Below are 144,179 nucleotides of genomic sequence, written 5' to 3' on the forward strand. Positions count from 1 at the left end.
ATTTTACTATTTTTTTACCACAAAATAGAGTCTCTAATTAAAATTCAATCCAATAAAGCTCTTGTCTTTACAATCTTAACGGGTGTAGTTTTAACCTTTATCAAGTACTTCAACCATTATAGTATATTTATAAAGTATTTTAATTTAGAGAAACAAATACTTGAAAAAATTACCTTGTATTATTTAGTATCGAAAGTATTTTTAGTTTTGGTCCGTTCTCAAAGTGTGGTTATATTTTTTTGCACATAGTGTTCACACATGTATGTCGGTGTCAAAATTTATGCGGTGAGATTTTAATTTTTCATATTTCTTATATAAAATGGAAATGTTTGTTTCAACTTGAGCAATTTAGTTTGTTACGAATTGGATGGTCAAGTTCTTATCATATGTTATGTTATTTGGTTTATGTTCTTTCGCTTTCTCAAAATAGTTTATTTTCAAATACAATCCATTAAAAGTTAAAAGAGAATCGATATTTAACAAAATAAGGTTCGAAGTATCAATTTGAGGAGTTGTCTCATCTCAAATGCTCCTACAAACTTGGAAAACAAATTATCTTAGTTTTTCGACTAAGCCTTGATCGGCTGCTCATCAACTGGTCGATTCCGTCGCGTATGGGGGCTAATATTCGACAAAATTTTCAAACACGAGTTTCGAGTTCAGAATTCAGTCTAGACTAGCACCTACCTCATAGCTGCAGCCGATAGTGCAGACTGGAATGGAAAGTACCAAAAATTTTCAAATTTGAATATTATCCCCTACGCGGCTACGCCTTTCAAAATCGGTCCATTTAAATTCTATAAAAAAAACGTGGACCGTAAATCATTTTGTAAAAGTTTTTGTTCGATTCTTTTCTTGAGCGTTCAATTGGTATTTTTTTGAACAAACGTTTAAAATATAAAATATTTTTATATTTAATTTAAAGACCAAAAAAACGTATCTTATTACGGGTAAATAAAATGTGCGTTTAATAATAATAGACAGACTGAAATTAATTAAAACGAATTTAGTTACATTATTGTGTAGATTTAGTCACATTTATATTTCAGTAAAATACATTGTCTTTAAAATTTGCCCACTTTGGAAATATTTGTTCCATTGCTCGCGTGTCGCTTTGAAGTGAACAAAACATGATTAGATGGATGTACCCAATTGCCAGAGATATTCAAGCCAACATTGAAATTAGTTCGCGTTTCGTACGTCTAAAGAGACGTATCTTATTAAGCTTTTTTTCCACTAGGGAGCATCATAATGCATCCTTACGCGCACGAAAACGATTGTACGTTCCAATGTTGAATGACGCGCGCTAGTGGAAACTAAGGCTTAGGCGTAAGAAACGCGTCAAGATACACCGAAGATATTAAGGACATAATTTACCAATAAGAAATGCAAAATCTCGTATGAAACAGCTTCGTTGATTATAGAAGAAATAGTTTAAGTATATAGTAGTATAGGTAAAATAGAAAACTATCCAGTATAGTATTTGTTTAAACTTGACTGGCCACAAAAGGATGATCTATAACAATATTAAGTCCGCGTGAACAGATTTGTGTGGTTTTATTCTTGGGGGTGTTCGTTTAAGAAATTCTTAAAACCTTTCCAGCATTACTTTGATAGAGATATTTGTTTGTTTAAAAAAGAGCTAGTGTAATTGGGTCATCAGTCACTGGCTGTCTTCGTCCGGATGAAGTTCGACAAGAAGTCGATGGGCAGAGGGAAAATGATGGTCGAGTTCTTCTCCGCCGAGATGGTGTTGAGGGTCTGCAAGTATCTCAGCTGGATGGCTGCCGGCGACTGAGAAATCACGTCAGCCGCTTCTTTCAGAGCTCTCGAAGCCTTCTGTTCGCCCTCGGCCGCGATCACCTACGCGAACAAAGTACACGCAAATATTTAGCCCAAAACCTCATCACGGAAATGCAGGGGTGCGTCGGTAACGGAAATCACTTGGAAATCCGGGAGCTAATCAGTAGCGTAGCCAGGATTTTGTTTCGGGGGGGGGGCACACCATTGAAAAAAAAAGTAAAAAAATAAAAATATTTGCCCCCCCTGGCTACGCCACTGGAGCTAATAATAATAATGATAATTCCAATTCCACCAAATCCCACAATTTTGTCGGATTTCAAATAAATTTACGGGGAACCTTTAATATGCAATAGCTAAATATAATTTTATTCAACCTAACCTAGCCAAGACCACTCGAATCTCTTTAACACAACGATCCGTGGAAGATTAAGCAAACCCATACCCTAACCCTAACTCATAGGGATATATTACTTTTAAAATATCGGATATTAGCGAAGGGTCGGACACTTGCCATTATTTTGTACGGGATTTCGGGATTTCGTAGAGATTTTGGCGATTTTATCATTACTTTTTGAAGTGTTTTTGGGATTTCAATGTTAATTTACCATAGCGAGAGTTAAAAGATTTTGCGATTTTAGACAAAGTGTACGGGATTTTGGAAAATGTCCGACCCCTCGGATATTAGACCCCGCCAACTTTGTGCTATTTTCACATTCACATTTTCTATATTAACTATATATTGATTTGGTCTAATGGGAATTCGGTTACATGGGAGAACACCATGATAATCAGCTAGGCTAATACCCAAGGCGCCACCCTAGGCCTAAGTCATCTACCGACTTTCACCACATTCAAAATCTCAACAAAATTCTATTGATCAATTGCTTCAAATAGGTTTTAATTTTAGTAGAAATGATGTACAAGTCTAAAATGTTGTATGACTCTTTGATGTCAATAAATATTAAAAATTTAAAAGCTATCGATTGACATTTAGAATCTGAATGTACATTACCTTGGCTCTGGCTTCCCGGGCGGCTTCGGCTTCGGCGGCCATGGCTCTTTGCAACTGCACAGGCAATCGGACGTCCTTACTACATGAGACGGCAAACACATCAACGATTATTTCAACGCGACCCGTTTTTACTAAAATTAGATAATCGATTTTCTAAAACAGAACTGTACATCTTAATGCGTTACTTTTCAACGTGACGAGATAAAAAGTAACATTAGGTAAACACGGAACAGCTGGTCACCACTCGGGTCTAGTTCTATTTTCCCTTAATAGGCGCTTCAATAAAACATATTCAAGGAAATCACCAAGAAGTAATATATCCGAGAGTCAGGACCTGCAAGTTACTGTTTATACAGTGCTTGTTGAAATAATGGAAACATTTCAGCTGCAAACCGTACGTCGTGTTTTTGCTAAGTCTTAATATGTCAAAAAAGGCTACCTGGTTAAAAGGGGACAATTGTTGCATACCGTACAGGTGAAAAGTTTTCATTATTTCCACAAGCACTATATAAATAGTAACTTGCAGGTCCTGTCTCTCGGACACATTACTTTATGGCGATTTCCTTGAAGATGTTTTATTGAAAGGCCTATTTCTCAAGATGTCTGGCAATCGTATTTTTTTTTAAACCGGAAGTAAAAGCGACTGCCTTTAAAGTTTTTGCCAGATTTGTAACGTTCATTGAGTTGGGAATAAATAGAGGTACAACTAAATCTGGCTGGCGCGGGACCAATTTCGTTCAATAAGGAGACTTTATCAACTTTATCGTTCTACCGTGGCGGCATCTGTCTCTAGTGGTGGTAACTATATTGCAATTGAATTTTTTCGCGAATCTGATACGAAATTGAAATATAGGATTACTCGTAACAAACAAACCTTTGAAGTTGTTTAAAAATAATTTTATTCTGTCAACACGATCCTTTTTAACTCAAGTTACGATAAGTTAGCTAATAATTATTTATTTTTAGTCATATAACTTTACAAAATATAGATGGCGCTACCGCCTAATTATAAAGATGAATTTCGTACAGTCTTATCAGAACAGGTCCCACGTAACCATGGCAACCGAAATCGTAATTGTAATTCTAGCAGTATTTTTCCCAATTCAATGGTAACGTTGATCTCGAGATAGTTTAAAACAAGAATTCAAGATGGACGCGCCCTTGAAACATTCACCTTAGAAATTACCGTAATAAAAATTTCTCCTCATAAACGTTTCTGAGTAAAATTAACACAATTTATATTAAATGGAGGATGTTTCATACGTGTGTACTTGATTCTTTATTGAAATTAACTGTACTTTTATGAAATGAAGTCGTTTCAAAATATCCAAGGCTTAGCCTTACAGATTATCAACGGGTATGTTTGAATTGCCAAATTGATACGATTTCGAAGTGTTCTTACTTAAAGAATTTTCTTGCAAAACCGCGTTCTTAAATTAAGGAAATTTTCTTGTTAACTTGATGGCACCCCAGGATGAAATATTTTGTAATACGATAATTAAGTAATGTTTTTCAAACGTACACGAAATAGGGTACGTTCAGTTCTGTTTCGAAAACTAATACAAATCTAAAAGGCGTTTCTCGAAGATGTTGCAAAATTTTAAAACAAAGTAAAAGAAGTTAAAGTGCTTAAGTGCGTGCAACTATTCTTTAAAAATAACAATAAATAAAAAATGTTGGTCGCCACCGTGAATAAAAATTGGGCTGATTTCGTACACGATTAAAATGTTAAAAGATGGCGATCATGGCTCAAAGGCAGGGCGGGATGGGATGGGAGGGGAAGCAAAGGGAATGACACTAGCCTTCCACTAAAGAGACGATGACATCATCATGACGAGAGAAGGGGAAAGGAGGATTATCGATGAAGGCGGTACTAAAAATAACCAATCATCACGTAACCAGTCATGAACTAAATATTATTATTTTGGTTACGGAATAGTGCTTTTAACCGAAATATTTTGCGTCTTCGCATTTTTGAAAAATGAAAAACAGCGTTTATAAAGTGAATGTCAGGACTAGCGGACTCGCTATGACTCAAGTAGCTTCCTGTCTAGCCAGACGAATCTGGTAACCAACCAGGAGGAAATATTTATTTCAGGGTCTTTTATTGAAGCACCTATTTGGAATTTACTCCCTTTAAGAAGGACGGAATACGGCGATTGACTCTGATTTTCGAATAGCGACATTTTTCAATAAATAGTTTAATAGTTTGAAAGTAGTTATCGACGAGATCATCGACAGGCATAGAAGATATTTATCTAAGACTCACATTTCAGTTCGTTCCACTTTTATCCCCCATCCTGAGGTTGGTTCGGCGAGAGATTTCTGATTGGTTCATACAGACAAAGAGTGAAAGACATAGCCCAAGAGAAATAGAGAAATAACGTGTTTTAGAGAGACAGGTAACAAAAAAGGAGAGAAACAGAAATAGAAGAAAATAGGCGGAAAACGAATCTCGCTTCGCAAATAGAAACGCGAACAGAAAAACAGAGAATAGATAGCTCTTTGATCGATACGAAGTCGTAAAAAAACCGTCGTTCCGAATTTCATATCCGCCTCTTTTTAACGTTTTCGCCGCTACTTTTGCGTGTTTTAGAGTCAAAATATTATCCATCCTTCCACCTTCTCATCGACTTTCTTTTGGCGACAGCATGCCTTATTTTGGCGACTAAAATAGTTCGGGACCAACCCAAATGGCATTCGTGTTTTGGTTACGAGTCTCAAAAATAAAATACTCACTTTTACTCAAATAGAGATCGCTTTGCCAATTGAACGATTTCGAAATAACGTTTTTGCGCGTGACAGTACCTTTACGCTGTGACGTATAGCAGGTTTATTTACCTGCTTTTATACCCTAACATGGCGGCGTATTTTCAAGCGCAAAATGAATTTTTCCCCACTAGGCGGCGCTAATTCAAAATATGCAATTTTTAAAACCATAAATCAAGGCAATTCAATAAAACTAATACAGGAATTAGCTGGGAATTAATAATAAACGGAGATTGAATGTGCAAGCTACATTTTATATGATCTTTGCCGCTTAGGTTTGAAACAAAGTCACAATGGCGAGCATTTACGCAAAAAAAATTGAGTAATGCTTGTTTTCCACTGGCGCGCGCAACGACGCGTTTCTCAGCTTTGAAACGTTCAAACGTTTTTACGCGCGTAACGGCGCGTCATACAACATTGGGATGTACATACCTTTTGACGCTCGCTAATGGAAACCAAGCAATAGCGTTGTACGTACATGGTGTCAGAATTTATAGCCCGGTGTACCGGTAAGAAAAGAACCACACCACCGGAGGCCTATCATCAGAATGCCCTACGCCAGCGTCCACAAGCCCGGACAGGTGACAAAACCAGCACGGGTAGCAGAACCCCACTACTGAAGGTCGCACCCTCGACGCAAGCCGCTCAACCCAGCAGAAGGTGCAACAATGGGACGACCAGCCCGCCACTTCGCACACAGCAGTGGGATAGAGAACGGATGCTCTAGCAACTCCGGCCGACACCCCACCTACAAAGGCAGGGAGCCAAGCCCTTTGGAGAGAGCTCCTAAAGGGGAACGGCGGGCACACAGCAGCCCGCATAACCCGGCACAGCTGGCACCGGAGATCCCGGTGGGAGCCCAAAAGGCCGGGAGATGGGTCCGCCGTGCCCTCATACGGAGGCCCGCAGCCCCACAGCAGGCTACTCAATCCGCCGAGGCGGCCAGTTCGCCCGGCCCCTCTCCATTAGCCTGGGCCGAAGCCCAGTATCCAGCCCACACCTGACCGAAGTCGGAGGTTGGAGATAGGACCCTTTGGACGGAGCTAACATCTCCCAGTGCGCCACCGCCCTGACGGGTTACAAGAGCCGGACCCCGACTCCCCGGTAAAGCCACCAGTTATTGCACACTCCGACCCCTTGAGGGCCGCGTTGTACGTACAAAAAGAAAAATACATTATAACTGGAAACTAGGAGCTTAGTTTCCTTAGTTTCCACGAGCGCGCGTAATAATGCGATTTTTTTTACGCCTGAAAAATATTTGTTTGTACCAAAGCTAAGAAACATGCAGTTACACGCGCTGTTGGAAACTCCACTAGTGCTCGTAATTATGCGATTTCTTTTAACGCACGTAAAATAATTGTTAGTACCAAAGCTAAGAAACGTGAAGTTACACGCGCTTGTGGAAAATTAACTTAAACAAAGCTTAGTTTCCGCTAGCGCGCGTAATTATGCTATTTTTTCAAGCGCGTAAAATATGTTTGTACTAAACCTGAAAAACACTAGCCTAACCAACCAACCGAAAATATTTTGTTCAGTGATATCGCTTTGGCTAAGTGGGGGTAAGCTAAAAGAGAAAAGTTTTTGTTGCAGAGCCTATTGACTCGTTTAGGAAAAATCGCACTTTCATAGTTAGCGAAGCCTAGCGCGTTCAATTGGCAAAGCGATGGAATGCTTCGTAGTTCGGTGAAAAGTGCTCACAACATAAACTGAAATCGATAAAGGAAGTCGGGTGTTGTAGAAGTATGAGCGGCGTAAAAGGCCATTAGTGTCGTTTGATGCATTTATGGGGAATGTGATTAGAGTAGAAATAAGAAACATTGAACGAGTGGCTGCACGGCGAGGTCCATTTCGGAGACAGACTCACATTTCGACGCGCTCCACTTTAATCCCCCAGGCGTCGGTACATTCGTCGAGCACGTTCTGAACTCGGCACAAGAGGCAGAAAAAGAGAAATTGTACCAAACTGCGCTCAAAATGTTTACAGGCGACACATTCCAACAAATTGGACAAGCTAAACCACCCCTCGATAACGTGTACGGATAACTTGTACGAGTGTAGATTGTACGAAAATAAAGCTACGGCTAAACTCAGCTACAAGTTCACGTTTTCAAGCCCTCGCTTAACCTGTCTATTACCAATTCCTTAATCTCCTTCCATCCAAACATTTCATCAAATTATCAATTTTTTTATATCTTTAACTAAACACGAACACTTTGGAAATGTGTAATATTACGCCCACGGATATTAAGTCGGATTCCATTATGAGTACGTAATCTCGGCGTAATCCGCGTACTTCACGAAATATTACGTACTACGCGTGATCTCCGCGTATAGGCATAATTCATTAATTTTATGAACGTAAACGCAAAATATCGGCACCCCGTAGAATTTAAATTCCTACGATTTCAGAGGTGTGTTAAGTCGGTAAGATTTCTGGCAGAAAATGGATTTTTAAAGCATAGCAAGAGGTAGAAATTCTTAGAATGTTTGTAAGATTAGGGGTACGTTCAGTAACAGTCAACGAAAAAAAACCCGATGGATTTATATTTTCCACCGATGAGCTTTTTCGTCATAATGACGTCGTAAGTTGCTGAACGCTTTTATTCAGTCATCGGTGTTTTTTAAAATGGCGTAGCATTTATAGTAGCTTTACGTCAGTACTGACATCAGTCATCGGAAAAACCGACTCTTCCAGCCGATGACTATCGTGACGTCAAAACCGGAAACGCGACAAAGCGTACAAGAGAAAACCGGTGTCAGCGATTGCTAACCGGTGTCATCGGTGAGAGTTGTTGAATGTACCCTTAGTTCCTTACTAAGAATTTTGATATAATATTTTTTAATAATAATCACCACCTTAGGCCCAAGTCATCTAGCAACTTTTAATACCATTAATTCAGGAGGCCGCGTTACAACGCGTAGAAGGGTGGGCGCAAGCCCTTCATGCCACGCGAGCCAACAACTCCCTACACTAACTAAATTACCGTTAACCTCCAGAAGTTTTTATATAAGGGGAAACCAGGGAGTAGATCCGAGTTTTCACCCGGTATCACAAGCTGGGATCGAACGCGGCTCCTCTTGCTAGCGAGGCGAATGTGCCAACCTTTTAGCCACCCCACCTCGTGTGTATAATCGATCCTTGTTGCTATAGAACATTAATTTAAAAAGTATTATCGACAGAAATTCTTACCATGATTGCCAGTAAAATCAAATATTCTTATCAACTTAAAACCCTTAATTAAATTGATTTCAATTTGAAACTTAATAAAATTGACAACACTTAAAACACCCCAGAAAGATGGTCTAAACCCCGGAACTCAAGACTTATAATTACTTAGATGATACCAATTACGAATGTAAAAGGAGGCGGATATGAAATTTCCTTCCGAATATCATTCTGCCAGTTCAATTGACTTTCTCAATTTAAATAATCTGATTTCAACTCCCGTTAAAAGTTAGGGGCGTACGAAATTTTCGCGAATCACCGTGGAAATTTGTAATCTTAAATAAAAGTAGTATTGATATCCTGTAACCCTGACAAAATTTGGGGTCTTAATTATTAATACTTTGAACATGATGAAGTTTTAGGTAGAGAAAAGAATCTAATGATTTACCTGCATGGATGCCGAAATCGATTCTCGGTCAGAGAGGATCTCGTGGAGGTTGTGTGTACCTAGCATGTTTCGCAGGGTGGTCTGCGCCAAGAGACGGGTGCTGTGGTGAGCGTTCTCCACGTTGGCCACCGACACGGTGGCGTTGTGGACGCGGTAGTACACCACGGCGTCCACGGACACTGTCACCGAGTCCTTCGTCAAAACCTATTCGAAGACAGCGGGACATTCTACATTAAGACGACCTCTGCACTCTGAGCGCCGTCACTCAGGGTTACAATAGATTCTCATTCAAATTCGGACTTTTCATTGACCATTTTCAGAGATTTTTCCTGACAATTTTAACTTTATATTTTACTTTTATCAGAAGTTAATGAATTTAATTCACTTTATATTTTAGTATAGGATTCGTGCGTAGTTTACATTTTGTTCATAAGTATCGCCGCCCACCGACCGAGTTTTAAATTAAAAATATGAAAGCTGTCCGCTCGTTCAAAATTCTATCTGCATAATAGCTGAAAGTTCAACAGGAAATCTAGAAAATCAAAAGGTGTCTGCTATTTCTTCACATATTTAGTTTACGGGTATTAAGGCAGATGGCGCTATATTTCAACGTTGGAATTGAAACGTTTAAAAATAACTTTAAATAACAACTGAAGGAGCTATCAGAACTATTCGGGACTAGAGCTCTGCGTAACAGATAAATTAACTGACAAAATTTCGATTAATCGTAAATATTTTGGTTAACTGTTTATTTATGGATATTATCCATGGATAAACAACGATTTAACATGCAAAAAATAATTTATATTTTCGGATAATTGTAGGTTATGGATACAAATAAAATAAGTGGTTAATTTTTATCCAAACGCCGAGCTCTATTCGCGACCGAAACGAATCTAGGTGGCGTAACGAAGCTAGCTTAACCGAGGTAGGGCCTATGAGCTAGCGTCTGCTATAGACAAACTAAAAAGTCCTAAGCAAGTTTCGGTTAAATAAACCTATCAACATATTAGCACACGATGCAAAAACTATATTAAAATGCAAGTATTATTATTGATAAAGTCAAATTTACGAATAACGATGAGGAAAAACTAATAGCGTCTGCTTTAGGCGCTACCTATTTAGCTTTCAATGGCGAAACAAAGGGGGCGTAGCGATAGTTTTCGGTCGACAATAGTAAAATTACCTTCATTTAAGTTTCAAAATAAATTTAAATTCCCAAACTTTCAACCAATAATTAAAATTTCCTAACCTTTTCAACAATAATAAACTTTTCAACAATAATTAAAATTTCCTAAACATTTCAAAACTTTTAAGGCACATTTTCAAATTTCTCGACTTTTCCCGACGTGTGGCAACCCTGTAACCATTCTTACCTCTTGCGGAGGGACATCGAACGTCAGAGTTCTCAAATCTACTTTTGTGTAGTGTTCAATGCATGGCAGGATGAAAAAAATACCTGTAACAAATGTTCAACTTAGTATCTGTTTCCGTGAATTAATGGAACAATGAAGCGGGATTGGGGGTGCGTACCTGGCCCTTTGGCTCCACCGTGAAGCAATCGTCCGAGCCTGAAAATAACAGCCCTTTCGTATTCTTGCACCACCTTGATGCAGAACATCAGCGAGAAAGGGAAAGTGATGCCCACCAGAAACAACGAACATATTGTCAGAATCCATCCACACACGCCTAGTCCAGAATCGGTCGTGTCCGCTACGAGAAAACAAATCGAATACATTAACAACACTCTGATGCTCTCGGATGCTCTACTTAAGGACAAAGACGGGCATCATGTGGTGATTCATTTTCGCTTGTTCCGGGATTTCGCAGTAGGGTAAGAAGAGTAACGTTATGGCGTCATTTTACTCCGATTCTGTGGTGGCGAATACTTTGAGTCGGAGTAAATACGTTTTTCCAAAATGGCTGCCTGTGGCCTTTATAGCGGATATATTCTGGCTAGCAGACGACAAAATCCGATTTATTCTCTTTACTCCTCCTTTTCAGAAGGAGTAAAAAGAGTAGCCCTAATACTCCAGAACAAGTGAATAGTTTATGGGACGGAGTAATTCTCATCCCCGGAACAGGCGAATAAAACGTTTTAGGTTAAAAAGAGTACACTTTTAGTCCGAGAACAATTGAAAAGAAACCACCTATGGTCTCATCAACGATACTATAGAACTCCGTACCCAAGATTGTAGCGAAGCGTTTACCCACTTCCGGCACCTGACCTCCGAAAAATCGACCTCCATTGGTCGCTATCATAGTCCTAACACGGCGAACTTTGATGACACGCTGTTGCGCGAACAGAGCGTCATCAAAGGAAGTGGGTAAACCAGCTATTTCGAATATAGGCTACGAGGCAGGGCTGCGCGAGTACTCGAACTAGACTTCGAATAAGTAATTCGAGAATACTCATCGATTACATAGTACCTAAAAATTGCATATTCGAGTACCCGATTACTCGAATAAGCTGCTCTCTAAACTCGCCGAGTATTTTGTTTTTTCTATTCTCGTTGCTTCAAAGTTCATAGGGCGGTTTTTACAACTTTTTGGGTGGCAATAAACGCTACCTACAAAGTTGCGGAAACTGTGGTTCATTTAAATTAAAGGTATATTTTTCAACATTGAAAGTTACTTTATACTGCTTTAAAATTTAATTTCATAATTTCTTGAATAAGACCAGCTCCTAATGAAGTACTCGATAACCCGACTCGTTAAAAATATTATTCGAGGTTTTTTTTACTTACTCGACTCGAATAAGATAAAGTTTCCCCTTAATCAAGTACTCGATTACTCTTCTCAACTTCAATATTACTCGACTCGAATACTCCATGAAAAAAATTTCGTACCCGATACCCGGCTCGATTGCATAAAACCACTACTCGCACAGCCCCACAGTACGAGGTTTATGTTATCTTTGGTCTAAATTTCGTGCGCTTCAATGGCGTTGGAAGAAGTCAGGCTTAAGGCCCATTTTCATGCTCGCTGGCAGCGGATAAAAATCATCAAAATTCGCTTCCGCCACTCGCAAGCGTGAAAATTAAGCTAAAATATCTGTTTGAAATAGATCGACGCGGAAAGTGAACAAGTGTGTAGCGGAAGCGGATTTTGTCGATTTTTAACCGCTACCAGCGAGCATGAAAATGGGGCTTTAGGGAAAAAATGATATACCAGGCTTATTTATTTTGAAGTTTCTGGTATATTATCAAGAAAGTTTTCCGCAATTCGGAATATTTTGAAATATATTTCTTTTTAAGGGTACAACGGACGGGTTCCTAAATTTTCGGCCGTTGTAAGTCCCTTATAATAATATAGATGGCGCTTCAAAACGGAAGCCCAAAAAGATAAGAAAAAAATACAAATGTAAAAAACGTTTTTTGGTAGCTAGTTGGATATTCATTAGTGAAGCCAAAGCAGACAATTGTAAGATCAATAAGATTTAATAATTGTTTTAAAAAGAAATTGTTCTAGACAAGTCTTGAGGTTTAGTTTTACTTTTGGATTCGTCAAAAAAACCGTCAGCCACATCGAGACGAAAATAAGCGGCGATAAGCATTCCAAGTAGAGGTATGGATTCCTGCTGTTGTTAAGCCGATGATAAACTAGAAAGTGTCTGCTACGTGGTTCTATGTGAACTGAAAAGTCTAATTATTTAGCTCCCGTACATTTAATCTTTGTAAATCTAAATCAATCGGGCCTAATCTCTATTGTACCATAAAAATAATAATTAAATAATTTAAAAATAACCAGTTGAACAGCTAGGGCTCCAATGGATTTTGTGCTTGTCACTGCTTGCTTAGTTTAACCTCCAGGAGGTATATATAGAGCATAGCCTATAGTGCGGCGAGCATTTTTACGAACCTTGGAGCAGGGCGGCCGAGAGCGGGCCCGGGCCCTGGCAAAACAATACTTTCGGGCCCCAAGAGCTACCTTATTTTTCTAATTAACAATGTTTCGCGGGAGAAGTATAGTAGAAGTTCTCAAACGCGGGGCCCCAAAGCTTGTACGGGCCCCGGTAATTTGTACCGGCTTCCCCCTCTCTTGTCAGGCCTGCCTTGAAGCATAGCGCCGATTTGGGTCGGCGGCGTTTCCCGAAAATCACCCGGATCGCTGATTTTCCAAAATTCCTCGGCGGCGAAAGTAAATGACTCGGCGGCGGCGGTTTGGCGCCAGAGAAAATATCGACGACGGCGGCGTTGATCGGCGGCGATAGGCTCTAAAGACGTTAAAGCAATTGGCGGCCCCTGTCTAGTTGCACTAGATATCGTTAGCTTTTAAATCAAAACAAGTTGAGTAACCATAAAGTATCAGTCGAGTTTTATTTACTTTTATATATTTAATTACCACGGTTAACAACTAGGTGTGGCAAATTGGGAACTTCTCGCGTTGATTGGCTTTTCGGAATCAGGTGATTATTAACTTATTAAACACGTGGTTTCGGGAAACCAATAGATCGATGACAACTCACCTTTGCTATAAGTCCCCGAAAGGTGCTGCCACCTAGAAACGCTTTTAGAAGCATTTTTAAACTTTTTTTGTTAGAGCCGCCACTTGCTTTAAGCTTGGATTAATTAACACTAAGGATATACGGCAGAGAACAATAAAATTAAAAATGGCTGTTCCGAACGCGATCTATGGGCAGAAAAAGTCAAAACGGAAATGGATGCTTTTGCCGCGGCACACGTGACCTTTTCTAGACCGTCTGCAAACTAGGATAAGTGATGGAGCTTGGAGGTTGATTCCATAATTTTGGCTATTAATTTCAACAATGTATTCAGGGGCGTAGGAACCGGGAGGGGCAGGGGGGCAATGCCCCTCCCTAGAATTTGGCTGGGAGGGGCAACTAATGTTATTGCCCCCTCCAACCTTTGGTCAGTTGAAATCTTCAAAAGACTCAAATTTTCATTTTAAAAGCACATACAGTTTAAAGAACCTCAACTGTGTTTAAATTTCAGTCTTTTCCCGCCAATTTACATAGTAGTAACAAGTACACATGCATTCGGAGAAGCTACACTCCATTAAAAATTAAAAACCATTCTCCAGACCCCTTTTCGTTTATCTTTGCCCCCTCCAACTTCTAGAACGTTCCTACGCCTCTGAATGTATTCGAATTTTACTTATGAAGTGTTAGGCATTAATCCCCCAAACGAGGTTAAAGAAATATATAAACTAGCAAAAATTTTAAGCCTTGGCTTATTTTTAGTTGAACCTTAGATGTTTGAACTCACCTTAAAACAATCAAAAATTGTTCACATGAATATATATCAATTGCGTTATCTTCCTTTATTCATATTTAAATATTTTAATTCGAAATAACAAATTATTCACGTAAAATTGGGTTATTTTATCAAACTTATTCGAGAAATAACGATTCGTCAGTAACTAAACGAAAATTTTCAAACCGTTTATATTATAGTGCCTTGATTATTCGAAAGATGGCGCTGTGTCTCAAATTCAATTTCCGCTTGCCGCTTTAAAAGGGGGTGAAATGGGGGATGACGTTTCCAAGTTCGGAACAGCTAGAAATATTTTTCTTACTGAAGAGAACTACGTCTGCTGTATATCCTTAGTGTTAATTAATCCAAGCTTTAAGTCAGTCCCGCTTTTAAATGGATTGCAACTTATACAATATGAAATTTTGTTTCTGCACGAAACCCACTTTCAAATCTCAGTTTTTACATGAAAAATCGACTTGTGCAATGACCACTTTAATATATAACTTAGACTGAATTTTACTGTGATACAAACTTTACAAAGTTAACTGCATGGCTTGAAACTTATAATTTAGACCTTTGGTTCAGCTTTGCAGTATCTGTATACTTTAACATATCGTCTAATACAAATATGGAAATTGTATACAAAAATAAAACCCACCCAAATGAAACATTAAAAACCCTCTAAAAAACCCGGGTTTTTTTCGAACCCTGGCACCAAATATTTTGCTTAATAGAAACATTTTAGCACGTTAAACTTTGTGTCGGGTCGCTATCTCAAATGCCTCTTAACTTTCCAGTCCTAAGTAGCACGCAGGAGCTTGACAAACGCGACCCACATACTGTACGAGTAACAAACACGGTTATAAACAGATTTATAGAACGATTACTTCATAAAATGTCCACTACAAATTTGCCATAAAAGGGGTCCAACACGCGATAAAATCAATCACGCGCAAATGGAACGACAATTGACTCTCAAAGGGATTGCGGACAACCTAAAAATACAAAACCACCTTTTAACTAATGAGAACCGATGCCGTTTAGCACGAAATGTTGAAAAAATAGACAGGTTAAGCCAACCTGCCAAAACGTCTAGCGGAAACTTAAAGGAGTGTAAACGTTGCTATCCGTTTTCAAGACGGTGGCTTCACCTGTTTATTAACACTGCTTAAATTTAATTTCGAATTAATTTCCAGTTGAAAAAGAATATTCGTTTACACGTGCTAACCCAAATAAAAGGGTTTGGCACTTTTTTAAATTCTAGCGACTTTTAATGCCTTAAATCAGGGACAGATTTCGGTATTTTTAGAACACTGATCGTCTGACTTGACAAACGAGTATCAGTCTATTATGGTTTGTTTAGAAAATATTTAAATTACCTTTGTTTATTTTAGAGCCCGAAATACATACTTTGAATCTTTAACGAGTTTAATATTTCACGATCACGATTCGTCAGACAGAATATCTTTTTATTATTATCGTTTCGATACAGACACCACGGCGATATCGCTCGCGTTGGTTTTGATTGACGGCAGATGATAGAGTGAAGTTAAATTGAAAGGTAAATTGCCATTCACGAAATATCGTCCGGACTGTATCGATTATCGATATCCGATGGGAAAATTCGCTTCCGGTCAACAAAACGAAAGGCGTATTCGCGGCTTAACGGGAAATAGAAAAGCAACGATATTGAAACCTCGCATTTAGCCGTATACAGTTCAAGGATTCACCGGACGCCGAAATCGATAACGACTCAAACCTTATCGCTGACGCAAATTAAATATTTAGGAGTCTTTATTGATTGTTTTGGCAATATCTAACTACTTTTACCGGTGATACGACATATATGGATTAATAAATGAACTTGCAAAAACACTAGCTCGTGTTTTATCATCTAACTCACGAAACAAAAACATTTGGCACTGCTGGGGGTCGTTCGCAAATCATGTACCGCGGAAAGAGGTACGTGTGTTTGGATAGAAGTCTTCAAGTCTACATCTCCCAATCAGTGGCGTAGCTGATGGTCCGCAGTGCCCGCGGTGCGGGGGGCCTCGAGCTTCGAAGGGGGCCCCGCTAACCATAAAAAAATTAAAAAGGGGGGCCTCATAGAGATTTTTGCGGGGGGCCTCTGAGTTCTCACCTACGCCACTGCTCCCAATCTCGCTACTTTCCATAAAAACTCGTTGAGGTTAACGATAATAGTACGTGTAGGGCCAGGGGTAGTCACTTTAGTAATTAGGTGTATAAATCGTAGGTAATCACGAAAAATCGCTTAAAGTCAATATAACCTGCAAAGCAATCTTTATGGAAGACCCCTTCAATTTTTAAAATTAACCTGTACAGTGGCGCCAAACATTTTTAAAGCCAAAGGTAAGAGCGGCCAGAGCTGCAAACGTTGGTGTTCCACACCAAATACCCGATGTTATATTCCCTTTAAGAAAATCACTTTTTTTTTTAAACAGTAATAGGGTGTACATATATTTCAGGAGTGACTACCCCCTCAGTGTAGGAAGCTGTTGACTCGCTTGCCATTACCCTCCTAGCTACGCATCCGAGGGGTCCGACATTTGCAAATTTTCGAGTACGGGATTTTGAATCTCATAGTGATTTCAGATATCAGAAACGATTTTGAGATTTCTGGCTATTTAGGCTGATTTCGAAATTTCAAGTTAATTTCTAGATTTCTGAAGTAAGTTTTCTCTAGCAGGGTTGCCACAAAACTTTGAGAATCAAATTCCCTGACTATTCCCTGTTTTCCCTGACCATTTAAAGAGGATTTTCCCTGACTTTTTAAGGCCAAATTTTTATTTTATAGTTGATTTTATCAGAAGTTAATAAATTTTAATGAACTTATATTTCAGTAAAAAGGTTATTGCAATGTTGAAAAAATTAGCCAAACTTTCAAGGAAATAAATGAATTATCAGGTGGAGTAATACCGGCGCAGGGCCGGATTAACCCATTTTGCGGCCCCAAGCCCAAGCAAATTGTGTCCCAAAATATCACTTTTCCAAACATTGAACATACCACAGGTAAATGATGTTAAACAATGGTATTTTGATAAATAACGGTAGATAACAATATAGATTATAGAATATACATCCTTAAAAAGTGAATTTTGTACCCTAGGAGGGGTTATACAACCACCGTGTCTGTCTGTCTGTCTGTAGGTGGGTCTGTCTGTCAGGCCTGCGAACGCGTTCGCATTTTCGGGGAAAAGGGTAATCACTGCGTACCCAGTTTCTTAGAATCAGGGAAAAGGTTTTTCCAAAAGCGCCCTCTTTTTGTCATTGGGTGTAGTATAATTTTTTAATCGGCCGGGATTCGAACCCGAGCCCTCTTGCGCGACAGGTGAGCGTTCTACCGCAGAACCACGGCTGGCCAACTTGTTGAACTTAATACGATAATGTTATTTACCACTTATTAGATTGGGAGCCTGTTCGCATCTAGAGGTCGGCGTTTGGTTAAGAATTAATCACTTCATCTTTTTTTATCCACAACCGACGATTTTTCGAAAAATAAAATTATTTTTGGCATATTAAATCCCTTTCTATCCGTGGATAATATCTATAACTAAACAGTTAACCGCAATTTTTATGGTTAGTCGATATTTTGGCAGTTAATTTATCTATTTTGCCCACCTCTATTCGCATCCGCGGTTTGCCGGGAAATTAGCGTCCATTGGAATCTGCCTCGAGCCTGAGAGAGTACACGATTCGGTTGATATATAATTCTAACGTAAGATATATTATTAACTTTTGTTATAACGTTTTTATTTAGTCTTTAATTTATTTTGGCTCAACCTCTTCGTAGTCGAATTACCTTTATCGGTAATCTAAGTGAAGTTTCAAGGCAATCCCTTTAAATTTGAATAATAGCGAACCGAAAATCGATTTAATCAAAGTTTTATAAATAACTAAAATGTTTTAATGGTTTTGAATCTCATTTAAGAGACTTATAATGTGGAAAACTACTCTTTCATTTTGATGCGTAACTTAATATCAAAGTTTAACGTATATTTATAGAAGATATAAAAGAAGTATAATATATGCAGTTGCTTTTAAAATAAATTGGTTGATTCAAACAACAATTTGAAAGCAGTCGCGTAACTAGGTCAATGCATTATTTATAGGGACCCACATGCTCAGCCATCCGGCACAACCATTGAGCCCATTTTCCCTTTTTGCATTCGGCCCGATTTTTCTAGCTAGATCAATCGAAGGTTACGATTTTAGAAATCATGAAATCAACTTGAAAATCAGTAACGAAATCTCGAAATCAACCTAAAAAATTAGAAATCAACACGAAAATTGTGCTTGGAAATCTCAAAATCAGTCTGATTTCTGAAAACCCTTTGAAATTTAAAATCCCGTACGCAAAATATGCAAATGTCGTACCCCTCGAGGTCAAAGGTAGGAAGTATACGCTTTATATTTGTGTGCAGTTTTGCACCGTGCAATCTGATGTTCGTAGTTAAATAACTAAATTTTTCTAAATTTATATAGTCTTAAACGATAATACAAACTACCGGTAGATAAAGCTGGCAGGGTTTAGTGAAACATTCCGCCATTTTAGGTGTAGAGAAACAGTGCTGCCAGGAAAAACCATTATCAGCCGGCGGTTAAAAAAGATAGCAGAGTGACTATCCGAAACAGAAAAGAGTCTAGGTGGCGTAACGGCGCTAGCTTCTCCGAGGTAGCGCCTAAGATCTAGCGTCTGCTATAGACAAACTAAAAAGTCATAAGAACGGTTTTTCTGAAATGAACTTATCAAAATATAAGCAAACAATGCAAAAAGTAACATTATTTATAAAATCAAATTTACGAATTACGATGAGGAAAAACCAATAGCGTCTGCTTTAGCCGCTACCTATTTAGCTTTCAATGGCGAAACAAAGGGGGCGTAGCGATAGTTTTCGGTCGCGAATTGTGGGGATAGGGAAGTTTTTCGATAGCAGATAGCCTTTAACGGAGTGGCTATTCCGGCTGAAAATTCCGACTGCATTAGCAACAGACTATTCCGGCCGTAACTTTCGGCCGGAATAGCTTTCAACTAAAATGTGGCTAAAACGGCCGAAACTTTCGGCCGGAATAGCTGACGAACTGTTGGAGGCTATTCCGGCCGAAATTTTCCAAACCGAAAGTTTCGGCCGGAATAGTCGTCCATCAGCAACCAGCTAATTCGGCCGACATTTTCCCGTAGTAAAAGTTTCGGCCGATTTATCCAGCCCAGTGAGGGCCGTCTAATCCGGCCGAAACTTTCATTTTATAAAAAAAATTACTAAACCTTAATTTTAATGGTAAATCGTGTATTATTCAGAATCATTACTATTGAGAAAAAGAAGCAAACTTATCGAACCATTAATACTAACCATTTAACTGACTTTTTGCCAATTATTATTTTTCGTTTTCACCTTGGAGAGTAGAGCCACGAGGCGATAAATTCCCAACGAACTTTATCTCGAATAATATTACTCTTCCGGTAATCCGGGACAGACAAAGCAAAACTAAAGCCCCACGGAGAGCGAATGTCTGCTATATGTTTTAAGTTAATAAGTTTCGCCTCTATACGAAAGTTTCAATTGTAGATGAAGTTTTTCAATCAGTTTTTCTGACGTCCTATCTATGGAACCTTACCCGGTGGGTTGTATTTTCATAGGGCATTTTTCATAACTACTTTCCATAGAATTACCCCGTGGAAATTAATTTACAAGCGTGACGTGTCACCATGTATATCATTGGAAAAAAAGCCCTTAAGATTTCAGTACATATTTAATACTTCGTCGTCGTGTATATATTGAGTGAAAATAAAATAAAAAATTAAGGTTTATTTATATTTATATTTCAATATTTATATTAATATTATAAATATATTGCTTGATTGTTTATTCTTGATAACAATTACATTTTGTTTTCTGCATATAACCAAAGATAATTTAAACTCGTACCCTAGATTCGAAATCACTCTCTCGCGCGTTGCCGATAGCGTTTACCCACTTCCCGCGGGAACTCAGAAAAATTCGCTCCATTGTTTGCGCCTTACCGCCAACTTCGATCAAGCGCTGCCGGCATGGCAGCACGTGATCGAAGTTGGCCGTGCCGCAACCGATGGAGCCCGATTTTTCTGAGGTCACGTGCCGGAAAAGGGTAAACGCTTCGTAACAAAACCGTCAATGGGAAAGCTCTCAGTATTCGAATCTAGGGTACGAGTTTAAATTATCTTTGATATAACTAAATGCTGCCCTTCGTCAATTCTACTGCATCTAAAATCACACTTTCCATAGATTTTCGAAAATACCTATAGTGAGTAGTGATTAGTGAATAGATTCCGTCGAAGGCACAATTTTGTTGTTTTGGCCCCAGGAGCAACATTTCTCGCTTGCGGCTTTGTACAGATTCTTTTGTAGACTACTTTGTAGTAATAAGAATAAAATATACACAGGTGATAAGCATTTTCCCCAAGTGTTGGAGCAACAGTCGCTGGTTCTTTTCAATTACACGACTCCCTCGAAACTCTAAATCATTGTTATAGATTTTCCTATTTACCGCCCCCTCCCCCTTCGTTCCCTAGAAGCGGATTAGAAATGTTGTCGATTCCCTCCCCTTTTCGAACCCTTGGAGCAGATTAGATCATTAGAAATGTGGTTGATTTGCACCCCTACTTCCAGCCTTTTAAGTGTTTTTTTATAATAAATATTAAATTTCAACCTCCACCCTCCCCTTGCGACTCGTCTGCATGGCCCAGACTATTCGTATTGCTTTTATGGAACAAGCACATTGAAGAATTGTATGGGAGCTCCTTAAATTTTGAGCGGTGTTTAGCATTTTAAATATCACAAATCGAAAATGAGAAGAGCGCCAACTTAAGCGATCCAAAAAGAGTGAAATGTTAGGATCAACGATTTAGGCGCTAAAAAATCTGCGAGCATCAGCAGATCTCAAGCTAGTGAGTGCGAGCGAGATATAGCATAAGTAACATAGTAAAATAAGTATGACACTTCCGATTCATTCAGTGCTAAATTATTAAATGATAGTCGGTTTCGCCAATGCAACGTAAATCATTATGTGACAAACATTGTAAGGACTAACAAGCTTCTGCGAATTGCTCCTTGTGTTTGGAAACTGCCAAGTAACGAAATCACGGCTTGATTCAGCCAAGGCTCAATGAAAATTTAAAAGCTTTAAAAACTGTAATGATGCATTATTCGCTGAATTTTCACGCCACTTCTTGAGTGTGTAGCGTCTGCTAGAATCAAAAATGTGCAAAGCTGGCACTCAATGCTGTTCTGTTTTGAATTGTAATAATAAAGCAATTACCTCTTACTGTTTTCTTCTTCCCGTAGTTTTCGGTCGCGAATTGAATCGTAATATAACAAATAACTAAACATTCGTTTAATTTCAGAAGGTAGTTATTTTCGAATTTGAAACATATAGTACAGGAAAAATAGGTTTTGACCCGTAACAAATTAACACAAAGCTGAAAGTTTCCTACTCTATAGATTTTGGGGCGCTCTTTCACGTGGTGTGGTCTCCGGTGTTCTCCCATTGGTGTTATTTCCACCATCTTAGAAAATGGCGGCCAAAATTCAGTAAAAATTCAATATATATCGTATGGCTTATCCGATTTACATGAAAAAATACTTAAAATGTTCAAGGTATTTAGTCGTATTATGCACCGGAAGTGCGTAATTATGCTTGATATGTTAGGCCACTTGGAAAGAATTGTGATTTATTACTTTTGGAAGTTACGTAAACTATCAAATTGCACTTATTCTTTTTCGGCACAATTCCGGCAGTATGGAATTATTTACATATAATGCTAGGGTATAATTTTGTGCATTGGCCACACGTCACGTGTAGTCCGACCCGCCTTACTCGTGAATCGCGATTACGCATCGTACTTTCTAATCAGAGCCTATTTTCGATTAGGACCACTGTTAATTGCTTTAATTATTTGGATATTTGATTGAAAACTATCTTTTTAATAGTTTGGCATAATTTTATTTCCGGTTGTGTAATTACTTCGTGTGACCCTACGCAAGGGGAAAATACTTGAATTTCGCAGCTGTTAAAAAAAAACCCTTTTGACAAATATGGACACGACGACCTACCTCCGAGCTGTTACGAACGACCTACGGCTTTTTTTTAGATCTTCGTACGGGTGTTCGCCGAAACGACCTTGGAGGTGAGAGGGCATCGAAACACTGAAATTGGACCTCGTACCATAAAGAAAACAAAAATAATTGAGTTAATTTTTACCTAAGCATGGGGTCAGTCGCGATTGAGTTTTAGCAGAAAAAAGATGTTAAAACTCTAAAATATTTCGTATTTTTCTTCATTTAAAATGGATAATAAATGTATAATCTGTGACGAGTTATTAAATAGTAGAAAAACTACATTAGTTACGAGCGGATTACCAACCCTCGTTAGTGCAAGTTTGAGAAGGAAAGACGGGCTGCATGAAAAACTCCAAAAATCTCCGAGGTTCGGTTAAATGACAACTGCAGAAGGGAATATACTCGTGACGATAATACTAAAAAATTAGACGAGGCCAGTACGTCTACTGAAAATGAGGAAACACATTTAAGATCGAAGACGTCAACTTTTGACTTTAAACAATATTGCTTGTATTGTGGTGAAGATGTATCTAGATCAGTTCGAAAACCATTAGGAAATAAAGGAAAATAACATTTGGTTTAAACTTTTCAAATAAAAACAACTCTAGAAAATCGTACAGCAATTCGAAGTGATGAATGGTTAAGAGCAGTGAAATTACGATTGGATAGCAGCATAGATTGGAAAGCTTATACTCGATACTATTCCCACAATAGATGAAAGTCTAAAGGAAAATATCAAGCGTAAACACACGGAGTAAATGTTTAATGTAATAACTACTGAGGAGATGCAGGAGTGTTATGAAGTACGAAAAATATCTTCAATTTTTGAGACTCTGAAAGAAAACATAAGCGAGACAAGTTGAACAGCTAAATTATGGGTATTATATTTTGAGCTTGTTGAAGTCATGCGCTTGTTTGTTAGAGCCGAGTGGAGTGGACATTGGTCTTTACACTTATACTGTGTTAAAAAAATGTTGCCTTATTAACACGCTTCGGGACATTTAGCTTACGCCAAATCAGCTCACCTATACCTACAGCAAAATTTCTGAGCTCGAAAACTCAATGTCGTTGGAAGAGTTTAACAATTTGACTAAAAATGGGTATTTTACCGTTAGACGCTCAAATAAATATTGGTCCGGAATCTGGTCTGACATGACTATCGAACAAGTTCTGATGCGATCTATGAAAGTGGTGGGTGGGCTAACAAGCGGACGTGGTTTAACTGAAAGTGCAATTGCTAGATTGGTGCTAACAACTCCAGTATGTGCCCTTATAAGTAAAGCCCTAGAAGATTATTGTTACGTCAGTGCAGCTACATCTGAACAACACGTCGAAGTTAGAGACTCTAGACAAGCACGTGACGTCAAAGACTCGTCAAAACTTTGTGGATGGTTAAGAGACCACTCGCCATTTAAGATAGAGTCTTCCCTGGTATCTCTTACTTCAGGTTTAATCGCAGATACTACAATAAATAGTGATTCAGCTTTAGAAGTAGATAGTGAATCCATAAAGCGCATGGTAGGAAGGACGTTTTTTGAAGTGAAGCTATGAAGAAATGACAAAGTAAAACCATTAGCATCGATGAAAAATTCCGTTCGATTTGACGAAGACGAGGTAATTGTAAACCCAGAGCAACTTTTTGGTAGAATTGCCAGTGCCTTACAACGTGGAGCAAATTTAGAGACATATCTTCAATTTGAGCTGTCACCAATCGCCCCGTCACTCTTTGACGAAATTTCGTTTAGGAAAACCAACAAAGCTACTCTAGCCAACATACTAGAAGAAAATAGTTCATCAAACCAATCGAACTTGGATTTCAATCATTTAGTCGTAGATGGTGGGTTTCTACTTCACCGAGTAGTGTGGCCTCGTCCATGCACTTACGGTGAAGTTCTTTCCCTGTATTTAGAATTTGTTAAAACACATTATGGTGCTAATTCCAATATAGGTTTTGGTGGATAGAACGAAACACTAACGAGAAAAGGTGAGGAGCAACGTAGGAGATATTCTAAAATTATGGCTACTGACATGAAAATAGAGGAAAATATTAAAGTGTCGACATCTCAAGAAACATTCCTGAAAAATCCTCGAAACAAGCAGTCTTTTATTGAGAACTTGTTAATCAAGTTCCAGGAACACGGATTCACAGTAAAGCAAGCGAAAGAAGATGCCGATACCCTTATTGTTAACACTACAGTTGAATTAGCGCTTGAAAAAATTCACGAAAATATAGCGCTGGTCGGAGAAGACACTGACTTACTGGTTTTGCTAATTGCGCTTTCGCGTTCCACGTTCAAAAGTTATATTTATTTCGTAAAGCCAAAACACGAAAATAAATCCGATAAAATTATTAATATAAAAGACGTTCAAGAGACATTAGGTGATATGACTCAGATTTTACCGTTCATTCACGCTATGGCTGGCTGCGACACAACATCAGTACTTTATCGACAAGGAAAGAAAAACGCATTTAATATTTAAAGAAGAACGAAGAACTTCGGCAAGCCGTAAAAATATTTTGCTTGCCTAGCTCAACCCATGACGAAGTATCTAGAGTCGGTGAAAGGTTTTTGTTGAGACTTTATGGAGCAAATAAAACGGATACATTGGACGGACAACGGTTCCACGCATCACTACCACCAAATAGCGCAGCTGCGAAACAACACTCATACCGTGTGCGTCTTTCATCAAGTTCAAACTTGCCTAGGTAACAGGCTGTTACCTAGCCAACGCAACAGCCTCAACCCAACAGATTGGGGTTGGAAACAGGTGGGTAGTGAACTTTGTCCCATCATAACCACTCTTGAACCAGCACCGGCCGAGATTCTTCAGATGATCTCTTGTAAATGCAAAGACGTCTGCGATTTGAAATGTGAATGCCGAAAGATTGGTCTAATCTGTTCCTCAATTTGTAGGCGATGCGAGGGAATATCTTGTACCAATGAACGTAGAGATTTCGATACGGAACTCTTAGACGAGGATGCCGATGAATAGATATTTTTCATAATATCTATTAAAAAATAGTTTGTGCTTGATATGTAGGTTTTATTTTATAACATTTTCTAGAATCTTTGCTAGACAATATGAAAGTAAATTGTTCCAAAAATATTTCTTAAATTAATAAAACCAAAGTTGATGTAACATTTATTTTTCCCGCCATTTTATAAAATGGAGGAAACTATGTCAGTGTTTCAAGAATAAAAATTCTACCTAAGACATGCTTAATTTTATAACGTTATATTATGCTTATAACGTCGATAATTACCAAATTTGTGAAATTGGTCTTAGCTTCCGGCTCAAATACCTAAGAACATAAAAGATGCGACATATTCATGTAAATTGGATAAGCCATACGGAAGATATTGAATTTTCACTGCATTTTGGCCAGCATTTTCCAAGATGGCGGAAATTCCACCAATGGGAGAACACCGGAGACCACCGGAGACAACACCACGTGAAAGAGCGCCCCAAAATCTATAAAATAGGAATTTTTCAGCTTTGTTTTAATTTGTTGCGGGTTCACCTAAATTTTGAGCTAACTTTCCTGTTCTAATAAACGTGTTTTTGCTCGTATTGATAACGATCTGAAACCGGCAGCTATTTTGCTAACGGATAGTACGCAAGAACGTACCTGATCCAAAACTTCCGATTACGCAATCGCTCTACGACAAACTATCATTAAAGGGAGTACCTAGTAAATACAAAAATCGTCTGCTTACACTCGTTTTTGGGTAACTAGCGCCAAGCACTACTAGCTTTGTTATACCTGGTGGCAGACATGCAAAATTCGTTGATCCACCATAAACATGGAACTACGTACTCCCTTTAAAAACAATGTTCAGTGCGACTTATAGCTCTCACTATATTTGTTTATTCAACTAGAAAACAATTAATTTATTTCATATTCAGTAAGAATTTATCTCATTATTAGAAACATAACGATTCCAAAAAGAGGTGTAGTGTAATCCAAACGAAAACTTTTATTCGTCTGTCCCGGATTACCGGAAGAGTAATATTATTCGAGATAAAGTTCGTTGGGAATTTATCGCCTCATGTCTCTACTCCCCAAGGTGAAAACGAAAAATAATAATTGGCCAAAAGTCAGTTAAATGGTTAGTATTAATGGTTCGATAAGTTTGCTTCTTTTTCTCAATAATACACGATTTACCATTAAAATTAAGGTTTAGTAATTTTTTTTATAAAATGAAAGTTTCGGCCGGATTAGACGGCCCTCATTGGGCTGGATAAATCGGCCGAAACTTTTACTACGGGAAAATGTTGGCCGAATTAGCCAGTTGCTGATAGACGACTATTCCGGCCGAAACTTTCGGTTTGGAAAATTTCGGCCGGAATAGCCTCCAACAGTTCGTCAGCTATTCCGGCCGAAAGTTTCGGCCGTTTTAGCCACATTTTAGTTGAAAGCTATTCCGGCCGAAAGTTACGGCCGGAATAGTCTGGGGGCTAATGCGGCCGGAATTTTCGGCCGGAATAGCTTCGGCCATTATTTAAAGCTAGTTTGCATTAGGGTAAAAAAGGTGCAACGCTAATCACCTCTAGCTTCTGTTAATCCGGGTGGCACATAAGAGCAACAAACACAAGGAGAACGCAGCTAGCCTTTAAACACGCTAACGCAGTGTTGTGTACGAATTTCATCGGACGAGCCTTTACGCTGAGCGTTTTACGAAAAAGGGGAAGACAATTTCCGCTAAGGCGTCTAGCCAATGAAAACTGTACACAAGAAAATCCACGACTTTTGACGGGTTGCGTTCTCCTTGTGTGGGGTGTTGTGTTTGTTGCTCCTAGGTGGCACAAATATTAGATTCGTTGATTTTCCATAAGTAAAGGAAGTCAAACGGGAAAAAAGAAAAAAAGATTTAAATTTGGTGAAAGAATTCCCGGCTTCTGTCCAGATCGTAATACTGAAGTGGTGTATTTCATGTACTTATATACCGGTTCCAAATAGTTTGGCGTGAAATTCCAACTCTACTCTCGTAAATAACTTCCTTGATACTGCAAATATCACAACAGATTTGAAGTTGGCCGCTGTCCAACTTTATACAAGTGGGTGGCGTTCATTATAAAATTATCTTCGGCTCTGGTTTTCTTAGATCATACACGAGTGGGCTACTCTATGTTCTTGAGATAGTGCAGTTAGTTAGTTGGACAGCATTGTAGAAGTAGGGCCCAATATAAGAACGGTAACCGAATTATCACTGTTGTATTAATACTCTATTTGCAAAAAAAATTACTTAATTTACCGTGAATAGAGTTATTTTTTTTTCAAATGGAATAACATATATCTGGCTGGCCATTTAGAAAATAAGAAAATAAAACTACCTAAAAACAGAAATTATAATCTAGCCTTGTACAACGGTGGCATCCTCATTTGGCCGCGAAACCAAGTCTACAGTTAAATGTCAAAAGATGAAGCGCGTCGCGACACGTTCTGCAGCTACCCTGTCTCGTAATATAAAATCTTTAACTAAAAGGCGTGACGGCCAGTGTTTTTAAATCTAAATCCTTCGATTGCATCTACTCCCGAAACGATCGATACACCAAAATAGGTCGATTTTTAGCATTTTATTATACGCGTTGTAAAGCTATACGCAAACTAGGACCCTACAGACGATACATTTTGCCATTTACAGTGGAAAACGTGATAAGTTCGTAAACTGCTGGTACAATTCAATAATTGTAGCTAGGAATTTGGAATGTACCATAATTTTACCAGTGCGCCATAAGGTACGCCTTTTTGCAATAATTTTAACAGACTGTAACATATTTCCCATAATTCTGATAGGACATATCATATTGTCTTTATCATTTATGTTCAGTGTAAAAAGGCTATTAATCGCCTTTGTTTAAATTAAATCTAGACGTCAACAAAGGCAATTTTCGGTGGTTTGATCTTTAAAATTAACATTTAACTTTTAAAAACTTGCCAAATCCTCGAAACAAGCCTACATAATATTAGCTAGTGAAATAATTTGGCCAAGAATTCAATCATTTTTGAGTTCATATACCATAATTTCCTTTTTTACATCTAGCAACGCTGCTGCAAAGCAGGGTTGGCAAGACTCACCCAAACCGGTTTTAGCCGGTTTTACTAAGAAAAATCTATTGGTAAAACCGATTTTTTAAATTATAAATTAAAGCCAATTTTCGAATTAAATATGAAAAACATCACCCATATCTAGCTACGCCTTTTAGTTTAAGAATGTTAATTTTAACTAACTTGTCTGTCTATTTCTTAACCTGGTCTAAATTAAACCATATAGGATTTTTGAACTTGTTAAAGCCATACTAGAAAGCAAGAAATAATTCACAACGCGTCTTCTAAGCAGACGAAAATCCACTAGTTATAAACTTCTCTCTATGTAAACTGAAAAAGTTAATTATTCAACTTTCAAAGTCAAATTCTTATCTAATTTACAAAGCAGCTGGGTGACCATAACCCGAGTAAATCGAATCTATAAAATGTTACGAATCTACTCACCGTGCGAATACATACAGCAACTTCGACCCTTCTACGATAATCGCGAATGTGACCAATTAAAGATGGAAAAATTCAGAAAAGAAATGAAAAAGTAATTCGACACGAGTTGAAATTAATCAATCGACCAGCCAATGAGTGGTCTCGGTAACACTACGACTACACAGTTACAGATTTCATCACACTCCATCAAGTCGCGAACATCCGGATGACCTTTGGTAAGCGGAAATGTCCAGCAAATTAGTACTTAATCAACGGCAGGCCAGCGAGGCCAGCGAGCCATGTTGAAAGTGGACTTGGTGACTTTATCAGCGTAGGGACAATCGAGTGGACATGCCCGCGAATCATTGACTAAAACGGCAAACGTAAAGCCACGAAATTTCCTTATGGGAAGGGGGTCGAAATAAGTTAAACGATATGACGACAACGTCACAGCCGCCAAAATGCAACTCCCGCCGCCTTTTTCTTCATTCTCGTCCGGGCATGCCCAGTCGCGGTTTGGATTAAATGAGAAAACTAGGAGCAGCAAACGCAGCACCCCACGTAAGGAGAACGCAACCCGTCAAAAGTCGTGCATTCATTTGTGTACAGTTTTCATTGGTTAGACGCTTTAGCGCCTGCTGCCGTCGGAAGGGGAAAATTCGAAAACTGTCTTCCCCCCGCCCGTAAAACGTGCAGCGTAAAGGTTCGTCCAATTAAATCTGTACACAACCCTGGGTTAGCGTGTTTAAAGGCTAACTGCGTTCTCCTTGTGTTTGTTGCTCCTAGATGAGAAAAGAAAACTGCATTTTTGGCGTTTTTTCGACTTCTCTCGGGACAATCACGCGACAGGTGCTCTGCTTTCCAGCCTCAGGAATGCGTGGTTCCAGAGCGAAACCCGTTGCCAAGGGAACCGGAAAACAACAATAGTCCCCCCTGTTGATTCGTTTGAGAAGCTCGGATAATAACGAGGCTTTTTTGATTCGACTAAGAGCGTGTATTAGATTACAGTTTTTCACAATGCGCTTACGCGTTATTTTTTACCCCCGCTTTGATTAAACTTTGTTAAATTTACACCGGACGATTGTAGATGGCGCCATGATAAGAATCGGTTAATGGTAAGATTGTTAGGTAATATCATAAGTAACATAATACCTCTAAGTATGAAATTAGGAAATTTCTTACTACATCCTTTCTTCAGACTGACACCAATTTTTTTCTAACTTCCGTTAACGTAATATTCTGGGAATTGGGCGCGCGATTTTGAATACCGCCATTTTTAGGCTTAATACGTATTTAGACGCACTGAGGTTACGCAACAGACGAAATTTTTTGGAGTACCATATAATTGGCTGAATTTGAACTCTGACTCCTTTTGGATGACCAATAGAAAAATTCAAATCACAAAGAGGGTTAAGCTCCCGTGTTACAGAGTTGCTAGTCATTTTACTGAAGAAAGAATGTAGTAAGAAAAAGGCATAGCAAGGCTACAAGTGTCATACTTAGAGGTATTATTTTACTTATGGTAATGTATATTTGAGCAAAATAATGTCACAATGGGGATAATTTTATTATCTTTCAAATTTTCCAATAAAATTAAATCGATTGAATATTTAGAATAATTTAAACGATTAAAATTAAATTTTTTGTCTCAATTTAGATACATTCAAAACAAACATGTTCCAATAACTGATAATATTCTATTAAAGGGAATGTAGAGTCAAGGAAGCCCATAACCATTTGAGCAAAAAATCACTAACTATACTCAGTTTCCGGTTAAGAAAGGCTAAAGATCTAGTATACTTGGCGGAAAGATACTAGCACGAATATCCGGTAAATCGGCGGCGGAAATTTCGAATTTAGCCTGCTTACGGTTGAATTGAAGTATACCCGCGCGCGTTATGTAATTTTGGAAAATACAGTCTATTGCGTTATATTTAAAAGTGATAATTAATTAATTAACACAAATAAGATTTAAAAAAACAATTGTGATAATTTGTTTTTGGTACTACAAGTGAGGCATACCTAAAAAAATCCGTTTGGCGAGTCCAGGGTAAGTATAGAACGGGTAATGCCGAGATTACCACGTGCGATTTGATGATTGTTTATATTAGGAGCAAAATACTAAAAATACGCTATAATGAAGCTTAAAAATAATAATCTACATTAAATATTTATTGATCACTTTGAAATTTACGTAATAGGCATTTCTAAAATGGATGAATATAACACGCGCAGGAGGCTTAAGGAATTCAACAGAAAATAGGCGAAATTAAAAATTCCCGCCCCCGATTTACCGGAAGTTCATGCTAGTATCTTTCCGGCAAATGTACGCGATATTTTGCCTTCCTTAACCTGCCATTAAAGCTCCATATATACGCTGGACCAGCTAATTTCACTACTGCCACTAGGTTTAACAGAAGCGTGTATTAATTGGCGCTAATTACGTTAAAAATCAGTTACAGCATGCGTTAATTCAATAATTTTTTATTTGGAATATGCAGCTTTTAAGTAAGATAAATATTTTCGTCTGCTTTTTCCTCACACCACGTTTACAATATCGAAAAAAGCAGACGAACTTTCGCTTAAAGGTATGCGAAGATTAGTTTCAAATCCTACCATCCCAGATTCTTAGGTAAATACATTCTTTGTAATGGGTTCCCAGATGCCATTGATGATGAATTGGTCAAATTCATTAAGTTATTTCAGTAGTTTCTCAAAGCCACAGTTACCATCGAGGGGCTGACCACTCTACCTAATCGCTGTACCCTCTTCCTAATCTGCGTACTACGCGTAAACTGTGTACAAGAAAACTCTAAATGCTTAGCCACCTCGGTCACGCTAGACTTTAAAACCCAGTTTAAATCGTTTTGATTGTCACTTTTGGATCAATCAATATTGTATACAATCCCACTAGACTCTAAAAACCAGTTTAAATCGGTTTGATTGTCAGTTTTTGATCAACGAAAATTTATCCACGGTCGACGCTAGACTTTAAGGTTAGTTTAAATCGGTTTGATTGTCAGTTTTTGATCAACGGAAATTTAGCCACGGTCGACGCTAGACTTTAAACCCCAATTTAAATCCGTTTGATTGTCAGTTTTTGATCAACGGAAATTTAGCCACGGTCACGCTAGACTTTAAACCCCAATTTAAATCCGTTTGATTGTCAGTTTTTGATCAACGGAAATTTAGCCACGGTCACGCTAGACTTTAAACCCCAATTTAAATCCGTTTGATTGTCAGTTTTTGATCAACGGAAATTTAGCCACGGTCACGCTAGACTTTAAACCCCAATTTAAATCCGTTTGATTGTCAGTTTTTGATCAATGAAAATTTAGCCACGGTCGACGCTAGACTTTAAACCCCAATTTAAATCCGTTTGATTGTCAGTTTTTGATCAACGGAAATTTAGCCACGGTCACGCTAGACTTTAAACCCCAATTTAAATCCGTTTGATTGTCAGTTTTTGATCAATGAAAATTTAGCCACGGTCGACGCTAGACTTTAAACCCCAATTTGAATCCGTTTGATTGTCAGTTTTTGATCAACGGAAATTTAGCCACGGTCACGCTAGACTCTAAAAACCAGTTTAAATCGGTTTGATTGTCAGTTTTTGATCAACGGAAATTTAGCCACGGTCACGCTAGACTTTAAACCCCAATTTAAATCCGTTTGATTGTCAGTTTTTGATCAACGGAAATTTAGCCACGGTCACGCTAGACTTTTAAACCCCAATTTAAATCCGTTTGATTGTCAGTTTTTGATCAATGAAAATTTAGCCACGGTCGACGCTAGACTTTAAACCCCAATTTGAATCCGTTTGATTGTCAGTTTTTGATCAATGAAAATTTAGCCACGGTCGACGCTAGACTTTAAACCCCAATTTGAATCCGTTTGATTGTCAGTTTTTGATCAATGAAAATTTAGCCACGGTCGACGCTAGACTTTAAACCCCAATTTGAATCCGTTTGATTGTCAGTTTTTGATCAATGAAAATTTAGCCACGGTCACGCTAGACTTTAAACCCCAATTTGAATCCGTTTGATTGTCAGTTTTTGATCAACGGAAATTTAGCCGCAAATTAGAGAAACTCCGCATGAAAACTGGTTTCAAGCGATAAGGTGAGCGTGGCTTTAATTTCATTGGTCATGACAGTCAATCATAGAAACAAAAAATGACTTAAACTGGTTTTCAAGGTCCGTGGTGGAGGTGGCTTTGATAAGAAGGCAGGCCTTGAGGTGGACTCCGCCTAAAGGCGTATAATCTTTCCCACTATCTCTGGGCCGTATCTTATTGATCGATAGAGAATTTAACTTCTTAAAATTGTCACTGCTCTGCGCGTAGATTGATTATCCCATCACTGACAAAAACAAAACTCGATATGTTTTGGGGAGTGAAGAAATTGCAACGTGTCAAATTTCGCAATGTTGAAAAAGACGCAACACGTATAAGCAACATGATTTGACCCTCGATAACTGCTTACTTTTTATACTACCAATTTCATTTTTATGGCTCGTGCACATTACCGACGTAGAAAATAATTCGGTCTTTCCAGGCATTATAAAACTAAACTTGTAAGTGTATACAAGAATACATTCTACAATTATTTTTTCTAAAATATATTAGTTTTAATTAAAACCTTAATTACTTATTTGTCTTTATAAAAATATGCCTCAAATTCTAACCCAAAAAACTTTAGTTGAGATTTACTGCGTTTGAAAAACTTTAAACTAAAAAACTGTAGAATAGCAGAATTTTTGGCTCTTTCGAGTCACGTGTTCTCTAGCTCACGTAATAACACGTCAGCCAAGATGGTCAGTGGGGTCTGTCGTAGCTACCACTCCGTGACAGTGTGTCAGAATTTATAGCCCGGTGTACCTATTAACAGGGACCATACCACCGGAGGTCTATCTTCATAGTGCCGTACGCCAGCGTCCAAAAACCCGGACAGGTGACAAATCCAGCATGGGTAGTAGTACCCTACTACTGATGGTCGCGCCTTAGACGCGAGTCATTCACCCCAGCAGAAGGTGCAGCAACGGGTGGACCAATCCCCACTTCGCACGCAGCAGTGGGATTAAGAGTGGATGCTGTAGCAACTCCAGCTACCACTCCGTGACAAATGCCTTATAACTAAATAGTTAGGTGCTTACTTTCTCCCATCGGTCCGAGACTGTGCGTTTGGCGAGATATTTTACGGTCGCCATTTAGCATTATGCGTTGTTAAACGTTGGCTAGTTACGATTAAGTACTGGCGATTTAGGAAAGTAAAATTTTGTAGTACGAGTCCATAAAGGCTTCTTCCGTTCTGCCGAAAATTCCGCCAACGAGGTAAAGCAACAGGTAGAGACGCGGAGTCCCTCGGTTGTTATGGCAACGCCGACGACGTACTGAACTATAGCCTTCTCTATCCGAGTCCAAAATGTCAACGGCACATCCGCCAAATATGTTAAACACGTATTATTAGCATACAGCGCGTCAGAGTACTTGACCCGGCAAGGTTGAAACAAAAGAGGAGCCTGTCCAATCATTGAACTCCCCTGGCGGCCATCGAATATTTGACCGACGCGGAAGGGGAGGTCCGGCCAAAGGGGGTTTCACTTATACTCATTAGACTCACTCACGCGTTGCACGCTAGGAACTCTCGGTGTACGGGTAAGCAGGTCGATCGAGTCGATTTCATTGTAGACCCGCTTATTTCCCCTCTCTGTCCAATGTCCGTTTATAATTGGAACTAAAAATATCGCACTTTTCTCCTTCTGTTTTCATATAAAATGTCAATAAATGACGTCACTCCTTTAGAAATCCACCTTTCGTTTGTAACAAACAAATTTTTCGCTTTGTTTAATCAGAAGTAAATGGGTTGTTGGTTATTCAGGAAGTATATTACAAATATAAATATCGCGTACCCTCTTTGGAAAGACATTTTCATCCCCCTTATAGTCCAGACGAAGAGAATCATGGGAAACGCGTTTGAGACCAAAATTTAGCGCCACCTGTTGAATTTTTTTTAAGCTATATGGAAGAAATCACGCACTACTTTACGATTTTTCCGGGTTGTTCAAAATGCTTTTTTTTTAAATGCAGAAAATTTTCTACATAACTCAAAATTAATTATTAATAATTAATTACTAATTAATAATTAATTACTAATTAATTATTATTAATAATTAATTACTAATTAGTAATTAATAATAATTACGTAGAGATTTCAAAACCATCCTCGCAGCCAGCGTGGGAAATAAAGCGGTGGCACTGTACGAATGTTCGTCTGCTTCTGAGTAATTGAGTAACTGAGTATCGCTATCTATGATGGTACCCGAGTAAAAACATTTTGAAAAAGCAAAATGCAAAATAGTTTCCTAGAAACTCAAAATGTAAAATGCAAAATAGTTTCCTAGAAACTCAAAATGTAAAATGCAAAATAGTTTCCTAGAAACTCAAAATGTAAAATGCAAAATAGTTTCCTAGAAACTCAAAATGTAAAATGCAAAATAGTTTCCTAGAAACTCAAAATGTAAAATGCAAAATAGTTTCCTAGAAACTCAAAATGTAAAATGCAAAATAGTTTCCTAGAAACTCAAAATGTAAAATGCAAAATAGTTTCCTAGAAACTCAAAATGTAAAATGCAAAATAGTTTCCTAGAAACTCAAAATGTAAAATGCAAAATAGTTTCCTAGAAACTCAAAATGTAAAATGCAAAATAGTTTCCTAGAAACTCAAAATGTAAAATGCAAAATAGTTTCCTAGAAACTCAAAATGTAAAATGCAAAATAGTTTCCTAGAAACTCAAAATGTAAAATGCAAAATAGTTTCCTAGAAACTCAAAATGTAAAATGCAAAATAGTTTCCTAGAAACTCAAAATGCAAACTGTGAAATGCAAAATACTTTTTCTAACTCAAAATGCATTTTGAACAACCAAGGACGTATATAAGGGGGGGTTAGGGGGTTCAACCCCGCCCTTAGGACATTAAGAAATAAACAGTAAGAGACGTAAAAATGAATTGAAATATCCGCAACGCAGCACAGTAATATATATTAATATATTAAATATATTAATAGGATCATTAGTATTATCATTTTCTCGCAAATGTATTAAAAAACGTCGTTTCTTACACGTGCGGAAATGTCATTGTAACTCGTCCCGAGTCTAGCCAGTACTTCAAATATGCGTTATTGCTAACGAAAATTTTCGCGCTCGCGATTTCGTCTGGTGTGTTATAACTCGCCCCCCCCTTAGACTTTCTATATCTACGTGCTTGTGAACAACACTGCGGTTTTTGCTTTTCAACTGTTGCACACATAACTCCAGTATTTACTATTTTATAATGTAGGAATTTTACCCGCTACGAGGCGCCACTGTTGGTCTAAAATGGATCTATTTGTGAAATCTTGGTCTTGAGAATCTAAGATTACGTTTATCCATTCTGGTTGAAGTAGCATTCCATCGATTTTCGAGTTAACTAAATGTAACAGGTTTTACTTCGGCCAAAGTCAGCATAATTTGAGTTGTATGATTCTATAAATAGTTTAGACTTTCAATTAAATAATTAAATTTAGAACTTTGTCCCGCTTCAGATCGCGTGACTAATTTCGCTCTCAAAACCTTAAAAATAATTGTTCTTAAATACGGAAACTGTGTAATTCGAATAATTATATATATACTGCGCAACAACAGTTAGTTGTTTGATCGTTCCTATGGTTACGCTCTTGAATAAAGTAATTGAACTAATTGTTTTAAAAGCTAAAAAGGGAATTCAGGGCGCAATATTTAACAGAATAAACAGAAAGTGTGGTAAAAACCATTCGCGATTATGACATGTACACAACAACAGTTGGTTGTTTGATCGTTTCTATGGTTACATTAACATATCGAATGACGTAATTGAATAGGCGTGCCGTGACGTATTACGTAACGGTTCACGGGAGTTTTAAATATCCAAGAATGTACACCTCAGTCATGGAAAGTTGGTTTTTATTGGTCGGGGCTCGGTATTGACTAAGGCTCGTCTGAGGAAGTTAACCCTAGCCTGCCTTTGTAAACCAGAGACAAAAAATAGTCTTAGTCGATATGACCAGAACGCGGCGTTATCCGACTGCCATATTTTCAAAGAGAAGTGCTGCCAGACACATTTTTCGATAATCTTTTGCCACGTTATATAATGAATGTATGGGACGTGCCGAGATTTCCCGCGAAAAACGCCGCAAATTTGCGAGACTTGTGCGGCGTACATATCGACTAAGACTATTTCAACAAGATGGAGCCACAGGTTATACTCACGGGGTACAAATCATCTGTGCAAATTACAAAGGACCCAATAGGCGCTTAAATAAATCAAACTCCAAGAATATCGCCAAGAAGTAATATTTCCGAGAGCCAGGGCCCGCAAGGCCGAGGGGTCGGACACTTGCCATTATTTTGTACGGGATTTCGGGATTTCGTAGAGATTTTGGCGATTTTATCATTACTTTTTGAAGTGATTTTGGGATTTCAATGTTAATTTACCATATAGAGAGTTAAAAGATTTTGCGATTTTAGACAAAGTGGATTTTGGTAAATGTCCGACCCCTCGCGCAAGGCATTATTTATATAGTGCTTGTTGAAATAATGGAAACTTTTTACCTGTAAACAGAACGTGTTTTGTCCAGCCTTAATATGTTAAAAAAGCTCCAGTATTTTAACAAGCACTATATAAACAGTGACTAGCAGGTCTTGGCTTTTTGAAATACTACTTCTTGGCAATTTCCTTGGAGGATGATTTATTGAAGCGTCTACTCCGTGCGTGATATATTTATCTACTAAGCCAAAATTCCGTAATTATCATCATCAACAAAAATCGGAAGTAAATTGAATATTAATTCAATGTTATCAGAATTTGTGTTCCCCAAAATATAGATTTACACGATTGAAAAATGATTGAATGTTTGTTTTGGTCTTTCTGATCTGTCGATAAATGTTCTTCGTAATTTAAAATTAACAAGTTCGACAAGTCAAAATAAAATGTCCAGACACGAATAAAAATACATTAGAGAGTGACTCAACCTACACTAATCTCCGGTCAAAGCAAACGAAATGTTGTAATTACATAACCGCCATCTTTAGATTCGTTGCTATATCACCTTTTAGCAGACGACAGTTTTTTTTGAACGAGCAGACAGCTTTCATAATTCTGAGCAAAATTTAAACTGTACACGAAGCTTATTATAACACTAGCCGAGAAGCCCGCCTTACATGAAGTTATGTATTTGTACCCCGCCGTTCCGCTAGGCACTACGGCGGCCCACAACACTCAACCAGGTCCGGACAAAAATGCGCTTTGCGAAACAAACGTTCGGCCAGTGAGACAGCTATAAAAACCGGCTCACATATGGCAAACAAACGCCCTCATCACGGCCCAACAAAAGGCGACACCATGAGCCTGCCCGAGAACCCATCCTCGCACAGCTGAGGGCTAGAGAGACTTTCTCATTCACTGCAATTACCATCCCCGATAAGGTTATCAAATGACAGGTATGGAGCGAACCATCGCGCGAACCCAAAGTCCGAGCCCAGCAACCACGAACACACCCGTCCCCCCTCCGGCTGGCGGCGAAGGGGGCGATGCGAACTGGCGCGCAAGCCCAGAAATCAGGCCCGGCAGCCGCGAACGACACCAGTGACCCCATTAAAGACAATCCGGATAGGGACAGTGATACCTGTGCAAATCAGCCGCAGGTTATTAGCCATACGTTGCCCGGCTCTCGCCACGAGGAGGCTTTGCAATCAGGGTTTTCAAGCTAGTTGTGTGTTTCGAGGCACTCTACCCCAGTACGCCCCCCAACCCCTTTTTCCCATGGGATAATTTCCGTGCCACCCTTTTCCCCATAGTCGTACCACCGCAGTAAGGCACTCTCCCTTTTTTCCACGCGATAATTTCCATGGCACCCTTAACCAGATAGTTGACCTCCCCCTGTAAGGCCCCCTCCCCCTTTTCCCATGTGATCAGGCCCCTCTCTACCACTGGGCTAGGTAAGGCTAAGCCCTAGGGCGCCGCACCCGGCAGGGGCGCGGCGTATCCCCGGAGGGGCGCCGTCTATATAAAAAATACTGTAAAAAAATATAAAAGGGTGCCTAATATAATTAGCCCAGGGGCGCCTGAAAGCTAAAGACGGCCCTGCATGTGATAATTTCCATGGTACCCTTTTCCCCAAAGTAGAACCACTCCAGTATGGCCCTTCCTCCTCCTTTTCCCCATGTGATAATTACCGTGGTACCCACCTCCCCCTTTTGACCATGTGATAATTACCGTGGTACCCTCTCCCCCTTTTCCCCATGTGATAATTACCGTGGTACCCACCTTCCCCATTTTCCCATGTGATAATTACCGTGGTACCCACCTTCCCCATTTTACCATGTGATAATTACCGTGGTACCCACCTCCCCCTTTTTCCCATGTGATAATTACCGTGGTACCCACCTCCCCCTTTTCCCCATGTGATAATTACCGTGGTACCCACCTCCCCCTTTTTCCCATGTGATAATTACCGTGGTACCCACCTCCCCCTTTTTCCCATGTGATAATTACCGTGGTACCCACCTCCTCCTTTTCCCCATGTGATAATTACCGTGGTACCCACCTCCCACTTTTTCCCATGTGATAATTACCGTGGTACCCACCTCCCCCTTTTTCCCATGTGATAATTACCGTGGTACCCACCTCCTCCTTTTCCCCATGTGATAATTACCGTGGTACCCACCTCCCACTTTTTCCCATGTGATAATTACCATGGTACCCACCTCCCCCCTTTTCCCATGTGATAATTACCGTGGTACCCTTTTCCCCATAGTAGAACCACCCCAGTAAGGCCCTTCCTCCCCCTTTTCCCCATGTGATAATTACCGGGGTACCTATCCCCCTTTTGACCATGTGATAATTACCGTGGTACCCTCTCCCCCTTTTCCCCATGTGATAATTACCGTGGTACCCACCTTCCCCATTTTCCCATGTGATAATTACCGTGGTACCCACCTTCCCCATTTTACCATGTGATAATTACCGTGGTACCCACCTCCCCCTTTTTCCCATGTGATAATTACCGTGGTACCCACCTCCCCCTTTTCCCCATGTGATAATTACCGTGGTACCCACCTCCTCCTTTTCCCCATGTGATATTTACCGTGGTACCCACCTCCCCCTTTTTCCCATGTGATAATTACCGTGGTACCCACCTCCTCCTTTTCCCCATGTGATAATTACCGTGGTACCCACCTCCTCCTTTTCCCCATGTGATAATTACCGTGGTACCCACCTCCCACTTTTTCCCATGTGATAATTACCGTGGTACCCACCTCCCCCTTTTTCCCATGTGATAATTACCGTGGTACCCACCTCCTCCTTTTCCCCATGTGATAATTACCGTGGTACCCACCTCCCACTTTTTCCCATGTGATAATTACCATGGTACCCACCTCCCCCCTTTTCCCATGTGATAATTACCGTGGTACCCTTTTCCCCATAGTAGAACCACCCCAGTAAGGCCCTTCCTCCCCCTTTTCCCCATGTGATAATTACCGGGGTACCTATCCCCCTTTTGACCATGTGATAATTACCGTGGTACCCTCTCCCCCTTTTCCCCATGCGAGAATTTCCGTTGTACTCCCCTCCCCCTTTCCAATGCGAGAATTTCCGTGGTACCCTTTTCCACCCAAAATAACTCAAACTCGCAGTCCTACCAAACCCCCCTGTACCCCTTTAAACGAGGGGCAGTTCACTCCTTCGTAGAGTGCAGAAGTAATCAAGGTTAAAAATTTAATTGGATTAAATTTAATACAGCCAAAGCTACAGACATTAAATTTAATCGGATTAAATTCTATACAGCCAAAGCTACAGTATCAAATTTATTCAGATTTAATCAACCAAGAGTGCAGATTTAATATGGGAGTGAACTGCCCCTCGCCTTTAAACCCCCTGTATCCAATGGCTGATGCATTAAGGCCACGGGACTAACGTACGCCGAGAGAGCCACGGGCTGCGTTCAACAACTATCAACGGAGAAAAACTAAAAGTTGTTGTAACGAACAAAATATCGTCTGCTACCCCTCCTATAACTTTGTCGAATGACGTCACTATACCGATAAGCAACGGAAAAACCATCTCGCCCAGCCGATGTTTCCGCTGAGTCTCCGAGGATCAACGTGACGTCAAAACCGGAAGTCAAAAAACCGCTGACCGTTGAGCTCAGCGCTGAGCTTTTTTAGAGTTGTTGTACGCAGCCACGGGACTTTCAAATCGGAACAAAGACGAAACCCCCCGCCCCTCCTCGTTCCGAAATTCACAGTCCTTCTGAAACTACCTCATACGATCGCCCCCCCCCCCCCCCCTCTCCGAAATTCGCGGCGGAAACAGAGATAAAATTTCGGGTGTATTGCGGGTTGGGACAAACACGGCCCAACTCTCAGGGGCGACAGATTTTGAGAAAATAGATAGTGGAACCACCTCAGTAACGAAGCCAAAGGCAGTCTTGGTTTCCCTCTGTTCCGCGGGTCGCTTTTTCCTCGCCGCCCCGCGTTTGGCTTCGTGACAGACTAATGGCGTTTTCCATTGGAGTCCTCTGAGCGCTCCTGGAGCGCTCCTAAATATAAAACGTGTTCCATTGGGACAAAAAGGGCAACTCCAAAAAGGAGGCACGTCTTCCATTGGCACTGTTGCCCCCTCGCGGATTGATCCGAGCTGCCCCAACTCGAGGGACGGGGCAACCAAAAAAGAGCAATTTTTAAGCAAAGTGACTCCGAGAAAAATTTTTATTCCATTGGGAGGGCTGGAAGTCTAGTCCTCCGAGCACCTAGCGGAGTTCTCCGTGGTAGAGCGATGACGTAGAAGGCAAATCCGGATCACGCTCGGAGCAGTCCCAATGGAAAACGCCATAAGCAAACATTCCAGAAAGCTCGGACGACGACGACCAACATACCAAGCGCTCCTTATAATATAGATTTCCCTTCGTGTTCAAAACGCCATATACATCGTAGCAGCATGGAACTAACTACGCTTAGGGACCCTTAGCTGCCTATCGGGTGTTTCCATTTTTTCGATGGTACAAACGGAAGTCGAATGCTACGCCATCTACTACGTTTTATTTTTTAACTTTGTTTGACGGTTGCCTTCTTTTGTCATGCATTTCTATTGGTTGAAAAGGCGATGTTTCGAGGCCTCAGTCGAATACTTATTCAATAATTAAAAATTTAAAATAGCAGACAGTTTGCTCCGAGCTAACAGAGCGAGTTGGAACATGGCAAAATATTTGCTCCACGCTGACAGAGCGAGTTGGAACATGGCAAAATATTTGTTCGGAGCTGACAGAGCGAGCTGGAACATGTCAAATTATTTGCTCCGAGCTGACAGAACGAGTTGGAACATGGCAAAATATTTGCTCCGAGCTGACAGAGCGAGTTGGAACATGGCAAAATATTTGCTCCGAGCTGACAGAGCGAGTTGGAACATACCAAAATATTTTCTCCGAGCTGACAGAACGAGTTGGAACATACCAAAATATTTGCTCCGAGCTGACAGAACGAGTTGGAACATGGTCAAATATTTGCTCCGAGCTGACAGAGCGAGTTGGAACATGGCAAAATATTTGCTCCGAGCTGACAGAGCGAGTTGGAACATGGTCAAATATTTGCTCCGAGCTGACAGAGCGAGTTGGAACATACCAAAATATTTGCTCCGAGCTGACAGAACGAGTTGGAACATGGTCAAATATTTGCTCCGAGCTGACAGAGCGAGTTGGAACATACCAAAATATTTGCTCCGAGCTGACAGAACGAGTTGGAACATGGTCAAATATTTGCTCCGAGCTGACAGAACGAGTTGGAACACGCCGAAATATCTGCTTAGAGAGCGATCTCGAGCTGATTAAATCTGCAGATCAGCTTAGAACGTTCCTTTAAACCTATAGAGCAGTGAATGGAACACGAAATGTTGACTCGGGTCCTACTAAAGCTGTCGAATGGAAAACCCATTTCTCCAGGGCTATAGGAGTGAAAATAAAGCCTTAGACCAAGGATTCTACATTTTTAGAAGGATAGGAAGTGATGGCGCTTTCGCGCCGGGAAGAAAACGCGCGACTGCGCAGTAGCTCCTTCCAAAAATTACCCAGCCAAGGTCAAATATCGCTAGCATGAAGGCGCCAAAGCCCATTTCGCCGTTGAGTGGTTTGGCCTTGGGGGTGAATAAAAGCGGTAAAAGTGACGTCACTCTTTGGTAAAACTCCACGCTCTTCCCGCCAGGCCGTTTATACAGGGGAACCTAGTCACTTCCTATCTTTCTAAAAATATAGAATCCTTGGCCTAACCCATTGAGATAATATAAAGAATCTTTTGAAATCATTAACCTTAATTAACTTGTGACGTAAATATCTTCTCTAACAATCATAGACCGGCAGATTCCGATAACTTTGTTTTCCGAAAAGTTAATAACCAGAAACGGAAATAAGGAGAGAAAACTCAGGCAATTCCTAAAAGGTGACGAGTAGACGGAGAAGTACGGCCACGGCTTATTTACACAGGTTATAATTTAAAAGCGATATGTGGGGGACCGTTACGAACTGCAAGATGGCGGCCCAGTGGAATTATGGAGTTCGACGCGCCATCTATCGATGAATTGTTGAAACTATTTTTAGATAGTTTTTTGTGTTTTTATAATAATCAGGTAGGCTAATACCCAAGGCACCACCTTAGGCCTAAGTCATCATGCGGCTTTTAAAGCCATTAATTCAAGTGGCTGGGTTACAATGCGTAGGAGGGTGGTGGTAGCCCTTCGTGCCACGCGAACAACAGCTCCCTACACTAACTATTACCGTTTTTATGGAAGGGGAAACCGAAGAGCTCGGGGGAATATGGACTTGTGAATTAGCAGATGTTTATTTTAGTTTCTGAAGATAATTGAAATAGCAGTTTAGAGGTAAATTATTATATATTGTTTACTAAATAAACAAGTTTTTGAAAAATTAGGCGGAGGCATGTGGGTTTAATCTTATATTTCTTAATTTAGCCTAGGCTTAGCCATTTCGTATGTTTCGTAAACATTTTTCGCACTTAAGAAGTAGAGGCCCGTTATTAGCGCCACATGCATTCTAATTTTTATAATTGTAGTTAAAATATAATTTTTAAAGTACGAAAATAGTATTTTAAAACAGAAATTTTTGCTTTAGTTATAATTGAATAATAATAATAATAATAATAATAATAATTAGTACTTTTTCCCCAATGAAGGTGGCGCTGGGTAAGCTATAATTCCAACGGGTCCAATGGGGATAAAGGCCAGCAGTACGTAACGGTCCCCCCTCTTTAGTACGTACGAAAGTACTACACCGAGCTCTAACCTGTGTAAATAAGCCGTGGTACTGCTGTTACAATTCCGTAATTTCCGTTTGAAAGATAACGAGATGGGGCTAGTGCTTTTCCGTTTGCTCTGACAATTTACATCTAATTTGCGGCACCTATTAAAGTCAGTGGTGATACGCCTATGTTAAAAGGTGGGTAAAAATGCCGACCCACCCAGCAAAATTTGAATTTATATGAAAGACCAATAGGAAACTGCTATTTCGTTACGCGTCGTCTGAAACCGAAAACACGAAACTAAGCAAGACAGGAAATTCGTGTCCATATAAATTCAAATTGGGTAGGGTGAGAGTGGACATTCTTAGCCCCTTGTAATATTTCAAAAAAATAAAAAAAACTTCGGCTTTAATGCGCCTTCAGTGTATTACGGGATTTCTCGTTGGATTTCGGATTTTTTAACTTTAGTCCTGGATTTCGGGATTTCTCGTCGGATTTCGAGATTTCGCGTTTTATTGCTGGATTTCAAGATTTATCGAAGGATTTCGGGGTTTCAAGATTTCCCGTTGGATTTTGGGATTTCCCGATTTCTCGCTGGATTTCAAGATTCCACGTCAGATTTCGAGATTTCTCGGCGTATTCCGAGATTTTGAAGAAATATTTCTTAGAGTGTACGGAATTTCTTTGACTGTGCGACCCCTCGATCTCCTCAGGAAGATCTATTTTGGATGAATTACCGCACTTTTACGCACTTAAATTTAAGTTTTCTATTCTTTAACGTTGTTAAATAGTAGAGTATTTTTCTCTCACAAAAACATTTTTGAATTTTTTTTTCAGAGATTTTTATAAACGGGAAGAAAAAATCAAGAGTCTTTTAAGGTAAGTTAAAAAAAATGAGTTGGGGTTCCGGCAGATGTAGCTGGATAATTTAGGGTTCCACAGCAAAACAAATTGGGAACCGCTGGACTAGATCATAAGTTTGAATTGGGCATAAAGGCGCGTTTATTCAGCACTAGACAGGCGCGGGAGACCAAAAATGGAATTTACGCTACCTGGCGGAGAAATCCGCCCAACTCCCCTCGCCCTACCACCTATTCTACCTCTGGCCATCCGGTAGCATGCATTTGGGGATTTGTGCATAAATTTCAACTTTCCACCACCAGATGGATTCATGTCGCTAATTTGTCCAGTCATTAGTCTAACGTTAAAATCCCATTCGTTTCAAACTTAGGGGGGACTTAATAGTCCTATGTATAGATGAATAGCTCTTTCGTTAAGGCAAACGACCGTATTTTTAAACCAGTGTTGCCAGACGTACGATAATTATCGTACACGTCGATAATTTCGAGCTAACTTTTGGGACGTACAATATTTTCAATTCAACTTGCGCGTACGATAAATTAAATAGGCTAAAAAATGAGAATTTCAAACGTAAGTTTTCAATCCGTTTATTGAATATTAATTTTACAAGTTTAACGTCAGTATTTCATAGAAAATTCAAATTTACCGCCAGTTTTCAGGCGTACGATAATGTATTTTTGAAATCGATAATTTTTTGGCTCAGGGGGCCTATTCTGTAAATATTCGAAATCCAATTTTCGATCGAAAACTACATTTCGAACTTCGAGATCTCGACGAATGGTATTCGGTAAAGATTTCGAATAAGCATAAATCAATGCAAATTGTCGAAGTCGATCTCGACATGGTATTGGGTAGTGCAAAATCTGTAATCGATTACGTAATCACTTTAGCACAATCAAAGCTACGGGCTTGTACACCGATTACGGATAGTGGTCAGCCCCTCGGGAACTGGCAACGCTGTTTCAAACTTTTGTTCATTAAAAAAAGAAAAGGTGATTTGAGTGGAAACATGGACACTGTATCTCTAACCGGACGGGAAAAGCAGCTTAAAAGAGGTACCCCCCTCACTGTCCGTTTGCGTCCCACTTCGTATTAGCTGAAATAGTCGACCGTACTCGATTCGCAGGGCCGTCAAGGTCATTCGGAAGAATGTAAACCCCCATTTCAAACGGAACGTTTTGTCGACCACATGGCGAATTATATGGCCTTGACAGCCCGAAACTTTCAAAATTCGTGAACCTCCCCCCCTTTACAGACGGTGGCTGCGGCAGGTGATTTTGTATGGTCGAAGCTACAGCTTTTCCCGCCCGGTTAGAGATACAGTGTCCACGGTGGAAAGGTGCAAGGGTGCGACGAAATGGTGCGAGGGAGAGAGTTAGGGCCTACCTTCCGGCGGCGGAAGGGGAGCACTCCGAAAGGAAGAATGCGAGATCTTGCGACTCTCCGTGATGACGGCCAGTGGCGACCCGCGACCTCCTCCGTTGAAGGCGGCCGAAATAGGGCTTTTGCGTCGAGGTATACGAGTCGCCGACAGCTTACACGGTATGGCGACCTAAGCATATAGGCCTTCCCTTCTCGATATCCGAAATATATATATAGAAAATCAAACTCTCGCGATCGATTAGGCTAAACAGAGAAAGTGAATCGTCCGCCTTCGAAGCTGGTGTCGCTTTATCTACGGCGCCAAAAACCCCACACGCCTCGCTCCTCTACTCTGATCCATATCGCGTGTTGCTACGTGCGGGGGAGGCTCCCCAAACACGGCCGGACGCGGAACTTTTCTACAATTATTCCGACTTAAAATTACAACGTACGTCACCCTTCGATCGCGTGCGGACGTCGTCCTGGTCCCTCCCACCTTCTTAAGACTTTCATTTCACATTTATGTTTAGTTTTATGGATTACTTCCCTTGACATTTTCATAAACGGACGGTGGCACCATCTATTTGGCGTTATCGTGACTACTATTAACATAAGTAACATAATAAACATAAGTATGACACTTCCTAGTCACCCAATGCAAATTTTTAAATGCTAGTCTGTTTCGCCAATGACAAGGGCGTATTTAAGGGGGGGGGTTGGGGTTCAACCCCCCCCCCCCCCCGAAATGCTGATGACTCGGGGGGGTGCCTAATAAAAATCAGTGAAACTTCCGTCAGCACCCCCCCTTGAAATTTTCCCTCAAAACCCCCCCTGAAATAAAATCCTGGATACGCCCTTGGCCAATGACAACGTAACGTACCGACGGACTGACAACTCTCCGCGAACTGTTAGGCCTACTAGTATTTGGAGGAAGCCCGGAAAATCGCCGACGGTCCGCCGGCAGCCTTTTCGACGGACCAGCCAAGGCCTATTGAAATTTGAAATGCTTTCAAGAGTGTAAATAACGTTTTCTTTTGGAAAATAATGATGAATTATTGAATCGGAAGATTTCCGAAGTTAGTTTTTTTCGAATTTAAAACCTAAACGCGTGTACGCTCGTATTTCTCGCCATCAAACTAACCAACTATTTTGCCAACGGAAACAGTAGGAAGGGACGAGTTTCCTGTTCGGAAACTTCCTATTTCGCAATCACTGTACGACAGATTATCATTAACCGAATTCGTTCTATGCCATACTTATGTTTATTACGTTACTTATGCTATTTCGCATTGGTTTAACTTGTTGGTAGCTGGCCCCCTCCCTTCTAGCGATCGTATGGGAAAGTCAAAGTATAAATAGGTGGGATATTGATCCTCGCAGCCCGCATCGAGTGCATAAATAGCGAATTAACTTCTAGGACAAACATTGGCGAAAGGCCCGGAGGAAGAAAAAGATTATTACAACTTCTTATCGTTTCAAAATTGTTATTTCAACAAATATTGAACGAACAAGAATAGTAAATTTAGTTCATGATTTTATTAATGACCAATTTCACTTCCAATATATTAATATTAAAAATTATATTAATTAATTACTAAATTATAGTACTTTCAATTCTTATTAAAGATATATAATTTGTGTAATTTAAATTAACAATTAATTTTAACAGTAGTTAACACTCTCCGCCATAGATGGCACTATAATATGATTTTAAACTATCCAATCAGGGAAGAGAATTTCGTATTTTAAATCTCGACAAAACCGTTCTCCACTAAAAACTGAAATCTTTCAACCAATCGTTGAAAATCAAAATTATGACGTCATGCTGCTATCAGAGCGCCATCTACTAACAAATAACGCCATCACCACGTTACCTCGGATGAATATTACCCCTTTAAAGTCGTCTTTGCCTCTTAAAAATTGTAAATCGATCTATAAAACACTCCTATTAATAAACTTTAAATATTTAACAACTTTAGAAAATATTTGGCGATGTGGGATTAATGGGTCATTGACCGGTTTTAGAATTCATTCTTTCATTAGCCTCTACAAATTAATGCAAAAAGAGCACATAGATAAGGCTATTTACCCAAGACACTTAACGGTAATGTCACGGGAAAAAAGTCATTTCAAATTCAGTCAATTATTGAGAAATTGTTTTATTTCAAATACGTTTCCCATAATATAAAGTCCCAGTTTAAGTCGGTTTTATTACCAGTTTTAACCAATAAAATTGGGAGGAACTTGCTATAAACACTGGTTTCAAATAATAGTGTGTGTAGTAGTAGCTTTGAATAACTTTTAAGCAGTATAGAAGTGACTAAAATGTAGCAACGGTTCTTAATAGTTCTTGGCCACCTTGTTGAAATGTTGCCTCCCCGCTTCAGCTGTGGATCCATTTTCTCTCCCACTAAAGAGTTTATGAACTCATTCTTAGGCATTGGCTGAACTATTCCAGGGCAACATTTCAACAAGTTAGGCAAGCGTAAAGACATTTTATAAAATCAACTATTTCATTGGCTGTGGAATACGTCATCTTGCTTATCTTTCGGGCTTAGTTTTTCGTGCTCTTATGATTAATATTGTTAAATTAGGTTACTATATGAATACTTATAGCGTTTTTCATTGGACTGCTCTCGAGTGTACATTTGCGTGCTTGGATCTGCTCCGATCAAGTTTCGCGTGTTCCATTTCCCGCTCTCGGGTGCTCCGAGATCGCCCAAAACCGATCTGCCCATTTCGACAGATCAACGGATTGAGATCGAGATCGGAGCAAATTTTTGCGTGTTCCTTTTAGATTTTTTGGCCAAATGGCAGACCAAGACGTGATAATTCAAATTACTAGCAGACGCAAAACCACAAAAGGTTCCATTTGCGGTTTTACTCTAGTCGATTGGGGTGAGATCTATAACGTGAGAGACAGATTTGGAGTGAATCTCGAGCAATCTAATGGAAAACGCTATTAGTTATTGGTTGAAAAATTGGTTTGGACCAATGATAATTGGCAACCGTTGCTACTTTTAGTCACACGTGGTGGCATAAACATCCGCCATTTTCATTGAGGAGACAATAAAATAAATGGGGGTGAAATTTTTAACCGTCGCTGATTCTTCAAATCTAGACCCTATCTATAGGCAGGGAACATCGGATTGGTTGATGTTTGTGCATGCGAAGAGACCGGTTTTTGCCTGTTACCGAGAAAAAAATATAATAATAATCAGCTAGGCTAATACCCGAGGCACCACCTTAGGCCTAAGTCATCGAGCGACTTTTAAAGCCTTTAGTTCAGGTGGCCGGGTTACAATGCGTAGGAGGGTGGTGGCAAGCCCTTCATGCCACGCGAGCCAACAGCTCCCTACACATACTATTATCGTTAACCTCAACAAGTTTTTACACACAATCCTTAGGGATTTGTGTGTATTACGATCACCTACTGTGTAGCCGCCGCCGCCGCTGCCGTACACACGATTGCTCGCGGTACGTTAGTGGTACAAAGGCGATTGATATCTCAATCGATAGGCACTATTATAGCCTCGACGGGATTTTCGTAATTTTGGGATCGGAGCCCGAGAAGTTGGGCAAATGCCCAATTTACTATTTTTTGTGGTTTCGCTTTGTGTGGTTGATATTTTATTTAAAATTAAGTCCGATAACGTTAAAAAAATATTTTTGGTTAGGTTAGGATTCAGCGGATATACAACTTTAGTTATATCAGTAAATATTAAATTTAAGTATAGTTTCCTGGTTAATTTACGGGACCCCAGTAGTAGTAAACTAAAACTTAGCACTTTTATTTCCAAGATGGCCGCCAAGATGGCCACCAAAACAACCCCCCACCCCCCCAAAATATTTTCCAAAAAAATTTTTGTCCTTGGAAAAATCGAAAATATTTTTGTTTTCAAATTTCACCTTGAAGATAATCTTTGACCTCGACGCTCGAACACTGTCAACAACCACTAAGCCTCGGTCTATCAAATCAACAAGTTTGGTCACGATCGGACAAGGTCGACCTGAGATATCGGCGGTAATATGTGACCCCACCAAATACTTATGTTAATTTACTTTTGGTGTCATTTTTTCGTTTTTTTCGTTTTTTCGCCGTTTAAAATGCTAATTAGTTATTTGCGAGATGGGGAAACGAATTCGCGACCTTCGCTTTATATCCTTGGCGGTTTTGGCCCCACCCAAAATACTTTAATCAACTAAACTAATATAAATAAAGTTTAAAATGCTAATTAGTTATTTGCGAGATGGGGAAACCTTCGCTTTATAGCCTTGGCAACTTTTGGCCACACCCAATCACGTGATATCCAACTAACCCCTGTTGAAAATTAAACTTTATTTACTTTTTGGAAATAAATAAATAAACAATCAATACATAGTTTGCATCCCTACGTCATCAATGACGCAGTTCCAAGTATAGATATAAGAACCAAGAATAAATATTTAATTTGAGCTAGAATGAACTATGCCGCCATTTTGCCGGTGTAGATTTCTTAGTAAAACGGGAGGGTTAACAGTTTCAATCGTCTGTTTGCGGATTTTAATTATTTTCAAATGATTAAGAAATTAGTTTCACGTTAAAAATGGTTATCTGCCTGGTTAAAAATTGTTCGAGTAGTTCAATTACCAAGGGGAGCGAAAATTGTTTATTCGATAGCGAAGGTAATTGTAAAAAGGATGACCGCAAAGGCCTAACTTTGATAAGCTTTGTCAACTTCTTTTCGTAGATATTTCTGTCGTAATTTGATATTTTATTTAAATAACCCGGCCTTAGAATCTTATCTGACTTTGTTTAGGGCCCATTTAAAATTTTAAAGCATAAATCTAATTAGTTTTGTCGCTTTGACGAGATTACCAACAAAATGGCTACCTATTTAGTAGCTACGCGCGAAATGGTTTGAATTTTTGATCACCCTCCCAGTTTCCTTGGAGACCATAGGCCCCTCCCTTCGGTGCAAACTATGTATACACATTTTAAAACAAATTACAATGGAGCTGGTCAATATCCGCCCAATAACTTATGTATAACCCCGGTCGAAATAAAATACAATTTAGCTTACCCCTGTCGAAATAAAATACATATTTTAAAACACAACAAATAGGTCTGATTGGTCAATATCCACCCAATAACTTTTACCCCTGTTGAAATGAAACTTTATTTACTTTTGGAGATAAATAAATAATACAATAACGACATAATAAACAATCAATACATATTTTAAAAACACAACAAATTACAATGAATAAAAGCGGTATTTATTTAAGTAATTGTTTGTTTTTATTTAAATAATAGGCTTATTCACTTTCAATTATTTAAACATTTTGCAATTTTTATTAAACTATTAGTTATTTAAATAAATATTGAAATATAGCCGAGCTTATTTTATTCATGGATTAATCTACTGCCGAGCACTAACTTTTGCAACTCGAAAGGCTATAATTTTACCCAAATAGATGTCTGGTTAATTTTTAATAGTAAAATAATATATTCTAAAGTTGGAAAAACATTTTTAAGTTACATAATCAATAAAAATTCCAAAACCATTTATTGAAAATAAATAAAAAATAATTAACTTTTTAAATTAAAAATAGCAACATTGTAGATAGAATTTTCTCTGACTATACACAGTAAACGAACGGCTGATTATTGGTGACTATATTAAAACAAAATTAAATTTATTAATTTGAATTATTTTCAAAATTAAACATTACTTACTTTGATTTATAAGTTTATTTTTCTGCTGAACAGCGTTACCAGAAACATGCTCTATGAAACTCTGCCGCATTGTGAACTATAAAAAATATCTATATATCTTTAAATTCATAAATTAAAAAATTACCTCTAGGATAGAACAGGTAATTTGATACCCACCCTTAATTATCGTCACGTGTAAACGTTATCAACTACAGTTACAGCCTTGGAAAACTAGTTTGGATTTTTCAACAATTGACTAATTATATCAATTAAACGCAAAAATGTTTATTAACATCTGGTATTATTGATCCTACTCTATTTTTTCCCAACTTTCGCATTTCCGCGCCAGATTGAATTAATCAATAAAATTATAAACGCAGATCACGTTTTGCCAGGAGACATTCCACAGAGCCAGTGAGAAGAAAAAACTGGTTTTTACAAACAACCGCTAGATATTAATAAAATATCAATTAATAAATCCTCTAATTTGAAAAAAATTGTAAATAAAAATGAATGTTTTTAAAACAAAGCTTATTGACAATTTACTTTTTGAAGATACAATCGTTTATAATACTTAACAACTATTGATAATAATAGTAATAATAATAATAATACTTCTTTCGCCAAACACTAAATGTATTGGCTACCCGGATATTGCAATAAATAAGATAAAAAAATTTACACCAATAAAATTATTTTTTAAACAATTGCAAATTAAATTATATAAACAATAAAGATTAACAAAACAATCTCAAAATATGTACAAAATAGCCTATTTACTTAAGAGATAATTAGTAATATGAAAAAATTAAAGGTTGTAAAAATAGAACATTAAAGAAATTATATATATTATAAGGATACAATTAATAATAGTTATATTTACCTTAATTCGTAGAAGATATTTCTTTACTACGAAATTAGGTATCAGGTTTGAAATTCGAGCTAAATCTTGTAATTGTTAACTAGTATAATTAAATAAATATAATGATAAATATTAACTAACAAATTATTTGATTTTATGCGGTTGTAATGTGTTTACGTTGTTAAAAGAGCGGTTTTTATGCTGAATTTCCCTACACATTTGAACAACAGCATCATTGCTAATAATGGAATGGATTTGGTTTTGAATATAAAAATGTTTTTAAATTTAATTGTTTTCTTAATTTTACATTAACTGTGGAATTCAAAATAGAAATATTAATTGCAGAAGCATGTTCCTTAAAAAAGAGGATATTTAAATCTATTTTTTTAATTTTAAACCTTAATTAACGTGTCATTATTAATTCTGTTTAATTCACAATGCGCTTCTGATTTGATCTGTCTGTTTTAAAATTTAAATATTCAGTTTTTCATGTTTGCAGATTGAATTTCGTCAAATAAAATTAAAAAAATACTGGTAGAGATAAAAATATTAAATTAAAATTGATAAAAAGTAAATTAAATCTTATAAAGAATCTGGAGACTTTAGTTGATTGAAGAGTAGGTTGGTTTCTTCGTAGTACACCTCTGACAGGTGGCTCAAAAGTTCTTCCTCTTCTAGCAAAACGTATTCAATTAATATTTCACACATGTTTTCAATATTAATATAAAATTACTCTTTCGTGTTTATAATTTCAATTCTTAAATTACACAACTTAACAATAAAGAACCGATATCATATTAGTGTTCTTTTCGGAAATGTGGTACTGTAGAACTCAGGATTAAACTTTTTAAAGGCTTAGACTACACTACAGTAAAACCCAAAATTTATTATATTATCTATCATACAGATAACACTTCTATTTTTTCGAGTTAAAAGTATAAGAAATAAAAGGTAATTGCCATGGTACATACATACGTCTTATTTTATTTATTATTTATTTATTTATGGTTATTTACTGTTTATTGCTTTGAAAAGCAAGTTTTCTAAAACAACCTCAATTTGTCAACCATTGGATAAAATATTTATTTGAACCGTGTTGTATTTAATAACATTTTTACATAATTTCACCGCTAGGTTTAATTATGGATTCATATTGTACCCGATTAATGTTTTTATTGCATTTATCAGAATTACGTTAACATAACATGAAATATTTGACTTGATTTCATATTGTCTCGGATATATTTTAGAATAAAATGTTTTAATTTTTATTAATTTTGTGTAAAACATTACGGATTCATATTTTACCCGATTAATGTTTTATTGCATTTATAACATGAAATATTTGACTTTATTCCATATTGTCTTCACGCGTACGGATATTTTTTTAGTATAACAAATTTGTATTTGTATTATTTTTGTTTAAAACATTTGCAGTTAAGGATATAAAAACAGATATAATTGGATTGAAAATATTGCAAGATAGTTGGAAGAGAGCAGAAAACTAGAAAGCGTGTTTACAAAAGGTTCTTTTAAACGTAACTTAGTACATTAATTTTTATTAATTTAAGTATTTTTAAATATTTGAATATCGGAATTGTATTTTGTTGCATTAAAAGTAGAGTTTAGATGTTTTTCTAGTATTTTTCTATGTATTTGGATATCTGAAATATATTTTAACCGATTTAAAGTAGAGTTAAGACATTTTTGTAATATTTTCTATGTATTTGCGTATTGGAAAAGTATTTTAACGTATTAAACGCCAAATTTAGGTGTTTTTGTACTATTGTTCCACCTATATTTGCGCATTGAAATATATTCTAACGTGATGAACGTAGAGCATTTTCCGACCTTTATTTACACATTGGAAAGTTAATTTATCGTATTAAAGTTGATTAAAGAGTTTTTATAGTATCTTTCTGACTATATTTGTGTGTAAAAATTTAATTTTACCGTATTTAAAATATAGATAAGTGGTTTTTGTCTTATTTTTATAACTATATTTACATATTAAACATTTTTTTAATTTTAATTTTCCTATTTACAACACTATCTTTAATATATAAGTTTATTCCTAAATTTATAAGCTTGTTACAATTGACATATCATTTTCGACTAATCTTACAAAAATTCATTAAGAAATAATATTTGTAATAGGAAAATCGTGGATGTTAAATTACTTGAAATACCGTAAGCCTATGTAGTATTTTTCTACCTATATTGGCATTTCGGAAATATATTTCAACGTATTGAATGTAGAGTATAGAGATTGTTGCAGTATTTTTCTTCCTACGTGACTACATCAGAAACGTCAGTGTTATTCTCCTTATTAATCAAGCCGACACTGAACATATGTTTTACACTTTGTTCTACGACGTTTTAACATAAACCATTTCAATACATTCTTAACTTATTCCATACGCTATTTAAAACACATGAGATAAAGATAACGAGGAAACAAGTTGACTCTGTACAAATATGTTTTACTCTACGGGAAGGATGTTGTAAGATTAAATTCATAATGGTTAATGTGAAGTATTTTTCTACCTTTTTTGGTATTTCTTTATCTATATATGTGTATCGGAAATGTGTTTTAAAGAATCGAACGTAGAGTAAAGAGTTTTTTTTAGTATTTTCTGTCTATATTTGCGTATCGGAGTTGTGTTATGTAGAAGAAGAAGGAATTTTTATATTATTATTCTACCTATTAACATATCGGAAATTTATTTTATCAAATTTAAAAAGGGATTTTAGTAGTATTTTTCTATTTATATTTTCATATTTGAAATGTATTTTAAAGTATTAAAAGCAGAATAAAGTTTCATAAGAATTAATCTTTCTCACAAGTCTTACCCATCATACATACATCATCTAATGTGGAATTTATGTTTAACAAATGGATGAATTCGTGTTTACAAAAGGTTCTTTTAAACGTAACTTAGTGCATTAATTAAGTATTTTTTTAAATTTGAATATCAGAGTTTTTTTTTATTTTAAAGTGTAATACCTAGAAGGATGTAAGACAATTTTTCCGAAAAAATAATAACAATTTTACAAGTATATTTAATTTCAGCTTCCGAGTTGAAAATTATCTTATAACTGTATTATTCATTTTGAATTTTTGTTTAAAAACAAAATTTGGAAAAAAGTTATGTTATCAATTTTATTCAAATAAGCAACACTCGTTAGTTGTAAACTAGATTAAGTGTTAAAAACTAAAACCCAAAATTTGTTAGTAAACCATGATTTCCAAAAATTTACATATCAACCTCACAGAATGCTAAGCTTATCAGACAGTAAAGAGAGTCATAAAATCGATTGATTTAAAAGTTATTATAAATCCTACAAAATAAAGATGTTTCGGATAGTTAAATTGTTCTCTTGGTAATTTGTATGATCGCTTACATGTATCGACTCCATTTTTTAAATTTCAATTAATTTAGTTTTTCATGATATTTATTATAAAGAAAATAATATCCAAAATAATGCAATAAAACCTTTAAATAATATTTTACCTCCGCTAATCTCGTAATGAGATTTTATCAAACCGCAAAATCTTCGTCACGAAATTTAAAAAATATATAAAATATTAAGAAATGAAACATCTACATTTTAAGCAAAAAAATAAAATATTGTATCTATCTTCGGGGCAAACATTTCTAATATTACGCAAACATTTAAAAAATTTCTTGTGGTTTCGGGCTACTATTTTTTGCATTGTAACACATTTTTCGTATACAGTACCTGTTTATTTATTTGATAAGCTTTAAAATACAAATTGTCTGATTATTAAAGGACAAGAAAATTTACACTTATACGAAAATATTAGTATATTTTCTACTAAATCATGTTTAGATGTATTATGAATTAACCGTTTGAATAATGCGTATAAGAATTAATCGTTATCGAGATGATTAGGGTTATTTCAAACTTTAAATGCTTTAATTCGTAAAATATTTTAAACGTAACAAGGAAAGACTAAGCGACATTTACCCCGGAGAAAACAAAGCGCATTCTAGCCAAGGGCTGTACTATTAAGGAAACGTAATTGACTTCTTGTCGTTTTTACCTGAGAGTAAGAGTGAAGGAAATGGAGCCAATCAAGCCTATGGTAATACTGTGAGGTTAGTGGGTGGCCGATTCTGTCCACCTTGGTATTAGGCGATTATTAATGTATTATTTTTATGGTCCGTTATTCAACGTTAACATTTAACTCCTATACGCTTAAATAGGATTTATTGATCGTCGTCTTGATTGTTGGCTACTGTTATAATTACTACAATGATTACGATATGTTTGATTTATTCCGAGAGATTGATTTGACATACACTTTACAGCGATAAGTTATTAATGCTTTAAATTTTATTAAAAATGGTGTCCTAGGTAAAATATTTCTAATTCAAAAACACCCTTAGATAAATGGTCAAAGTTTAAATATTTTATTTAATTTAAAAATATAAACAGATTTGACATATTATATATTACATAGAGTTGAAATCTTTGAAAGATGATATAATTATTTTTAGTGTTTTTTAATGAAAATTATAATAAAATATCGCATTAAGAAACATTTTCATAGAGTGAGTTTTTAATGGAATATGCAATTATCAATATAAAACTATCAATTGGATATTATAGGTTATGTTGTTGCAAATGTTATTATTAAATTTTATTCCACGTGAAATCATTTTTTAGTTATTACAACTACTTTAACACTAACACAACTTTGATTATTTTAAATAATGTTTGGAATATAGACTATTTTCTAAATCTTCCAGGTTTTACTTGTTTTATTAAAAATCTATTGCTTTTAGTCCCAGTTTAATAATATTTTTGTAAATAATATTTTTTTCACATACAACGAGACAACCCGAGGTGTTTCTCACTGATTTTCTTCAAAGTTGGGGAATAAAGTACGAAATGTAACACGAAAAAAATAAAGGGAAAATTACGCTAGGCTTCCGTTTTGTTATGGAAACCAAAAAATGCTTCTGACAACTTAAAAGAAAAGTTCAACGTAAAATAACATGGGAAAATAACAATGTTTAATTATCTGACCGAGTAAATCAATCCTATTTATTTTGAAAGAAATCTTGTTTCGTTTTGCAAATAAGCGCATATTAATGTATCTCTTTGTGTGATAAATTCGATATTATCATTGTTATTAAAAATTATGTCAAATTCATATTAAACGAGTAAATTTGAATACATTTGGGCAAATTAAAATAATATTGAGTAACTTCTTATATTATTGAATTAACTTAAATATTTTTTACTTGAATTCGTATTAAATTGGGAAATTTCGAATACATTTAGGTAAATTCTTGTATCTTGGCTAAATATAAAAATATTTTGTATATTTGATTAATATTGAATAAATTCAAATAATACTAGGTCGATTCAAATATTCTAGTTAACATTTAAACAGTTTTGAGTAAATTGCAATAGTATTGTGTCAATTGATATAAAGATAAGTAAATAAAACGTTGATTATATTTATATATATTATATTTTGACCAACGTGTGAACAGCTCTAAAACCCAAAATGGGCTTAAGACAAAACCTTCGCAACCGGGTTTTATACAGTAAATTATCAAATTGTGTACAGGAACTGCACCGAGTGTCTATATTTTACTTAAATGAATACGGCATATAATTGTACGTCTTTCAAAACTTAATGATATTTTGTAGTTTAAATTGTTTACTCTATCAAGCGAGGATAATTTCAGAAACAAAAGAAGGGCATTAGAAAACTCACAAATCGAGCCGAATCGTTACGTTTAAGGATAAAATTAGTTCACATTGTTCGTGAGGCGGTAATTTAGAACGTTTAATTGCTTTTTAGGTCTTCAACTTTTTGTAATGGCCCGAAATTGTGTGATCCTAAACATTTCAACCTTGGCAGTAGTTTGAAGAACGTTTATAGTTTTAGAAAATGACGTCTTATCGGAGACGCTTTCTATCATTATATCGATTAACACAATTTTATGGGATTTTAATCAAAATATAAAAAACAATATTTGAATTGTTCTAATATTATTGGAATTTGATTAATATTGAATAAATTCAAATAATACTAGGTCGATTCAAATATTCTAGTTAACATTTAAACAGTTTTGAGTAAATTGCAATAGTATTGTGTCAATTGATATAAAGATAAGTAAATAAAACGTTGATTATATTTATATTTTTACTAGATTCCAATTATATTGGGTTATTTTAATTTTTATTTGTATATTCGAATAATATTGTGTGAATTCCAATAATATTAGAACAATTCAAATATTGTTTTTTATATTTTGATTAAAATCCCATAAAATTGTGTTAATCGATATAATGATAGAAAGCGTCTCCGATAAGACGTCATTTTCTAAAACTATAAACGTTCTTCAAACTACTGCCAAGGTTGAAATGTTTAGGATCACACAATTTCGGGCCATTACAAAAAGTTGAAGACCTAAAAAGCAATTAAACGTTCTAAATTACCGCCTCACGAACAATGTGAACTAATTTTATCCTTAAACGTAACGATTCGGCTCGATTTGTGAGTTTTCTAATGCCCTTCTTTTGTTTCTGAAATTATCCTCGCTTGATAGAGTAAACAATTTAAACTACAAAATATCATTAAGTTTTGAAAGACGTACAATTATATGCCGTATTCATTTAAGTAAAATATAGACACTCGGTGCAGTTCCTGTACACAATTTGATAATTTACTGTATAAAACCCGGTTGCGAAGGTTTTGTCTTAAGCCCATTTTGGGTTTTAGAGCTGTTCACACGTTGGTCAAAATATAATATATATAAATATAATCAACGTTTTATTTACTTATCTTTATATCAATTGACACAATACTATTGCAATTTACTCAAAACTGTTTAAATGTTAACTAGAATATTTGAATCGACCTAGTATTATTTGAATTTATTCAATATTAATCAAATATACAAAATATTTTTATATTTAGCCAAGATACAAGAATTTACCTAAATGTATTCGAAATTTCCCAATTTAATACGAATTCAAGTAAAAAATATTTAAGTTAATTCAATAATATAAGAAGTTACTCAATATTATTTTAATTTGCCCAAATGTATTCAAATTTACTCGTTTAATATGAATTTGACATAATTTTTAATAACAATGATAATATCGAATTTATCACACAAAGAGATACATTAATATGCGCTTATTTGCAAAACGAAACAAGATTTCTTTCAAAATAAATAGGATTGATTTACTCGGTCAGATAATTAAACATTGTTATTTTCCCATGTTATTTTACGTTGAACTTTTCTTTTAAGTTGTCAGAAGCATTTTTTGGTTTCCATAACAAAACGGAAGCCTAGCGTAATTTTCCCTTTATTTTTTTCGTGTTACATTTCGTACTTTATTCCCCAACTTTGAAGAAAATCAGTGAGAAACACCTCGGGTTGTCTCGTTGTATGTGAAAAAAATATTATTTACAAAAATATTATTAAACTGGGACTAAAAGCAATAGATTTTTAATAAAACAAGTAAAACCTGGAAGATTTAGAAAATAGTCTATATTCCAAACATTATTTAAAATAATCAAAGTTGTGTTAGTGTTAAAGTAGTTGTAATAACTAAAAAATGATTTCACGTGGAATAAAATTTAATAATAACATTTGCAACAACATAACCTATAATATCCAATTGATAGTTTTATATTGATAATTGCATATTCCATTAAAAACTCACTCTATGAAAATGTTTCTTAATGCGATATTTTATTATAATTTTCATTAAAAAACACTAAAAATAATTATATCATCTTTCAAAGATTTCAACTCTATGTAATATATAATATGTCAAATCTGTTTATATTTTTAAATTAAATAAAATATTTAAACTTTGACCATTTATCTAAGGGTGTTTTTGAATTAGAAATATTTTACCTAGGACACCATTTTTAATAAAATTTAAAGCATTAATAACTTATCGCTGTAAAGTGTATGTCAAATCAATCTCTCGGAATAAATCAAACATATCGTAATCATTGTAGTAATTATAACAGTAGCCAACAATCAAGACGACGATCAATAAATCCTATTTAAGCGTATAGGAGTTAAATGTTAACGTTGAATAACGGACCATAAAAATAATACATTAATAATCGCCTAATACCAAGGTGGACAGAATCGGCCACCCACTAACCTCACAGTATTACCATAGGCTTGATTGGCTCCATTTCCTTCACTCTTACTCTCAGGTAAAAACGACAAGAAGTCAATTACGTTTCCTTAATAGTACAGCCCTTGGCTAGAATGCGCTTTGTTTTCTCCGGGGTAAATGTCGCTTAGTCTTTCCTTGTTACGTTTAAAATATTTTACGAATTAAAGCATTTAAAGTTTGAAATAACCCTAATCATCTCGATAACGATTAATTCTTATACGCATTATTCAAACGGTTAATTCATAATACATCTAAACATGATTTAGTAGAAAATATACTAATATTTTCGTATAAGTGTAAATTTTCTTGTCCTTTAATAATCAGACAATTTGTATTTTAAAGCTTATCAAATAAATAAACAGGTACTGTATACGAAAAATGTGTTACAATGCAAAAAATAGTAGCCCGAAACCACAAGAAATTTTTTAAATGTTTGCGTAATATTAGAAACGTTTGCCCCGAAGATAGATACAATATTTTATTTTTTTGCTTAAAATGTAGATGTTTCATTTCTTAATATTTTATATATTTTTTAAATTTCGTGACGAAGATTTTGCGGTTTGATAAAATCTCATTACGAGATTAGCGGAGGTAAAATATTATTTAAAGGTTTTATTGCATTATTTTGGATATTATTTTCTTTATAATAAATATCATGAAAAACTAAATTAATTGAAATTTAAAAAATGGAGTCGATACATGTAAGCGATCATACAAATTACCAAGAGAACAATTTAACTATCCGAAACATCTTTATTTTGTAGGATTTATAATAACTTTTAAATCAATCGATTTTATGACTCTCTTTACTGTCTGATAAGCTTAGCATTCTGTGAGGTTGATATGTAAATTTTTGGAAATCATGGTTTACTAACAAATTTTGGGTTTTAGTTTTTAACACTTAATCTAGTTTACAACTAACGAGTGTTGCTTATTTGAATAAAATTGATAACATAACTTTTTTCCAAATTTTGTTTTTAAACAAAAATTCAAAATGAATAATACAGTTATAAGATAATTTTCAACTCGGAAGCTGAAATTAAATATACTTGTAAAATTGTTATTATTTTTTCGGAAAAATTGTCTTACATCCTTCTAGGTATTACACTTTAAAATAAAAAAAAACTCTGATATTCAAATTTAAAAAAATACTTAATTAATGCACTAAGTTACGTTTAAAAGAACCTTTTGTAAACACGAATTCATCCATTTGTTAAACATAAATTCCACATTAGATGATGTATGTATGATGGGTAAGACTTGTGAGAAAGATTAATTCTTATGAAACTTTATTCTGCTTTTAATACTTTAAAATACATTTCAAATATGAAAATATAAATAGAAAAATACTACTAAAATCCCTTTTTAAATTTGATAAAATAAATTTCCGATATGTTAATAGGTAGAATAATAATATAAAAATTCCTTCTTCTTCTACATAACACAACTCCGATACGCAAATATAGACAGAAAATACTAAAAAAAACTCTTTACTCTACGTTCGATTCTTTAAAACACATTTCCGATACACATATATAGATAAAGAAATACCAAAAAAGGTAGAAAAATACTTCACATTAACCATTATGAATTTAATCTTACAACATCCTTCCCGTAGAGTAAAACATATTTGTTCAGAGTCAACTTGTTTCCTCGTTATCTTTATCTCATGTGTTTTAAATAGCGTATGGAATAAGTTAAGAATGTATTGAAATGGTTTATGTTAAAACGTCGTAGAACAAAGTGTAAAACATATGTTCAGTGTCGGCTTGATTAATAAGGAGAATAACACTGACGTTTCTGATGTAGTCACGTAGGAAGAAAAATACTGCAACAATCTCTATACTCTACATTCAATACGTTGAAATATATTTCCGAAATGCCAATATAGGTAGAAAAATACTACATAGGCTTACGGTATTTCAAGTAATTTAACATCCACGATTTTCCTATTACAAATATTATTTCTTAATGAATTTTTGTAAGATTAGTCGAAAATGATATGTCAATTGTAATAAGCTTATAAATTTAGGAATAAACTTATATATTAAAGATAGTGTTGTAAATAGGAAAATTAAAATTAAAAAAATGTTTAATATGTAAATATAGTTATAAAAATAAGACAAAAACCACTTATCTATATTTTAAATACGGTAAAATTAAATTTTTACACACAAATATAGTCAGAAAGATACTATAAAAACTCTTTAATCAACTTTAATACGATAAATTAACTTTCCAATGTGTAAATAAAGGTCGGAAAATGCTCTACGTTCATCACGTTAGAATATATTTCAATGCGCAAATATAGGTGGAACAATAGTACAAAAACACCTAAATTTGGCGTTTAATACGTTAAAATACTTTTCCAATACGCAAATACATAGAAAATATTACAAAAATGTCTTAACTCTACTTTAAATCGGTTAAAATATATTTCAGATATCCAAATACATAGAAAAATACTAGAAAAACATCTAAACTCTACTTTTAATGCAACAAAATACAATTCCGATATTCAAATATTTAAAAATACTTAATTAATGTACTAAGTTACGTTTAAAAGAACCTTTTGTAAACACGCTTTCTAGTTTTCTGCTCTCTTCCAACTATCTTGCAATATTTTCAATCCAATTATATCTGTTTTTATATCCTTAACTGCAAATGTTTTAAACAAAAATAATACAAATACAAATTTGTTATACTAAAAAAATATCCGTACGCGTGAAGACAATATGGAATAAAGTCAAATATTTCATGTTATAAATGCAATAAAACATTAATCGGGTAAAATATGAATCCATAATGTTTTACACAAAATTAATAAAAATTAAAACATTTTATTCTAAAATATATCCGAGACAATATGAAATCAAGTCAAATATTTCATGTTATGTTAACGTAATTCTGATAAATGCAATAAAAACATTAATCGGGTACAATATGAATCCATAATTAAACCTAGCGGTGAAATTATGTAAAAATGTTATTAAATACAACACGGTTCAAATAAATATTTTATCCAATGGTTGACAAATTGAGGTGGTTTTAGAAAACTTGCTTTTCAAAGCAATAAACAGTAAATAACCATAAATAAATAAATAATAAATAAAATAAGACGTATGTATGTACCATGGCAATTACCTTTTATTTCTTATACTTTTAACTCGAAAAAATAGAAGTGTTATCTGTGTGATAGATAATATCTGGTGATTCACGCCCTATTAATAAATTTTGGGTTTTACTGTAGTGTAGTCTAAGCCTTTAAAAAGTTTAATCCTGAGTTCTACAGTACCACATTTCCGAAAAGAACACTAATATGATATCGGTTCTTTATTGTTAAGTTGTGTAATTTAAGAATTGAAATTATAAACACGAAAGAGTAATTTTATATTAATATTGAAAACATGTGTGAAATATTAATTGAATACGTTTTGCTAGAAGAGGAAGAACTTTTGAGCCACCTGTCAGAGGTGTACTACGAAGAAACCAACCTACTCTTCAATCAACTAAAGTCTCCAGATTCTTTATAAGATTTAATTTACTTTTTATCAATTTTAATTTAATATTTTTATCTCTACCAGTATTTTTTTAATTTTATTTGACGAAATTCAATCTGCAAACATGAAAAACTGAATATTTAAATTTTAAAACAGACAGATCAAATCAGAAGCGCATTGTGAATTAAACAGAATTAATAATGACACGTTAATTAAGGTTTAAAATTAAAAAAATAGATTTAAATATCCTCTTTTTTAAGGAACATGCTTCTGCAATTAATATTTCTATTTTGAATTCCACAGTTAATGTAAAATTAAGAAAACAATTAAATTTAAAAACATTTTTATATTCAAAACCAAATCCATTCCATTATTAGCAATGATGCTGTTGTTCAAATGTGTAGGGAAATTCAGCATAAAAACCGCTCTTTTAACAACGTAAACACATTACAACATCATAATATCAAATAATTTGTTAGTTAATATTTATCATTATATTTATTTAATTATACTAATTAACAATTACAAGTTTTAGCCCGAATTTCAAACCTGATACCTAATTTCGTAGTAAAGAAATATCTTCTACGGATTAAGGTAAATATAAATATATTTAATTGTATCCTTATAATATTTATAATTTTTTTAATGTTCTATTTTTACAACCTTTAATTTTTTTCATATTACTAATTATCTCTTAATTAAATAGGCTAGTTTGTACATATTTTGAGATTGTCTTATTTTTAAAATGCTTATTAATTTTATAATTTAATTTGCAATTGTTTAAAAAATAATTTTATTGGTGTAAATTTTTTTATCTTATTTATTGCAATATCCTGGTAGCCAATACATTTAGTCTTTTGCGAAAGAAGTATTATTATTATTATTACTATTATTATTAATAGTTGTTAAGTAATATAAACAATTATCTTCAAAAAGTAAATTGTCAATAAGCTTTGTTTCTAAAACCATTCATTTTTATTTACAATTTTTTTCAAATTAGAGGATTTATTAATTGATATTTTATTAATATCTAGCATTTGTTTGTAAAAACCAGTTTTTTCTTCTCACTGGCTCTGTTGAATGTTTCCTTGTGAAACGTGATCTGCGTTTATAATTTTATCGTTTGTTAGAAAATTGTTGAAAAATCCAAACTAGTTTTACAAGGTTGTAATGAGTTGATAAATTCTACGCATGACGATAATTAGGGTGTGGTTATAAAATCAGTTTTAGAATGTTGAACCAGTTATAGCTCGCAATCCGGCAGAATTTCATATACCGTGTCTTGTACGATGGCTTTGCGTGTTTCTGGTAACTTTGTTCATCAGAAAAATAAACTTATAAATCAAAGTAAGTAATGTTTAATTTTGAAAATAATTAAAATTATTAAACTTAATGTTGTTTTAATTTAGCCACCGTTAAACACCCGTTCGTTTACTGTATATAGTCAGAGAAAATTCTATTTACAATGTTGCTATTTTTAATTTAATTATTATTATTTTTTATTTATTTTCAATAAATGGTTTTTGGAATTCTTATTGATTATGTAACTTAAAAATGTTTTTCCAACTTTAGAATATATTATTTTACTATTAAAAATTAACCAGCCATCCATTTGTGTAAAATTATAGCCTTTCGAGTTGCAAAAGTTAGTGCTCGGCAGTAGATTAATCCATGAATAAAATAAGCTCGGCTATATTTCAATATTTATTTAAATAACTAATAGTTTAATAAAAATTGCAAAATGTTTAAATAATTGAAAGTGAATAAGCCTATTATTTAAATAAAAATAAACAATTACTTAAATAAATACCGCTTTTATTCATTGTAATTTGTTGTGTTTTTAAAATATGTATTGATTGTTTATTATGTCGTTATTGTATTATTTATTTATCTCCAAAAGTAAATAAAGTTTCATTTCAACAGGGGTAAAACATAAGTTATTGGGCGGATATTGACCAGCCCCATTGTAATTTGTTTTAAAATGTGTATTTTATTTCGACAGGGGTAAGTTAAATTGTATTTTATTTCGACCGGGGTTATACATAAGGGGCTATATCTCGGGCGGATATTGACCAGCCCCATTGTAATATGTTTTAAAATGTGTATACATAGTTTGCACCGAAGGGAGGGGCCTATGGTCTCCAAGGAAACTGGGAGGGCGATCAAAAATTCAAACCATTTCGCGCGTAGCTACTAAATAGGTAGCCATTTTGTTGGTAATCTCGTCAAAACTACAAAACTAATTAGATTTATGCTTTCAAATTTTAAATGGGCCCTAAACAAAGTCAGATAAGATTCTAAGGCCGGGTTATTTAAATAAAATATCAAATTACGACAGAAATATCTACGAAAAGAAGTTGACAAAGCTTATCAAAGTTAGGCCTTTGCGGTCATCCTTTTTACAATTACCTTCGCTATCAAATAAACAATTTTCGCTCTCCCTTGGTAATTGAACTACTCGAACAATTTTTAACCAGGCAGATAACCATTTTTAACGTGAAACTAATTTCTTAATCATTTGAAAATAATTAAAATCCGCAAACAGACGATTGAAACTGTTAACCCTCCCGTTTTACTAAGAAATCTACACCGGCAAAATGGCGGCATAGTTCATTCTAGCTCAAATTAAATATTTATTCTTGGTTCTTATATCTATACTTGGAACTGCGTCATTGATGACGTAGGGATGCAAACTATGTATTGATTGTTTATTTATTTATTTCCAAAAAGTAAATAAAGTTTAATTTTCAACAGGGGTTAGTTGGATATCACGTGATTGGGTGTGGCCAAAAGTTGCCAAGGCTATAAAGCGAAGGTTTCCCCATCTCGCAAATAACTAATTAGCATTTTAAACCGCTAAAAAACGAAAAAAACCAAAAAATGACACCAAAAGTAAATTAACGTGAGTATTTGGTGGGGTCACACATTACCGCCGATATCTCGGTTCGACCTTGTCCGATCGTGACCAAACTTGTTGATTTGATAGACCGAGGCTTAGTGGTTGTGTACAGGTGTCAGGCGTCGAGGTCAAAGATTATCTTCAAGGTGAAATTTGAAAACAAAAATATTTTCGATTTTTCCAAGGACAAAAATTTTTGGAAAATATTTTGGGGGGGTTGTTTTGGCGGCCATCTTGGCGGCCATCTTGGAAATAAAAGCGCTAAGTTTTAGTTTACTACTACTGACCCCAATTTTCGCGGTTTTATATTTTCGCCTAAAAGTCTACATAACGTTCTTTAATTTAAGTCCGATTTTTATGAGAGTTATATTTTTGAATAGCTGTGGTTTCCCTTAAACCTAGATTTGCAATTACGTTGCTTAATTTTAATTCTAAGTGAGGTTTTTAGGACAGCGTATACGGACCCCCGCAACTTCCGACATGGTAAATCCGCGTGTCTATAGAGTTCTAAACGCCAGTTTCCCTCTCGCATTTTTCAAGGCCGTTCGCGCCGAGCTTTCAACGTGTTCCCAGAAGTAACAATAAGTGTGACCCCCAACGTTTTACGCACGTTTAACGCCCTTTTTACGCACGTCGTACGACAGGAAGTAGGTAAGTAAGATTTGATCAAAAATCACCAGTTTTGTTACTTCTAGGCCTATTCCAGCTTAGGTTGCAGCCGCGTTGGAAAAAGTTAATTTTAAGTGAGTTAATTAGCCATTTCGCGTCATACCTGAATTCTTTACGCGCTGAAGCTATATTCGCATTCCATTGAAAGCCTGCCTGCAATAAGAATAACGTATGAACAGGCGCGTAAAAAATAAGTGTGACCCTAAATATTTGTTATGCCCAGAAGTTAAGCATAAGTGTGCCACTAAATATTTTTTTGACCAGCTGCCGTACACGATTGCTCGCCGTACGTTAGTGGTACAAAGGCGATTGATATCTCAATCGGTAGGCACTATTATAGCCTCGACGGGATTTTCGTAATTTTTGGGATCGGAGCCCGAGAAGTGGGGCATTTGCCACCAGGTAACTCGAAAAACTTGGTTTTTATAAAAATTAATTTAAATGAACGTGTTCGCGTTTCGCCACCTTATTTCCAAAACCAGATAACTCAAAAAACTTGGTTTTTATAAAAATTAATTTAAATGAACGTGTTCGCGTTTCGCCACCTTATTTCCAAAACCAGGTAACTCGAAAAACTTGGCTTTTATAAAAATTAATTTAAATGAACGTGTTCGCGTTTCGCCACCTTACTTCCAAGACCAGCTAACTCGAAAACTTGGTTTTTATAAAAATAAATTAAATGAACGTGTTTGCGTTTCGCTTCCTTATTTCCAAAACCAGGTAACTCGAAACGCTTGGTTTTTATACAAATTAATTTAAATGAACGTGTTCGCGTTTCGCCACCTTATTTCCAAAACCAGGTAATTCGAAAAACTTGTTCACTACCTTATTTCCAAAACCAGGTAACTCGAAAAACTTGGTTTTTTTAAAAATTAATTTACATTAAAGTGTTCGCGTTTCACCACCTTATTTTCAAAACCAGGTAACTCGAATAACTCTTTTCCGATAACATTCCTCTTGGGTTTATTAAGTTAATACATCAGTGGGATTGTGTGTACTTAAATGTCCGTGACATCTTGTTTTATCTATGGTTGGGCAATGCAAGATGGCTTTGAGGATCTTGTCAAATTCTACACAATTACTTAACGCATTCCAGTGGCCAATATTAAATCCGAAAGGAGTATCAATTATCTCAACAGAATTATAACACGTCTGCTGCAACAATGGGGGAGGAAAGGCTATCAAGCCTTGCCACTTTTTTCGCGGCTTTTTTGATTTAGCGTGATCTATCAAGCTAACTAGGAGACAAGCCTCATTTAGTAGTTGACTAATTTGGTAAAAGAGCTAATCGTAGGGTGCCATCCTTCGATTTAAAATAAAGTCGGTAAATTGTAAATAATTTCTTTAATAATTGAACTTTTAATAAATAATTTAACAATAATTATAGTATTTAAATAATTGATTTATTTAAATAAGAAAATAAAATATTTTGACTAGTTAAATATCAACGAAAATTATAAAGGAGTTCTTTATTAAACACGCAGTGCCTACTCGCCAAAAATCCAGGCGGGGCTTCTGGCGATGAGGATGGCACCATGGATTAAATAATAATAAGGTTATTTAAAAACCTTAGGCCGAGAAGCCATTGGACTTTATTTTAAAATCTTTCCATAGCAGCGTTGCCAGATTCAGACTACTAAAATGGCAAACTTTCGTTTTCTTTTCAAATAGGCCTTTCTATAAAATAAACTACGCTTGCTGGACTTGTTTTTATTTAACTCATTCGTCACGAAATACGTAGAAGTTGAATTTAGTTTATGCTTAAAAACAGGGTGCCTCCTCGAATTTACTCTTAGTATGTGCAGGGCTTTTTGTAATAAAACGTCATCGATTCGTCACCCGTGACGCGTAGCAACATCAAAACCAGAAGGCCGATGTTACTTTATAGAAAGGCCTATTAGAGGTTGCAATGAATATTTTGGAACAAAGTATCGACTAGTATCAACTTCGACGAAAAGAAAATATAAAATTACCGCAATTCTAACATTATGGGCAACATAATTCGAGTTGGTAAAGTCGTTATATTTCGTCAATTTGCCATGGTCAAACATAAACGTTAAACAGCGCAAATACCACGATCCGTTAACCTAAATGGATTTCCGAAGATACCTTATATTTACCTCCGCGAATGACCGGGGCTGGCATGGTAAAAAGGCCGGCCTGTCAGTGACCAGAAAAGAGTGGATATTGATTGCTTCCAATCGGACGCCGAAAACGCATTTGCAGGGGAGGGGGACCACACTTCTGAGGCCTGTGCCCAAAAAGTAAACAGGGAAAATGCGACTCAATTCCCAAGTAATACCAAGAAGCCGTTTCCATGACAACGGGTCCCGAGAATAATAAAGAACTGTCCCGGAAATTTGTCGCGTGCGCCCGTGGGAAAACTTCTTAATTTTCGCCATAAATATGACGCGCGTAAGAGGTTTAATGAACTTCTCGGCGCCTTTTCTTTGCAATTTCATCAATGGACCTTAAAATTAATTTTGGGCGTGAAAAAACGCCGCCATGTTAGGGTATAAAACCTGTTAAATATGCCTGCTATACCTCGCAACGTAAAGGTCACGCGCAAAAACGTAATCGGTTAATTATTCTACAATCATAAGCCTTGGTTTGAATAAGTGGGGGAATACCTCGGGGAATACCAATGAAGTAATATTATTGGTGGATTTTAAAATTCATTTTGCGCATGAAAATACGCCGCCATGTGAGGGTATAAAAGCAAGTAAATAAGTCTGCTATACCTCATAATGTAAAGGCATTGTCGCGTGCAAAAACGTAAAGTTTAAATCGGTCAATTGTATCACATTAGGAGGCAAAAAGATAAACCTTGCCTACATAGACAAAACACTATTCTGGACCGAAAACTATCGCTACGCCCCGTTTGGTTCGCCATTGAATCCTAGATAGGTAACGACTAATTAAAAGCAGATGCTTTTAGTTTTTCCTCATCGTTATTGCTCAATTTGACTTTATAAATAATAATACTTACATTATTACAATTTTTACATCGTTTTACTTTTATTTTATTGTTAATTGAAGGAAAAACGTTCTTAAGACTTTTTAATTTGTCTGTAGCCACCTAGACTCGTTTCGGTTGTTTATATCTTTTTGTTATCAGAATGACTACATGATTACACTAACTTTGATGGTAATAAATTCCGGTCAAAACACTTTTTCGATCTAAAATTTCAAAATAAGTACTTTTAGAAACCAAAAGTGTGTTTGTTCCGATTTAATAATTTGCCTTTATTTATCTAAAGTAAGCTTTAGTTTTTCAATTTTAGAAGCCCCGCCCCAAACGAAAACTCAACGAGAACATGCCATAAATTTCAAAAAAATTAAAAAATTTCCTTTTTAAAATTGAATTTTATTGAAATTACAATGTTTAAATATTTTGGTTGTTAGGCCTATGCAATGTTTGATTGTAGTCTTAGGAGGCTATTCCTTTATATTATTTATAAAACCCAAGATTCACGAAAATACACTGCTCTAGATAATTTTGGGTTTTCTATTGATAGTCAAATTAAAAAAAAGCATACATGTAGGATAAATACCCGCAGACATGAAAATTCCCACAAAAACAAAGTTTTTGAAAAAAAAAATACCTTTTTCCCATAGAGCCAAAATGGACCCCCAAAATTTCCCTCAATATGGAAAATTTCCCACAATCTGGCAACATTGTTTTCTGTAGGCCTTGGTCTCGAGCAAAAACCAGCTGGGGAAGCAGATTCATCTGGAAGGTACACACAATGAGGTAGAATAAATAGAGATCCAAATCCGCCTTCCAGGATCTACCGTTTCGCGGGACAGTATTAGGCCTAGTAAATGAACTTAATCCAAACGTGTTGGCGCCATCTATCGTGTTATTGGAAAACTAAACCTTAATATATTTTGCAAAAGTGTCTGCTTATAGAAACAGATGGCGCCAACACGATTGGATAAAGTTGAAACTTAAGCCTAATTATCCTACTCAAACAAAACATGTCCCGCGTATCCCAGATATGTTTGTATCTCTAGTTCATATTCTACCTCATTGGGTAAACAGCGTCAAACTTCCTTACGGCGTATATGTGAACTTCATAATCAGGTCGATAATATTCTAGGTTTTAACGGTGTTTATAGACATAGAGACTTTTAGGAATTATTTGTAGGTTCACCACACTGACGGAGGTTATCAATAATAAAAAGATAATTCGCAGCCAGCGCCACCGCTCGGTTTCCCCCACTTTATTATCTGTAAATGTTTTATCTATTTTTAGAATATTGACGTCGAAACCTTGTTGAATTTGCAATTAATATGAGAATAGATCTACGTTTTGTGAATTTTAAGAAGTATTTTTCGAATTTTTCCTTAGAAATTCTTCGATTTCAAGAAGTATCTTTAGAGATTTTTGAGTTCTAAGAAGTCTTTGAAATATAAGAAACATCTTTGAAATCTAAGAAAAGTCTGTGAAATATAAGAAACATCTTTGAAATCTAAGAAAAGTCTTTGAATTATAAGAAACATCTTTGAAATCTAAGAAAAGTCTTTGAATTATAAGAAACATCTTTGAAATCTAAGAAAAGTCTTTGAATTATAAGAAACATCTTTGAAATCTAAGAAAAGTCTTTGAATTATAAGAAACATCTTTGAAATCTAAGAAAAGTCTTTGAATTATAAGAAACATCTTTGGAATCTAAGAAAAGTCTTTGAATTATAAGAAACATCTTTGAAATCTAAGAAAAGTCTTTGAATTATAAGAAACATCTTTGGAATCTAAGAAAAGTCTTTGAATTATAAGAAACATCTTTGAAATCTAAGAAAAGTCTTTGAAATATAAGAAACATCTTTGAAATCTAAGAAAAGTCTTTGAATTATAAGAAACATCTTTGGAATCTAAGAAAAGTCTTTGAATTATAAGAAACATCTTTGAAATCTAAGAAAAGTCTTTGAATTATAAGAAACATATTTGAAATCTAAGAAAAGTCTTTGAATTATAAGAAACATCTTTGAAATCTAAGAAAAGTCTTTGAATTATAAGAAACATCTTTGAAATCTAAGAAAAGTCTTTGAATTATAAGAAACATCTTTGGAATCTAAGAAAAGTCTTTGAATTATAAGAAACATCTTTGAAATCTAAGAAAAGTCTTTGAATTATAAGAAACATCTTTGGAATCTAAGAAAAGTCTTTGAATTATAAGAAACATCTTTGAAATCTAAGAAAAGTCTTTGAAATATAAGAAACATCTTTGAAATCTAAGAAAAGTCTTTGAATTATAAGAAACATCTTTGAAATCTAAGAAAAGTCTTTGAATTATAAGAAACATCTTTGGAATCTAAGAAAAGTCTTTGAATTATAAGAAACATCTTTGAAATCTAAGAAAAGTCTTTGAAATATAAGAAACATCTTTGAAATCTAAGAAAAGTCTTTGAATTATAAGAAACATCTTTGGAATCTAAGAAAAGTCTTTGAATTATAAGAAACATCTTTGAAATCTAAGAAAAGTCTTTGAATTATAAGAAACATCTTTGAAATCTAAGAAAAGTCTTTGAATTATAAGAAACATCTTTGAAATCTAAGAAAAGTCTTTGAATTATAAGAAACATATTTGAAATCTAAGAAAAGTCTTTGAATTATAAGAAACATCTTTGAAATCTAAGAAAAGTCTTTGAATTATAAGAAACATCTTTGAAATCTAAGAAAAGTCTTTGAATTATAAGAAACATCTTTGGAATCTAAGAAAAGTCTTTGAATTATAAGAAACATCTTTGAAATCTAAGAAAAGTCTTTGAATTATAAGAAACATCTTTGGAATCTAAGAAAAGTCTTTGAATTATAAGAAACATCTTTGAAATCTAAGAAAAGTCTTTGAAATATAAGAAACATCTTTGAAATCTAAGAAAAGTCTTTGAATTATAAGAAACATCTTTGGAATCTAAGAAAAGTCTTTGAATTATAAGAAACATCTTTGAAATCTAAGAAAAGTCTTTGAATTATAAGAAACATCTTTGAAATCTAAGAAAAGTCTTTGAATTATAAGAAACATCTTTGAAATCTAAGAAAAGTCTTTGAATTATAAGAAACATATTTGAAATCTAAGAAAAGTCTTTGAATTATAAGAAACATCTTTGAAATCTAAGAAAAGTCTTTGAATTATAAGAAACATATTTGAAATCTAAGAAAAGTCTTTGAATTATAAGAAACATCTTTGAAATCTAAGAAAAGTCTTTGAATTATAAGAAACATCTTTGAAATCTAAGAAAAGTCTTTGAATTATAAGAAACATCTTTGAAATCTAAGAAAAGTCTTTGAATTATAAGAAACATCTTTGAAATCTAAGAAAAGTCTTTGAATTATAAGAAACATCTTTGGAATCTAAGAAAAGTCTTTGAATTATAAGAAACATCTTTGAAATCTAAGAAAAGTCTTTGAATTATAAGAAACATCTTTGGAATCTAAGAAAAGTCTTTGAATTATAAGAAACATCTTTGAAATCTAAGAAAAGTCTTTGAAATATAAGAAACATCTTTGAAATCTAAGAAAAGTCTTTGAATTATAAGAAACATCTTTGGAATCTAAGAAAAGTCTTTGAATTATAAGAAACATCTTTGAAATCTAAGAAAAGTCTTTGAATTATAAGAAACATCTTTGAAATCTAAGAAAAGTCTTTGAATTATAAGAAACATATTTGAAATCTAAGAAAAGTCCTTGAATTTTAAGAAAGGAGTATTGGGATCACAACTAAAAATCGTCTCCACATAGTCATAGAATAAATAAATACAATCTTGTTTTAATTTTCAGGATAACATTTGAATTTTAGAAGATCTGTAAGTCTTGGCCATTCGCTTTATAAATGGAAAGAAAACATTGGAGCAAGATTGTATTTCTGCCACCAGGTTTAACAGAAGCTAAGAGTGATAGCGCTAGATACATTAAAAAGCTGTAACGCTTGTTAGCAGCCGATTATTTATATTTAGTTCATACTCCTTTTAATTAAAAGGCATAGCAGGGAAGGTCAAGCTTCCGCCATTACTCACTGGTGGCGCGACAGTCTAGAACGTAGTAGGAAATCCTGTCGCCAGCGTAAATCTCCCAACGATACTTCTATAAATCATTCCGCAGGATTATAAATTGAAATTTTCTGCTACGTTCTAGACTGTGGCGCCACTAGTGGGAAATGACGGAAGCTTGACCTTTACTGCGAGGGTTATATACCCTTTAATAACGTACAACTGTTACGGTCTCGGTTGCAGAAACGGAATATGAATTTCGATATCAAAGTTTATCATAGAATTGACCTACGTGTCTGTAGACTTATCATTTACATGCAAAAAGCTGTCCCACGGAAAGGACAAGATATATCGCTTTTTAAGTGACAGCGAGGGAATTAACGAATGTAATGAATTACGCAACCCTTCATTTCCGTCACTAATATGCCGATTGATTTTCTCTTCAGTCGAATAGTCTCCGAAAACAGATGGCTTAAGCACTCGATAACGGTCACAAAGGAGTCAATAACATCAAAGCTATTATTCGAAATGTTCTAGGATAAATTAGCTGGCTAAGGCTATTGTACGGTTTTTCAATAACAAAATTACATAACGAATAACAAAGAATTGGATTTGGCAATAGATGCACGTCAAAAATAATTTTCATTTATAATAAATGAATGAAAAATGTTATTTTGCTTTGTAATAACAACACGCCAAAATAGGAATTTTGTTATATATATATATATATATACAGGGTGTTAACTAAAAAACGATACAGAGCCAATTACTCAAAATGTGTTTTATGTATGAATTTGAAATTTGCAGGTTACATCGAGGGTGCAGGGGGACAAATGACAATGAAAATTTCAATGACCTTGAACCAGGTCTTCAAGGTCATTAAAATTTTATCTCAAGAACCGTTAGGATTAGAAGAATAATTCCAATTACAAATGTGTTCTACGTTTAATTTTAAGTCTAAAACACTTTGACCCGATCTAATTTGATTAATGGGAAGCCGATAAATGTTAGACCAAAAACCAAAAGGTCGTTTGTGGGATTCTAATCAAGACACGACATTTAAGGGCTTATAAATCGAAAACTACCAGATCTAATGGATCTAAATTGTCGTGACACTTTAAACTGAGTGGGGGAGTTTGGAATTTGTAACTTATGATGACCTTGAAACATTAGTTCAAGGTCATTCAAAATTTATCTCGAGAACCATTAGGATTACGAGAATGGTTCCAATTAGAAAAATGCCCCGCAAGGTTTTTAAGTCAAATTACCTTTTACACGAGGTAAATAAATCAATAAAACTCCAAAATAATCGTTAATTAATTGATTTAAAACGTACCAAGTATTTTTATTAACTTTTTTAGTTTAAATGTTTTAAACACAAAAGAAACTAAAGAATTAATTGAAATAAATTGAATGACCTTGAACTAATGTTTCAAGGTCATCATAAGTTACAAATTACGAACTCGTTTAGAGTGTCACGACAATTTTGATGCATTAGATCTGGTAGTTTTCGATTTATAAGCCCATAAATGTCGTGTCTTTATTTGAATACCACACACAACCTTATGGTTTTTGGTCTAACATTTCTCGGCTTCCCAATGGTCAAATTAGATCGGGTCAAAGTTATTTAGACTTAATATTAAACGTAGAACACATTTCTAATTGGACCCATTCTTCTAATCCTAATGGTTCTCGAGATAAAAATTGAATGACCTTGAAGACCTGGTTCAAGGTCATTGAAAATTTCATTGTCATTTGTCCCCCTGCACCCTCTATGTAACCTGCAAATTTAAAATTCTTACATAAAACACATTTTGAGTAATTGGCTCTGTATCGTTTTTTAGTTAACACCCTGTATATATATATATATATATATATATATATATATATATATATATATATATATATATATATATATATATATATATATATATATTGAATTAGATATACGTCGAAAAGAATTTTGCTTTAGAATAGAGTACGTCGAAAGGAATTTTGTTTCAGAATAGAGTACGTTGAAATGAATTTTGTTTTAGAATAGGGTACGTCGAAATGAATTTTGCTTTAGAATAGAGTACGTCGAAAGGAATTTTGATTTTAATAGAGTACGTCGAAAGGAATTTTGATTTTAATAGAGTACGTCGAAAGGAATTTTGATTTTAATAGAGTACGTCGAAAGGAATTTTGATTTAGAATAGAGTACGTCGAAAGGAATTTTGATTTTAATAGAGTACGTCGAAAGGAATTTTGTTTTGAATAGAGTACGTCGAAAGGAATTTTGCTTTAGAATAGAGTACGTCGAAAGGAATTTTGCTTTAGAATAGAGTACGTCGAAAGGAATTTTGATTTTAATAGAGTACGTCGAAAGGAATTTTGATTTTAATAGAGTACTTCGAAAGGAATTTTGATTTAGAATAGAGTACGTCGAAAGGAATTTTGATTTTAATAGAGTACTTCGAAAGGAATTTTGATTTAGAATAGAGTACGTCGAAAGGAATTTTGATTTTAATAGAGTACGTCGAAAGGAATTTTGTTTTGAATAGAGTACGTAGAAAGGAATTTTGCTTTAGAATAGAGTACGTCGAAAGGAATTTTGCTTTAGAATAGAGTACGTCGAAAGGAATTTTGCTTTAGAATAGAGTACGTCGAAAGGAATTTTGCTTTAGAATAGAGTACGTCGAAAGGAATTTTGCTTTAGAATAGAGTACGTCGAAAGGAATTTTGTTTTAGAATAGAGTACGTCGAAAGGAATTTTGCTTTAGAATAGAGTACGTCGAAAGGAATTTTGCTTTAAAATAGAGTACGTCGAAAGGAATTTTGATTTAGAATAGAGTACGTCGAAAGGAATTTGCTTTAGAATAGATTACCTTGGAAAGGAATTTTGCTTAAGATTAGAGCACGTTATTATTTAATAAGTTATTTGGTTTTGGTTTACTGGCCTATATAAAAAGGCTTCGTTTCACCAACTGACATACGGCTCCTTATAGTAATAATTTAAACTACATATAGAGCCAGTTCTATTATTTTGTTGATTTTTTATTTCTATAATTACTTTAAAATGTACAGTTGCGAACTTGTGATAAACCCTTTCATATGTATAATATATTATATTTTAATTTAAGCGGTTTTAATAGCTGTGATAATGTTTAGCGCAAATACGTATGAAACGTCCGGTATTCCTGGAGTAGACCTAGGGAATATTAAAAAAAGAGCACCTTGTGATGATGAAGGAATTAGTTTTTCGGGTATGTTGATTTTATTCCTTGACCTAAGACCTTGGTTATTTAAGTTAATTATACTATTTTTAACAGATGCCAGCGATGATAATCTAGTGAGATTTGCTAATTTAACTCATTGGAATGATATACAGGATAGTAATGCATTGTCAGAAATTAAAAATCATTTATAAACTTAGCAGACGACTGACAATTTTGGCGGGTAAAATTCAGTATATGAGTTTAAAAACCGAACGATAGACGGCGTTAAGAACTAAGTCATTTCCGAATTGTCAACGAATGTTTTTCACGAGAGGTATAGTAAAATATACATTGATAGTTCCATGGTTAGATGTTCAAATTTTAACATTTAAATTGATGTGCAAAGTGACCTTTTCGAAAATATGTGCGCACGAGTTTTCGCAAAATTGATCGGGTTCTTTCCAACAGCTTGGTACTCGCCATTGGGGTCTCACCAAAAACGCGTTTATTCATTTTTTTCAAATTATTTCTGAGTCTTTGTTTTCACCTTGAAGGCCTATCGACCGAAGTACCTTGTTTTATTTTTAGATTTCCCTGAGGGCCTACCAACTTCAAAATAATTATGTGCACCAGATTTCTGATTTCCAAATATTTCTTAAATTTCCAGTTTTTAGATTTCTCGATATTTCCGATATTTGTAAAAATTTAAAAAATATTTTTCGTTATGTCCGGAAATTTCCCATATTTCAACGTACATGTACATCCCGAGATTTTTAATATTCATTCAGTTTTCTTATATTTCAATATTTTTTGTGTATAGATTTCAAAAATATTGAAATATTTTCGTATTTCTCGAGATTTCGAATACTTGGGTATTTCTGGATTTCCAAAATATTTAATTTTTTGGAATTGCTCGAGATTTCCCATATTTCTACGTATTTTTCGATATTTCTAATCTTTTTTTGTATTTCCTGATATTGAAAATAATTTGCCATATTTCTCCTACGCATTTCGCGATATTTATAATATTTCTCGGGATTTATAATATTTATAATATTTCTTGTGTATTTCTGGATTTACAAAAATATTAAAATTATTTCTACATATTTTTCGAGATTTTCCCTATTTCTAGGCCTATGAAGCTTTCGAGATTTTTAATATTCATCCGGATTTCTTATATTTTCAATATGTTTTGTGTATTTCTGGATTTCCAATATTTACCCGGAGTTCTTATATTTCCCATATTTATCCAAATTTCTTATACTTTCAATATTTATCTGGATACCTTATATTTCCCATATTTTTCCGGATTTTTTAAATTTCCAATATTTTTCCGGATTTTGTAAATTTACAATATTTATCCGTATTTCTTATATTTCCAATATTTATCCGTATTTCTTATATTTCTTATATTTCTAATATTTTTCCAGATTTCTTATATTTCCAATATTTTTCGAAATTTCTTATATTTCCAATATTTTTCGAAATTTCTTATATTTCCAATATTTTTCCGGATTTTGTAAAATTACACTATTTATCCGTATTTCTTATATTTCCAATATTTATCCGGATTTCTTATATTTCCAATATTTTTCCGGATTTCTTATATTTCCAATATTTTTCCGGATTTCTTATATTTCCAATATTTATCCGGATTTTGTAAATTTACAATATTTATCTGGATTTGGTAAATTTACAATATTTATCCGGATTTTGCAAATTTCCAATATTTATCCGGATTTATTATATTTCCAATATTTATCCGGATTTATTATATTTTCAATATTTTTCCCGATTTTGTAAATTTCCAATATTTATCCGGATTTATTATATTTCCAATATTTATCCGGATTTATTATATTTCCAATATTTATCCGAATTTATTATATTTCCAATATTTTTCCCGATTTTGTAAATTTCAAATATTGCTTGTGTATTTCTGTATTTACAAAAATACAGAAAACATTATTTTACGTATTTTCTTAAATTTGCCATATTTCCACGGATTTCCCGAGTTTTTTTAATATTTCTACGAGTTTATTATAATTATTATTTCCTATATTTCTTGTGGATTTCTAGCATATTGCACACCAGATTTCTTAAGGGATTATGCCCTCGTTTTTCACCCCAAAAAAACTTTTGTCTTTTTTACTTAGTGGCGTTTTATTTTATACAATTATCTCTCCAGTTCAGCGTTAGTTTTCATTGCCTTATTATTTTTAAGTAGCAACGAGGGAGTAATCTAGATTTTATTACTAATCGATGGACCCAGCACAACAACGCACCCGCAGAAGGAACGTTAATAACTTTAATCCCATTAATTTGTTAATAAGGATATTTAAAAAAACTTTAATATTTGCAATGAAATGTCGACAAATTAATGGCTTAGGTTTTCTTGTTATTTGAAAAATGCACGTGGCAGTATTTTACAAGGTCATTTCAACTAATGAAAACGAAAATGGTGGATAAAATTTGATTCGAAATTATACTCATAAAATAAGCAAATAAAAATTCGACTTCGATCGAAAACTACAATTCAATTGCAAAGTATGAAAGGACATCAAATTGCTTTCTACGGATCTATGTCAAATTTAAATATAATAAGCCTGATCAGAGGACCAAAATTTTCCATTGCCAATTTTCCCTAGCTCCTATGGTTTGTCCAGTATCAGTGGTCAAAGTTGGACAAAACATAGTTTATTTTTGTTATAAATATTAACGTTATACTTGTTCGCATTTTAGGTTGACTGACATATTATTAACTTTTCCTGATTTAAAATCCAAACTTCATTACTTATTTTTCATTCATTTTAACTTATTATTCGATTAATTTTCGTACGTGGAATTATTTTTAAATATTTCCTATGGAAATCAGTGCGTTTCCGAAACGGTGTCCATTAATTAAGATTTATTTATGATATCTTATTATAATATTTTATTATTATATTTTCTTATCCGTAGAAAGGCATATCCCATAGAAGAAGCGCGATACCCTTGAACTTTATTACAATTGACGGCTTTTAAAATTCATTTTGCGCGCGAAAATACCTCTACATGTTATGGTCAAAAAAGCACGCAAAGAAGGCTGTGTGCCCAAGACATGTACCTGTAGTGTCGCGCGCTAAAACGTCATTTCCAAAACCGTCAATAGTTCTATCAAAATTATTGAATCCAAACAAAATTTAATTCAATTTGAATGCGTCTTGATTCAGGGGCGCCCGCAGAAAGTTTTCAAAGGGGGAGGCAATCTTCATCCTTACATTGTTAGTCAAAAGGGGGCAGGGCCGGATTAACCAATAGGCCGAATAGGCCTGGGCCTAGGGCACCAAGCCTACAAGGGGCACCAAGAGGGTTCGAAAAAAATAAACGTACAAAACTTTAATCATTTGCTTTTCACAAAATATTTTCCGAAGTAATTTTAGTAAATGCGTCCACCCCTATGAACCAAAAACGTTTGATTGTCACATTCTCGGACGGACTGCCGTCTAGCCCCTGACGACATACTAAATCTGGCAGCAAAATGAATTTTCCTTCCATTTCTCAATTATAAATTGAGGAAGCGCCTAGCTCGCTATTGAAAAGGGGCAACAAAATTAACTTGGGCCTAGGGCCCCATAAAGTCTTAATCCGGCCCTGAAAGGGGGAAGGAACTTCCTACCTTTATTAGTATTATTTCGTATGACTTAACAACTGGAATGTTTAGTGGACTCTAATTAAATACGCTAGAAGTCAATTTAAAAAAATGATTTGAAGTATCAGGTAGCGTCTTTATGATAATGACTCGGAACAAAGCAATTTGCCTTTCAAACGAGGTATAGCGTTTATTTGTTTTACTAAACGAGCACGCTAGAAATTGCGAATCCGAATCGACAGCGCGTCATCGATTCGCGTCCGGCACTTAGGCGAGACCCTCCGTCGATGGACACACATCGCGGAGTGACACCAAACAGTGTCACACTCAACGAAGGAAATAAAACGAAACACGCTGTCACGCGTTTTCTAACCTCCAAATCTCTGAATTCCAACGTCCATGCTGCCTCTTCCGTTGCCCTCGTAGGTCATGTTGCGCGCTTTAGGCTCCACTGGTTCAGGGGTGACGCGGTTAGACATACACCTCCGTGGTTGCGGATCCGCTGCTCTTCGCCTTCATCCAGAAACGATTCTGTCGACGGATTGTTGACTTCTACCGAAAGGAATGACCAAAATTAATTCCCGAAATTGCGCCGTCAGCGAGACGAAGAAAGGACTATTTAGGGTTAAGTCGGACTCGTGGATAACAAGTAGTTCGTGGTTCTCTCTGACGGAGAGTAAAAACTCGAAACCCGCCAAGTCCGGTTCTTCGGCGAAGAGGAAATGAGGGACTTCGTTGTCATGACAACGGGCGCATTCCAGCCAATCGTTAGGGTTCGGCGTTCAACGTGCAATGGCGAAATTGATTTTCGTATAACGACGTTGAGGAACGAGCGAGTCGAGGGAACTTCCACAATGGCCCAGTCGAAGCGCGCTGTCCGAACGCTCTACGGTTCCCACGTTGCCAAGGTCCCCAAAACGTGGTTAATGTTTTGTTTATTAGGTAATCCACTTCAACCAAATTAACCAAGAGGTTTTTGTTATTTAGAGGTGAGAGAGAGAGAGAGAGAGAATTGAAATCGCGTATTTCACGCAAAAAGGAACTCATCCCACGTTCCAAAATAAATTCCCCATGGAAATTATCCTTACCACGAAACCAAAGGATATGTAATAAAAATTGGAATAATTTGAACAGCCAACGACCGTTTCTTGACCTAGATAATCTTTATAACATACTGACCACCCTTGACCAGCCATTTTTTCCAGTCAAACGGGGCAGTTTCAAGAAGATAACTTTTTCTCGTTGTAAAACCGATGTTACAAAGTTTTCAAACTATATTATCTTGGAACTGGCTTCTTGAGTTAATCAGTTTAGCTTTCTTTTGAGAAAACATTTTTCAATATGAAATTAGTTTTTTATAATGTGTAAAGTCGATTTGCTGATTGGTCAATAGGTTTACCAGAAGCTTGGTGTAAAAGCCTAGATATTTATTTTAGTAGTCACTGACTAGTGGGGGTAAAAATGGGGGTATAAAAACAAGAGGGACAGCCAACATTTTGCTTTACCCATCAGAATTAAAATAGGAGTTAATTATCACTTGAGTTACATGGGATTTAAAAAAAAATTCGATTGATAAATGATGATTTATTATACGCCAAATTCGCCATTATTTATTAATATTTAGGTAATTTTTTCACTCGTCAAATTGACTAGTGAGCCCCAGATTTCGATTAATTTTAATAGTCAGAGCATTTATTTTAGTAGTCAAATGCCGTGGCTATATGTCTTATGTACAACCCTGGTTGCAGCCCGTGATAGTAGACGATTTTTCAATATAGATTATGCTTCCTATAAGAACTCATTAGGGTAATCAGTGATATAATTTTTTCCAAGATGACTTCCAATAATCCCCTTTAAGATATCTCCCCACTGGTCAAAAGGGGTTTTCCCTAACTTGTTGAGGTTAACGGTAATAGCGAGTGTAGGGAACTGTTGGCTCATCGCGTGTCATGAACGGTAACCGGAATAATGGCATAGTGGTACCATGGATATTACCCTAGCTCATTATTATAGTTTATTAGTTATTATTAAGATATAAATTCGTGTTTAAATAAACATCTTTCCAGTTAAAAATATTTAGTTTTCCTTTCATTATACCCTTTTTTATTTCGAAATAAAAAAATATTTCCCAATTTGTTTAAAGAGCAACGGTCAAGCTTTAACCAGTTAGATAGCCCTATAGCCCGTTAAAAACTAAAATTTATGGCGAAAACCGCATCAAAAATATTAAGTGGTTAATTTTTAATAAAATAAAGAAATTTCGGGAAATTGAAAAGCGCGCGTCCGCCGCGACACCTTGTGAGAAATCGGTGAGACAGAAAAACAACTTAAAAGCGCGCGCTGCTGATGACGCGAAAAATTTGTTTTGCACGTGCGGCGCGTTCCAGTCATACGAGACCTAAGCGATTTTAAAAGTTAGGATAGTTCGAAAATCGCTCACTAAGGTGCCGCAGGCGCTGGCGTTACACCTTAAGATGGCGGCGAAAATTAAAACCCAAATACTTGACGTTATTTTGTGTTTCAAATTTTTACTAGCCAAAAGCTATTTTTTCAAGACAAAATAAGGTACGTGTAAATATATTGAACGTCTTGTTGATCTTTTGATATGCAAGTAAGGCGATATTTGAAAAAGCTTGGCCGTTCCCCTTTAATTATCCACTAGATGGCGTTGCGCATTTATTAATTGCATACACTATTAATACGTTATTAGACGCTCTAGTACTTTGGTCCATATGAAAAAAGTGATATTAAAACTATTTTTGAGTACTTGTCAAAAATCCGTAAAATACACAAAATCAGAGATCGGCGGACTCTGGGCTCTAAAGAGTCCGAGAGCTATTTTTGGGCGCGAGCTCGACTCTTCGGGAAAAAAGAGAAGAGCGCGAGCGCGAGCCCCACTCTTCCGGAGAAAAGAGAAGAGCGCGAGTGCGAGCTCCACTCTTCCGGAGAAAAGAGAAGAGCGCGAGCGCGAGCTCCACTCTTCCGGAGAAAAGAGAAGAGCGCGAGCGCGAGCTCCACTCTTCCGGAGAAAAGAGAAGAGCGCGAGCGCGAGCTCCACTCTTCCGGAGAAAAGAGAAGAGCGCGAGTGCGAGCTCCACTCTTCCGGAGAAAAGAGAAGAGCGCGAGCGCGAGCTCCACTCTTCCGGAGAAAAGAGAAGAGCGCGAGCGCGAGCTCCACTCTTCCGGAGAAAAGAGAAGAGCGCGAGCGCGAGCTCCACTCTTCCGGAGAAAAGAGAAGAGCGCGAGCGCGAGCTCCACTCTTCCGGAGAAAAGAGAAGAGCGCGAGCGCGAGCTCCACTCTTCCGGAGAAAAGAGAAGAGCGCGAGCGCGAGCTCCACTCTTCCGGAGAAAAGAGAAGAGCGCGAGTGCGAGCTCCACTCTTCCGGAGAAAAGAGAAGAGCGCGAGCGCGAGCTCCACTCTTCCGGAGAAAAGAGAAGAGCGCGAGCGCGAGCTCCACTCTTCCGGAGAAAAGAGAAGAGCGCGAGCGCGAGCTCCACTCTTCCGGAGAAAAGAGAAGAGCGCGAGCGCGAGCTCCACTCTTCCGGAGAAAAGAGAAGAGCGCGAGCGCGAGCTCCACTCTTCCGGAGAAAAGAGAAGAGCGCGAGTGCGAGCTCCACTCTTCCGGAGAAAAGAGAAGAGCGCGAGCGTGAGCTCCACTCTTCCGGAGAAAAGAGAAGAGCGCGAGTGCGAGCTCCACTCTTCCGGAGAAAAGAGAAGAGCGCGAGCGCGAGCTCCACTCTTCCGGAGAAAAGAGAAGAGCGCGAGCGCGAGCTCCACTCTTCCGGAGAAAAGAGAAGAGCGCGAGTGCGAGCTCCACTCTTCCGGAGAAAAGAGAAGAGCGTGAGCGTGAGCTCCACTCTTCCGGAGAAAAGAGAAGAGCGCGAGCGCGAGCTCCACTCTTCCGGAGAAAAGAGAAGAGCGCGAGCGCGAGCTCCACTCTTCCGGAGAAAAGAGAAGAGCGCGAGCGCGAGCTCCACTCTTCCGGAGAAAAGAGAAGAGCGCGAGCGCGAGCTCCACTCTTCCGGAGAAAAGAGAAGAGCGCGAGCGCGAGCTCCACTCTTCCGGAGAAAAGAGAAGAGCGCGAGTGCGAGCTCCACTCTTCCGGAGAAAAGAGAAGAGCGCGAGCGCGAGCTCCACTCTTCCGGAGAAAAGAGAAGAGCGCGAGCGCGAGCTCCACTCTTCCGGAGAAAAGAGAAGAGCGCGAGCGCGAGCTCCACTCTTCCGGAGAAAAGAGAAGAGCGCGAGCGCGAGCTCCACTCTTCCGGAGAAAAGAGAAGAGCGCGAGCGCGAGCTCCACTCTTCCGGAGAAAAGAGAAGAGCGCGAGCGCGAGCTCCACTCTTCCGGAGAAAAGAGAAGAGCGCGAGCGTGAGCTCCACTCTTCCGGAGAAAAGAGAAGAGCGTGAGCGTGAGCTCCACTCTTCCGGAGAAAAGAGAAGAGCGCGAGCGCGAGCTCCACTCTTCCGGAGAAAAGAGAAGAGCGCGAGCGCGAGCTCCACTCTTCCGGAGAAAAGAGAAGAGCGCGAGCGCGAGCTCCACTCTTCCGGAGAAAAGAGAAGAGCGCGAGCGCGAGCTCCACTCTTCCGGAGAAAAGAGAAGAGCGCGAGTGCGAGCTCCACTCTTCCGGAGAAAAGAGAAGAGCGTGAGCGTGAGCTCCACTCTTCCGGAGAAAAGAGAAGAGCGCGAGCGCGAGCTCCACTCTTCCGGAGAAAAGAGAAGAGTGCGAGTGTGAGCTCCACTCTTCCGGAGAAAAGAGAAGAGCGCGAGCGTGAGCTCCACTCTTCCGGAGAAAAGAGAAGAGCGCGAGCGCGAACTCCACTCTTCCGGAGAAAAGAGAAGAGCGTGAGCGTGAGCTCCACTCTTCCGGAGAAAAGAGAAGAGCGCGAGCGCGAGCTCCACTCTTCCGGAGAAAAGAGAAGAGCGCGAGCGCGAGCTCCACTCTTCCGGAGAAAAGAGAAGAGCGCGAGCGCGAGCTCCACTCTTCCGGAGAAAAGAGAAGAGCGCGAGCGCGAGCTCCACTCTTCCGGAGAAAAGAGAAGAGCGCGAGTGCGAGCTCCACTCTTCCGGAGAAAAGAGAAGAGTGCGAGCGAGAATAAAAGAGAAGAGCGTGAGCGTGAAATCAGCCTCTGAAAAAAAAGAGAAGACCACGAGCTTCAGCTTCTGAGATAAAAGAGAAGAGCCCGAGCGCCGCCCTTAGAGAGTGAAATTTAAAACAATTGATTCCCGCCTTTCTTCGCGAATCACATCACGTGGTGCTTTTTCTGAATGTGAATTTCCCAGAATCTATCGGCCTCTGAGAGAGGGCGCTTCTCATTACGAGCAGACCGCGAGCTCTAGCTCTTCCTCTTACAAGAGCGCGAGCGTGGGCTCGCCCTCTTGTACTAAAAGAGATGAGCGCGAGCATGGGCTCGCCCTCTTGTACTAAAAGAGATGAGCGCGAGCGTGGGCTCGCCTTCTTGTACTAAAAGAGATGAGCGCGAGCGTGGGCTCGCCTTCTTGTACTAAAAGAGATGAGCGCGAGCATGGGCTCGCCCTCTTGTACTAAAAGAGATGAGCGCGAGCGTGGGCTCGCCTTCTTGTACTAAAAGAGATGAGCGCGAGCGTGGGCTCGCCTTCTTGTACTAAAAGAGATGAGCGCGAGCATGGGCTCGCCCTCTTGTACTAAAAGAGATGAGCGCGAGCGTGGGCTCGCCTTCTTGTACTAAAAGAGATGAGCGCGAGCGTGGGCTCGCCCTCTTGTACTAAAAGAGATGAGCGCGAGCGTGGGCTCGCCTTCTTGTACTAAAAGAGATGAGCGCGAGCATGGGCTCGCCCTCTTGTACTAAAAGAGATGAGCGCGAGCGTGGGCTCGCCCTCTTGTACTAAAAGAGATGAGCGCGAGCGTGGGCTCGCCCTCTTGTACTAAAAGAGATGAGCGCGAGCGTGGGCTCGCCCTCTTGTACTAAAAGAGATGAGCGCGAGCGTGGGCTCGCCTTCTTGTACTAAAAGAGATGAGCGCGAGCATGGGCTCGCCCTCTTGTACTAAAAGAGATGAGCGCGAGCGTGGGCTCGCCTTCTTGTACTAAAAGAGATGAGCGCGAGCGTGGGCTCGAGCTACTCACTGTGAAAGAGAAGAGCGCGAGCTCAGAAATTTGGTTTTTGCCTATCTCTGCACAAAATAGAGCATATTTTTGTATATTTTTATGGCGTGATATCAATATATTTGGGAATAATGACTATGTTGATCTAGTTTTCCTCTCACCAGGGTGCGTTTCAATCGCGTCGGAAGACGTAAGTTTTAGGAAACCTATTTCCCATTGTGCTTCGGGGTAAATAATTTCCCTTAGTAGAAATCAATACATTCTTGGGGTGCGTCAAGTTTGTCATACCGTGTTCTTACAAAAAGATTTTTTCTTAACATAAGATTCGAAACAAACGCGCTTCTTTTACTAAGAATTCTTTTCCGCATAAAATTCATCTAAAAATCCAAACCCAAAAGCACATGTTTCTGAAAACCCTTTTACAAACAAGGATATAACTTGCAAACTCAACGCGGAAGGAGTTACTGGGATCGAAACCGGCTCCTCTGGCTGCGAGGCGAAAGTGCTAACCACTTCGCCACCCGGCCATCTAGTTAGCTAATTTAACTTAAACCCAACCTAACCGTAACCAAAACCCAGAAAAACTAGTCCTAGTCATCAATTATCGATTTTCATAAACATGGGAAAGAAATCAGTTGATGTAAACCACAGCCAATTAATTTGGGAACCATTGCTACTTTATTCGCTTCTATTGGTAGGTATTCAAAATCTGCACCTCCTAGTGGTTACATCCTGAACTATGCATTTCTGAAATAAATTTCGCGAAATGCATTATGAATGTGCGCCAGCCGTGCGCGAACGTTTTTAGTTCCACATCGAGATATATATATCGAAGTGGGACTATTGCTATGGACGGTTAAGTGTTGTATGTTGTTTGGCGTGGAAAAGCGACGACACGGTTGATGGAGCTGCGAAAAATAATTTATTAATTTAACTTATATTAACGCCGGTTGCCGCGCAAACTCGAAAACCGACGCTCTACCAATCAAGCCAGCCCGTTCTCTTAGAAGTTTATTCGGAACTTCTAGTCCTTTTAAGCGACGCGGGGGGATTTGTCTAGTTAAGTTGTCGCAATTCTCGTTCCTTTTTCCGGGTTATTTTACGTATATTTACGGCGTTTTAGGTCAAGTTAACCTCAAACTTCGCCTCCCCCCGCCCCAATTTCGACCCCCCTTATCGAAACCGTGTATGGTCAGAAGTAATAAATAAGTGTGGCATTTTCTTATCGAAACCGTATATGGCCAGAAGTAATAAATAAGTGTGGCATTTTCTTATCGAAACCGTATATGGCCAGAAGTAATAAGTAAGTGTGGCACTTTCTTATCGAAACGGTGTATGGTCAGAAGTAATAAGTAAGTGTGGTACTTTCTTATCCAAACGGTGTATGGTCAGAAGTAATAAGTATGTGTGGCACTTTCTTATCGAAACCGTGTATGGTCAGAAGTAATAAGTAAGTGTGGCACTTTCTTATCGAAACCGTGTATGGTCAGAAGTAATAAGTAAGTGTGGCACTTTCTTATCGAAACCGTGTATGGTCAGAAGTAATAAGTAAGTGTGGCACTTTCTTATCGAAACCGTGTATGGTCAGAAGTAATAAGTAAGTGTGGCACTTTCTTATCGAAACCGTGTATGGTCAGAAGTAACAAATAAGTGTGGCACTTTCTTATCGAAACCGTGTATGGTCAGAAGTAATAAGTAAGTGTGGCACTTTCTTATCGAAACCGTGTATGGTCAGAAGTAATAAGTAAGTGTGGCACTTTCTTATCGAAACCGTGTATGGTCAGAAGTAATAAGTAAGTGTGGCACTTTCTTATCGAAACCGTGTATGGTCAGAAGTAACAAATAAGTGTGGCACTTTCTTATCGAAACCGTGTATGGTCAGAAGTAACAAATAAGTGTGGCACTTTCTTATCGAAACCGTGTATGGTCAGAAGTAACAAATAAGTGTGGCACTTTCTTATCGAAACGGTGTATGGTCAGAAGTAATAAGTAAGTGTGGTACTTTCTTATCCAAACGGTGTATGGTCAGAAGTAATAAGTATGTGTGGCACTTTCTTATCGAAACCGTGTATGGTCAGAAGTAATAAGTAAGTGTGGCACTTTCTTATCGAAACCGTGTATGGTCAGAAGTAATAAGTAAGTGTGGCACTTTCTTATCGAAACCGTGTATGGTCAGAAGTAATAAGTAAGTGTGGCACTTTCTTATCGAAACCGTGTATGGTCAGAAGTAATAAGTAAGTGTGGCACTTTCTTATCGAAACCGTGTATGGTCAGAAGTAACAAATAAGTGTGGCACTTTCTTATCGAAACCGTGTATGGTCAGAAGTAACAAATAAGTGTGGCACTTTCTTATCGAAACCGTGTATGGTCAGAAGTAACAAATAAGTGTGGCACTTTCTTATCGAAACCGTGTATGGTCAGAAGTAATAAATAAGTGTGGCACTTTCTTATCGAAACCGTGTATGGTCAGAAGTAATAAGTAAGTGTGGCACTTTCTTATCGAAACCGTGTATGGTCAGAAGTAATAAGTAAGTGTGGCACTTTCTTATCGAAACCGTGTATGGTCAGAAGTAACAAATAAGTGTGGCACTTTCTTATCGAAACCGTGTATGGTCAGAAGTAACAAATAAGTGTGGCACTTTCTTATCGAAACCGTGTATGGTCAGAAGTAACAAATAAGTGTGGCACTTTCTTATCGAAACCGTGTATGGTCAGAAGTAATAAATAAGTGTGGCACTTTCTTATCGAAACCGTGTATGGTCAGAAGTAATAAATAAGTGTGGCACTTTCTTATCGAAGTCGTTTATGTGTGGCACAAAATAATATTATCGCCTTCTTGGCGAACTTGTATAGTTTGTATAGTTGGTCCAGAGATTTGGTCTCATTCGATAGAGCTCTTTGACGCGCACGCAGTGCCGTTAATTTCCGCCCCCTCTGACCAACCCCCTTAAAGGGAGAGTGATCGAAAAAAACAATTTGGTCTCATAGAACAATAAAAGTAAATGATTGGAATCGTCTACGCTCGCGTCTACTTGAAAGAGTGAGACCAAAAAATTCAAAGCAGTCGAACTTAGGGCGTGTTGCAAAAGTCTGCTTTGCTAGAATCAAACATGTTAAATTCAAGGGGCTAGCACTTTGGCAACAGGCCCCTAAGCTGCAAAGTATGCGACCATGGGGACAGAATCTCCGTCTTGCCATATTCTTAGTACATAAATACATTCTTGCAATAATATGATTCATGCAGTTGTTAATAATCCATGTTAAATACCTGCTCTAAGAAAATACTAATTTAATCACCGAGATAATATAAAATCACATGGCCTGAACAGCTTTTGTATTGGTTTGCCCACCCGAGTATCCTGAGGGTGGGCGGTGGCCACTCTTTAACATAGGATGGTAAATTATATATCAATGTAGAACTAGTAAAAAAATAGCTTCCATATTTTACAATGGATTCCAACTATTTAATTCGATAACAGGAAATTTAGATGTTACTCAAAAATAGCACATTTTTAAACACAGTCTAAAATCTTGGTTACTTCAAAATGATACTATCAACACGTAGCCCTCAACCTCTCCTTTTTGTTAATCTTTTAATATATTTTAACACACTTATGATGTCATATTTGCTGAATTCCTGATGGTATATTTTTTAACCTTGTTTTGTATTTTATTACTGATTCTTATACCCCAGTTTTTTTTGTTTATTTTAATTGTGTAGTTTTTTAAATTTTTTCGTACTCTTTTGAGAGTTTGTTGAGAGGGGTTATACAATCACCGTGTCTCTTTGTCTGTCTGTCTGTCTATGTGTGTCTGTCTGTCTATGTGTGTCTGTCCTGCGAACGCGTTCGCATTGTCCGCGCAAAGGTTAATCATTGCGTACGCAGTTTCTCGAAGGGTTGGCAAAACCACCGTGTGACGGTGAGCGTTAACGGATTGATTTGCGGTTGGGTTTGGTTTGGATGGTCTTTTTTTCGCCAACGCTCACCGTCGCGACAGTTTTAACTCAGTTTGATTGGAAATTTCGTTATTGTAATGTTTATGTGTAGGTTGTGAATGTTGGGTTCGTGTTATGACGGTTGTGGGTGTTGAGTTTGTGTTAAGATGGTTGTGGATGTTGAGTCTGTACGGGCGTTTTCTCTCCAACTTCTTCTTAATGACTTTGGGACGGACCGAGTGCTGAGTGTAATGCTACCTCTCAACGTCCAATGGCAGGGTTTCCACCAATTGAACACGGTATTCGTCTTAGTATCAATTTCTGATTTATTGGCGCCGGCCGGGAATCGAACCCGGGTCTGCTAACCACTCAGCCACCAACGCTTGTTAATTTACGGTGTTTTTCTAAAGGACATTCGCCAAAGCTGTTTCTAAAAAACAGCTTTGGCGAATGTCCTTTACAAAGTTATAACGTTAGGTACTATAATTTATCTTATATTTAATTAAATATTTATAAATTATAAAAATCTTATATTTAATTAAATATTTATAAATTATAAAAATCTTATATTTAATTAAATATTTATAAATTATAAAAATCTTATATTTAATTAAATATTTATAAATTATAAAAATCTTATATTTAATTAAATATTTATAAATTATAAAAATCTTATATTTAATTAAATATTTATAAATTATAAAAATCTTATATTTAATTAAATATTTATAAATTATAAAAATCTTATATTTAATTAAATATTTATAAATTATAAAAATCTTATATTTAATTAAATATTAATAAATTATATGAATCTTATATTTAATTAAATATTTATAAATTATATTAATCTTATATTTAATTAAATATTTATAAATTATATTAATCTTATATTTAATTAAATATTTATAAATTATATTAATCTTATATTTAATTAAATATTTATAAATTATAAAAATCTTATATTTAATTAAATATTTATAAATTATATAAATCTTATATTTAATTAAATATTTATAAATTATATAAATCTTATATTTAATTAAATATTTATAAATTATATTAATCTTATATTTAATTAAATATTTATAAATTATATAAATCTTATATTTAATTAAATATTTATAAATTATATTAATCTTATATTTAATTAAATATTTATAAATTATAATAATCTTATATTTAATTAAATATTTATAAATTATATTAATCTTATATTTAATTAAATATTTATAAATTATATTCATCTTATATTTTATTAAATAATTAAGTATTTTAATGTAAATGTTATCGTGATCAAGAATTGAACTCGGATCGCATTGTTGTCACGCGGATAGTTCACCGCCGAGCCATTGACTTTCTTAGGGAAATTTTAAAGTAAAGGAACCATTATGATAAGGCTGGTTTTTTACTAAACGGATGAATACAATATCTGTGGATATTTTTTATTGAAATTTGTTTATTTTTTATTTTTGTGAATTTGTTTTTATTTCGTCGGGAATTGAACCGGGAGCGCGGTTTTAGGACTTTGATTCGTTGCCGCTGTGTTATTAATTCCTTTTACGTTGTGTTATAAATCTGTAATATATTATTCAATGACGTTGTTAAACTCTTTAATTGTCAGTAGGTTTATTTTTTCGGATACGCTTTGTTGTTGTGTTTTTTAACTGATCGAGATTACGGTCTTTTTTGTCTAATCTTTGGTATTGTTGGTTTTTCTGTATCTACTATTTTTTAAGTTTATTTCCTTTTCCCCGAAAAATCGTCCAGTCTTGGAGGAACCTTAAGAGCGTAAGTCATGCCCAAAAGCTTATCCGGTTTCATTATAATAACGTAAAAAATCGTATTTGTGAATGGTAAGGTGTTGCGCTTCTTGATATTATATTATCTATTGCTTGATTTCTAAGTATTTGAACTAATTTATTGCTTGACTGCGTTATAATATTTTTCTATGAATTATTTTGATTCTGAAGTCTGATTGCTTGACTGCGTTATAATATTTTTCTATGAGTTTTGTTTCTGAAGTCTGATTGATTGGGTTGTTATTGTGTATTTTTCTATTCGTTATTTTTATTTTTTGATACTCTAATATTTTAAACTGGATATAGTATAACGTTACTTCTGCGTATTTTGAATGTGCGTGACGTGGAGGGTATTTTCACGTTTTATTAGGATCAGTTTTTTTAATTTTAAATATCTTTCGTTTTATTTGTATTTTATTTCGTTTTTTCAGTCGTATATTTTTATCGAGTTGTATACATCGTGCGCTTACACTTATGTTGGTCTGGTTCTTAACTGGGTCGTCATTACTTCGTAATTTATTTTAAACGTTTAAGATGTTTAATGCAGTTCATCAATTGGGTTCGCTTGTTTTTATTTATAACTATTCCGTCTACGGTCATTTATTGATATACGAGCTGTCTTTTAGTCAAGGGGCTTTTTGTGCTTTGTGAATGGTACGTTTTTCGCTTCTTGTTAATACATTTTTTATTGGTGTGGATATTTGGACATCTACGATTCCTAATGCAGTCATTGTATTCCTGGGTGTGCGAATCATTATATGATATTGGAAATTGGACGGTATTGGTCTTTTCATGCGGTATGTGTCACAACGTCAACTGGAAGTCTACGAGTCGTCCATTACCAGATTCGAATATAGATATTCTACGGTATCTTCATCAAGGGCGAGTGTTGAAATAAAATGAGCGTTAAAGATGCGGCAAGTATTTCGTAAGCGAGAAAAATACAAATACCCTCTGTATATATTTCTTTAATTAAAATTTGCTTCGTATTATATTTAACTGATAAACTTGTTCTGTAAATAGGGTTAAATTCAATTGTGCATTGTTTTAGTACGTCCAACTCGCTGTTGTAACTACTTAATTTATATTATTCTGAATAAATTAAACTCGGTTGTTTCCTCTCAATTATTTTAATTAAAATTAAAATTTTATACCGGGCGGTATTGAACCGGGATTACGTTTTTAGTAAATAACTCTGAAATGCGGAGATATCTTTAAGGGTCGTCTCGAGAAATTAATACCACTAGGGACAATTCTACCGAGGAGAGGTATATTTTGGCTTGCCAACTTGTTCATGTTAATATATTTTTATGCTAGAATGTGATTATTGTATAATGTAGCTAAGCTAACCAAAATGGGCTTACAAGTCAAACTTGACTTAGCCCTACTCCTAATGTATCCAAACTCTGTTAACTCCAATAAAACTTGAACTTGAATTTTATCGCTTTCAAACTTAAAATGAACACTTATCTTTGCAAAATTATTTTAGAACCTAAAACTGGCTATTAGAAATAAGAGTTGTGTTTCTGAAGGTATTAATTTTTTAAATTTGAGATTTAGACGCGTTTTGTGTGGCATTTATCAACTTGAGCGTGGCTGCTCTAGTACCAAGTAAGATAATATTTTAGATGTAGAAATTTTGAAAAAGAAGATGTCGCTACTGCTCTACCGTCGGGCCCTCAATAGGTTAGAGTGTGCAATAACTGGTGGCTTTACCGGGGAGTCTGGTTCTGGCTCTTGTAACCCATAAAGGCGGTGGCGCACTGGGATATACTGGATATTGAGCTTCAGCTCAGGCTAACGGAGAGGGTCCGTGCAAACTGGCCGCCTCGCCGGATTGGGTTGCCTGCTGTGGGGCGGCGGGCCTCCGTATGAGGGCACGGCGGTCCTGTTTCCCGGCCTTTTGGGGTCCCGGTGCCAGCTGTGCCGGGTTACTTGGGCTGCTGTGTGCTCGTCGTTCCCCTTTAGGAGCTCTCTCCAAAGGGTTTGACTCTTTACCTACGTAGGTAGGGTGTCGGCTGGAGTTGCTACAGCATCCACTCTTAATCCCACTGCTGTGTGCGAAGTGGGGATTGGTCCACCCATTGCTGCACCTTCTGCTGGGTTGAGTGGCTTGCGTCAAAGGTGCGACCATCAGTAGTAGGGTACTACTACCCATGCTGGATTTGTCACCTGTCCGGGCTAGGTGGACGCTGGCGTAGGGCACTATGATGATAGGCCTCCGGTGGTATGGTCTCTGTTACTAGGGACACCGGGCTATAAATTCTGACACACTGCCCTACCGTCGTACGTTAATTTCCTTCTCGCATGGACAATGCCGTAAACATGGGGCTCTATGCTAGACCTTTACTTATGGAGACCTTATGATAGGCTTATGGTGGTATCAAAGGTTTATACAATAAAGTATCCATCTAGGCATAAGCCTATCTTATGGTCCCCATAAGTAAAGGTCTAGCATAGAGCCCCATGTTTACGGCATTGTCCATGCGAGAAGAAAATTAACGTACGACGATACGGCAGTAGCGACATCTTCTTTTTCAAAATTTCCACACCTAAAATATTATTTTACATTTTATTTTTCTTTTACATCAAAGTATGCTTGGAAAAACAGTACTGTTCTGCAATGACTGGAGAACAGGGTTGTCGTCGTTGGTTGTCGTAAACGGTTTGGTGTTAAATAAATTAGATAAAAAGAGGCATGGAAATGATGGAAGCCCTGTTAAAATATCGTCTGCCTCGCTGAGTCACTGATTTCCCAATTCTAGTCATCAGCTTCCAAAACCCGCCACTTGGAATAACGTGTATTAGCATCTTTGGCGAACTAAAATTTCCGAAATACATTGAAGAAATTTTCCGTGCACGAACCTTTACAATAACGTAGGCATCGATTCTATCGAAGACGGTATAAAAAATAAAAGTTATATGCAGTAGAGATAAAGAAAATTCATAAATTCAAATATGTGGCCTCTTAATTATAAATATGTGGCCCTTTTAATATAAATATGTGGCCCTTTTAATATAAATATGTGGCCCTTTTAATATAAATATGTGGCCCCTCTCAGAAATGCAGGGGGGCTAAAGCCCACTTCAGCCCACCCTTAGCGCCGCTACTGGTTATATGGCAAAATTTTCAAAGGGACTAGAAAGGCAATATCTATCTATTTATTGGGCTAAATAGACATATTAATTTAAATATACCGTCAACCGACAAAGTGTGTAAAACCAAAGATAATTTAAACTCGTACCATAGATTCGAAATCACTCTCTCGCGCATTGCCGATAGCGTTTACCCACTTCCCGCTGGAACTGAGAAAAATTCGCTCTATGGTTTGCGCCTTACCTTAACCGATGGAGCCCGATTTTTCTGAGGTCATGTGCCGGAAAAGGGTAAACCCTTCGTAACAAAACCGTCAATAGGAAAGCTCTCAGTATTCGAATCTAGGGTACGAGTTTAAATTATCTTTGGTAAAACACATGCGGGGTGAAGTAGAGCCATCTATTATTGATCTTGTTTTTCATTGCGTACATTCCTTGGGCCCTAAAGAAAATAGGTCTCATCATGGAGCTTCTATACATATGTATAGAAGCTCCATGGTCTCATATAAGGTTTTTACGGACAGCCTGGCGCCATCTATTAGCTATGTAATAACGTAGAGATGAGATAGTGTAGACTATGCTAGTAGATGGCGCCAGTTGCATTGTCTGTGATAATCTCAAAAAAGCGGGTTTTTGGTTATGTTATTGTTTAATGTGATATTGTTTTATTTTAATCAAAAATATGGCAGAGAAACCCGAAGATTTTAATTTGCCAATATCTGTCGTCTCTCGAATTGTAAAAGAGTCAGTAAGTTGATCCAGAATGTTGAAAAATAATAATAACTGAATATCGCACAACCACATTTAGACTGATTAGTTAACCTAGAGTGAAAGGTGACCCATGGATTAATTAAATTGATAGCTACTTAATCCATGTGAACCCATGTCCAAGCATATAAATTAGTTATATTTTTCGCCTTGCGTGCGAGAAGGGTATAGGCCCAGTCACTTTTTGTTCATAAATTGACTAATTTAAGATATTACTAATCAAGTGATTTCAAAATTCATTTTGCACTTGAGTTTAGGTTCTTAAAAGACTGTAAATAAGCCTGAACTAATCAATGGCTAAAAAACCTCAACTTTCACAAAGAAAATCATAAAATTTCAAAATCTCCTCTAAAATTCCTATTTTTCCTAAAAAAATTCCAAGCCTTTCCCTGGTCACCCTGAAGGAGTAACAAAAGTGCCATTGGGAAAACTATGTAACAGAATCTGCTTAAACTACCTTGTGACGTTCAAAGAACACCAACGCAATTTTTTATTTTACCCGATGCCACGTTTTGTTGCTCATCCTATTTTTATCTTCTGGTTAATTGGTTGGATGATAAAGGACTTAGTTATGACTAACTAACATAAAAACATTTATAGCTGCCTGAAGGAGTAAATGTCTCTAAAGAAGCGAGGTCAGCTCTATCCAAAGCAGCTAGCATTTTTGTACTTTACGCCACTTCATGGTAAAACCGAGTTTTTTATATGTTTAGACCGCTTTGACAGAATAGCCAAGCTAGATAATAGGCAGTATTCAGTTTTGTGCTTTGCAGTAGACTTGTTCGAATGACAGAATTCATTGTATTCGTACACTGTAACTTACTGGGATATGAAATGCGAGTGTATAAGAGGTTTAATTGGGAGACAGAGTTTTATGGGTAGTAATCTAACAAAGGGGAAGAAAAGTTCAGTATGTTGTAGTCCCTCATTTTATTAGTCCTTTCAATTAGAATTGCACTGTGATGGCTTGGTACTTTCAATATCCTTTTCTATTACAGACAGCTCAGAGGTCCTGTAATTCTTCTTTTTAAATTGTGAAATGTCTGCCCTATACTTTTTTATTTATTGACTGAAAACTATTGTTTAATCCTCTTAAGGTTGCCAAGTAACGTCAACAATTGTTGTTCCTATGCCTTTTTTATCTCTATAATCATTATATCCAAACAATTTTCATTGGGTCTTCCTTGCATTGCCATTGAATCTTACACTTTTATTTCTATAAGTTGTAAATCCACTTATTATCGGTTATAGCAAATAAAGTGTATGAAAACTGTGATTTAGAGCTTTTATCTTACTCTTAGTTTTCGATAATGCTTGGTAATTACGATAAATAATTGGAAGCCAAACTATATCTGTTCAAAGTGGTTCAATTTTAAATACTTGTATAGTTAAACAATTTTTTTTTTAGTGCAAACAATTTTGCATCCCAAGCTAATAGAAAAACACTCTCTGGGCAAGATATATTTTCCGCATTAAAGGAAATGGAATTTGATAGGTTCATTGAACCTCTAACAGAACACTTAGAAGGTAATTTGAACTTCTAAAATATAAGAACTGCCATACTGGGGTAAAAATTTCTTAGTTTTACACATTATCATATTAATTTGTTTGGTGGATGTTAACGCAAGACTACTAGTTATGAAACTGTTGGATAAAGTTTGATTAAATTTTCTTCGTAGACTATTGTAGTGTTTCAGCTTTTACATCTTACAAAAAAATGTGGAATTTAATATTACTTCACTTACAAGGAGACATCCCGAGTTGTTTCTCCCTGATTTTTTTTCAAACTTCGTGGTTTAGTAGACCTTCATGTACCTTGAAAGCTCTTAAAGGGAAAAGTTTCAATGGCCATTCGTTTTGCCATGGCAACCAGAAATGTTTTTCACAACTCAAATTTAAACATTATCTACGTAAAATAGCATGGGAAATTCATGGACTGTAAACCCTTACGATTTGACCCATTTTTATCAATTTTACCCAATGGTTTTGCAAAATTTAAATTTTTTGAAAATGGCAAAGGGGGGGGGGGGGGGACCCTTACAATCCGTGATTTTCCTATGCTATTTTACGTAGAGAAAGTTTAAACTTGAGTTGTGAAAAACATTTTTTGCCATTGCCAAACCAATGGCCATTGAAATTTTTTCCTTTGGTCTCTATTTTAGTCCAGAAATACTCTAATGTTAAACGGAAGCACAATGCACAATGGAAATATCTTATAGATAAAAACTGCATGTGTCTAAATCCCTTTCTTTCACACTGTACCTCAAAATGCAGACATTCTCTTGCTCTCAGTCCCTTCTGGCATAGTTTCTTCCCAGAAGAGGTGGTTTTTATCTATAGGACATAATCCATTGGCTCTTAATTGTTACTGATGGAAGGGTTATTTCTGTATACTGTGGGATATGCCAATCTAAAAGTAGCTATAGGCAAACTTCCCTAGTTAAAACTATATAAGTATACAATGTTTGCTCTACAGCATATAGACAAGACAAAGCGAACAAAAACGCAAATAAGAAAAAAGCAGAGAAAGAAAAAGAAGCTACCACAGTAGAGAATGAAGATTCAGAGTAAACTTTAGTTCTTTAAAAGTTACAATGAATATTAAATTTCAGTTTTGTACTTTTTCTTGAAAAATATTTTGTAATGTATTTTTAAGACAAGTAAACATTTTTGATAAAAAGTGCAAATTTTTAACTTTAAAATTCTCTTCGTAATTCACAATTTGACTGCATATTTATAAACTTGAACAAAAATATTTTCAATAATAACATTTGTAACATAATCACCCGTGAAAAACATTTGTGAACGCTAATTCCTTCTAAGGACGAAAATACTGTTGAAGAAATTCTTAACACCACCTCTCCATCGGCACCAAAATAGACAAACTTAATGGTCAGTACTATCTAGTAAACAAAGCTGTGAAACAACTTATCTTCATTAACTGGCAATAAAGGATACGGTGCAGTTGTGTACTGCTATATTAGTGTCAGTTCATAGTGACCAAACTGAACTAAACTTCTAGATATACTTTTCATATTTGGTTCATCTGCAACTTTGCAAATACTTAACTGTGTACTTAAACTATTGACTTAAATATTAGTTTTCAGTCAGATTAGGTTCAATATTTGCAAGGTCGTTTTTCTCAGCACAACAAAATAGTAAAATAAAAAGACTGCTTTGGCCCACTAAGGAAGTGGTATGTTACATAAGATATTTTTAAATATTTGACAAAAATTTTTATGACTATTACTGTATTTTTATATGTGGAATAGGAATTAATATGTGCAAGTGCAACAAATTACATTTGAATTGCGACTAGACAAACATTTGGTTTTAACGCATAGACTAACCTGAAGACAAGTTTTTCACTTTAGAGTGGAAAAAAGCATTTTGATTTGTAATAATTATCAAATATAGTAAAGTTTTAAGAGTAAAACTTATTTTTACTCTTACAGATATAGAAAAATTAAAAAATGTTAACTAAGCTAAAGACTTTAATATAAAATTGCATTACTACTCGATAGCAAGTTTAATTTTAAATTGGCACTTATTCCTTAGGCGCATTGTGAATAAATTTTTTTGTATAGAAATTTGAAATATTGCAAAGTTTTTACATTGATGAAATAGGATGCTTCGATAAGAAAACATTAAATTGAGAAACAATCTGAAAACTAGTCTGAAAAAATTAGTAGCTTCCCAAGGTAAGTTTGGTGTTTATGGGAAAACGGCATAATGGGCACAATTCTAGACCACCAGCGCATTGCCAACATGAACAGACATGTCCACATGGTAGAAAAACTATTGCACTCTGCAAAAATAGTAAAATAGCATTCAAAATTAGCTTAGATCCCAAACAAGGTATCTCTAAGAATTAAATTTGAGATAATTTAAATATAAAAAAATATGCAATACTTATTGAATTTGAGAAACAATTATAATATTTAAACTATGTATAATTTCTATATTAATAATAAAAATAATAATCAGCTAGGCTAATCAGGGGCGTAGGAACGTTCTAGAAGTTGGAGGGGGCAAAGATAAACGAAAAGGGGTCTGGAGAATGGTTTTTAATTTTTAATGGAGTGTAGCTTCTCCGAATGCATGTTACCACTATATAAATGGGCGGGAAAAGACTGAAATTTAAACACAGTTGAGGTTCTATAAACTGTATATGCTTTTAAAATGATAATTTTAGACTTTTGAAGATTTCAACTGACTTAAAGGTTGGAGGGGGCAATAACATTAGTTGCCCCTCCCGGTTCCTACGCCCCTGAGGCTAATACCCAAGACACCACCTTAGGCCTAAGTCATCAAGCGACTTTTAAAGCCATTAATTCAAGTGGCTGGGTTACAATGCGTAGGAGCGTGGTGGCAAACCCTTCACACCACATGAGCCAACAGCTCCCTACACTAACCTCCACAATTTTTCATTTTTAGTCCTATTCAAAATATTGCAAATATATATTTGCACAGTTTTAAATATTTTTGATATTAAATGAAGGTGGAAAGCAAATGCTCTTTGCGAAAAATGCCAAAATGGAAAATATTTTAGAGAGGTATTTTTATTGTTATGCTCTGTGGAGGTTGTTGCCTGTACAATTTCCACAAAAACCCAGGTTAGTTAAAGATAGTGGTTAGTGCGTAAGACCTGTTTTTTGTTGGAATTCAAATTCTCATTCAAAATAAGTATTATTTGGATTCGTAGCTTGCTTGTGGGCATGGCTTACGTTCGTTGGCATGGTAACGCTAATAGGTCTTGTGATTGTTTCGCAGGATTGTGGTACTTGACGTTATATTAATATTATGGTGGCCGTTCCAAGGGTGGGCTTAGTTATGACGTATGCCTATGACGCTATGAGCAAGCTCCAAATAGTCAAGCTTTCACCTTAGAGCAACCTCTTCTCTAAATAAATTTTACAAATACTAAAATATAACCTACTTCTTTATCCAAACACACAACACATTCTGTTTGGTGCCATATTTTGATATTTGATAGAAGAGCATTTTGTTGCTCTTCTGTAGGACTGTATATTGGAGCTGTAGGCGATACATCTGGTGAGGGGGCAGTTGGGTCTCGGGGCGATTCTGGAGATCTGCAATAGATATAACACTTGTATTCTCGCATATTATTATGTAAAATTGTAAAATTTTCATAAAACATTAAAACATACAATGTTGACTGAAAGCAACAACTGTCAGCATCAAAATGGGAATTTGTTCGAATTGCTGCTTTTGATGCATTGAGGATCGAGTTTTGCAAAGTTCTGTTCGCAACTCCCAACTGAACAGACCGTAAAAAATTTCAAGGTATTACAAAAAAAGATTTAAACTGAAATAAAATACTACGCACATTATACATATCTTCCGATGTCATGGAGGCGACTTGCTTAAGGTCGAGTTGAGCCATTGCAAACTGCGTTACATAGTTCTCTGCTCCAACGTCTATCAGTATTTGTCTTAAAACAGGATCCATACTTAACTCCTATATAATTTAAAAAATTAAATCAAGTTGTTCTGAGAAAATCTTTATACAAATCAGTTTACCAAGTCAATGATTTCTTGAGGTTTTCTTTCCATTAACTTTTGATATTGTATTAACCAATAGTCCTTTATTTCTTCCGAACGCTGCTCCTCCATTTCTTTCTACATAGTGTTTAAATTATGAAAAGGCATATATACTTCCGCCAATACAACTGAAGTCAGAAAAAGCGTAAAATACCAGTCTGATTTTAAGGTTTTCTTCTCTGGCTTCTCTCTGAGTTAACAAAGACGTTAACAACTCAGCCAATACTGTTCTTTGTTCAGCAACCAAAACCAAATTGCAATTTGATTTCAAATCTTTTCTCCGTATTTCTGCGTCAGTGATTTTTGTTAATTCCCACTCGATAAGTTTGATCTATATGTGACAGCGAATGAAGTCAATTTGAGTACATTGTACGAATTGAAACATAATCAACGTTGAAATAAAAATAATTGAAAATTACTTGTTGAGTTAAATTATAATGCTGAGAATCCCTCAAAATTTGCAAAGCAAAAAATGCTTCCCTTTGTAAATTTTCCTAAACAAAAAATACTGGTTATTGTTACAGTTAAAAACGAGAAAAGATTGGAATAAGAATTTCAAGTTCGGGAATTAAAAATAAATTTGCTGTATAGGGTAATTATTTCTGAAATCATCAGACTTTGCTGCATGATAGTAACAGATTTTAACCAAACTTTTATGTGGGTTAATCTACCTGTACAATGAAAATTTCAGAAGTTTGCTGGAATTTTTTTTTAAAATTCTAAGTTATGTTTTTCTGAAATTTGAGTTTTTTGGCTTAATTTTGGAAAAACACAAAAAAGGGTATCTTAAAGTACAACTGTACGCTGAAACAGAATTTGAAATCTATTTCATTTTATCTGCTATAAATTTTGATCTACGAGCCAAAACGTGGGGTGACACTAGCGGCACACCTCCAATATCAAGAGGACTTGATTACTTCAAAAAAATTGCAATAAATAATTGGTCAAAAATGAGACATTCAATATTTTGTTTTCTATAGAAATAATGCTTAGACCAAAATGATATTTTACAAGTACGTTTCTGTGTATAAGATGATGCACTGAAAAAAGATTTTCTGGTTAACTTCGAAAATCTTCATTGCAGAGGTAGATGAACCCAAATAAAAGTTAGGTTAAAATCTGTTAATATCATGCAGCAAAGTCTGATGATTTCAGAAATAATTACCCTATTCTATAATAGTTCAAGTCTGAACACTGCACTATAAATTTACAAATTTTTGGCTTCCTAAAACAAAATCTTCAAGCAGTTCGTAACAAAACCCCTTCACAAAACTTTGCTTAATACAGAGACAGTACAGATTGAAGGGGAGGATTATAAAATAAACATACAAAAAATACCAGTATTAGAGGTAATTATTGGTGTGCGAATAGTGAATTTTGAAACCAATTCAAATAGTTCCCAACTCCAAAACCGAATCAAAAAATTTAAGGTCTAAATGCTGAAAAGTCTGATTTTAAAAGATTATTTGATAAAATATTCGGTTTAAACAGTGTAAAAATAGCATAAAAACTATTAATTCTTTTAATTCGACAAAGTATGAGGGGGGTAGGTCTGATAGAACTGCAATATCGGAAAGCTACAAAAAATAATTTAGTTTCATAATAAGTAATTGTTTTTAAAACGGTTACCCTTTTTTTTCAAATAGCCGTTTTAAAATTCAGTCATTTTTTAAATTTAATATATTCGGCATTCAATTAGAAGTAATCCACATGTAATAAACAAGACCTAAACCACCAAAAATACAGATTTTGAGCTAAATTGGGAAACCAGTGAGTTGTCCACAAAACTAACCCCATAAAGAAAACATTGGGAAATTTGTTTATCATGAGTTCTAGCTATAATATAGATATGATGAACCCATATAACAATTTTTAAGTTTTCAAGTTAAGAAAGACATATCTATTAAAATCCTTTTATTATTATTATTATTGTTAATTTATTTTGAAATCTTCAAATATGAAAAACACTGATTACCCAAAAAATCTTGTATCTGACAAATTATTTTTGAGCTTAGACTTTCCTGGAGATAATCTATTCTATATTGTGTTTAAAAAAATTAACTCTAGTGTATATAGTTTTCAGCTAAGATAATTACATCAAAAATAAATTTAATTTTAATTTTCCACTTAATTTACTATAACATTACAAAGGATGGTGACTTATTTTTACCAGATGCTGCCACTGCCGCGGTAAATACCAAAGTGTGTTTTGTTTTTTTAACCCCAGTAAAATCGCTAGAGACCACGTGTGTCAAAGTTGAGTTTTCAAAAAATATATGTAAGTTTTTCTTCTTGAAAGCTCAAGATAAAAGTTCAGTAGAGTTAGGCTACGTCAGAAAGCGGTTGCCTTTATATTTGAGTTTTTTTATAATTTAATTTAATTAACTATTAATTAATAAGGGAGGCCTGGTTTGTTATAACATTTAAATAATTATCAAGCTAAACATAAAACAAAACAGTTTGGTTTTTAGAACACCACTCATATAAACATCAAATTCATGTGTAACGTTTGATAAGAATTGAATAAATGGTGTTAGTTTACCTCATCTTGCAATTGTGAAAAAAGGCTTTGTTGATCATTTTCTCTTTCCTTGAGCCATTCTCTGATTTTTTCATCTTTGTAAAGTGGACTTTCATTGTTTTTGTGACTTTTAGCCAATCTTTTGGCCTCAATGTATCTTTGTTTCTCTTCAGCAGCAAGCATTTCCTTCATAGAATCTGCAAATCACAATGAAAAATGGGAAAATAGAAATCTGGTATTAAGATATTTTTGAGCTTCTAATAAAAGAGTGCCATGATTATTCTCAAATCTTAACTTTAAAATTTTACTAAGCTCGAATCTGAATCTCCTCAAAAGACTTTGATTGGTAATGGAATAGTCTAAAAGGTGATACATATTGAAACTGATGGAAAATGATGTGTTCAAAATGTAAGTTTAAAATCTGGTAATTGAGGAATCTGAATATCCTTGAAATAAATCAAACTGAACAACACCAAAAGTGAAAACCAAAGACATTCAAGGGTACTCAGATTTGAGACAAATCATTTTCAAGCTTAGTAAATCTTTAAATTTAGGCGTTTTCTTCAATTTCCTTATTCTTTAAAACTGATTTGATATTGAGCTTTCTTTAAAACTGATTTGATTTTAAGTTTAAAATAGTCGAGGCCCTTATACTTACTTAAAATATCTCTTTTTCGCGCTTCTTCAAGTTCTGTTTGGCTAATAGCAAAGAGTTCTTCCGTTTCAAGTCTATCACGCTCCATTGCTTGTAAAATCATTTCACTGGATTTATTTTTTTCATTTAACTCTAACAGTTGTGACACCAACAATGAGGAATGTTCTTCAACTGAAACAATTTCATTGAATATTAAAAATATGTTATAAATATAACATTTCACATAAACATGGTAAAATGTTCTTCTAAAAAATTATGATGTATACACAAAGCACCAAAAAGCAGTGTTCCAAAGAGGTATTTTACAGATTATAAATAATGGTAAATAACATTATGGTACAAAAATGCCAAAAAGTTTTAAATATGGTAGATAGTGGCAAATAATAAATCGCTAATTATTTACAAAATTAAACTTATATTTCACATTAATAAGAGACTCAACAAAAATGGCATGGGGAAAACTACATGGCAGAATTTGCTCAACTGCACCGTGACATGAAGCTGGTACCTTTGGGGTTATACAGCAGTGACTAACTAAATTTCTTTGAACTAGATCATGCCACCAAGGAGCAACAAACACAGCAACCCACACAATGAGAACGCAACCCGTCAAAAGTCGTGCATTTTCTTATGTACATTTTTCATTGGTTAGACGCTTTGGCGCCTGCTGCCGTTGGAAATTTTCTTCCCCCTTTCCGTAAAACGTTCAGCGTAAAGGTTCGTCCAATGAAATTTTTACATAACACTGCGTTAGCGTGTTTAAATGCTAGCTGCGTTCTCTTTGTGTTTGTTGCTCCTAGATGCCACATTCTCCCTCTTTCACCAGTGTCACAATGCAGTTTGAGCAAATTCTGAGCCTTCTCTTTCCCTTATACTGTTAAGGACTGGTTCTCTTGATTTAAAAAAAAACATTACTTATTACTTTTAATAGTACAAGTGTAAAAAAAAAATCCTTCTAATAGAGCTTCTAAGTGGCAGCACTTTCTGGGGCTAAAAGCGAAAGGAGAGTTGTCTGCCATCTATTGACTTCCCGAAACCACGTGTTTAATTAGTTAATAATCACGTGATTCCGAAAAGCCAATCAACGCGAGAAGTTCCCAATTTGCCACACCTTTTAGGCTAGATTTTGATGCTTACTCAACTTGTTTTAATGATTACGCTAACAATATCTATTGCGTGCGAATGCAACTAGAGAGGAGCCACCACTTTCTTTAAAATATTTATGGAACACTGTCTAAAATTCTGGGATATTTCAACTATGAATATGAGAAATGAACGAAGCACCTACTATTATTTAATGTGTTTAGTAGTTGTTTTTTTTCTTTCTCTTTTTTGTCTTGAAGTTGAATTATTTCAGAATTAAGGCGTTCTTGATCCTGCCTGTATTCATTTAATAATTTTTGTCGACGGTTGCTACTTTCAAGCCCAAGTTCTAATTGTAGTCGCTCATTTCGTCTCATTGACTCCTCTATTTCTATTAATTCCTTTCTGCGCCGATCCTACATGAAAAAAATGCACTCATCAATCACATAACACAATTAATGCTTCAGTCATTAATAAGCGCTATAATACTATGATACGCGCAGCCCCAGATTTAAACATCACCCTATTACATTACAATAATATAAAAACACATAATAATCATTTGTTATGTTTGGTATATTGCCACGCAATTCTATACCCTCTGAAATGTAAAAGGAAATAGAGATATCGAATAATCAATGCTATATTCTATTTACAGTACATGAAAATTGTGTACATGGAGAGGTGGTATTTTCAGATTTAAATGAAAATGATGTTTATAAAGAATTATCTTGAGGAATTTTATAGGAATATATACAACAGTGATTGCGTAAGAAATAAAAATATTCAGATATATGGGAATAATACATGCCTTTATCATCTGATATTGCTGGAATTTATCCTGAAAAAATTTAAGGTGAACTGGTTGTTAGAAGCAAAAAAGTGCAATAAATAAAAAATTGATACTTGTAATACAGCCTGCACGACAAAAAACAATCGGAGATATTCCAGGTTAAATCAATAGATTTCTAAATTTAAACTAACACAACTTTTTTTGGTGATTAATCATAAATTTTAGGTGAAATTCAACATTTAATTTTTAGTCCTTCATTAGTGCAAAATGTTTTTAGAATATTTTACTTAGAGGGTTTAATTTTAAGTTAAAACTATTTACAATTTTTCCCAGTGTTCTACAAATTTGTTAACTGGAATATCTTTCCACTAACTATTTTCAGCAGTATAATTTTTGGTTAAACGAAAAATAAACAAGGAAACAAATTAAAGTGCAAAATGTGCAATAATGACAGGGTGAATTTGATTATGGCTTCCGCAGTAAGACCGTGAAACTGAAAATAAAGGCAAGTGTGACAATACTGATAAAATTTAGTTAAGGTCAATTAAGCCTAAGCGAATGTTGATGTACAAGTCATTTTAACTGTAAAGATAAATTCTATGTGAGAATAAGAAATTGTAAAGCTTTCTTAAAAATTCACACTTGAAGCTAAATTTTTACTGTACACCAAAAATTAAGTCTTTAATACCTGCAAAGGTGCTCCAACTTGTACACCAAAAGTTGTCTTTAATATGTGCATAAACTTACAGCACAATTTTGTTCTTAAGGAATATATGTATCAAATTTCCCTGATATTCAGCTAATTTTTAAGGTATGTCAAAATTCCACATTTACAACCAAAATTTCATTTAAATTTGACGATAAATATTTTCAGATAATAAGTTAATTTACTTTGAGATCTTTAATTTGGATGTATACGAGCTGCCAATACTAAAACAATTTTATTTAATTAATAGCTAACCATTAAATCAAACACTAACATACGGAAAATTTCAAGCAAGCTTAACATTTCATGCTTGGTGCCCATTTTATCCAATGGGAACAATGGGCCCTGTGCCCATGGCCTACGAAGGTTCGAAGGGGCCTATGAAAGTTTATGAGCATGAAAAAATTTAATTAAGTCTTCTTAGAAAAAGGGCCCACAATTTTTAAACTTATAGTACATCCATTTAAGCCGTACAGTGCATCTACTAAAAAATATGATAACGTTTTATAGAAGGATTATTTCAAGAGGTTTTAATTTTATTTGGGTTAATGTCCTTTATAGAACTGAAACCTAAAAGTTCATATAAAGTTAATGAGGTAATAATTGATGTAGTTAGTTTCAATACTACCAGTTTTGCGTAAAAAGAGCTTAAAATAATGAAATTATACTGTTATATACAGGAGGTGCTGGGGTTGACGGAGAGACACCATCAGATATTAAGCTGCTCACAGAGGCCCCTCTAGATGATGAGCTTAAGCTTTCTGAAGAAGAAGGCTGATACTCCACTTCACATTCTGTACCAATAATAATATAAAAAAAATTATTGTAATTATTAAAAAAATTATTTAATACTCAAGGCACCACCTTAGGCCTAAGTCATTGAGTGACTTTTAAAGCCATTAATTCAGGTGGCCAGGTTATACTACATAGGAGGGTGGTGGTGGCAAGTCCTTCATGCCAAGCGAGCCAATGTCAGCTCCCTACACTTACTATTACCGTTAACCTTGACAAGTTTTTATGGAAAGGGAAACTGAAGTGCTCAGGGGGGAAAACCCCTTTAACCAGTGGGGAGATAACTAGAAAACTCAACTCCCTGATGACGGTCCAATAACCCGACCGAAACTAGTCGGGTTTAATTTTATAATTTTTTAAAATAAACATTTGAAATTACTATATAATAAGGACAATAAAAAAATTATACTAATTGAATTAAAAATAATTTTCTGTGTAACAAAAAAATAATGATATTAAATATTTATTATCCAAGATAATAGTAAAAAAATAATTGTTCATACATCTATTACAACAATGAACCGGTAAAAAACCTTTTTCTAAATACCTTTGCATAGAAATTTCATTATGGTTTCTGTACCATCTTTACAAACATCTGCAATCAATAATAACAAATTAACAGTGAATATATATTGGCATAGTATATATTTAAATTTATAAAAATTGAAATATAAATTATAGAAATTTTCATTTCCTACTATAGTAATTGAAATAGAACATTTGTTAAAAATTACATTTTTAGGAAACTTGTCATCTTCTTGAAACAACTTACAAATCCTAGCTATTGATATTGATGGACCCCAACAAACCAGTCAACTAGTTATTTTTAGTTTTCTGGCTGACCCAATTCACACTTTGTTTAATTTATAAATGAGAAAACTGTAAAAAATTGCTTACCTAATGGTGGATATGTAAAGTTATCCGAATCTAAAGTCAGATTGGACAGTGTAGACACAAGGCATAGATTATGAGGTAAAGTTTTAAGAGATGGATTGTTGCTAACATTCAAAACTTGTAAAGAAGGCAAGTTGCATAAACATTCTGATAAATGCTTGAAACAATTACCTACAAACATAATAATGAATCACAAAAAATCATAATACGTGTCATTAATAACTTAAAAATGCTAATATATATTTTAAATACGTAAGCTTGGTCAAGTGTACCTAGACACATCACTCTTAAAAACAATATTAAATTTTAATACTTTGGGCAGCACAATTTACTTCTAGTTGAAGTGCTCGGTCAGGTTTACCTGAGTCAATCTCAATAATAATAATTACGCAGCGAGAACTTCATTGGTGGTATATTGCTTGTTTTGTTTAAAAATATTTTGAACATGGCTTAAGTGTATTCATGATGCACTGTGAAATACATTTGGGGTAATCCCTAAAATATCAACCACTTAACAGATATGTGCTTGTAACAAATTAAGCTTAGACCTCTACATAGGGAACCCTAACGATAGGATTAAAAATCTACCTTTTCTCAAACCAACTTTAAAAAATTTCGGAAGTTTCATCTCTCAGTGTTTTTGATAAACTTCGTACACTTTCTTGTCAAAAGCATGTTTCTAATGTTCAATCAGGTGGTAATTAAGTTACAGGTTAAAGATATACCGGTATTATACTCGGCAATTATGACATTCTTGAATGTTTTAGTTACTAAAGTTTCAGTAAAAGAGCTATATTGGGCCAATTCAACAAAACACAAAATATAAATTTAATAAAAAAATTAGAAATACCTGTAGTTTGGCTAAAAACTAACCCCATTGAAATTCACTAATTCACTGACCTATCATAACATTTTCTTATTTTGGGCAATTATAATCTTCAGCTGTTAGTATATGTATTTTTTACAAAGCTGCAACCAGGTAGAACTTTGCACCTCAACCCACTATAATAACACCCCCAAATCCTTTCAATCTAATAGGTTTTTAGTTATGTATGGATAGTCGAAGTAGCTAGAAGCATATGAACCAAAAATTATATCAGATATCAATGGTAATAATATAAGTAGCAAGTTCCCTTTTTTCTTGGCATTATGCTCTCCTCGAGCATAATGTTAAGGAACAAGGGGAAAAAGAGTTAAGGAAAATGTGGTTTAAAACCTAAAACCTATTTGATAACATTGTTTGAAAACAAATATACCTATATCAACACAAAACACCAGCCCAACATCAGTTGTAGCTGCCTGCTGCCCATTAACAATTGGCCAACTTGGCAATGTACGGCTTTTAATGCAGCGGACATAAAACAACAGTAATTCAAAAGTAAAACAAATTTTTAGAACAGTGAACTTCAAAATTTAAATTGAAACTCGTTCTTAAGTGTTAATACTATCACTATCAGCTACTCTTTGCATATTAGTAACAAAAAATTGAAACGGTCATTTTAGAGATCAGTTATTCATAACAAATTCCATTTGACCCCTCAGAATGGTTCTTGAGTGCATGCATCTTTAGACTATCCTAAATGAGATGGCAACAGTTCTTAACCAAAGGAGTTTGACTTCCTCAGTAGTCTCAAATGTACAATTTTTCCGCCAGATGATCTCCTGTTCACAAGCCCTCAATGGCATAGCCAGGATTTTGATTCGGATTAAAAACTCAAAAATAATTTGTTCACACAACCACACATGGGGTGGGGACATGCCCCTTGACTACGCCACTGATCCTACGTTGAAGCCGCCACTTCAGGAGTGCTCAAAAAATATCTTCTTATGTTTTCTTGCACACAGAGTGGTTTAATGCTATTTGGTATCAGAATAATGTTTCTAAACAAGGGATTTTATACATTTGCAAACTATGTAAAATAACTGACCTTAAATGACGCACTGTACTTGAATTTACAAATGGGGGGGAGATTTACGATGTCTATGTCTGCATGAATTCACCTGACACCCAGTACCTGTACATAAATACTAAAACGGAACAAAAATAAACCGATAGTTCCAAATAAAATAAATTAAAAAATAATAGCCAACACTAAGGTAATTAATAAAGTAGAAGGTTAAACTACGATACATTAAATGACATTTGTGGTATCTCTTTAACTATATGCTGTAACTACTGAATTACTCGTTATAAATAATAAAGGCATTTAAAGTACCCTAAAGAGGTTTAAACTACGTCCACATAGGACTACTAGCTAGGTTATGTTGACAATAACAATATAACCATAAGTAACATAATAACAATAAGTATGACACTTCCTATTGCTTTAATGCTAATTTTCTAACCGAACCTTTTTTCGGGCACTGATAATCTCTTCAAGCTGTGACTTGGTCTCGCAACTTACTGTTTTGGATGACTACTTTTTGATAAAAATTTAAGCCTAATATCGGAGAGAACGTTCTGGAGTCGCGAGGGGCTTTGGCTTTGTTTTGAAGCCCGCGTGCGAATCATGCGTGATGAGCTTGTGACGCCAAGAAAAACTTTTTTTTTATTTTTATCAATTTAGCCTAATATTATGCCTATCTATCGGAAACCAGATATTTTCGCTTAGTGGAAGTCTTGCGTATTTTAGACACTAGAGGGCTCTGTGCTGAGAAAACATCTTGATTACGCAATAACTATGAAAATCAGTTTGGTTGTAAATCTTGTTAATTGTCATACTTTTTGTTATTATGTTACTTCTGATATGACTTAACCACGCTTATACAACTTCTTAATATTTCGGTAAAAAGGGTGCTCTGGAAATAACACTATGGTGGAACTAGCACAAACATAAGATCTGGTCCGATGGGTATGCACTCAAGGTCTAGGAAAGCACAATTTGAAGGAAAAAAAATATACCAATATATCAAACAAAATACCGTGCACAAGAAGTGCTCAACTGAATATAGGATTCATTTTTATTTGTAGTTAATTTAAACCATTTCATTAATACATTCTAATTTAAATAATGTAATTTTATTTGCTGAAGTAATACAAAATCATTGCTGGCTTTTTTGTGAATTTAGTATTTTTCGTTCTGTACAGGATTTTTACTGCTGACTTACATAAAAGTATATCGAATGGGTTTGATATTGAGTATGCTGATGATGATGGAATTGTTTTAGCTTAAAAAAATTTAATAGAATTAGTCTCCAAGGCTGAAGACGACGTTGACGGCCTAAACCGTGGGTTGCTTTCTAAAAAACTCTTTCTCAATAGATCCAAAACAATGTTTAAGGTATTTTCACCGCAACATAAATATAAATAAATATGTCACTAAATGTATTTAAAAAGGAAATATCACTATATTTAAAAGAACTTGATCTATATATGGGATTTATTTTATTTTAAGCTTGAAGTATATTATGTGTTTAATTTCCTTGTAGTTAATGTAATTAATTATGACTAGGACCCTTTGTAAATAAAAATCATTTTACTACCTCAGGCCCAAGTCATCTAGCAACTTTTAATACTGTTAAATAGGTGGCCAGTTACAATGAGAAGGAGGCTAGTGGCAAGCCCTTCGGTTCAAAGCTCACTGTAAAAGCAGCTAGGCTTAAGTATTTGTGTAATAGATTTGTTATAAAAATTAGGAAGAGACAATTTTTTTTAACGATTTTCAATAAAATTTCCATGTTTGAAAGTTGTATGCTACACTTACTGTTCAAGTCAAGATTGATGAGTTTTGATAAAAGAGATGTAGATTCTGGCAATTTCTTTAACCTATTATAGGCCAAATTTAATACTTCAAGGCACTGTAAATGACCTATTTCTTCAGGTAAACTTGAAATTTTGTTCCAACTTAAATCTAAAACCTAAAAAATTAAAAAAAAAATTATAATTATATTAATAATATCGAGCCAATTTTATATACATTTCACAAAGAACCAAAAAATCAAAATTAATCAACCTTAATATGCAAAAGATCTTCAAGGGAGCCTCCTCCTTTCAAAGATGTTAAGTTGTTCTTTTGAAGGTACAGTTCCTTACGAAATAAAGAATAGAAATTGTTTACTTTTAGTGTTGTAAGTCGGAAAATTGTCCGGAAAATGACCGAGGCCTTTTTTCCGGAAATTTTCCGCAAAAATAAAAAAAAGTTTTCATTCCATGATTAGTATATATTGTTTACAGATTGAAATAAAGCGGCATTCCCTTACCAAAATATAAGTTGGCTAAAAACCACTTATGACAACTTGTATTTCAACTTGGTTTTCAGTTTGTATTTGGGACAAATGCCTACTAAAAAATAACTTAAATCGTCTTTATTAGTCAACTTATTTCCAACTAAACCAGAATCAACATTTACATTAAACTACTTAAAAGCAACTTAAAAATAATATGTAACTTCCTGACTACTTAAAACCAACTAATTACAAACTTAGAAAAATAAGTATTTTCCTACCAACTGAATAACAACTTATTAACCCTTCAACTATAGTAACTTGAAATATGCTGACAACTTGAGCCTACTTAATACCAAGTTAATATCAACTAATAATGTGTATAAAAACTAAATATAAACTGAAATCCAACTTATTTTTTGGTAAGGGTTTTCACCTCAAAACTAGTTTAAAACACTATTAATGTTTTGTAGTATGTTTACAGATATTAGACATTTTATATTGATAAAAAGTTGAAAACATTTAAAACCCTTAAAGAGTAATTTAGGTTTCAATTTTTTATTTTTCTGGAAAATTTTCCGCATTTTATTTTTCCGGAAAATTAACAACACGAAATATAACCAAACCTATAATATTTTTATAGGAAGTATCCCTTACCAAAAAATAAGTTGGCTAAAAACCACTTAGGACAACTTGTTTTTCAACTTGGTTTTCAGTTTGTATTTGGGACAAATGCCTACTTAAAAATAACTTAAATCCTCTTTATTAATCAACTTATTTCCAACTAAACCAGAATCAACATTTACACTTAACTACTTAAAAGCAACTTAAATCCTACTAGGGAAACATCTAAAAACCAACTTAAAAATATTATGTAATTTCCTGACTACTAAAAACCAACTAATTATAAACTTAGCAAAAGCAGTATTTTCCTACCAACTGAATAACAACTTATTACCCCTTTAATAGTAACTTGAAATATGCTGACAACTTGAGCCTACTTAATACCAACTCAATATCAACTAATAATATGTATACAAACTAAATACAAACTGAAATCCAACTTATTTTTTGGTAAGGGATATAATCAATTTAAAAATAGGGAAACCGCAGCATTAATAAGTAGTGGTAAACTACAAAACTTTGATGAGCAATTAAGTAACCTCTGAGTGAAAACTATTAAACTTTGATGAGGAAGTAAATAAAGAGTCAAAACTTTTAAACTTTGATGTGTAAGCAAGGTCTGAGCCAAACTACTATACTTTGATTCGCAAGCAACCAATGTGATTCTCGTTTGTTTCTGCAGAGTTTCTCTGAGGTCAAAGCCAAATATCAACAGACCCTTAACAGACCTCATAAACTGCAATCTTGTACCTCTTCTTGGTGGAAGGGAGTAACAGGTGGAGGGGTAATACTTCATGCTGGCCAACTAAGGCTCGGTTTCTTACTTAAGTCAAAGTGTATTATTATTATTAGTAGTAAGAGTTGGGTGGTTGGGTTAGACCCAACTTAGCACTTTGACCAGAGGTCCATTGTGCAGATCCAGCCTTTTAAACATGGAACAGCCTAGTCTCTGAAATGAAGCGCAAGATTTGCTTCGCCGGGATGTTAGAAAGATCGCTTGTTTCCAGCCTATGCATACCAAGGCACTCAAACCTTTGAGCCGCATAAGAATCACAGACACAAAGGACATGAGAGGAAGTTTCCTCCTCTGCAAGGCATGCCCTGCACATAGGACTCTGATACCAATAAGATGCAGATGTCTATTAAGCTATCAGTGACCTAAAAGTAGACCTGTAACCACCCTGATACTACTCTTAGAGAGCTCTTTTCTTAGAAGGCCCAGGAATAAACTCCTTGGCCTGCCTCTGACCATCCATCTCAAGCCAAAACTTGGCCTGTCTCTCAGCCATAGCGCCATATGCACCTAAGAACCTAGCCTCCGCACCCTCCTTTGCCAGAGTGTCGGCCTTTTCATTACCATGATGCGCCCTATAACCAGGCACCCAATAAAGTTGAACCCTATTATGGGTGCCCAGTTCTGAAAGGGGATCCAAACAGCTAAGAACAAACTTAGAAGTAATACTAAACTGATTAAGAGCCCTAAGGGCAGCCTGGCTTTATGAGAAAATCTGAACAGTCTTGCCCCGATACTTTTTCTTACGACAGAAGTCTACACAGAAGCAGATGGATGAAATCTCAGCCTGAAAAACCGTAGCAAAAACGGTAAGGCTCTCAGAGAAGCCAAACTTCTTAGTTTGACAATAAACTCCAGCACCCACCCCTGATTGAGTCTTGGAGACATCTGTGAACCAAACAATTTCACCCTTGGTTCTAAAGACTGTGTCGCCAGACCAGTCTAGACGACTTGGAAAGTAAACACTAAATTGCATTTCAAAGTGTAACTTTGCAGCCATGTTGTCAGAACCCATCAATAAGATCGGTAAATGACCAGAATATTGCTGAAACAATTTGGTGTGGCTGCACTCCCAATTAGCAGACCTCCACCAACCATTATGTAGTAACCGATAGGCACTCATAATTGCAACCTGCTCTATATAAAGATGAAGTGGTAGAATATTCAGGAGCACCTCATAGCTCCTGTAATGTTGACACAGGCCAGCCTTTGCACAGTGCGTAGTTCAGCCTGAACTGACTTAAGCACTACCCTCGGCCACCAAACCACTGCTAAATACGTCAACATAGGCCTGATTATAATGGTATAGATCCAATACACAACCTTTGGGCTAAGACCCCAAGACTTGCTTATGGTACCCCTTACTCTCCAGAATAACATGTTTGCCTTCCTGATACTGAGATCAAGATGGGGCTTCCATGTTAGTTTACTGTTGAGAATAACACCGAGATATTTTACCTCAGTTGATTTGACCAAGATGGTCCCAAAGATAGAAATATCATTAAACAAGTCCTGTACCTTCCTTCGAGTGAAAGGAATCAGGCTCGTCTTGTCAGAATTGACGGTGAGGCCAACATCCCTACACCAGCATTTCGACTATGATGAGAGCTTTTCTCATCATAGTCGAAATGGTTCCTGGGAACTTCCCCGTAATGATCATTGCGACATCGTCAGCATAACCAAAGCCACGACAGCCCTCCCTGTATAGCCTCACCAAGAGCTCGTCCACAACCAAGCACCACAGCAGGGGTGAAAGAACACGCCCCTGAGGGCAGCCCCGGCTGGTGGTGGCCCTTAGCGATTCGCCAAGCAAGGAAGCCATCGCGACCCGCTCAGTCTACATAGAATCGATCCAAAGACACAACGTATCATTGATACCAAAACGTTTAGCAGCCTTAAGAATGACAGCCTTAGAGACTTCGATGTCCAGAAAAACAGCTAACGATATTTCTTTGAACTCAATTGGTTAATTATGCCATGAAGGGTAGTCTCAGTAGATTTGCCCTTTTGATAGGCCTACTGAGCGTCAGAGAGGGGTGTAACACTAAGAACAACCTCTCTAATATATCTATCAACTAATTTCTCCAAGACTTTTAGGAGAAATGAAGTTAGACTGATTGGTCTAAATGCCTTAGGCTGGAGAAAACTGGTTTTCTCGGGTTTATGAAAAAAGATAACCTTTGAATGCTTCCAGGAGCTCAGTATATGCCCAAGAGCAATATAGGCCCTGTAGATTCTGCACAACACAGGACAGATAATATCTAATCCCTCCTGCAACAAGATGGGTGAGATCCCATCCGGACCAGAAGCCTTGCAGGGCTAGCTTAAATGACTTTATAGCCCACATAAGCTTGGAGAGAGTGACAACATGTTTTGACACATCCCAATCTACCTTTTTAGTTCTTTTGAACCGAAGAGGAAGATCATAAGAGTCATCGGTGTCAGTGACTTTAGAATCTGGAAAGCGAACCTCCAGCATATGTGTCAGTGTTTCCTTTCCAGAAATGGAGTAACTACCATACTTCAACTTAATAGTATCCAGATGTTTTTTATTGTCATGTGCCATAATTTTCATTAGTTTGGCTGTAGTGGGAAAATCACAAAAATCCCCCCAGGAAGCCTGTTTGGCTTCTTGGATGGCCTTATGATAGGAAGTGAGGGCCTGCTTATAGGCTGACCTGACCAATCACCCGACCTCTTAGCTCTCAAAACAGAAAAACATATTTGCCTATGATCCGAAAGTGATGGTTTATTAGACACATGCCATTGTGTCACAGAGTGTAATACATTTTCTGTGCACAGAGTTAAGTCAATAACCTCACTCCTGTTACTTGTAACAAAAGTTGGTACATGGTGTTTATTAAGAATATGTAGGTTAGCACTAAACAGATATTCCATTAATCATCACCGCGTTGCGTTGGTTGCAGTCACTGATGCCCCATGCAACGTGGTGAGCATTGGCATCGCACCCAATGACAAGTTTCTTGCCCAGTCTCTCACACTGGTTCACCAGATTGGCAACCTCCAGTGATGGAGGGGACAAGGCATCATAGGGAAAATAGACAGAAGCCATGGTTAATTCGTCTTCTCCATCAGCTGACGAAGAGAAGATTTTTATGGTGGCAGTGTCCCTAGATTGGTATAGTGAAAGAGGAATAGCGTGAATGCCCCTTCGTATCAAAATACATGCCCTAGGTTTAGCAGACTTGTAGTCATAATAAACAGTACCTGCATTTTTGAGACCTAGGATTCTTCCATTATGGATCCAAGGCTCCTGTATGAGGGCCCCGTCTATTCCCACCATAACAAACCTACGACAGAGGACTGCCGAGGCTGCCTTAGAGTGATGCAGATTCATCTGTATCACCTTCATGCCCAGCCACAGTTGCCAGTGTTGGTGCTGGGTTACTCGCCGGCTAAGGGGTGGTTTCAGGCAAAGATAATATAACTACATACCCTAGATTCGAAATCACGGCGTTTCTAGATAGCGCGTTTTCTCGTGAGGCTCTTACTGACTTCCGCCGGGAACTCAGTAAGAGCTTGCGTTTACGTGCAAGGAGCTTGATTTCGAATCTAGGGTACGTAGTTATATTATCTTTGGTTCAGGACTAACCATACCCCCATCACCAGCTGAACCACACGCATCTTCACCTAATGCCCCTGTGGGTTGGACAGACCGTTCTTTGTCGGTGGAGGTGTTCTCCACCACTGTGATGTCGGAAATGTCCGACATGGAGCTCAGGGTGATATCACTCAGTTCTCCTGCCAGATCAAAGTCTGACATCTCAGTAGCAGAGTCCTCTGCCAGCGCTTCAGGCTCCCAGCAGTACACAGTTGATGGGGAGTCTGGATTATCCTTGGATGTTAACCAAAATCCGAAAACATGGCAACACAATGCACGCTGCAGGGCTGCAAGGTTTGCTAAGAAGGAGGTTCAGTCACCCTTGGGTAACAAAGAAACCCCTTCACTTAAGAGGCTCAGGTCGGAGAACTCCAGTCCATCAACTAGGTCTTCTCAGTCTGCAGCCAAATAGGCTCAGCAGCGTCTGCCTCCTATGTCCTATAGTGACGCAGTAGGGTATTGCTTAAGATGGCTTTCTGAACATCCTTATCAGAGAGGAGGAAATGGGCACCGTCCAGCGTCGTATTCTCGAGATTATACCAATCTAGGGAAACTGCCACCATAAAAATCTTCTCCTCGTCAGTTGATGGAGAAGACGAATTAAGGCTGGCCTCAGGTTATTTACCATATGATGCCTTGTCCCCTCCATCACAGGAGGTTGCCAATCTGGTGATACACTGAAAGACTGGGCAAGAAGCTTGTCATTGAATGTGACGCTAATGCTCACCATGTTGCGTGGGGCAGCAACCAACGTGGAGTATTTGGTTAGTACTAAACTACATATTCCCAATACACCAACATTTGTTACAAGTAACAGGAGTGAGGTAATTGATTTAACTTTGTGCACAGAAAATGTGCATAAGGCCATCCGGAAAGCCAAACAGGCTTCCTGGAGGGAATATCTCTGATATTCCCACTACAGCCAAACTAATGAAAATTATGGCGCATGACAGTACTAAACATCTGGATACTATTAAGTTGAAGGATGGTAGTTACTCCAGTTCTCGAAAGGAGACACTAACGCTTATGCTGGATCTTCCTCCTCGGTTCAAAAGAACTAAGAAGGTAGATTGGGATGTGGCAAAACAAGTTATCACTCATTCCAAGCTTATGTGGGCTATAAAGTCATTTAAGCCCTACAAGGCTTCTGGGCTGGATAGAATCTCACCCATCCTATTGCAGGAGGGAATTGAATCTACAGGACCTGTATTGCTCTTGGGCATATACGGGGCTCCTGGAAGCATTCAAAGTTATCTTTATTCCTAAATCCCGGAAAACCAGTTACCTCGAGGCTAAGGCATTTAGACCAATCAGTCTAACTTCATTTCTCCTAAAAGGAGAAGGAAGTTCTTAGTGTTACACCAGTCTCAGATGCTCAGTAGGCCTATCAAAAGGGCAAATCTACCGAGACTAACCTTCATGGCATAATTAATTGCCTTGAATGTGCAATTGAGTTCAAAGAAATAGCGTTAGCTGTTTTTCTGGACATCGAAGTCTCTAAGGCTGTCATTCTTAAGGCTGCTAAACGTTTCGGTATCAATGATCCGTTGTGTCTATGGATCGATTCTATGTTGACTGATCGGGTCGCGACGGCCTCCTTGCTTTGCGAATCACTAAGGGTCACCACCAGCCGGGGCTGCCCTTAAGTGGGTGTTCTTTCACCCCTGCTGTGCTTAAGTCAGTTCAGGCTGAATTACGCACTTGATGCAATTTTCAAACTCGTTAAGATTTGTGAAACCAACCAGTTTGCCATTACCACTGTGAAAAACTAGGTCACCCTTGATTGAAATCTCTTCAATTATTAATGAGAAATACTGGCCTGTGTCAGCATTACAGGAGCTATGAGAACAGACCCAAAAGTTTCTCTGGAGGTGCTCCTGAATATTCTACCACTCCATCTTTATACAGAGGAGGTTGAAATTATGAGCGCCTATCGGTTACTACATAATGGTTGGTGGAGGTCTGCTAATAGCCCTTTCCATAAATTCGCTACGACTGACCAACTTGTTTTTGAAATTGTAGAAGTGAGAGAAAAAAAGTAAACAAGAAGGAAACGTTATTTTATAGAAAGGCCTATTGGGAAAGTATAGCCACACCAAATTGTTTTGGAATTATTCTGGTCATCTACCGATCTTTACACTTTGAAAAGCCGTTCAGTGTTTACTTTCCAAGTCGCCTAGACTGGACTGCCAACACAGTTTTGGGAACCAAGGGTAAAATTGTTTGGTTCACAGATGTCTCCAAGACTCACTCATTGGTGGGAGCTGGAGTTTACTGTCAAACTAAGAAGTTTGGCTATTTTGAGAGCCTTGTTTTTTTTGCTATTGTTTTTCAGGCAGAGATCTCTACCATCTGCTTTTGTGTAGATTTCTGTCTTAAGAAGAAGTATCGGGGCTCTTAATCAGTTTAGTATCACTTCTAAGTTTGTTCTTAGCTGTTTGGATCCCCTTTCAGAACTGGGCATCCATAATTTTTTTATTATTATTGAGAGGGGGCGGGGAGGCATGAATGCCCAGCCATGCACTTCGACCTTAGGTCCATTGTGCACCCCTAACCTATGACTTAGAAAAGTCCTATCTCTGACATAAACTTTAAAATACTTTTGGCGGGCATATTAAAGAAGTCGCTAGTTTCTAATTGATGCATCCAAGATGCTATAGCCTTTGAGCCGCATAAAAATCGCAGCTACAAAGAACGCGAGAGGCAGTTTCCTCCTCGGCCATGCAGGCCCTGCATAGTGGGTCATCGCTGATACCAATAAGATTTAAGTGTCTATTGAGTTGGCAATGACCTGTAAGTAGGCCAGTAACCAACCTTATGCTAGATTTTGAAAGCGAAAGCAGATCTTTCGCCCGTTGCCTAGAGGGGCCAGGGATAAACTCCTTAGCCTGTCTTTGGCCATCCATCTCGAGCCAAAGCTCAAGTTGACGGTTAGTCATGTACTTGGAGACCAGGCTGCGTATCAAGCCACGGGGAATAGGGACAGCAGGTTCTGGAACACAGAACCCAGCCGTCGCACCCTCACTGGCCAAGATATCAGCCTTTTCATTCCCTTGATACCCCTTATGTCCAGGGACCCAAAAAAGCTGAACCTTATTAAGAGTCCCGAGATTGAAAAGGAGATCCAAGCAACTAAGAACCAGTCTGGAAGAAACACTAGACTGGTTCAGAGCTTTAAAGCAGCCTGGCTATCCAAACAAATTTGGATAACTTTCCCGCGATAGTTCTTCTTAAGACAGAATTCAACACAGAAGCAGATAGCAGAAATCTCTGCCTGAAAGGCACTTGCATAAATCCCAAGGCTCTCGTAGAAGCCATACATCCCTGCGCCCGCACCGAAATGGATTTTAGACCCATCGGTGAACCAGACAACTTCCCCTCTGGTACCGAGGGTAACATTTGACCATTCTGTGCGGCTAGGGAAGTACACGCCGAAAGGGTTACTAAAACAAAGTTTAGCAGCCATGTTGTCAGAAGCCATTGAAAGAACAGGTAACCGACTGGAAATATCCCTAAAAAGCGTAGTGTGGCTCGTTTCCCAACCATTGGCCATCCACCACCCGTTTTGGTTTAGCCTATAGGCACCAAAAGTAGCAGCTTCCTCTATAAACAAATGTAGAGGAAGAATATTCAGTAGAATTTCTAGAGAAGCAGTTGGGGCTGTTCTCATAGCTCCTGTTATGCCAACGCAAGCTAGCCTTTGAAGAGTGCACAGTTCTGACTGCACCGTTTTAAAAGTAATTCTTGGCCACCAGACCACAGCTGCAAAGGACAGTATGGGTCTGATGATGACTCAAGCCCCAGGACTTGCTGACTGTACTTCTAATTCTCCAAAATAACATTTTCCCCTTCTTGATAACATAGTCAAGATGCGGTTTCCATGTTACTTTGCTGTTAAGGATAACACCGAGGTACTTCACTTCAGTGCTTTCCTCCAGGTTGGTACCGAACAAGGAAATACCATTAAACGCTCCCCTGGTCCTTTTACGAGTAAAAGGAACCAGAACCGTCTTACTAGGATTGACCGTGAGGTTCACTTCATTGCACCAGTTTTCCACCGATGCAAGAGCTCTCCTCATAACATCCTTAACCGTCGTTGGGAATTTCCCTGTGACAATGATTGCAATATCATCGGCGTAACCAAAACAGCGGCACCCTCCTCTGTTGAGCCTCCTCAACAGTTCATCCACCACCAGGCACCACAACAGGGGAGAGAGAACCCCCCTGTGGGCACCCACGGCTGGTGGAGACCATCAGGGAATCACCAAGCAGGGAGAATGTCACCCTTCAGTTCGTCAGCATAGATTTGATCCAGAGACAAAGTGTGTCATTGATACCAAACCTCTTGGCAGCCTTCATCACGACTGCACTCGAGACCTTGTCAAAGGCCCCTTCAATGTCAAGAAAAACCGCAAGAGCGATTTCTTTAAACTCAATTTCTCTCTCAAGGCAATTGCTAATGCCATGCAAGGCGGTCTCAGTAGATTTGCCTTTTTGGTAGGCATACTGAGCCGTCGAGAGAGGTGTATGAGAAATAACCTCCCCCCTAATTTAATTGTCTACCAATTTCTCCAAAATCTTTAGAAAAAAGGAAGTCAAACTGATTGGTCTAAAGGCCTTAGCCTCGAGATAGTTAGATTTCCCTGGCTTCGGAATAAAGATCACCCTAGAAAGTTTCCAGGTGCTAGGAGACTTTGGTACGTGCAATCCTAATGGAAAGGGGGTCAGAATCAGTACTGTTCGTAATTCTGGAGTCAGGAAAGTGTCCTTGTCTCCGGCAGTTTCAGTCGGTTTGGCATGGGTGATGGAGAATTCGTCTTCGGCGGTTCCAGTCGGTTCGGCATCGAAACTGAGGCCTCGTCTTCGGCAGCTCCAGTCAGTTCGGCATCAGTGGTGGTGTCTTCGTCTTCGGCGGATTTGGCTGGCTCAGCGTCAGCTACGGCGTTTTCATCATTGCCTACGGCGGGAGGTTCGTCAGGCTCCTCCCTGGTCATGGGGGTGGAGCGTTCTTCGGGTGTTCCGGTGGACGTGGTTGGGCCGTAATTGGATGGATTTGGCTACGTCTCTCAAATAACGAAGCGGTTCCTGTGAACGTTTCTTTCGATCGGTTGGTCGAGTTGCGCCCTAAGTGTTTTCCTGGGGGATTTTCAGGGTGCGTATCGAATCTTCCGATTGCGTTGGATCGGTTGGTGATGAATTCTCGGGTTTGGGTGGTTGTGGGGGTTCCTTCTCGTAACGCGTTGGTCGGTCGAATGGAAAATTTTGTGGCTACGATGGAAACGATCCTAAGGTTCCGTAAGGTTGTGGGGATCGGGGCTTGCGGACTTGATCGTTAGATAGGGAGGGCAGTGCCTTTTGTTACTCAGCGGGCGGTCTTTATGGCTCAGCTGTCGCTGGCGGTAAAATATGGGTATCCTGTGGTGGTATAATGTCGTCGGGCATATTCGGAGGTTTTTCGTATCCTGAAGGACGGGGTTTCGAGGGGCCACTTCATCCTGTTGCATAACTTTTGGGGGTAGTTGCTGGGATGTCGATATATTTCTGGCACATTTTCCGAATCTGTGGTTAGGCTTTGGGCCACTGGCCACCTTTCCTTCTACGGGTCCGTCTCGCTCGGTGTTTAAATCGGTTTTGGAGGCTAGGATTATCGTGGAATCGGCTGCTCCTCTGTTCGTTCCGTCGGGTTTACCGGGAGAATATTTAACGGGGGAGCCTATCCCTTTGCCGGGGGTAGCTCATTTCCTGGTATCTCGGCTGGCGGCTATACGAGGATGCGCGGTGGGGCCTTTGGCGCGGGTTTTGGTCGGTAACGTCCAGCGTCTGTATGAAATTCATTTGGGGGGGTAGTCTGGTTTTCGTGAGAATAAAATTGTTATTTGGAGAGTCAGTTTTTTTAATCCTTTGATTTCCCGAGGTTTCCCGTGGTGAAGGGGGGGGGAGATGTAACGGGGCGCTAATTATGGGAAACCTCGGTGGGTCTTTTTCCTCCTTTTCCTAGGTATTTTGTCGGGTCGGAGAGGTGGCGCTGCGGCGGACCAACGTCTTATCGGATGGGTAAAGGTCGCCAATGGCGCGGTCTTTTCGGCGTATATAAACAGCGTGCAGAAGAGTACGGGGTTATTAGATCGAGATTGGTAACCATAATTGTAACCTAAAGTCCTGTGAAACAACTATGTTTTTTAAATTATTATAACGAACTCTTTTGTTGAAACTCAACACACTCTTGCAACTTTCCACCTGACTTTATAGCAAATGTGTCTGTGATCCGACAGTGATGGTTCACTGGACACATGTAGGTCATTAATTAGAGCTGCGACATTTTCTGAGCACAGCGTGAGATCAATGACCTCACTTCTGTTACGAGTAACAAAAGTTGGTTCATTGTTCTTATTAAGAATATGAAGTTTCGTACTAACCACGTATTCCATTAGCTTATCACCACGATCGTTGCAGTTGCTGCTGCCCCAGATAACATGATGAGCGTTCGCATCACAACCTATAATGAGTTTCTTTCCCGACCGCTCACAATGGTTGACCAGATTGGTGCCCCGAGGGGATCGTTAACGATACCGTAATTTCGCTTCCCCGGTACCACTCAGCCCTCAGCACGATACCTCACACCTTAGCTTAAGGAAGAAGCAGAGCCTTAGTTGGCCAGCATGGGGGGTTGCCCCTCCACCACGAAGAGGTACATGGTTGCAGTTTATGCTATGATAGGTGGTGCAGTGATTCAGAAACACACTTTTAATTATTAAGTATATCGTTGTATGTAGTACATTAAACTTTGGTCTAGAGGTTCCAAATAGAATATCTTTGGGGGAAAAATTTAACTCAATAGACAGTACGTGTAGCACGAATTTCCTCTTAAATGCCGCTGTGAATATGCGATGTAGTAGTACATATTTTGCACCAATCAATAAGAAATTACTGGCTCTATAACTGACTCTAGTGCAGTTACTCTAATAGGAAAAACAGTTAAAAAATAGGATAGCAGCTATTTCTAATTTGCTAGAGTGGCAACATGCAAATTATATTGCTCGGCGAACTACCCATAAATCATTTTAAAAACTAGTAATTTGGTTTTTTATTACATTTTTGTGCAGATTATTTTGTTTTAGATTAAATTGATGCAGCCGGGTTCACAAAGACGTTAAAAATGGTAAATAGCTTAAGGCGTAAGGTAGAAGATTAAGTTAGAAATCGGCGGTTCACAAACCAGCCGAAAGTCGAGAGGGGAGAGAAAACTTCTCAAGACGAGTGGGAAATCGGCGGTCGACCCGTATCTATTCCAGTTTGATATTTCGACCTTCGGCTGAAAGTTTTGGCCAATAGAGAAGCTGTTATGACGTCGTGTCAGTCATGTGATACACAAACACCGGTTTTCTCGAGAAAGAGTGGAGTCCGAGGCCCGAGGGAACGAAAGACTTTGTTTACCTCGTGGTTTCGGTGCGCTATGGCTGCCACAAATAAAACTGTGTTAGCGCGAGTAAAGGAAGTCTTTGTGAACTGCTGACCTTGTGCAGAAGGAGAAAGAGAAAGGCTGAAGTCGGATGACCCCGCCGAAAGCGGAATGCTCTTCCCCTTTTACTTTAGAATTATTCTCAACAAAACGTCTTTGTGAACGCGGCTTAATGGTGGTTTTACACCGACTATCTTTCTTATATACACCAAGATTTATTGATAGTTTAAATCAACAGTTGTTAATTTATTATAATTAAAATTTAACTTACATTTTTCCTAAAAACTTTACACATAGAAAATACACCAGGTGGTATCTAAGAAAATGGAAATTGACAATTTTACTAAATCGCAAAAAAAACTATTAGCAAAGGATTTTTCAATTTACCTTCCAATATTATTAAAGATTGATATAAAAGTATGCAAAAAACCAAAATTAAATAGGGAGAGAAAGTCTTGGATCCACAAACTATTTACAGGCCAAATAATTTTTTAAGATTTATTTAGCTACTAGATGCTTATCAAATCATCTATTCCAGTGATGAAATAGATAGCTTTAAATTTAGCTATTAATGAGTGAGGTGATTGAGAATCAAAATTTTTGCTTGGTTCAATAAGCAGAATAGAGGAGTTTCTCTTTCCTCTTGAAGATGAGGGGCCACCTCTAAGGATCACTATATGTGATCACGCTTTCACGATTTTATACTCGGCCTCAAAGATCTTGAAGTTTCGATGACTCACTGGAAACTCTCTTGCGCTCGCTTATTTATTTTGACACCCAAAACAAATGTTCCCTGAGCTATCAAACACTGGAATTCCCTAAAGATGGATCCAACTAATGATAACAAATTTGTTCTTTGGTACGTATGACCTGGTGTGATGGGATAATAATAATCAGCTAGTCTAATACCCAAGGCACCACCTTAGGCCTAAGTGATCATGCGACTTTTGAAGCCCTTAATTCAGGTGGCCGGGTTACAATGCGTAGGAGGGTGGTGGCAAGCCCTGCATGCCACGAGATCGAGCCAACAGCTCCCTACACCAACTATTACCGTTAACCTAGACAAGTTTTTATGGAAGGGGAAACCGAAGAACTCGGGGAAACCCCTTAAACCAGTGGGGAGAGAACTTGCAAACTCAACACAGAAGGAGTTGTTCCGAGTCTTCACCCATTACCACAAGCTGGGATCGAACCCGGCTCCTCTTGCTGCGAGGCGAAAGTGCTAACCACTCCACCACCCCACTATTTTTGCCTCTTTCCAGGTAAATAAACTTGAAACTTGACCTTAGAGATGAGCTCTTAAACTCTCTACAAACTGAGACAACAGTGGTAATTAGCCTATAAACTGGGTTATATAATCTAAGCTTTTATGTAGAACTTTCAGAATTATATTTTCTTTTGGTAGTTCCAAAATTTATCTTTTTAATTCAATATGCAATATGATAAAACTTTAATAAAGTTTTCAGTGTTTTTAAAGAAATGAAGTTAGCTTGGCTGTTTGACGAGACAAGCTGAATCCATAAAAATTTTATTGAGCGGAAGGTGAAGAGCCTTTAGCAATAATCAATTTGATATTGAAAAGAGAGAAGGGAAGACATGAGCTATCAGTAAGTTAACACATTTGATCTGAGCTGGACGAACTGATCCTGAGCCCAGAACTCAACGCTGTAGCCTCGTTCTCAGAGTGTCCGCAGATAAACACAACCAAGCAGAGAATAACTGCGAAATTCCTTTCTGAGGTCACGACTTTTTCACTCTCTCTCCAACAGCGGAATTCCACTGTTGTGCCGCGAGTCATGGCCAGCCCCATCTTGCTCCGCCAAATGTCACCAACAAGCCGCCTCCTACCTGCAGAACTCAGCTGCCGGTTGGCAGACCGCTAAAACTCGGAGCAATCGCAGTAACCGGCACACTGAGCCCAAACGTGCACCCCTGGCTTCGGACACGCGAAAGCCTCGTCACCAGTCGTTCTGGGTGTAGCATCCCCGACCGCCTCTAATGGCCTACAAGCCGCGGAAGACACCACAAGAATCTACGTTTCTTGCTTACATAAGTGCAGGATTTCGAAGCTTTTCTCCAGGCTTTTGGCATCATTCCCTTCAATCTTAAATTAGTCACGCTCTATGAGCAGGACTTCCAAACGGCATTTTTTGATGTCCAAACGCGGAGCTCCGACCAAGCTCTCAGCCCCGCCATCTGGCCCGAAGGAATCTCAGTAGCTCGTAGTGAGAGGTCGGCCAAGCGGCGCCCCCCACTTTGCTGGGGAGAAGGAGTAGACCCGAATTGGAGCCACCTCGCGGCCAAAACCACAAAGTATCTTCTCATCTCCCGCGCTCATGCTTCTACCGCAGCTGAGCAACTAGAGGACCACCTCTCGCTAAAGGGACTTCATCCCGTCTCCGTCTCTCTCGTTCCTCCGGCTACGAGACAGAGCTTCTCCTCCTTCTAGGTCGAGCTCCCGACCCACGAAGCTCACTTAGCCTTCCTACCAGAAAATTGGAACAGGGGAATCCTCGTCGCCTAGTACAGGCTCCCGGCCAAACCTAACCAACCTCCAAGTCTTGATGACTCGAGAACTCAGCCGCAGGCCTGACTTACCCGACCGACCAACCCACGACCGAACAAGCCACTATCTCGCTTGTACACTAACATCCAATCTCTCACCAACAAACATTACGCGCTACGGGCTTTTTCGGACGTTCACAGTCCGTCCATTATAGCACTTACGAAAACAAACCTTGACGAGTCGCACTATTCCCCGGACCTGTTCGGCCCCTCCTTTGTGGTGTACCGAAAGGACCGTAACAACTCCCATCCTATCCGATCGACCTTGATACGACTGTCGAGGCTATGCTGCATTTACCGCCCTCCATCAGCCAAGCCCGCCTTTACTAAGCGCCTTAACAAACTAATCTCTAAACTGGCTACAGCTTCCTCTGACTTAATCTTACCCCAACATCGACTGGCAGTCGATGACCAGTCCCAGCACGGAAGCCACATGCTTCATTCACCATTCATTGGCAGCAAACTTGACCCAATGTGTCAGTAAACCCATAAGAGATAATGACTCGGGAGGGAACGTACTCAACCTCGTGTTTATTTCGAATCCCTCTCTCGTCGGCACCATGGCGCATCTCCCTGGTCTCAGTGACCACGATTTCCTCCACTTCGACATTCCGGCGGTCAAACTACCTACCCGTCATTCGGCACGTTCCGTGTCGAACTTCAAGCTTGCGAACTTCGATGCTAACTCCCGATGTGTCCCCATCATCGACCTGAGTTCCCACGTCTCAGTCCAAAATGCTTGGACTTCCCTCAAGACTGCCCTGATTGATCCAGCGCCATGTGCCTCTTAAAAAGATATCCTCCCGCCACAACCTTCCTTGGGTCGGCCCCTCCCTTCGACGTTTAATTCGAATAACGAAGCGGGGGTACAATCGGACACGTTCGTACCCTTCGACTTTCAACGTCCTGAACTTCAAGCAGCACCGGGCAAAAATTAAGTACGCACTCCGGGCAGCACGCACCCACCACCTCGATCAAGTTGCCTCAGATCTCACCGAAAACCGTCGACGGTTTTACCAGCTTGTGGCCCGAAAAAACAACACCGCGGGGATCCCGGAACTTAAACTCGATGGTACGGCGTACTCCTCTGCCGCTGACAAGGTCCCCTTACTGGCTAAGACCTTCTAAAAACCTTCCCAGCCCATATTTTTGATACGGTTCCCCTCCTACCGTCTCGAGCGCCAACCATGCCTCCTATCGTTTTCTCAGCAACCGGAGTGCACAAACTCCTCGCTAAAGTCAATGCCTTCAAAGCTCCTGGACCTGACGGTATACCGGCTATGGTACTTCGCCACTGCGCTGTAGTCTCTCACTCAACTGTTCCAGCACTCGTACGACACTGGAGTCCTCCCCGATGACTGGAGTACTGCCAACGTTACCCCGGTCCCGAAGGGAGGTGACCCGACTGACCCGGCCGGGTACCGGCCAATTGCCTTACTCTCTCAGGTGTTAAAGGCAGATGAGCACATTGGAGCATCCGATATCACAGCCCATCTAAACCGGCACGACCAAATTCGTCCGTACCAACACGGTTTCCGGTCCGGTTTCAGCACTGAAACCCAGCTGCTGTGCTGCGTTGAGGACTGGACATCTGGGCTTGAGAGAGCAGGGAGGGTTGATATCGTTTTCCTGGACTTCCAAAAGGCCTTCGACTCAGTTCCCCACGAACTCCTCAAAACTAAACTCCACTCTTACAGTATCAAAGGGCGTACCCTTAAGTGGATTTCTGCATACTTAGAAGGCCGAAAATTCCGAGTGGTTGTTCCCGGTCGGAGTGGTATCCCGCGTCGTCGGGTGTTCCACAGGGGTCTGTCCTTGGACCCTTGGTGTTCATCATCTACATCAATGATCTTGGCGACAACGTCGTCTCAACCCTCTACATCTTTCCGGATGATGTTGCTCTCTCTTGGGCAATTTTCACTAACCAAGACTGTGCCACACTCCAATCTGATCTTTCTAAAATTGAGGATTGGAGCGCGACTTGGATACTAAATCTCAACTCCAAGAAGTGCACAGTCCTATCGCTCCACAACCGCGGCTGCCCCTCCCACGCCGCAGTTTACTTCCTGGGCGGTGAGCCCCTCCAGCAGGTCACGTCCCACAAATATCTAGGAGTGACCTTAACGCCTACCCTCGAGTGGAAAACTCACACTGGCCACATAACGTCTCGGGCTGCGCGTTCCTTAGGACTTGTAAGGCGCCACTTGGCGCACTGCTCATTCGCCACGAAAACCTTAGGTATAACTACGTACCTTCTGCCTACCCTCGAAAACTGCTCCGCCGTCTGGTCCCCATGAAATTGAAACAATCCAGCGGCGGGCTGCTAGGTTCGCATCTAGCGTTGGGTTCTCCTGGAGTTTTAGTATCACCGCGTACTAGAAAACCTCAAGTGGACATCCCTATACACTAGAACGCGCCAGCGACGTCTCACTCTCGTCAACAGCGTGATTCACAACGCCTGTGGGGCTTTTATTCCCTATCCAAAACTATATCGTCGTGGTCCCGCCCCCCAAGAGGCAACCGAAATGCCATGTACATTCTTCCGGGTTTTCGTCTCGCAACGCGAAAGCACTCCTTCCTGCCGTCCTCTGTCCGCGACTGGAACTCCCTCCCTGAACACCTGAAGGTCCTCCCACAGCGTGCTCAGTTTCGGAAATCGCTCGCTGTGTACTTTGAAGTGCATGACTAAAATCCCCCCTGTCTTGACGTGATGGGTTTATGACCCTTTGTTAAGCAAATAGTGAACTAAAGAACCTTTTTGAACACTGACATTATCGCCAAGGTTTGACTTGGACTTGCACTCGAACTGAGTATCGTGTTATCATCCTTAGGCATATTTAGACACTAGGGGACCTGTGCTGACTTGATTGCACAATAGCTCTGAAAATTAGTTTGGTGATAATTTTTCCTAATTGGCACACTTATTGTTATTATGTTACTTATGTTATTAAGCATTACATAAACACATCATATAGGTCACTTACTTCGTAAATTCCACAATCTGTTAGGTCAAAAATTGGCTCTGGTGTGTCTTTTGCCTGGAGGGAAGAAGGAATTAGTTTCTTAACATAATAATAATCATCAATTAGTGAAACCATAACACTTATTCTTTGACACAAGAAGTGTAATGAGGGGGTGATCATTTTAAAAATCTATTGGTGGGGGTTCTTGCTAAAATAATAGCGTTCTCCATTTGCATTCTGAAACTCCCTACAACATCATGGATCTCAGTATGATTAAGATAAAAATAAAACATATTTCATAGATTGAAGAGCATTATTCCTTTGTTGTAAAAACACCTGAAAAATTTGTACTGTTATAGTGGAACAACCCCATTGGAAAACTTGTTCTAAGGGCACTTACCAAAAAATAAGCTGGTTTAATGGAGCAGTCTGTCAAAATTGTCATATCAACTTAGGGCTAACTTGGAGCATTCAAGTGCATAAAATTTAGGCAAAACCTTCCTCTGTCAGGGATATAATCTACGAAAAATTGGGACTGCTAGAGCTCCGTTGTTGATGAATTTTTAAGCTTGAAAAAATGTGTGCCCATGGTAACCTCCATTAGCACGAGCGCATAACGTAATTTAATTTTTAAGAGCACTTAACTGATGATATGTTAATGTTACTGAGTAAAAAATCAAGCAATAACTTGACACGATATTTATATATTTTAATTGATAGTTTGAATGGGTTCTAATAAAAAAAGGAAGGGGCATTTTCACTGGCAATTTTACGATTTTAAGGGGGTGTAACAATTTGTGTTGGGTCGTCTTAAATGGGGTGTAAATCATCACAGGACCCAAAATCACACAGTGCATAGGGAACTCAAGTTGCATAAACACACTTCTGGCCATTTTTGCAAATAACAAAATTGTAGTCCCTGCATGATTTTGTAATCAGTTAATAAACTGACATAATATATAAGAACACATTTAATATCATACGAAAAAATCTTACAATGCACATTTTGTGTTCCAGTTTTGCTTTTTGCTTAGGGTCGTTTTTCTTAAATAAAGGCATTTGTAAAATTTTTAAATTGTCATTGATTCTTCTTAAACGTCAAAATTGTTTATCAAGGTCAAGCAGACGACATGGCCGTACGTAACAGTCAGTGATTCCATGTAACAGGGTGAGAAATAAGAATTTTTTTAAAACTCGACCTGTGGCCAGTGGAGCGTAGATAGTTTAATTAAAAAACTGGCCACTGTCCACTTACCATTTTTAACCTTCAAAATCAGGCTTTCATAATTTCATGAACTAATATCTTGATGGGAAAAAACTTTGAATTAATTAAGTGGTCACTATGGCCACTAACACCCCAAGCATTTAATTTTTAAACTTAATCTGCTAATTTTTAAACTGGCGATTGGCCTGTGATAGTGCCCATAGAAATCTCATAGGTAACTAGAATGCTGCCGTGTAACTGGCAAATGGACCAAACGATAGCCAGATCTCAGCCAATCAGAGCTCCAAGAGTGGTTCTGCCAAGAATTTAATGTCACCAGAGAGAATGACGTCACCTAGCTCCCGCGATAGTAGCGGAACCAAGGAGGATTATAATCCTTCTTGGTGGAACCACTCTACGGCCTCTTTGGCTGAAGGTTCAAAACGAACTGGCGACAAGCTCAGCCGTAGGCGGCAGCATTCTAGTTACCTATGATAGTGCCTTATTTCTCACACTGCCATGTAAAAAATATTTACTACAGCAACTTCAATAGTGAATAGGCGATACTATAAAGTAAATTTGGTTTTAACCAACTTCCCCAGTAGCAAATGTCGCCTGCCCGACGTCGCCGATTTTCGGTTTGGCCGACTGTCTGACGGCGACTATTTCGTAGCCAAAATACAGTCGGGAAACTACTCTTTTGACAGGTACTATGTCCGCCCGAATTACAGTCGGGGAAACTATTTTTACAACAAAGAAATTACTTTCCGACTAACAATGGGTAGGTATTACGACTCAATATTGCAAAGATACCCAACTCCATTTCGGATTAATACCCGACCCTGTTTCGGATTACCACCCGACCCCGTTTCGGTCTCATACCCGACCCTGTTTCGGATTACCACCCGACCCCGTTTCGGTCTCATACCCGACCCCGTTTCGGATACATATCCGACCCCGTTTCGGATTCATACCCGACCCTGTTTCGGATATCCATCCGACCCAGTTTTGGATACCCACCCGACCCCGTTTCGGTCTCATACCCGACCCCGTTACAGAGTCATACCCAACACGAACTCTTTGGATTATTAAGATGTCTCTAGACGTATAATTCTGGTATAAACCTATATTATATTAATACATCCAGAATTTAAACAGTATAATCAAAATTCGAAATTTTAGTAAGAGATTCCAACAGTAGAATGCTTTCGGCCTTTTTGGGGCTCATCAGTACTGTGCAGGAACTCTGGCTTAACTCAGAAATCTGCCGATATCAGTAAGACTAATATACATTCAGAGTGCCCTATATGTGAGCAGTCCATTGCAATTTATAGTGAAATTTTTCACCAATTATTGCATGGCGGTCGCTATTCAGCTGACATCTCTTACGCTCAGGCTTCCGTTGAATTCCAACGTTAAGATAATTGTATCAAAATTAAATTTTTAAAAATTTTTTAATTATGTTCAGATTTCCAACATTTCGGTAATCAGGCCTGAAAAAAGTATACCACCGACAGTGATTTGAGCAGTCGGACGACTGTTGGTAATCAGGCCCGAAACAAGTATACCACCGACAGTTATTTGAACAGTCGGCCGACTGTCGGTAATCAGGCCCGAAACAAGTATACCACCGACAGTTATTTGAACAGTCGGCCAATGGTTATTTTTACCGTCTAGAAAGAGACCTTTAATGCAACGGTCGGCCGACTGTCGGTAATCAGGCCCGAAACAAGTATACCACCGACAGTTATTTGAACAGTCGGCCGACTGTCCGTAATCAGGCCCGAAACAAGTATACCACCGACAGTTATTTGAACAGTCGGCCGACTGTCGGTAATCAGGCCCGAAACAAGTATACCACCGACAGTTATTTGAACAGTCGGCCAATGGTTATTTTTACCGTCTAGAAAGAGACCTTTAATGCAACGGTCGGCCGACTGTCGGTAATCAGGCCCGAAACAAGTATACCACCGACAGTTATTTGAACAGTCGGCCAATGGTAATATTAACCGTCTACAAACTTTGGACTCTTACCCGACACATGGACTCTTAACCAACTGTATTTCGGCGCCTATGTGCTACTGGGGTACCACTCTGTCCGAACGGGACCTTGGTGTTCCGGTTGATCCCTCTCTCAAATTTTCCACACACCAGCAAGGTAGCCAAACGTGTCCGTGCAGTTGCAGAGCTGGTCCGCCGTAATTTGTATTTCCACTCGCCTCAGCCGGTCAAATATCTCTACTACTCCCTAGTACTTCCCATTTTTGACTATTGTTCTCCAGTTTGGTCCCCTTACTTGGATACTGACCAAAAATCACCCCAAAAAGCCCAGAACCAATTTACTAAATTGGCCAACAAAGTCTCGGCCGTACCAGCACCCGCTCGCGTAACCGGCTCTTAAAATCCAACCGGTTATGACTCGTCATAAATTCAACAACCTATTCCTTCTGCACAAATTTTTCCACAATAACTTGGTTCTGAGCTTTTAGGACTACTTTCTACACAGCTTCAGGTTCTCGAACCAGGGATCATTCCCTTAAGCTAGTCAAACCCCGTGCGAGAACCACTCGACGGCTAATTTTTTTATACCACTCCGTTATTAGTGACTGGAAAGTGGAATGCTCTCCTACAAACCATTGGCCTAATTACTAACTTCGCTAAATTTCGTTGTGTCCACCTGCAAACCACTTTGTTATCTCCTATTTTATGTATTTTTACCATATCTTCTCAGTATGACTTTATTTTACGATATTCTGAATTTTGTCTTTATTATAAAATTATTTTGTACTGTAACTGCCTACTATTATGTACCTGCGAGCTAGGAGCAACAAACACAGCACCCCACACAAGGAGAACGCAACCCGTCAAAAGTCGTGCATTTTCTTGTGTACAGTTTTCATTGGTTAGACGCTTTAGCGCCTGCTGCCGTCGGAAATTGTCTTCCCCCCTGCCTGTAAAACGCTCAGAGTTAAATTTGTACACAACTCTGCGTTAGCGTGTTTAAAGGCTAGCTGCGTGTCTGCGCATAAGTCGGCTTATCGGCTTGGCAGGCCTTCACAGTGCCCCCGCCAGAAGTAGGCACAAGTAGGCACGTGCCTATGTTCAAAAATTTTAGGCCTATTTTAGGGGCCTCTAAAAGTTTAAAAAAATGCCTCTGGGGCCTCCAAATGTGATTTTTAAATTTTATTTATTTTTAAAAATTGGTCATCTAGCCCCCTAAAAAAAGAACTCCCATTCAACTCCAATTTCCCTAACAAAACGTTCTCTTTTGAACCACCTATACTCGAAATCAATATTACTTGAGTACACAACCAAAGGCAGCGAACTCTGTGGTTTCTGCTTTTGGTAGTGTACTCTGTTAACATTGATATAGAGTATATGACAAAAGACTGGCCCGGGATGGGGAAGTCCGTCGTGCAAGGAAAGCAGTAAAAAAAAACACCTGTTCGCCTCAGTGATAACTTAGCTCCAACCAACACAATAAACATGTTTCTAGGAATTCTACAAAAGGGCGCATAAAGTGAGCAACTGGATTTCTTTAATACGACTTAAACCGTTGCAATGCTTAAACGAAGGGAAATCCATGCGGAGCTGAAGTCGAAGCGTAAACCATCGTACCAGTCACTACTTTGAATAGAGAGCGTCCTGGGGATTAGGGTTTTTTCTTTTTTACACTTTGTCCCTTTTGCGAAATCACGTGATATCAGTGACCACTGATCGTAGAGAAAGTACCTAGACCTTCGGTGGTCGGACTTGTCCCAGATAACGCGCGTTTCTTCATTTCGTTTTCTGCTCCTGAACAAACAGGTAGTTCTCAATTTCGATTCTCTCCCAGTCAAATTTTTTTAAAGTCTCTTCCGAGACTAACTTTGCCAAACAGCCTTTTTAAAGGCTATTTAGCTGTTTTAAGCTAATTTTTAAATAGCCTTTTTCAAGGCTAATTAGCTATTCTAGCTAAATTATTCAAAAAGCCTTTTTCAAGGCTAATTAGCTATTCTAGCTAAATTATTCAAAAATCCTTTTTCAAGGCTAATTAGCTATTCTAGCTAAATTATTCAAAAAGCCTTTTTCAAGGCTAATTAGCTATTCTAGCTAAATTATTCAAAAAGCCTTTTTCAAGGCTAATTAGCTATTCTAGAAAAAATATTCAAACAGCTTTTTTCAGGGCTTTGATATAGCTGGTATTATTAAAAAGTCGATCTATTTGAAGACTACATAGCTTTAACTAAGCTTTATTTTCTTAAACCTTTTTAAGGTTATTTCGCTATTAGTATATAATAGTAGCATTTTGAAATATGAGTACCAGAAAATTTTTATCTGGGTCCCAAAAACGAGGAAAACGGAAAAGGGAAGATAGTTTCGTTAGTAGTCAGAAAGGTGCAATGGCACGTTTTTTGAAATCGTCGGCGCAAAGCCATAACTATAGTTCTGAGAAAAACCTAGTCAAAGAATTGGGAAAGTGTTATGTTCATTAATTAAACTTGTTTGGTTAATCATATAGTTTAATGAAGATAAAAGATATACATATAATACAATAGGAAATACCGGAGCTAGCGCTAGTGGTCGAGCCCGGGGATTACTCCAGCGTTGCCAGATCGAAAATCTGAAATGATCGTATCTAGGCCAAAAAATTATCGATTTTCCTGGAAAATTATCGTACATTTCTTTTTGGCGCTAAATTTTAATTCATACATAAATGCGTTGAATTTAGATGATTTTTTTAAAGCACTACAGTGTTATTTCAGGGAAATAAACAAAATGTCTATTATCATTATTAACTGAACTTAATATGTTTGAAAATGTAGGAAAAATGCGGTAATAGCTAGGAGTAATAAACTCACACTCAGAAAATGTATATCATTCATTTTTAAGTAGAAAAGTTATATAAATTAATAATAAAATATAAATCGTTCATAGGTTTTTAAAAAAATCTAAAGATTATCGTACATTATAGTACGTTGAGGCAGAATTATCGAAATAATGGTACGATATCGTACGCCATGAAAATTATAGTACGCCCTAAACATTTTGATTAAATTATCGCACTGTGCGATAATTATCGTACGTCTGGCAACGCTGGATTACTCCGTAGCTAAGCAAAGTCTCATATGCAGCTCCGGTAGCGCCATCTAGAGTCTTAACACTAGGCGGAGTGCGGGAAATTCGAATGTGGTTTAGTTCATAGTTGAATGTAATTGGTATATAACAACACTTCCCCTTTAAAGATTACACAATGCGAAGGGGTTTTTTTTCCGGTCACTAACATCGATAACGAGCCGGTCTCTTTGGCTGCCGTGATCCTTTTGTCTTGGCGACCGAATTTTCGATGCGCTGCGCTTCAGTTGGCGTGGTATTGTTTTGCCTTATGTTGGATTCAGTCGAGTTTGTGTTGCGCGGCGTTGGAACGTCAGTCAAGTTTGTGTTGCGTGGTGTTTGGGGGAAATCCAGTCTCTGATTGGTCGTCGACGAGGTTGATTCTCTTTCCGGTCTATCCGCTGATCGCCTTGGTGTGTATCTCTCAACCGGTGATTGCCTCGCAGTGTCGGGGCCGTCTAGTGATATTGCGGGTTCCTTGTTTAAAGCCGGAGGCGCCAGATCTCTTTCTGGTGTGGACTGTACTGGACTTGGTGCAGTTGGCGCCATGGGTGGTGGACTGCAATTTTGTGCGGGTGCAATTATAGCCCTGGAGGGTGTCAGACTGCCATTGGATGACAAAAAACTATCACTACACAGGAACACCTCAAATTTACTGGGGAGATTCATATCTATCTGACACTATGTTATGTTCTCGATTGATTTAGTCAAACTACTTTAATCTGAACACAAACTATTTTATTGAATATAAACTTTACAAAGTAACACAAAATCATTACGGCTTTGTTTTCCGTCGCCGAGCTTTACTTAGCCCTCCTGTTTAAACCCGTACCTCTTTATTTTGAAGACTACGCGCCACTCTCTAGCGCCATCTGTTAAGTTTAGACATATAAGTATTAAGGCGCGTTATTTAGAATATTATATATTGTTATTTAATATTAATGTTCATTAATATCACATCTCCCTTTCTTAGGAAAAGTTGATTTTTTTAACTTTATATATCGTACATAATTTTCTTTTTAACGTGACGTCCTGATCTTGATACGTAACCATCCTGAACTGTGCCATCAGGAGTGTGTTGCCTGTTGGGTCGACTCGATCTTGACTGGTTCTGATTTTCTCTGGCCTTTGGAGTTGCGCTATTTGCAGGCGGACTCTGACCAATCGGCCTGTTCAGGGGACTGTTGACTGGACTCTGGTTGTGAGGTGGCGTCGATGAGCCGTGAACAACACTCGGTGTTGGTACAGGGTGAAACGCTTGTTGAGGTTGGCTAGACGCCTTGTGAACTGGAGTCGTTACTTGTGGAACCTGATCAAGTCTTGGAAGTGGTATTAAATGGTATCTGTTCCGTCTAACTCGACCGTGTGGCGTACTGACAATGTAGGATCGTGGTTCTGTCGATTTGGGTACAACATGCCCTTCCGCACGCATATCTACTATCCAAACTCTCTCTCCTGTACTAAGATCTCGGAGAGGTTTTACACCATGACTTTTATCATAGTTAGCTTTTTGATTTTTTTTTAAATCTAGTTCCTTTACCTCTACTTTCTTTTTCGGAGGAACTTTAGACGTGAGTAGTTCGGGAACTGAGGGGACGGTAGTTCGTAGTCTTCGGTTCATCAAAAGTTCGGCAGGACTAAATCCATTCGGTAACGGCGTGGTGCGATACGCTAACAATCCTAAATATATATCTTCCGATTTCTTCAAGCGTGACTTAACTACACAAACCCATTGCTTTGCGCAAAACGCGGACTTGACGTAATTTGGCGAAATCCGTATTCGTTGGCGAACGAAATAAATGCCACTGTCTTGGTTGGATCGAACTGAGGACCATTATCACTTCGTATCACCTCAGGTATACCGTGACGCGCGAAAATACTCTTCGTTAAGTCGATTTATAGTCTCTGCTCGTTGATCTGGTAAATCTGCGATTTCAAAATAACGAGAATAATAGTCCGTCAAAAGTATATACCATTGACTACCCAGATAAAATAGGTCCATAGCCACTATTTGCCAAGGTCGCTCTGGAACTAGAGACGGCTGTAGAGGCTCATGACGATTAGTCGATTCCTTCAAACATTTAACGCAACAGCGTACTTTATCCTCGACTGCTCTTGACATTCCCGGCCACTAAATAGACGTTCGCGCTCGAGCGCGACATTTTGTAATGCCCAAATGACCTTCGTGAATGCGGTCAAGCATTTCCGATCTCATTGATTTTGGAATAAGAATTCTCGTACCCATCATTAGTATGCCATTTTGAACCGTGATTGAATCGCGAAACGGGAAATACTGCACACAATTGTCCTGAACCTTGGCTTTCGTCGGCCATCCATTTTCCGCGTAGCGCTTGAGATTTTCACATTCTACGTCTCTTGTTTGAGCTTCCCAAATTTCCGCCATTCACTTGTCCGTGGCTGGTAATTGAGATATAACCAGCTGTACATAAGCTTCGACCTCTTCCTCCAATTCGTTATCGCCAATTGTTTGTAATGGACTTCGCGACAAAGTATCGGCTGCCACAAGTTCCTTTCCAGGAATGTAAACTATCTTATACTGGTATCTCATTAGCCGAATACGAAGTCGCTGGAGTCTGGGCGATAAATCATCGAGATTTTTCGATTGTAGGAGCGTCACTAAGGGTTTGTGATCAGTTTCGATTGTGATTTTTATTCCAGTAACAAAATCTTGAAATCTTTCACATGCCCAAGTGATAGCCAACGCTTCCTTTTCAATTTGCGCATATCGCTTCTCAGTCTCCGATAAAGTCTTTGAAGCGTACGCTATGACCTTATACGTGCCGTCTGTCTTTTGCTGTCGTAAAGTGCTGCCAATTCCGTAAGCGGAGGAATCTGCCGAAACAACAGTCGGTCTATTAAGGTCAAACAATCCGAGAACCGGTGAACTTGTTAAAACTGTCTTTAACGTTTCGAACGCTTGCTGTTGGGGTGGACCCCAAACCACAAGTTCTTGCTGCTCAATAACGTGTACAATGGGTGTAACGTTAATTGGTCATTCCAAGTACTCGTCTCAGCTCTGATACATTCGTTGGCGGTTCCATCTTTACTTTACTGTGTCGACGCCGAATGCACATTTGTTCGAGTTTAAAGTAACGCCGTTCCCTTCCAGTCTTGATAAAACTTGGCGTAAAGAAATATCATGTTTACCGACTTCGTCACCCCAAATGAGAATGTCGTCTTGTTGACTAATACAATTTGGAATGTTGTCAATGTACATGCTAATGCGACGCTGAAAGTGTTCAGATGCTGAGCTCAAACCAAAGGGTAGTATTTCGAAATAAAACCTGCCAAAAGGAGTAAGGAATGTTGTCAAATGTTTGGACTCTGGTGCTAGAGGGACTTGCCAATAACCAGAATTGCAGTCCAATTTTGAAAATATCTTGGCGCCTGCTAACATTCCTAGTGTGTGATCAACGGTTGGTAACTGAAATCTTTCCCTTCTAATAAATTCATTGAGCTTCGTGAAATCTATACAGATGCGAATTTCGCCATTGGGTTTCTTAACAATGACCATGGGTGCGCACCATTCAGTTGGAGTCTCAACTGGTGAAATTATTCCTAATTTTTGCATACTTTCGAGTTCAGCGTTAACCTGGTTCATCAACGGAATGGGTACTCGTCTCGGGGATGCAATTGCGTACGGTATCGCCTTTTCGGTCAGTTCTATTTTATATAGTTCCTTAAAATTCCCAATACAGGAAAATAATCTTGGAAAATCCTTCCTATTATCGACGGCAGTCTTGCTTAGAACATTGTACAGGCGTTTTATTACCATCAGGTTCTCACTTGCATTCAAACTCAGCAGTGGTATTTCCAGATTACGAATGATGTAAACTTTCGCAATATGTTTCACGTCTTGAAATGACAGCTCAACGTCAATCATACCTGTACATTCTAATTTTGACTTAGCCGGACCTAATAGTGATCGGTTTGACTTTTGATATTTCAAACTCTTGAACTTTTCTCGAAACAGAACTTCTGGTATTGCTGTAACTTCAGTACCGGTATCAATTTTAAATTTTGTCAAAATCCCATTTACTTGAATATTAATTACCCAAGATTTGTCTGTGAAATTATCTGTGACGGAATCAATTTTTATGTCCAAACCTTTTATTTCACCCAGGAAAGCAGAATCGTATTCAGCTCCATTTTGTCCATTATGATTTTCTTTAACCTCATTAACTTGTTTTCGGTTACGACATTCCTTTTTGTAAAGTCCCTTTTTCTTACAATTGAAACAGGTTACATTCCTGGCTGGACACTTATCAGGTGAGTGAAATACTTGGGACCCGCATTTTGTGCATTTAAACTGTTTAGGGCTTTTCCCAGGATTCCCACCAGATTGAAAAGACGTACGTGCACGGTTACTAGTGGTAGACTTATTTTTGTTACGTGAACCCACTTTATTTACAGTTGCCTCCGCTTGATCTGACTGACTTCCATTCATTAGCTTTTGCTGTCGTTTTACTTCCTCGTGTTGACGAGTTGTAGTGATAGCTTTGTCCAAAGTCATCGTACTATCAAGCTGCATTCTTTCCGATAATACTTTGTCTCGTACACCAACAATGATACGATCCCGTATCAACTCATCATGCAAATTTCCAAAATCACAGGTTTTAGCAAGTGCATAGAGTGCCGTAATGTATTCTTCCATGTGTTCCCCTTCTTTTTGGTTGCAATTGTTGAAAGTAGCTCTTTCAAACACTACATTCTTTCTTACCACAAAATATCCATCAAATCTGTTGTTGGGTAACTTTGCCATAGCCAATATGTAGTGCATGTTGTGTGTAAT

General features: G+C 37.1%; 3 protein-coding genes across 6 annotated transcripts; 1 reads left to right on the forward strand and 2 right to left on the reverse strand.

Annotated features, from left to right (window-relative positions):
• Positions 1-258: 258 nt before the first annotated feature.
• LOC149943437 (band 7 protein AGAP004871-like) lies at positions 259-82,847 on the reverse strand. 3 transcript variants are annotated; one of them, XR_016480856.1, is made up of 8 exons: positions 82,561-82,847; positions 10,732-10,911; positions 10,575-10,657; positions 9,199-9,402; positions 5,085-5,140; positions 2,816-2,894; positions 688-1,863; positions 259-621 (listed from the first exon to the last, which is right to left on the reverse strand). XR_016480856.1 is itself a non-coding variant. In XM_090174969.1 (7 exons), exons 1-7 carry the CDS (start codon positions 82,664-82,666, stop codon positions 1,660-1,662), a joined length of 912 nt encoding a protein of 303 aa, XP_090031095.1. In that variant the 5' UTR covers positions 82,667-82,847; the 3' UTR covers positions 259-1,659. The 3 variants fall into 3 exon arrangements, 2 of the variants coding, with proteins under 2 accessions (XP_090031095.1, XP_090031097.1); XM_090174969.1 differs by having other exon boundaries at positions 259-1,863; XM_090174971.1 differs by lacking the exon at positions 82,561-82,847 and adding an exon at positions 34,157-34,498 and having other exon boundaries at positions 259-1,863.
• A 14,835-nt stretch (positions 82,848-97,682) lies between these two features.
• Positions 97,683-100,549, forward strand: Chrac-14 (DNA polymerase epsilon subunit 3 Chrac-14). The gene is made up of 4 exons (XM_090174837.1): positions 97,683-97,849; positions 98,470-98,555; positions 99,278-99,396; positions 100,346-100,549. The coding sequence occupies exons 1-4, from the start codon at positions 97,784-97,786 to the stop codon at positions 100,438-100,440; spliced, it is 366 nt and encodes a 121-aa protein (XP_090030963.1). The 5' UTR covers positions 97,683-97,783; the 3' UTR covers positions 100,441-100,549.
• Positions 100,550-134,200, reverse strand: LOC149943439 (E3 ubiquitin-protein ligase LRSAM1-like). 2 transcript variants are annotated; one of them, XM_090174835.1, is made up of 19 exons: positions 134,065-134,200; positions 133,090-133,143; positions 127,812-127,856; positions 114,832-114,906; positions 114,583-114,736; positions 110,882-111,049; positions 110,532-110,579; positions 109,871-109,986; positions 108,505-108,534; positions 107,899-108,109; positions 106,614-106,781; positions 105,977-106,152; positions 103,854-103,928; positions 103,589-103,765; positions 103,414-103,512; positions 103,220-103,351; positions 103,041-103,150; positions 102,809-102,962; positions 100,550-101,677 (listed from the first exon to the last, which is right to left on the reverse strand). In XM_090174835.1, the coding sequence occupies exons 1-19, from the start codon at positions 134,125-134,127 to the stop codon at positions 101,555-101,557; spliced, it is 2,178 nt and encodes a 725-aa protein (XP_090030961.1). In that variant the 5' UTR covers positions 134,128-134,200; the 3' UTR covers positions 100,550-101,554. The 2 variants fall into 2 exon arrangements, with proteins under 2 accessions (XP_090030961.1, XP_090030962.1); XM_090174836.1 differs by lacking the exon at positions 108,505-108,534.
• Between the last annotated feature and the right edge of the window lie 9,979 nt (positions 134,201-144,179).

The sequence above is a fragment of the Leiobunum rupestre genome, chromosome 5 (assembly GCF_980474605.1).
Source record: "Leiobunum rupestre chromosome 5, qqLeiRupe1.1.hap1, whole genome shotgun sequence".
NCBI classification, from domain to species: domain Eukaryota; kingdom Metazoa; phylum Arthropoda; class Arachnida; order Opiliones; family Sclerosomatidae; genus Leiobunum; species Leiobunum rupestre.

Bases quoted from the DNA above. Each gene is read 5' to 3' on its own strand.
- LOC149943437 (XM_090174969.1), bottom strand. From the start codon at position 82,666: ATGTCTAACCGCGTCACCCCTGAACCAGTGGAGCCTAAAGCGCGCAAC. The intron at 10,912-82,560 runs GTTAGAAAACGC...GTTTTCTCGTAG, and splicing joins TGGAATTCAGAGATTTGGAG to CGGACACGACCGATTCTGGA. The intron at 2,895-5,084 runs GTGAGTCTTAGA...CGTCTCATGTAG, and splicing joins AAAGTGGAACGAACTGAAAT to TAAGGACGTCCGATTGCCTG.
- Chrac-14 (XM_090174837.1), top strand. From the start codon at position 97,784: ATGGCAGAGAAACCCGAAGATTTTAATTTGCCAATATCTGTCGTCTCT. The intron at 98,556-99,277 runs GTAAAACCGAGT...TTTTTTTTTTAG, and splicing joins GTACTTTACGCCACTTCATG to TGCAAACAATTTTGCATCCC. The intron at 99,397-100,345 runs GTAATTTGAACT...TTTGCTCTACAG, and splicing joins TCTAACAGAACACTTAGAAG to CATATAGACAAGACAAAGCG.
- LOC149943439 (XM_090174835.1), bottom strand. From the start codon at position 134,127: ATGCCTTTATTTAAGAAAAACGACCCTAAGCAAAAAGCAAAACTGGAA. The intron at 114,907-127,811 runs GTAAGTTAAATT...TTATTTCGTAAG, and splicing joins GTAAAGTTTTTAGGAAAAAT to GAACTGTACCTTCAAAAGAA. The intron at 102,963-103,040 runs GTATGTTTTAAT...TATCTATTGCAG, and splicing joins TGTTGCTTTCAGTCAACATT to ATCTCCAGAATCGCCCCGAG.